Raw genomic sequence first — 144179 nt, 5'->3', positions numbered from 1 at the left:
TAGTTTGCATTTTGTGTGCTAAGAAGGGGCAGAAAAAGTTTATAGTTTCATTTTTTCAGATTGTTCTGGGTTTGCTGCCAAAAAATCTGGAGCTTGGTGAATATTTGAAGTTCTCTACACAGACAGTCAAGGAAGTTGAATTGATTAAGTAATTTCAGGATAGAGATTGATAGATTTTCATTTAATAATGACATCAAAAGGCATAGGGGACCACAGGAATATAGATGACCAGCCATTGTCAAAACAGCAAAGCAGACTTAAAGGTTCTCTGTTCCTTTATAGATCTTGATTGAAGGAATTGTGAGTGACTGGAATATTGAGCTGCAACTAGGGATAGTCATCCAGTTTGTAGGGTATGGAATACGAAGATACATCCATTGACTTTGACCCCTCTCGTGTGAGATCATTGTAGTTTTTGTGGCTCTATAAATCTCAGGGCTTGGATCATGGCTTTAACCTCCATTACCAGCTGCTCCTAGTGTTTGTTGTTTATGTGCTAGAAGAACCTTCTGGATCTGTCGAGTACAGAACATCCTTCTTGCTTGCTACCTGCTCTAACAGCGTTTCTGGTCAAGTATCTGAAAGCCTTGGAGCTCAATGTCTCCTGTATTTGACTTCCAATCCTTCCTGCAGCAGCAACACACATTCCCTTTGAGAACGTAAGCTCACTTTAAATGATAAACAGCAGACAGCAGCCAGAGTGCAGATGCCAGTGAAAAGCAACTGGAGCAGGGACCCCAGCAGACAGTGGCCAGAGCAGGAATCCCAGTGGACAGCAACTGGAGTAGGAATACCAATAGACAGTGGCTGGAGCGGGGATCCCAGTGCACAGTGACTGAAACGGGAATGCCAGCAGATGCTAGCCGGAGTGGGGATGCCAGTAGTCCCAGTGTGGAGCATGGTGGCAGCCAGCCGTCTGACTCTGTGGAGGCCCCCTGCTGTGGAAAGCCTTTGGAGAGATATTGTAATGTTTGTCTTTTTAACTTTGCCTCTTGTTTTGCTGAATTGTGGTTAGCTGTGTATAACTGTAACGTAACTTATTTTTTTCTTCATTTCTCTATTCTGAAATGAAGGATGGCTCTGTAAGTGGCAACTTATAAACTTTTCACAATAAAGCGAATTCAATTCAATTCCTTCCATTCATTCGGCATTGGGAAATTTTAATTTTGGTCTCCCTGCTGGTGAATGCAGTCCCTGAACAGTACGGTCCACATAGACTGCATTCCAATACACCAGTGGAACAAAGTCAGTATGCTGCCTATTTCAATCAATGGGAAGAGGTAACATGAGTCTAACTTCTATTTTCAGGAACTGCCCAATGTAATAGTCCCTTCAGTGCAATGCAGAGACAAAGACCAGTATCTGTGGGCAAGTAGAAGAGATTCCACAGACCCACTTTCTAATGTTCGGCAACATGTATACTCTCAGCTCTGATGTTTTGAGCAGGATCAGCGACCCTGGTCAGATTCAAAATTACCGATTTACATTTAAATGTCTCCTGCAGAGAAAATTCCTGCTCAGGGCTCTGCTGAGCTATGTAGCTATGTACATCCAAACATATGATGACAAACAGATAATATGGATGCTGGATAATTGGAGCATGGATAGTTCAAAGGCAACAAACTATGCTCGAATGTAAAACTGATTATCCATTCATGATCTTTTCCATACCAGAAAACGTATCAGTTGGTAATAGTGATGAAGTCAAAACTATTGTTGTGGAAAGGCAGTTTACAGAGATATTGATTGGTTAAATAATTGACAAAGAAGTTGGCAAGTGAAGTATACTGTGGGAAAATGTAAAGTTCTTCATTTTGGAAGGAAGAACAAAAGAACAGAATGTTATTTAAATGGAGGAATACTGCAGAGAGCTACAGAGGGACTTGGGGGTGCTCCTTTGCACAACACAAAGCAAGCACCCAGTACAGTCGATAATCAGGAAGGCAAATGAAATGTTGGCCCTTATTTCAAGGGGGTTGGAGTATAAGAGTAGGGAAATGTTACTGCAACTGCATAAGATGCTGATGAGACCACATCTAGAGTACTGTGAGCAGTTTTGGTGCCTTTATTTAAAAATCTATATTATTTCAATCTAAGCAGTTGAGAAAGGTTCATTGGGATGATCCCAAGTATTGAGGGATTGTGTTATGAGCAAATAGGTTGGGCTATTTACTGGATTCTAGAAGAATGAGAGGTCATCTCATTGAAAGATATAGGATTCTATAAGAAGCTTGGCAGAGTAAATACTGAGAGGATGTTACCCCTCATGGTAGTGTCTAGGACCAGAGGGCATAGTCTCAGAATGAAGGGGCACCATCTTAAGACTGAGATGAGGAGGAATTTCTTCTCTGAGAGGGTTAAGAGTCTTGGAACTCCTTACCACAGAGATCTGTGGTGGCAGAGTCCTTGTGTACATTTAAGGCTGAGATAATTATATTCTTGATCAGTTGGGAAATCAATGGTTACAGGGCAAATGCAGGAACGTGGATGTGAGGAATGTGGTGCCAGGAATGATCCTATCGAATGGCTTGAGGGACTGAACAGCCTGTTCCTATTTCTTATGGTGTTACGATCTCACTGTCATTTTTCTTTGCAGCGGGTGAGCAAATCAAAAAGAAAACATAGACATGACGTCTGCTTGAATTATTGATTTATAAAAACAGAAAATAATTGAAATGCACAATAGGTCAATCAACATCGGCATCCAACACAAAACAACGGTATTTGTCTAAAATGTCTTTTTTTTCACATCCTAAGATCCTGAATCATGGGAATAGTCTCAGATTGTGGAAAAATAATGTTATGAAACTAAGACAGTAAAATGAAATTGAGAACATAATAATGAATGATAGAGATCTATATAACAATGTGCAACCATATAAATAAAGATAAATAGATAATCTGGATGCTGGAGAAGTGGAGCATGGATGGTTCAAAGACAGCAGGTTGTGCTCGAATATAAAGCTGATTATCATTGCATGATCTTTGCCATCATCATTGTGCTGAGGTCTAACTGTCCATGACAGTTTCCTCCCAGATCAGAGGTTTCTGTCTGTTTGTCCTCATCTACACCAACAGCACAAGTAGCATTTGTGGCCAGCAGTTGTGATGAAAGAGCTAACAAGAAAGCGTAGTGAACATAAAAATCGGAGCCAGGATAATACTGTCTTTATGATAAGTATTAGAGAGAATGGCAATTTTAAAAGAAAAGAGGAAATTGTGCAGAACAAGTACTTGAGTTGTTGCAAGTGAAAATTGAGAAGAATAGGAACAGAAATGTGATTCTGACCAGAATTAATTCATATTTAAATAAGTGAGCTTGCATTAAGATTTCTCCTTAATTGGTGCATTGCATACACAGACTTATCAAGACTGAACAGATTACTCTGTGTTTTATTTTTCAAAGAAATGTCAGATATATTAAAATTCAATCACAAAACACGTTTCCCTGACAGAACACAACACCTCCTTTGACCTGTTATGCCAGATCGCTTCATTTCTTTTCAAAAACAGTTGGCAGCAAAGATTGCTTGATAAATGTCAGAAAGGATGTAAGACTAAATGCCTTAGTCATATAAACAAAAGTAATTCAGGTGGAATGGTGAATTTTGTCCTGTCTTTCACGTGAAAGCTTGCAAATGAAGTGACCACATTTATAAGGCATTTCTTAAAATATGCAACATTGTTGGAATTACTATTTCTTTATAATATTTTAACCAGCTGGATTTAAGCAAGCTTTTCAATTTATTTTTAGTTCTGAGTAATTTATTGATGTGTTATTTTGTACTCTTATTACCATTTAGTTAAGGCAATCAATTTTGCTTTGGAGTCAAATGCCCTTCTTTCTTGAGATGAGGAAATTTGTACATTCAAAAGATAAACTAATTTCAAACCTTATCATAATTTTCTTTTTATACTTAGTGTATTTTAATTAGCTTTGCCTACCAATTTTAACTGCTTTTCAAGGTTTCAGAGGGGTATACCATTAACAAACCTATACCATACCTGTTACATACCATTAAAATATTCCTTCAAAATCTTTATAATTCCAGAGAAAATTGAGTAAATACAGAGTATGTCATACCATGAAGTAGAAATTGAACTTTTGCACACATTGTACAGACATAAAATGTCCACAATGAAGGTCATTTAACCGACATCAATCCAATGATATACAATTTGCCCAGGTAGGTCCAGACCACAAAAAACAGAACAAATCCAACACATCCAGTTGCCACCTTATCAGCCTCCTTGAAATTAAGAACAACTTGTAAAGGAATAACCTGCTTACTGGCACTCAGTTTGGGTTCTGCTAGATCCATTCAGCTGCTGATCTCATTACAGCTTCAGTAGAAATATGGAAAATAAATCAGCTGAGCTCATAAAATGTGAGGGGGTCTTATCTTGATGTCAAGACACGATTTAACCAAATGTGGCATCATGGGACCTTAGAAATATTGGAGTCAATAGAAATCAGGGGCAAAACATTTGCCTGGTTGTAGTCCTAACTAGCTTGAAGAATGTGGAAATGTTCATTGCTAATTGTACAATGCATTAGTACCATTCATAATTCCTCATATATTAAAACAGTTCATGTCCAAAAGCAGCAAGATCCAAACAAAATTTAGGATTATACTGCTGAACGGCAAGTAACATTCATGTTACACAAGTGCCAGACAATGGCCATCTCGAATAAAAGAGTCTTTAGCCATTGTCCCTTGACATTCAATGGCAATACTACTGTTGAAATCCCCGCTGACAACATTTTGGAAGTCATTAGTGACAAGAAACTAAACTGAAATAGATGTGGCTACAAGCACGGGTGGGAGGCTGGGAATTCTGCAGCAAATAATTCACATCCTGATTCCTCAAAGCCTGTACTCCATCTACAAGTCAGGACTGTGTGGAACTCTCTCCAGTTGTCAGAATGTCTGTGACTCCAACAATATGCAAGAAGCTTGAGAGAGGGGAAAGAAGCCCACCAAGTTACAACCCCCATCCAGCACTTCCTTTCATCACTGAGGCATGGTGGCAGCATGAGTGCACCACTTACCATATGCACTGCAACAACTTATCAAGTTTCATTTGACAATACCTTCCAAACATGCAACCCCTAACAAATTGAAGGAGAAAAACAATAGATACACCGACAATTTCCCCTCAAAATCACCATCCTGACAGTACAACATTACTGTTCCTCCCCTGTCACTGGGTTAAAGTCCTGGAACTCTCTTGCTAATGTATCAATGTCACACACAGTTCAACAGATAGCTCATCACCACCTTTTCAGAATGAAGGGGCACCATCTTAAGACTGAGATGAGGAGGAATTTCTTCTCTGAGAGGGTTAAGAGTCTTGGAACTCCTTACCACAGAGATCTGTGGTGGCAGAGTCCTTGTGTACATTTAAGGCTGAGATAGTTATATTCTTGATCATGGACAACAAAGGATGTAAGATAAATGCTAGTCATTGCTTAAAAATGTTTCTGTGGATCCAGGAGGATTATAAAGTCATAGAGCTGTTGAGTACAGAAACAGACCCTTTGGTCCAACTCATCCATGCTGACTAGACATCGTAAATTAATCTCGTCCCATTTGCCTCTAAACCCTTCCTATTCATATACCCATCCAGATGCCTTTTAAATGTTGTAATTGTACCAGCCTCCACCATTTCTTCTGGCAGCTTATTTCATGCAAGCACCACCCTCTGCATGAAAAAGCTACTCCTTAGATCCCTTTTTATCTCTAACTTCTCACCTTAAACCTATGCTGTCTAGTTTTGGACTGTCCACCCCTATTCACCCTACCCACGCCTCTCACAATGTTATAAACTTCTATAGTATCACCCCTCAGCCTCCAATGTTCCAGGGAAAATAGCTCTAGCCTATTCAGCCTCTCCCTATAGCTGAAACTCTCCAACCCCTGGCAACATCCTTGTAAATCATTCCTAAACCCTTTCAAGTTTCACAACATCTTTCCTATAACAGGGAGACAAGAATTGCATGCAATATTCCAAAGGTGACCTAACCAATCTCCTGTACAGCCACACATGACCTCCCAATTCCTATACTCAATGCACTGACTAATAAAGATAAGCATACCAAATGCCTTCTTCATTATTCTAACTACCTGGTGCTCCTAGTCAATAAACTATGAACCTGCATTCTGAGGTCTCTTTGTTTGGCACCTTACTATTACACGTATAAGTCATGCCCTGATTTGCCTTTCCAAAATGCAGCACCTCACATTTATCTAAATTAAATTCCATCTATCAATCCTCAGCCCACTGGCCCGTCTGATCAAGATCTCATTGTACTCAGAGGTAACCTTCTTCGCTCTCCTCTACACATCCAATTTTGATGTCATCCACAAACTTCCTAACCATACCTCCTTTATTCGCATCTAAATCATTGATATAAATGACAAAAAGCAGTGGACCCAGCACCAGTCATTGTGGCACACCACTGGTCACAGGCCTCCAGTCTGAAAAGCAACCTTCCACCACCATCCTCTGTCTTCTATCTTCAAGCCAATTCTGTATCCAGATGGTTAGTTCTCCATGATCTAACTTTGCTAACCAGTCTACCATGAGAAACCTTGTCAAACACCTTGCTGCATTCCATATAGATCATCTCCAGCACTCTGTCTTCATCAAACTTCTTTGTTACTTTAGATAGAATCCCTACAGTGTGGAAACAGGCCATTTGGCCCAACAAGTCTACACCGACTCTGAAGAGCATCCCACCCAGAGTCAGCCCCCTACCCTATCCCTGTAATCCTGCATTTTCCATGTTAATCACCTAGGCTGCACATCTTTGGATTCTGGGGGGAAACCAGAGTACCCAGAGAAAACCAGAGCACCAGGAGGAAACCCACACAGACATGGGGAGAATGTGCAAACTCCACACAGTCGCCCAAGGCTGGAATTGACATCCCTGGCACTGTGAAGTAACTGTGCTAGCCACTGAGCCACCATGCTGCCTGCTTTTTTCAAAAAACTCAGTCAAGTTAGTGAAGCATGATTTTCCACACATAAATCATGTGACTATCCCTAATCAGTCCTTGACTCCCAAATACACGTAAATCCTGTCCGTCAGGATTCCCTCCAACAATTTGCCTACTGTTGATGTCAGGCTCACCGGTCTATAGTTCCCTGGCTTTTCCTGACCATCTTTCTTAAATACAGGCACCATGTTAGCCAAACTCCAGTCTTCTGGGACCTCACCTGTGACTATCAATTATAAAGGCATCTCAGCAAGGAGCCTAGTTATTACTTCCCTGGTTACCTCACAGAGTTCACCTGATCAGATCCCAGGGATTTATCTACCTTTAGGCGTTTGTCCTCTTCAATATGGACAATTTTCAAGATGCCATGATTTTTTTCCCCACTTTCTCTATCTTCCATGTTCTTCTCCACAGTAATTACTGATGCAAAATATTTGTTTAGTATGTCTCCCATCTCCTGCAGTTCTATACATAGGTGGCCTTGCTGATCTTTAAAGGGCCTTATCCTCTCCCTTGTTACTCTTTTGTCCTTAATGTATTTATAGAATCCCTTTGGATTCTCGTTCATTTTATTTGCCAAAGCTATCTTATGTCCCTTTTTGCCCTCCTGATTTTCCTGTTAAGTACAGTCCTACGCTTCTAGGGATTCTCTCGATCCCTGCTGTCTATACCTGACATATGCTTCCTTTTTATTCTTGACCAAAACCTCAGTTTCTCTCGTCATCCAACATTGCCCTTCATGCTAACAGGAACATGCTGTCTCCAGACACTCGTTATGTCATTTTTAAAGAGTTCCCATTTTCCAACCATCGCTTTACCTGTGGACATCTGCCCCCAGTTAGCTTTTGAAAATTCTTGCCTAATATCATCTAACTTGGCCTTCCTCCAATTTAGAACTTCAACTTTTAGATCCAGTCTATCTTTTTCCATCACTATTTTAAAACTAATAGAATTATGGTTATTGGCCCCAAAGTGCCCCCCATTGACACCTCAGTCACCTGCCCTGCTTTATTTCCTAAGAGTAGGTCAAGTTTCAAACCTCTCTAGTAGATATATCCACATACTGAATCAGAAAACTTCCTTGTACACCCTTAGTAAAATCTTCTCCAGCCAAGGCCAGTCTATGTTTGAAAAGTTAAAATCCCCTACCATAACCACCCTATTTTTCTTTGACGACTAAGATCTCCTTAAAGGTTTGCTTCTCAATTTCCCGTTGACTATTGTGGATGTGATGGGGGTGGTGGTGGGGTCTGTAATACAATCCCAATAAGATGATCATCCCTTTCTTATTTCTCACTTTCACCCAAAGAATTTCCCTACATGTACTCCCAGCAATATCCTCCTTAAGTACAGCCATAATGCTATCCCTTAGCAAAAATGTCACTCATGCTCCTCTCTTGCCTCCCTTTCTGTACTTTGTAAAAAATTTGTATCCTGGAACATTAAGCTGCCAATCATGTCCAGCCCTGAGCCACATTTCTGTAATCGCTATGATATCCCAGTCTCATGTTCCGAACCATGCCCTGAGCTCATCTGCCTTACCTGTTAGGCCTCATATATTGAAATGAATGCACTTTAGTTCATCAGTCCTACTTCATTCTCTGTTTTATTCCTGCTTTCCCTGATTGTTTGAGTCGCTCCTTTTCCCACTATACCACTCAAACGCATCTCCTTTCTAGTTTTCTCACTGCCTCCCTGGGAATTACCCCACCCCCACCCCACCAACCCTCAAACTAGTTTAAATCTTTCCAAGCAGCTGTAGCAAATCTCCCCCACCAGTATGTTAGTACCTTTCCAATTCAGGTGCAGTTCATCCTTCTTATACAGGTCACGTCTACCCCAGAAGAGATTCCAATGATCCAAAAATGTCAATCCTTCTCCCCTGCCATAGCTCCTCAGCCATGCACTCATCTGCTTTATCATTCTTTTTCTACCCTCACTAGCTTGTGGCACCAGGAGTAATCTAGAGTATTGTCAAGGACTACTTTCTAAATTCCTGCCTAACTTCCTATATTCTCTCCTCAGCATCTCTATATTTTTTTTCCCATGTCATTGGTTCCAATATATACAATGACTCCTACTGGTCTCGCTCCACTTTGAGAATATTCTGCACCCTGGCTAAGATATTCCTGATCCTGGCATCAGGGTGGCAACAGAAAATTCTGATGTCTCTTTGTTGGCCAAAGAAACATCTGTCTGTGCCTCTGACTAGAGAGTCCCCTATCACAATCGATCACTTGGAACCTGACCAAGACCTCGTTACATTAGAGCCAGTCTTGGTACCAGAAACCTAGTTGTCAGTGCTACATTCCTCTGACTCCTAAATGGACTCACTAGCCTCAAATGATGCTGGTCTAGCTAACGTTCATCTCTCTTGCACATCCAAGCAATGTTACCTGAAAGCTTCTGTCTAAATCATTTTTTTCTGTACACCCTTGCTTACTATGATCTGTCTGCACTGCTCATAAACAACGATTTTCAATGTACTTTGTTATAAGTGACAATAAATAAATCAGAGTGCAGCGCCCCCAACATTTTCCAAAACAACATTATTGTTTGAGATAGGGATAACCACAGGAGAGTCCTGCACTATCTGCCTCCATCTCCTGCCGTTTCTGGAGGTAACCCATCTACCTGACTGTATCTGTGGTTTATCTCCCTTCCTGGAACTGCCATCTGTCATACCCCTAGCTCCTGCAAATTCCTTATTGCCTCGAACTACATTAACCTTAAGATCCATGTGATCCAATAAGATTCACAATCAAACATACTTCTTGCAGACATAATCATCAGAAACATGGAAACTCCTGCTAATCTCTCATATCCTACAGGAAGAGGACATTACTCTACTAAAGGCCATTTCTGCTACAGATGCAGAAAACAACAGTCTTACTGCTCTAAAACACTGCTCCGCGCTAACTTAGTACCAATGTTTTATATTTTTAACATTTAATCAAGAGACGGATCTCAATAAAAACATATAATCCAAAGTAAAACACTCTACTCACCATTGTAGATTTACAAAACAGAACAATTAAGTTATACTTTAAAAACTAGCCACTTAGCTGCTCCCCTGCTGTGTTCTCCCCTATACAGGTTTCTCTAAGGTCAGCCCTAAATTTCACTGGTTGTTTATTTTTCTGAGATGAATTCTAATATCCAGAATACTTGAAACTAAACAGCAGAGGCAGTCAGCTGTGTCGGTTCCCTGCTAGGTCAGACAGCCATATAAGCTTACTGCTCCATTTGTGTCACTTCCCATGTGGTCACTGTTTTGTCTCTCTTCCTCCTTTTTAAAGGATCGTTGTTTGATCTTCTTTTTCCAAAGTTCAAAAACAAGGCAATAGCTTGCAAATTACAGCTCCTAGAATTTGAGAAATCAGCACCGACACTGAAAATACCTCAAAAAAGGAACAGATCTTACAGCCACAATTTTTCCCATCCGCCATCTTGGATTACCCAGAATTCCCCTACCTGTGTAATACTTCAAGTGAGCCCATTCCTCACCATTGCTACTATTGTGACCGAGGACTTTTCATTAACCACACCCAAAAATGTTTGCTGTCTCAAGCCCTAACTTTTGACCACTTGAGCTGCCAGTGCAGTTTCAGCAGCTTCTCCAAATCATGCTAATGAGGTTTACAAAACTAGTACATGTGCAGCAACCCTGGACAGCTATCCCACTCAGGCCAAAGTTCAGCAGGTGCCTGGAGACAGCTTGCTGACAACTAACCACAAGTTTGTGAGGCCCTCTGTAGCTACACTTACACCACAGCTGCAGGAATTCTGGACCCAGAGGGGAAAACACAGCTAATAATCAGTAATACTTGGAAATATGCACATTGATAGTACCGGTTTTGAACTACAAACGATGAGTCGGAGTTGTACGTCACATTTGCCATTTTTATTGGACTTTTCTTCTGGTGAATCACTATGCTGCCAAAAGAGCAGCCTGTGAAAAAGTTTCCCCTCTACAGGGATGGACTGGCAATTATAATGAAAATAAATGTACCAAAAGTTGAAACCTCTTCAGAACTTCCTATCCTGTATTGGCAGCACCCAGCCTACTTGGCTTTGTAGCTCAGGAACCCAATAACTATCTTCAATTCAGTGGTGAACATTGAGGCAGCCAATTAGCGGGCTGTATTCCATAAGTTTGCATGCTTGGCAAACATGGATGAAATTGTACCGAAGATATCTATTTGAAAATGGATGACATCCCGTCCATAGTCTCAGGCCACAGAGTTGGCTATACAGGACTGAGCAGAGGAGAATATTCTTCACTCAGATTGTTGAATCTTGGCATGTTCAAGTTTGGAATAGATAGATATTTTGGTTTTTAAAAATCCAAGAATATGGAGACTGGCAAAAAAAAAATGGAGTTGAAGATGAAGATTGGCCACAATCTTTTTGTATGGCAGTACAGATTCAAGAGATCATCACATATTTCATACTCCAGCTCATATTTCATTCCTTCCATTGTTATATGATGTGTAATATACAGAAGTCAGTGAAAACATTGAATGCAGACATATTAGAAAAGGGAATTTAGCCACATTCATAAGGAATTTATGAAACAATTTTCTAAGAAAATGCAAGAGATTATGATTACAAAGCAGGAAATCATTGTTTTGAACATGGTTTCTGGGTAAAATTTGAGGTGCAGAAATAAAATTGACCTCATCGAAGAAACTGAGTGAGACAAAGTAGCAACTGAATCAGAGAACAGCAACCTCTTGAAAGTGACGGTTTTTAAAGCAAATCCATTTTGCGGAATAATTTATAATTTTGTGCCAAAAATTACTTGAACTTTGATGTAAAGTGCACTTTAGAAATGGTAATCAGGCTAAAACAGTAAACTTTGCCATTGTGTTACATTGTTTTGGAATTTTTCTTTGAATATTAACATGCAACTTTTGATGTAAAGTTAATATTATGTTTAACATTGGAAATAAATGATAAGGGAAGGTGAGAGTGATCTTACAGTTGTGACAGTAATCCTTTTATAGCATCATACAGCACAGAAGAGGACCTTCAGCCCATTAAGTCAGTACTGCCAAAACTAGACTAAATCTAGACTAATCTGACCTTCCAGTATGAGGCTCATAAGTACTTTTTAAAACTTGTGGGGTTTCCCACCTCAACTTGAGTATTCCAAAGATTTTACCATCTGAGTGAAAACTATTTTCCCCTGTTTGGTCCTATATAGCCAGCTCTTTGTCCTGAGACTGTGGATGGGATATCATCTATTTTCAACAGACAGAGCAATCCAGAGTCCCACCAGCTTCTGGGTGAATTTTCTTTTCCTCAAATCCCCTCCAAATATTCTGCCTTTCACTTGAAAATGATGCTTCTTATATTGACCCTTCAACTAAGAGCAACAGCTGCTTTCTATCCACCCTGCCCATGCTTTTTATAATCTTACCCACCTCTATCAGGTCTCCCCTAACCTCTCTGCTCCAAAGAAAGCAACCCAAGCTTATCTAGCCTCTCTTCATCGTTAAAATGCTCCATAGGCAACACCCTGGTGAATGTCCTCTGCAAACCTCTCCAGTGTCATCACACATTGCAATCACGTAAGTGCAATGGGTAATCAGAAGACTATTGGAATATTGGCTCTTCTTTCAAGGGAGGTGGAGTATAAGAGTAGGGAAGCCTTACTGCAACTGAAACAAGGTGCAGGTGAGACCACATCTGGAGTATTATGAGCAGTTTTGGTCCCCTTATTTATGGACAAGTATTACTTCATTGGAGATTGGTCAACGTAAAGTCCAGCATGGAGGGATTATTTTATGAGCAAAGATTAAACAGGTTGGGTCTCTACTCACTGGAACTTAGAAGAATGAGAGGTGATCTCATTGAAACATATGTGATTCTTAAGAGTCTTGACAGGGTAAATGCTAAGACTATGTTTCCCATCATTGGAGAGTCTAGGATCAGAGGGCATAGTCTCAGAATTAAGGGGTGTCAATTTAAGACTGAAATGAGGAGGAATTTCTTCTCTCAGAAGTTTGAGAGTCTACCAAATTCTATGCCATTAAGGGCTGTGGAGCACAGCTATGTGCATATAGATAGACTCTTGATCAGTACAGGAACCAAGGGTTATGGGGAAAATTCAGGAAAGTGGACATGAGGAATGTCGGATCAGCCACGATTCTATTGAATGTCAGAGATGGCTCAAGGGGCCAAGCAACCAACTTTTGTTCTTATTTCTTATCATTTTATGGTCTTACGATCACATTCATCCTGTAGTATGGTGATCAAAATTGCACACAGTATTCCAGCTGTGCCCTAACCAAAGTCCTGTACAGCTCCAACATAAACCCTCTGATCTCATAATCTATGTCCCAGCAAGGCAAGTATTCCATATGCCTTCTCAACTATCCTATTAACCTCTCCTGCCACTTCAGGGTTTTGTGGACAGGCATCCCAAGGTCTCCTTGTTCCTCTGAAACTCCTAGGGTCCTGTTGTACACAACTAGATACCATCCTCCTGTCACACAAAAAGCCTTCTACCATCATCGTCTGTCTCCTGCTACTAGCCAATTTTGGATTTAACTTGCCAGGTTACCCTGCATCCCATGTGCTTATACATTCTTCATCAATTTCCCATGTTGGACCTTATCAAAGGCTTTGCTGAACTCCATATAAACTCCATATCAAAGCACTACGTTCATCAACACCTCCTTGAAAAATTTAATCAAATGTTTTAGGCATGATCTCCCTTTGACAAAGGCATGCTTACTGTCCCTCAACAAACCTTGCCTCTCTAAATGACGATTAATTCTCTCCTTCAGAACTTCCTCCAATAGCTTCCCTACTGCTGATGTGAGACTTAGCTTGCCTTTCACCTCACTTATCACAACAATCTACTACTTTCCAGACAATCAGTTCAAGGTGAGGTGAATCCTATAGTTGCCAAATGCAACAAGTAAACAGATCCAAGAAAACTTTCTTGAAAGATGATTTGCTTGTGCAATTAGAAAAGGTTTAATTTAATTTGGCAGGGATGTGAAAACTAGGGACAATTATTCTCGGGACAGATATCAAGGTCATATAGTACAGATAATAGAAAATAATAATAGCAATATTATTTGGTTTCATTGTAAAAGGAGAAGTAATAAAGTCCAAGTTACAGTTATAGTGTGTAAATGTATACAGTGTGGTAATTAAGATTGGTGAATTGAAGATGTAGGTAGCCTTGTGGAAATGTAACATTTTGATAATAGAGTTAGGGCGCAAAGGAGGACAAGACTGAATTTAAATATTCCTAGATATTTAAATGGGAATAAGATGTTGAGGGAAGTTAGAAAAAGAGGAGGGGAGGCAATACTGGTGAAGAAGAACATTGCACTGCTGGTGAAATAGAATGTCCAGCAGAGATCAAGGACAGAATCTATTTCACCAGATCTAAAGAACAAAAAATTGCCATACGTTACTTGGTGCAATAAAAAGACCACCAACCAACAGGAAAGATGTCAAATGACAAATTTGCAAAGGAATTACAGAGAAGGAGAAGTATAATGATATTGAGATATAAATATCCAATATAGACGCAAATAGTCGTAGTGTAGAGGAAATCATCAGAAAGAGGATGTAGAATGTGTTCAGGAAAATTTTCAACAATGATATATTTCAAGCCTAATGAGAAAAGGAGGCATTGCTAAATCTAGTCTTTGGGGATGAGGCGGACTAAATGGATGAAATCAACTGGGAGAAAGTGAGGACTGCAGATGCTGGAGATCAGAGTTGAGAGTGTGTTGCTGGAAAAGCGCAGCAGATTAGGCAGCATCCGAGGAGCAGGAGAATCGACATTTTGGGCAAGAACCCTACATCAGAAATGAGGCTTGTTTCTGATGAAGGGATCTTGCCCAAAACATCAATTCTCCTGCTCCTCGGATACTGCCTGACCTGCTGTGCTTTTCCAGCACCACACTTTTGACAAATGGATGAAATGTCAGTGGAGGAGGACTTGGAAGACAGTGCTCATTGTACCGTAAGTTTTAAGGTAGCATTAGAAAACAACAAGAAACAGTCAAGAGTAAGAAAGTTTTACTGGAGAAAGCCACCTTTAATAATTAAGGTTAAAAATCACCCCAACATCAGGTTATAGTCCAACAGGTTTATTTGGGAACACTAGCTTTGGAAGCGCCGTTCTTTCATCAGGTGGTTGTGAAATAAGACTGGATCTGGCACATATAAGTCAGAATCAAAGATTTACAGACGAACTGTAACTGAACAATGGGCCATTTTTAAAGCATAAATTATTCAAGTGCAGTGATGAATGGGTGTAATTCCAACTTTACCCCAAGACAATCAACATCATCCAGGACAAAATATGCCACTTGATTAACTCCCCACCCGCTCTTTCAACCTCCACTTGCTTCAGCACCAAGGAACAGTTGCCTGTAATGTGCACTATGTACAAGATGTTTTTCTGTAACTCACCAAGGTTCCTATATCAACATCTTCCAAACCCACAACCTCTATCTCCTAGAAAGACAAGGGCAGCAGATGCATGAAAATACAACTATCAGAAAGTTTACCTTCAGGGCAAACACCATCTCGACTTGGAAATATATCATTACTATTTCAGTATCATGGGTCAAAATCCTGGAGCTTCATTCCTAACCACACTGTGAGTGTTCCTACACCAAGGATCTCAGTGGTTCAAGAAGGCAGCTCATCACCACCTTCTCCAAGACAGGTAGGAATATGCAATGAATGCTGTCTATTCAGAGATACGTATGTCCAATGAACAAAAAAAAACAAGATATATTCCTATATAGGGCAAAGATAAGGTAACAAATCCAGAGTTGGTTGACAAAAGATATATGTGCTTATGACAAATGTCAGGTGAATAATACAATTGAGAACCAGACTGAATATTGTCGGTACAAAGCAAAATTAAAAGACAAATAACAGAAGAAAATGGAGAGTTTATGAGGAGCGTGGCAGTCATCATAAAAGGGAATCTAAAATTCTACAGTGGTACAAGTAGTAAAAGAGTAATAATTGGAAGGGTGGTGTCAAATAGTGACCAAAATGAGGATTGATATATTGTGACAGGGTGCTTGGCTGAAGTATTAAATATTTTACATCTGCTTTTACCAATGAAGAACATGCTGTTCAGGTTATGATATAAGAAGAGCTATTTCAGGCACTTGAATGATTTAAAATTGATAAGGAGGACATATTGGATTACTTAATAATGCGTCAGCGCTGTTTGAGAAGCCCTCAAGGATACTGAAGAAAGTGAAACTGGAAAGGCAGTGGTCATAATTTTCCAGTTTTTTTCTTAAATTCACAGGTGGTGCAATTAATATTTTGAAAATATAGGTGTGAATGCAGTAATGATAGGCCAGTTTAAACTTGACAGGGAAGAAGCTCTTAGAAATAATAATTTGCAAAAAATTAGGAATCATTTTGAGAAATGTAATTTAGAAACGTCAGCATAGATTTTATTTTTTTCACTTGTTCTAATTAGGTCAAGATTTATAGCCTTATTGCTCAGAGAATCAACTACATTTCTGTGGTCTGGGGTCACATGTAGGTCAGGATGGCAGGTTTCTTTCTCCAAAGAATGTTAGTAAACCAGAAGCATTTGTATGATAATCAGCAGTGGCTAAAAGGTTGCAATTAAACCAGTTCTCTATTCCAGATTTTATTGAACTCAAATCTAACCATCTACTATGGTGGGATTTTAACCCATGACTCCAGAACTTTGGCCTCGGGTTATGGAGTACCAGTCCAAATACATCATCACTTTACTGCCACTTCCCCTTGTTTTATTCAGGGCAAATCATGTTTAACTAACTTGCTGAAATGTTTTTGATGAGGTAACAGATGTTTGATGATCGTATTATCATTGATGTGGTCTATAGGAACTCCCAAAATGCAGTTAACTAAGGACTGCACCACAGACCAGTGAGCAAAGTTAGGGCTCATGAAGTAAAAGGAATGCTTTGACACTGAGTGACAGGAAAGAAGGTGTAGTGACAAATGATTACTTTTATACTGGATTAATGTTTCTACATTGACTGGAGCTCCCTCAGATTTGGTATTGTTATTCTGAACAAATATAATGACTTAAACTTTGATATATTTGGCAGCATCTTGTAATTCTGTGAATAATATGAAACTTGCAATGTTTGAATACCATAAGGAGGATATGATTCAGAGGATAGACAACATAAGGACATAGACAAGTTACAGGAATGAGTAGATAAGTGATACATGAAATTTAATGCAGAAAAGTGCATGTTATGTGATTCATTTTGGTTGGATGAGGACAGAGAGACACCATAAAATAGAGTATACAGTTCTAAGGGGATGCAGGAAAAGAGGGGCATGGTTTTATATCTGCATTAATCAGAGAAAATATCAGTACAGGTTGAGAGAGTGTTTAATAAAGGACCTGGCATCCTGGATTAATAATCGATATATAGATTGCAGAAGTAAGGTTGTTACGTTAAACCTGTACAGAATATTGGTTCCACATTATCTGAAATATTCCATCCAGTTCTGGGTATTGTTTTTTCCCTTCCGTATGTGCTTATTTAGCAGACAAGCATCAAAGCACAAGCAATGCGTCCAGGATTTCTTAAACAAAAATACATAGATTAGTTTATTAAAGATTTGAAAAGTGGGTAGCAGTGTTAACATCACTACAGAGTTATAGCATTTGTCAGAATTGGTAGCTTCCTATGAACAAAACTGTCTAAATCACATGATATATTATCTTTTTTGTAATATACAGTAGCGCCTCGACATACGAACGACCCCGTTCACGAACAAATCGGTTTACGAACAGGATTGTACGTAAAATTTTGCTTCAACGTCCGTGCAAAATTCAAGGTACGAACGAAGGTACGAACGCAAAAAGCCCGTGTGCGGCCATGTGGTTTCATTGTTCAGCTTTGCTCTGCACTTGTTGAACACAAAAGCTCTCGGGCCCCACGTGATCTCATTCAGTTCGTCTTTGGCGCGTGTGCTATGAACAGCATTCGTCGCTATGTCCAAGCATTCTTACGTTATCTGAACAATGGGAAAAATTGATTCAGTTCGCAAACTTTTTGGTTCACGAACCGGGTCCCGGAACGGATTAAGTTCGTAAGTCGAGGCGCTACTGTATATAGAAAACATAACCACACCTACTTAAAGCTACAGTGTAATACTGGGCACCACACTTTATGAAGGACGTTTTGGCATTAAAGCAGATGCAGAAAAGATTTACAAGAGTGGTTTCAGAGATCAAGAACTTCAGAAAATCAAAAAGACTGGAGAAGCTAGGACTGTTTTCCTTCAAGAAAAGAAGTTTAGAGGAGAATTGACAGAGATACTCAAAAATAACAGTGATCTAGATAAGAGTAGTTGGGGAGAAGTCATTCCCAGTAATAGAAGAAATGAGAACCAGTGCACACAGGTTTAAGAGAAAAGCAAAAGAAGCATAAGGAAAAATTTTTGTGCACCTTGAGTGACTAGGATCTGGAATGCATTACTGTTTCAAATGAGGATTATTATTAGAGAAGGAGGGGTGTTTAGGCCTACAAGGAGACATCTGGGAAATGATTGACAGCTTTTGACAGCCACCATAGGCACAACAGGCTGAATGGCTTCCTTCTGTGCTAAACCACACTATGATTCCATAATTCTATATCACTAATCCTTAGGAAAGGAAGCAGTCTCAGTTGATCCATGGATACACTCTCAGGCAACACTGTATTTACTGATACCCATTTCGTAGACAGATTCCACAGCCAATTCGAGAAATTGGAGCTCATCATCATATTTCACACATGATACAAAATGTACTGCCTCACAGATTTGTGAATAGTTTGCAACATTAATCTGTTTCAATTTAGATTTCACACATCGTACACAATTGTTTCCATTAGCTAAAATTTTAAAGCAGTTGAGATGGCAATTTTATATAATTGATTATGAATGAAACATTCAAGTCATGAAGTCTTCAACTTTTGTTTGAATGGAATGAATCTAACTGAGGACAATGGATCAGAATATTTGTGCTTGATTTCAGAGTGCTGGGTGCATACTAGGGCAGACTGATAGAAGGGAAGACTTATTCATTTATTATAAGTAAAGGTCCTCAACTACATGATTCAAGCAATCTTTATCCATTTATTGAGTACAGTAACCATATATTTGGGAATAATTGGCAAATTGAGTGCATAGCTCACCAAGGCTCCTTTGCCAGGACCTACTAATCCTATGACACCTATTAACCAAGCAAAGTAGATGGCTGGGAACACCAACACTCACAAGTTCTCCTCAACACACACTCACACCATCCTAATTTGGAATGAGAGTGCTAACCCTTCACTGTTGCTGAGTCCAAATCCTGGGATCCCCCTCCCTAACAGCATTGTGTAATTGCCAAGTGCACATGGACTGCAGAAGCTCAAGAACACAGATCTACACTACCTTCTGAAGGGCAGCTAAAGATAGGCAACAAGTGCTGGCCTACCAACACTGCCCACATCCCAGGAACCATGACAAAAAGGTGCTTCACTTAAAATTGAAGTTCTAGCTTAATTTTCTCCATAAATTGTTTTAGATAATCACAAACTTTTTTTATGAACCATAGAAATAGGTCAGCATAATGATAAACAGTTATTTTGTTGCTTTCGCTTTGCTTTAAGCATATTCATCAATATATTGAAGAGTAGTGACATTTTCAGCTTTATTGATATAGTAAAAATGGGTTTATTCCAAAAATAAGCATTTTAAATTAGTCTAAATTTAGTCCTCCATCTGTAAGTAACCTGATTTCTTCCCTCCCTATCATCACTCATCCTTAAAAAAAACCTTTCAGGGCTACACTGTCTTTGCAAATCACTATTCCATGTCTAATATCCTTTATCTCTCAAAGTACTTGAAAATGCTGTCCCATCCAAATGCATAAGCAATTTTCCTAGAACTCCATGTTTGAATCTATCTCATCAGGTTCTCTGCTCATAATCCTCATAGTCAAATCACAAGTCACATGTGACCATGGGGAATGACCTCCCCTAAGATCCTCACAAGCTGAGCACCATCTTGGATAACATCATCCTCCTGCGGCGCCCTTTGTCCCGGTTAAGTAGAAGTGTCTTTGCCTGGTTCCATTCTTACCTATCCAGTCACTGTTGGAGAATCACCTTCAATGATTTGCTTCTACTGGAGTTGGATACTTTGCTGCTTCCTATTTCTCATACAAATACTCACCCCAGGATGATACTCTCTGAAAGCACAAATTCAGCTTCCAAATGTGCACTCATGATACTTTCACTATGTCAACACCATCTCTCTGAACTGCTTCACAGATTCCAATTTGTTGACTTGCATGTCCCAAATTCAGTAATGCAGGAACAGAAATTTGCTCCAATTTAATATTGGGAAGATGGAAACCTTGTTTTCTTAACCTGTCACAAATTCTGTTCCATAGCCATTGGCTACATCCCTCTGCTAGGTAACAACCTGCAGTTAGACTGGTCATAGCATTGATGTTGTAATAGACCTCAATTTGTTTTGCTGACTGCATCTTCAACTCATCATGATGAACATTTACTTCCACCTTCAGAATATCAACTGAATCTCAGCTCTTGTGTTGCTCAAGTCTCATCCATGTTTGTCTTTACCTCTAGACTTCACTAATCTACTGCTGTCCCAGCTGGTCACCTATCTACCATCTACATAATCTTGTGGTCATCCAAACTCTTGATGCCCATGTCCTTATTGTCAGCACGTGACAATGAATTATTGATCCTCTGCTCGTTGATATACGTTGGCTCCCATTCTAACTTCTGAATGATGTCAGCTCCAATGAGTTATTTGGGAGATTTGCCTGAAAATCCGAATGAAGTCTCTCTCAATGTTGGGAGCAATTAGTTGCATTTTTCAACTGACATCAAAATGAAGTACTCATTAGTGAATGCAAAAGACCTACTGACAAGGATTATCAATCATTATTAGCCTCATTCTTACTTCATTAAATCCACTTTCCTACTCTACTACCTCCTGATAGAAACTAGGCACCAAGATATCCCCACATGAAAGTATGTCAGATTCCTCGCCACTCCAGCTCACTGCTTGCTCCGCTGGGTCTCCACCTTGGAGTCCAGGCACTAACATCTCAGAGCACACTTAATGGGCTGTGGATATTTGCATTCCATATCCATGTGCACTGGCATCCCACATATGCCAGCCTCTCTGCACCACCATAGCGCATCTCCGATGCACTTCCTGTATGCTTCTGCTCTTTCATGCTGCACTTGCAATGCTATTGTAAGGACATTGCACCTACAGGTAGGTATCCAGCTCATGAATTAGACCAAGCTGTATCTCAGGGCTGCTCACTAGCTTTCTTATTGCTCACACATTTACCATTTACCCAGTTGCTCACAGCATCCCTGCATAGATTTGCCTTTTAGAACCTTGTCCTCTCAGTTAGAACTAACAGGCAAACAGCACTTATATCATGATTTGCCCTTTACCACAAAGGCAAAGCAAGGAAGCTTGTCTTGATTGTCAGCACTCATGCATCAAAGGGGTGGACATAGTGTAATACAGCATCATGCTTTTTCCATCTGCTAGTAGAGATCATATATCCTGAGTGAACGTAGAGGGTCATTGACTTTCTTCCTCCAGTCCTGTGTATTCCTCCAAATGGCTGATATAATACCGATATGGGTGACAACCTCAGACCAGATTGGTGCGATCTGATAGAGTCTTACGGTCATTGAGATGTACAGCACGGAAACAGACCCTTCGTCCATGCCAACCAGATATCCCAACCCAATCTAGTCCCACTTGCCAGTACCTGGCCCATATCCATCCAAACCCTTCCTGTTCATATAGCCATCCAAATATTTTTTAAATGTTGCAATTGTACCAGCCTCCATCACTTCCTCTGGCAGCTCATTCCATACACGTACCACCCTCTGTGTGAAAGCGATGCGCCTCAGGTCTCTTTTATATCTTTCCCCTCTCACCCTAAACCCTCTGGTTCTGGACTCCCCAACCCAGGGAAAAGACTTTGTCTATTTATCCTATCCATACCCGTCATGATTTTATAAACCTCTATAAGGTCACCCCTCAGTCTCCGTCACTCCAGGGAAAACAGATCTAGCCTATTCAATCTCTCCCTATATCTCAAACCCTCCAACTTCTGAAAACATGCTTGTAAATTTTTTCTGAATCCTTTCAAGTTTCACAACATCTTTCCGATAGGAAGGAGACCAGAATTGCACGCAATATTCCAACAGTGGCCTAACCAATGTCCTGTACAGCCGCAACATACCTCCCAACTCCTGTACTCAGTACTCTGACCAATAAAGGAAAGCATACCAAACGCCTTCTTCACTATCCTATCTACATGCGACTCCACTTTCAAGGTGCTATGAATCTGCACTCCAAGGTCTCTTTGTTCAGGAACACTCCCCAGTAATTTAAGTGTATAAATCCTGCTAAGATTTGCCTTTCCAAAATGCAGCACCTCGCATTTATCTAAATTAAACTCCATCTGCCACTTCTCAGCCCATTGACCCATCTGATCAAGATCCCATTGTAATCTAAAGTAACCTTCTTCACTGTCCTCTGCACCTCCAATTTTGGTGTCATCTGCAACTTATTAACTATACCTCTTATGCTTACATCCAAATCATTTATATCAATGATGAAAAGTAGTGGACCCAGCACCGATCCTTGTGGCACTCCACTGGTCACAGGCCTCCAGTCTGAAAAATGACCCTCTACCACCACTACCCTCTGTCTTCTATCTTTGAGCCAGTTCTGCATCCAAATGGCTGGTCCTCCTTGTATTCCATGAGATCTAACCTTATTAACCAGTCTCCAGTGGGGAACCGTGTTGAACGCCTTACTGAAGCCCATATAGATCACATCTACCGCTCTGCCCTCATCAATCCTCTTTGTTACTTCTTCAAAAAACTCAGTCATGATTTCCCATGCACAAAGCCATGTTGACTATCTCTAATCAGTCCTTGCCTTTCCAAATACATGCACATCCTGTCCCTCAGGATTCCATCTAACAACTTGCCCACCACCGATGTCAGGCTCACTGGTTTATAGTTTCCTGACTTGCCCTTACCACCTTTCTCAAATAGTGGCACCACATTAGCCAACCTCCAGTCTTCTGGCACCTCACCTGTGACTATTGATGATACAAATATCTCAGCAAGAGGCCCAGCAATCACTTCCCTAGCTTTCCACAGAGTTCTTGGGTACACCTGATGTTGTGGCTTCTTCTGCTAATCCTGTGGGAAGAAGATAACTCTCCATTGCACCATCAAGTCCAGCAGGACCTCCAAGTCCTTGTTCGCAGAACAAGGTTTTCATTTCCCTTTTCAGTCATGTCCAGGGCAATGTTACAAAGCAAGCAGAACAACTCTTGACCAACAATATAACTAGATGCAGTTAAAGATGCAGTTAAATGGCCTTTTAAAGATGGCACCGGCATCAGTGATCCCTAAATATCCTGACAGTTGCGATTACTTTCGGCTATAGTGAGTGGGAGAATGCAGCTAACGTTGGATGACAGGAGCACCATAGGGGCGTTGAGGGTAGTTAATAAAGTGAGTTACAATGTTAGTAGGACAAAGCCCATTTGGCTTTGTAGAGAGAAACCATCCATGAAATTGGATGAAAGTGCCACTTTGCCAAACTATGGTAAAATTCATCTCAGAGTAACTTTACTGACATATACTACTACAAGAACTAAATATTAACTAAACTTACAAACACAATGATCCTTCAAACATCTGTGAAGGCTGCCTGATCAAAATTTGACAGATGTTTGAAAAGCAGGTGACCAGGTATCACTATTTTGAACAGATTGCACAAAAGATTGATGAAATTCAATTTGGTTATTTCTGCAATGATACTGGCACTTAAATTACTAGATGATGCTAATATATTTGACGTGGACAGGTTAGATTAGATTAGATTACTTACAGCGTGGAAACAGGCCCTTCGGCTTAACAAGTCCACACCGACCCGCCAAAGCGCACCCACCCACACCCATTCCCCTACATTTACCCTGCAGCTAACACTATGGGCAATTTAGCATAGCCAATTCACCTAACCTGCACATCTTTGGACTGTGGGAGGAAACCGGAGCACCCGGAGGAAACCCACGCAGACACGGGGAGAATGTGCAAACTCCACACAGTCAGTCGCCTGGGGCGGGAATTGAACCCGGGTCTCTGGCACTGTGAGGCGGCAGTGCTAACCACTGTGCCACCGTGCCGCCCACGTTATTGATTTTCTGACAGGTACTTTGTTCCCAAAGAAGGAGACTCTGTTGGATCAGATGTCTGAAAAATGTTAATTGAAACAGTCATTTCTTCCAACATTTGTAGAACATACGTTTGTCCCACACAAGAATCAGAGACCAATGATTTCCAAATTTTGATATAACCCAGATACTGGATGTGGGCTTCAAAGCAACGGCAGAATTAAAAACAGAGAGAAGGAAGATGAAAGAAATCTTTAGTAGATCAAGCGATACAATTGAAACCAGGATTGTTCAGCAATAGTGAATCAATGAATCACAGGGACATGGAAGGAAAAGCTAATAGCTTCTTTGGATTTGATTTCAAAGTATTATTATATGGTTGATCACCAAACACAAAGGTGAGGTGCTCAAAATATTAGATATCAAAGATAAATCAGAGGAAGAGAATGAAGAGATGAATATAGGAAGAACACACTATATTGGTTGTAAGGAGTTTAAGTTCTGTGGTGCATAGATTCATTGCAGATTTCTTTGACTCTGCAATTCTAGAAAAGACATTCACTCTGAGATAATATGAAAAGATTCGTTAAAATATTACCTTGATTCACAATCTAATGAACATTACCAAAATGTTAAGGAATATTGATGTACTAATTTCTTTTTCTTTTGTCATAAAACATTGGGTCACTAAAGAAAGCTAAATTAACTGTAATAAGTTATTTTATAAGTCAAGATGTAGAGGTGGATTTCAAAGTATATTCGGGAACATGATAATCAGATAAAATCTCAATCTCTATTTTGTATCTGAACAATATTCTCTCACAGCACCATTTGCAAACAGTCAGGACTGATCAGACAAGTGACAAGCTTAGCACTCCCAAAAGGTGTGAGCAATCTGTCTGGTACCAATGGAAAGGTAGGAAGCAACCAATTTGGAGGCAACCTAGCCTTGCCAAGAACAGGACGGAGCCATGAGGATAGAGGTAGTGCTCGTTAGCTACACCCACCTTTCACTTAAAAATCATAACTGGAAACAAAATTCATTTTGCCTCACAGTTATCCAAACAGCTGTGCCATGAAGTGTATCAGATGTTTTTGCTTCATACCATTGTTATCCAAATCAATCCTTGATAACGTCCTTGTAGAGGTTAAGAAACTGTTGATTGGTAGTGAGCAAGTTTCCTCTTCACTCCTTCATGAGGTCCCTTGCAAATTGCAAACGTTCCTGCAGCCAATGGATTCAAGGACACAATCCAACCCACAGTCTCTAATGATATACCTATGCAATTGAGTGAACTTCATAGAAAAGCGCACAGTTGAATCTTCACGTGGAGTATGGTAAGCCAATTATTTTGAACTCGTGGACCTACAGATTACCCAGCCAGGTACCCCCAATCAAATCATGATGGGTGAACCTTACAGCAATCCTCAGGAGCAGGCTGCAAGTTGCAGAGGTGCAGAAGGTTGGGGATGGGGGTGTGTAGGTGGGAAGAGGCAAGGTTTGGTGGGGTTTAGTGCAATCAGAGTAGGGAAATAAGGCCAGGGATTGAGTCATATTCCCAACCCCCTGGAATTCCGTTGGTGTGACAATGTCTTCATCCCACTATAGCTGGCATTCTTTTAGCAGCAGGGTGTGGAAAGCCTAATCCAAGAAGGGAGAATATCCAGTAAAAACTCTCCATACGCCCAGGGATGGGATTTTCTCCTGATCAGGCACCTTGCGGTTCCCATGACAAGGAACAATCTCTTAGAAAAAAACTTCATTTGTCTCAAAAGCATACCACATTAACTGAGCCTACTTGACTGAAACTGAAGAGCTACTAGCCCTCTGATTCACTCTATTTGGCAGATTACCATCATTCAAGAGCTAGAAACTCCACCTCCAGCCAGTGAATTGCTTATTGACTCCAAATCACACCAGGTCTCCCAGAAATGGCAACATGGGGTTCACTCTGACTCTCCAGCCCACTGATGGAGTCAGTATTGCTGCCATTAAACTTAGTTCAGTATCTCTAATCTGAGCATTAGACTGATACACTCACTATACTTAGTTATAAAAATCAGAGCAAAAAATGTTTTAAAGCTACATCGTTAATTTGCTCTCCCTCAATGTCAAAAGTTAAAAATTCTACTAAGATGACAGGTATGATAAAGAAGGAAGATTTGCAGCCAATAGGAGCAAATAGCAAGAAGATCTGTCACAACTATTGGACAATGCCTCCATTCTCTTTTGCAAGTCTTCCATTGGCACGTGGCTTTAAGAGGTAGTTTACATAGATCTAACGATATAGGACAAACAAATATTTTCATTCTACAAGGTGACCATATTTAATCTTTCAACGGTGATACTCAGTAAGGACAAAAGAATTATCATATTTAAAATGATGGAGATCTTTTAGCGATAGGCATGCCTGATGTAAAATTATAAATAATGGTTATAGTTTGAATGGATTCAATAATGACTTGTTAGCCATAGAACAGTCTAGCTTGTCCAAAGGTTGAGACAGAGCTAAAGCAGAAATCTTCATGTGGATCCAATAAGCCTGAATAGAAACTAACTAGGGTTGGAACATAAAGGTGATTAGGTTGTTATGCAGTTTTAAGTTTATTGCAAAACCAACTTTTTCACATGGGTGAATTAGTGCTGAATAAATCCACGAAGACTGAATAGTTAAATATAAACTAGTTGCTAATAGTTTTAAACAATGCTTAAGGGATGCAGATGTTTAAAAGACTCTTCCACAGTTGGGAAAGTAATCTTGAAATCCTATTTAGTGCCATATTTATGAAAGCATAGCTCAATTAGGAGAATGTGTAGGGGCTTGGTCATGTCCCTACTTCTAAGCCAGAAGCAATGGGTTCAAGTCCCACTCCAGAACTTGATGACCAAATAAACATAGCAAACACAGTAAAGGAGTCCAGGAGGTTGAGAGTAGTGAGGTCAGAAATATGGTTTCAAGGTCACAAGAGCTCACCGGCAAGCAGGAAGGTGGTTTGAAATGTGTCTACTTCAAAATCAGGAGCTTTAGGAATTAGGTGGGTGAACATGCAGCATGGGTTGGTACCTGGGACTTTGAAGTTGTGACCATTTTGGAAACATAGATACAGCAGGGACAAGAATGGTTGTTGCAGGTTCTGGGATTTAGATGTTTCAGTAAGAACAGAGAAGATGGTAAAAGAGGGGGAGGTGTGGCATTGTTTGTCAAGGACAGTATTACGGTAGCAGAAAGGACGTTTGAGGTCTTGTCTCCTGAGGTAGTATAGGCTGAGGTTAGAAACAGGAAAGGAGAGGTCACCCTGTTAGGAGTTTTCTACAGGTCTCCAAATAGTTCCAGAGACGTAGAGGAAAGGATAGCAGAGACAATTTTGGACAGGAGCGAGAGTAACAGGGTAGTTGTTATGGGAGGCTTTAACTTTCCAAAAATAGACTAGAAATGCTATATTTTGATTACTTTAGATGGTTCAGTTTTTGTCCAACGTGTGTGGGATGGTGTCTTGACACAGTATGTAGACAAGCCAACAAGGGGCGAGGTCACATTGGATTTGGTACTGGGTAATGAACCTGGCCAGGTTTTAGATTTGGAGGTAGGTAAGTTAGGTGATAGTGGCCACAATTCAGTTATGTTCATTTTAGCGATGGAAAGGGATAGGTGCATAGCGCAGGGCAAGAGTTATTGCTTCGGGGAAAGGCAATTAAGATGCAATTAGGGAAGATTTATGATGTATAGAATGGGAAAGGAAACTGCAGGAGATGGGCACAATTGAAATGTAGAGCTTATTCAAGTAAGAGCTACTGTGTGTCCTTGATAGGTATATACCTGTCAGGCAGGGAGGCAGTGGTCAAAGGAGGGAGCTGTGGTTTACTAAAGAAATTGAATCTTTTGTCAAGAGGAAGAAGAAGGCTTATGTTAGGATGAGATGTGAAGTTCAGTTTGGGGGCTTGAGAGTTTCAAGTTAGCCAGGAAAGACCTAAAGAGAGAGTTAAGAAGAGCCAGGGGAGGACATGAGAAGTCATTGACAGGTAGGATCAAGGAAAACCCTAAAGCTTTCTATCGCTATATCAGGAATAAAAGAATGACTAGAGAAAGATTAGGGCCAATCAAGGATAGTAGTGGAAAGTTGTGTGTGGAGTCCGAGGAGATAGGGGAAGTACTAAATGATTATTTGTCATCAATATTCAAACTGGAAAAAGACAATATTTTCTAGAAGAATACTGAGATACAGGCTATTAGACTAGAGAGGATTGACGTTTGCAAGGAGGAGGTGTTAGCAATTCTGGAAAGTGTGAAAATAGATAAATCCACTGGGCCAGATGGGATTTATCCTAGGATTCTCGTGGAGACCAGGGAAAAGATTGCTGAGTCTTTAGCTTTGATCTTTATGTCGTCATTGTTTGCAGGGATAGTGCCAGAAGACTGGAGGATAGCAAATGTTGTCCTCTTGTTGAAGAAAAGGAGTAGAGACAACTCTGGTAATTATAGACCAGTAAGCTTTAGTTCAGTTGTGAGTAAAGTATTAGAAAAGGTCAAAAGAGATAGAATTTATAATTATCGAGAGAGGAATAAGTTGATTAGTCAACAAGGTTTTGTGAAGGGTAGGTCGTGCCTCCCCAGCCTTATTGAGTTTTTTGAAGATGGTGACCAAACAGGTGGATGAGGGTAAAGCAGTTGATGTGGTTTGTATAGATTTCAGTAAGGTGTTTGATAAAGTTCTCCATGGTAAGCTATTGCACAAAATATGGCGACATGGGATTGGGAGTGATTTAGCAGTTTGTTTCAGAAGTTGGCTAGCTGACAGAAGACAAAGAGTGGTGGTTGATGGGAAATGTTCATCCTGGAGTTCAGTTACTAATGGTGTACCACAAGGATTTGTTTTGGGTCCACTATTGTTGGTCATTTTTATAAATGACCTAGATGTGGGTGTTGAAGGATGGGTTAGTAAATTTCCAAATGACCCTAAGGTCGGTGGAGTTGTGAATAGTGCAGAAGGATATTGTAGGTTACAGAGCGACATAGAGAAGCTGCAGAGCTTGGCTGAGAGGTGGCAAATGGGGTTTAATGTGGAAAAGAGTGAGGTGATTCATTTTGGAAGAAGCACCAGGAATAAGTAGTACTGGGCTAATGGTAAGATTCTTGGTAGTGGAGATGAGTAGAGAGATCTCAGTGTCCATGTACATAGATCCCTGAAAGTTGACACCCAGGTTGATAGGTTTATTAAGAAGGCATATGGTGTGTTAGCTTTTATTGGTAGAGGGATTGAGTTTCGGAGCCACAAGGTCATGCTGAAGCTGTACAAATCTTGGTGCGGCCACACTTGGAGTATTGCATACAGTTCTGGTCACTGCATTATAAGAAGGATGTTAAAGCTTTGGAAAGGGTTCACAGGAGATTTACTAGGATCTTGCCTGGTAGGGTTGAAAGGTCTTATGAGGAAAGGCTGAGGGACTTGAAGCTGTTTTCGTTAGAGAAAAGAAGGTTGAGAGCTGACTTAATTGAGATATACAAGGTAATCTGAGTGTGAGATAGGGTGGACAGTGAGACCCTTTTTCCTCAATTAATGATGACGAGCATGAGGAGACATAGCTTTAAATTGCGGGGTGATAGATATAGGTCAGATGTCAGAGGTAGTTTCTTTACTCAGAGAGGTGTAGGGGCGTGCAGCTCACTGCCTGCAACAGTAGTAGATTCACCAACTTTAAGGGAATTTAAATGGTCATTGGATAGACATATGGATGAAAACAGAATAGTGTAGGACAGATGGGCTTCAAATTGGTTCCACAGGTTGGCGCAACATGGAGTGCTGAAGGGCCTGTACTGTGCTGTAGTGTTCTATGTTCTATGAAATAACCACCTAATTATTCTAAGGCCATTTTCTAGCACTTGGCCCGTAGCTTTGATGCATTTGAATCAAGAATATGATCAAAGGGCTGAATTGCTTACTCCTGTTTCTATGTTTGAATGATGATTAAGCATGGCTCTTCCTTGTAGTTCAGTGGTTAGCACTGCTGTCTCACAGTGCCAGGGCCCAGGGTCAATTCCAGCCTTGAGTGACTGTATAGAGCTTACACATTCTCCCTGTGTCTGCATGGGTTTCCTCAAGTGCTCTGGTTTTCTCCCATCCAGAGATGTGCAGGTTAGCTGGATTAACCATGCTAAATTGCCCATAGTGTCCAGAGATATGTAGGTTAGATGGATTAGCCATGGGACATCCAGCATATAAAATGGAGAGGTGAGTCTATGTGTGTGGGATGCTTTTAGGATAGTCAATGTGGACTTCTTCTTTAATCTGGGAGTGCATTTAAATATAGCTTGTGAACAATTCTTACTGAACATTCTTCTTATGAATGACTGAATGTTTTGCAGAAGTGACAGTTGAGGTTTGCAATAACATCTATATGGCAGCATATGTTTTGTCAGTAAGAAACATTGCATTGCGGTATTCAAATTTTGTGAAATTTTGATTTTCCCTCCAAATTAACAGAAAAAATGAAGTTTTGAAATGTGAATGACATGAATTGGAAGATGGACAATATAACACCCTTATTCAAAAAGGGAGGGAGGCAAATTCTGGGAAATTACAGACCAGTTAGTTTAACATCTGTTGTTGGGAAAATTTTAGAATCAATTATCAAGGCAGCAATGTAGGGACATTTGGAAAATCAAAACGCTATCCATCAGAGTCAGCATGGTTTTATGAGGGAAAAATCATGTTTGACTAATCTGTTAGAGTTCTTCAAATATGTAACAAGAAAAGTGGATAATGGGAATGCTGTAGATGTAATTTATCTGGACTTCTGGAAGGTGTTTGATAAGATGCCACTCAAAAGGTTAATTCACAAAGTTGGATCATATGGGATTAGGGTAATTTATTAGCCTGGATAAATGACTGGCTAATGGACAGAAGACAGAGAGTTGGGATAAATGGATTATTTTCCAGGTGGCAAAATGTAGCTACTGGAGTGCCACAGGGTTCGGTTCTTGACCCCAGCAATTTGCCAACTACATTAATGGCTTGGGTGCCAGGATTGAAGGCTCTATAGCCAAATTTGCAGGAAATAAGAACCTTACCAATGGATATGGATAGGTTAGGAGAGTAGGCCAAAATGTGGCAGATGAAGTTTAATGTGGATAACCAGTAAATGTAAGGAGAAGTAAGACAGATTTTTAATTGGTAATAGGTTGAAGGAAAATGGAGAGAAGGCAGGAAAATGGGGGTGAAAGGCATATCAGCCATGACCGAATGGCGGAGCAGACTCCATGGGCTGAATTGTGTAATACTGCTCCTATATCTAATGAACTTATTGCTAAGGCTATCATTTGCTGCCCAACCCCAACTGCCCTTGAGATGTATGTGTGTGTGTGTGTGTGTGTGTGTGTGTGTGTGTGTGCGTGCTTGGGAGGGGGTTCCAGGATTTTTTGATAGGGCTAAATTATATGAATACGCCTTGAGCTATCATAGCCCAATACAAAACTCCTGTAACAATGTTGTGAAACATTGTGTTCAATATCACAATGAGAACAAAACTCTTTTCTAATTATATATTCCTAAAAGAAGATTGCTTTGATAAAACATAGAGATAGCACAACTTTGTTAATGAATCATATGTGCTATTAAAATAGAATTGTACTAAGATGTCCTAATTCAAACAGATGATAGTTCCAAAAAGATCTGAGTGTTTTCAAAAATCACATATGAATTGAAACAAGTTGCACATACATCCGCAAACATGAAATGTTTGTATTGTATATGTGTTGAAATGGAAGGTATAAAATAATTGCCATCATTCAAATAAATAATGTAATCAAAATAACAGGCCTTTTCTCATTTTATATTTTATTGTAGACTTAATTGCATCCCCATTCCAACACTGGCTCAATCAGAAGAGTATAGGAAGTTAATTTCAAGTTCAGAATAAATTATATAGATTTAGAGGAGTTTATTATTTTACAGAATGGAATTTATTTTAACATTGAAATAATCAAAGCCTGTTTCTAAGGAGTAATGAAATAATTGCAGGAGGAACTGTCACACATTGACCAAAGACGTATACCACTGACTGGGTTCCGTGGTGCATGTTATTCCTCCCACCCATCATCCACACACTCACCTTAATGTACATTGCAATACTTACTCCTCGTTCTGTGTTTGCTGCAACCACAGCTAGACAGGGAAATAGAGCTTAAAAGCCTTCCTGGACTGTTGGCACCTTGGTCTGTTGCTGATGTTCATAAGAATGCAGTTGAGATGCAAATCTTCCAATCACATTTGGAATCCAGAGACCAACTTGAAAATCCCAATCACCCTCCTTTAATGGCTCCTAAAAAGGCTTTTAATGAGCCTAAACTGGTAGCCCCACTGGATCCTCAAAACCATGTCAGCCAAAACGGACAACTTGGTAATGGAATTGGGAGACCAGTCAACTGCCTCCATTCCCAAACTCAGGTGGAACTTGAAATAACTCATTCACTCTGTTAATCTCCCCACAAATGTGGTCTGACCGATTTACTATCATTTATTTTGTTTTAGATGTCACCATGTCTAACATTTATATATTCCTTTTATATTGTAATATGCATAGCAAAGAAAATTATGAATTAGAGTGAGTGAATTAAATACAAAGTCCAAAATGGAAACAACAATATATAAAAAAAAGAATGGATTAAGAGAGAGAAGTGAAGAACTGAAAACTAAGAAAGAACAAGTAAACAAAATATTCTACAGTTTAATAATTTGTTAAATCAATTCAACCCTGCACTTAGAGTTCACCGTTGGAAAAATAAAGTTCATTAGCAGTCATTGATAATAATTTCATCATTAAGAGGTGCTATCAATTACTAGACTTAATTTCCTAGTTTATTGAACAAAATGTACAAAAGTAGCAAATTGTTGCTAATGGAAGTTAAGATGCTGAATCATGAAACTAACAACAGAAATTCAAGTTGGTCAATAATGTGCAGTGATTCACAGTTATCCTTCTTCTCCCTTCTACAAGTTACTGGTCAATTTGTGCATTAATAACATATGTCTTGTTTAGTTGTCTTTTTTTCAGCATTGCTGGTCCATTGAAGTGATGTTAACTTTGGAAACAAGTAGACTTTCTCTATTTCTTTCTCTGTACATATAATTGTGTATATTTATGAGTATAAACAGGTATGTAGATATAGTTGTATAATCATTATATATAATATTAAAATTATAAAGAATTACTGTAGATTTTTTGCTCACATTACACCATATTTAGTTTTTCCAAACACTATATACAAACAATTATAAATATCAACTTCCATAAACAATGTTTGAAACCAATTTTCTTCTGTGACAAAAGGAAGACAGTCTGTGGGAAAGGTAATTACTTTAGTTTCCCTGTGTGCAAGAGGGAAAGAATGTTTGATGTGTGTGCGTGTGACAGAGAAAAAGCAAGGGAAAATCTTTGTGTTTTGTGAGAAAGGAACAGTAGATGTCTCTGCTAAGGGATGAATTGCAACAATGTTTCTGTGAGAGATGAGGGGGCAGGATAGTATCTTTGTGTGAATGAGAACTATGTCAATGCTTGTCAAATGTGAAGAATAACTCATCATCTTACTGAATCAGGGCAACATCAACATCTCTGCCAGAAATAAGGCTCCTTTACTGGAAGAAAAAGGGATCAGTTTTAATATTTTGATAGAAATGGTGGAAGGGGACAAGTAATTTGGAATCAAACCAAACAAGTTCCTGAAAATTCCTGTCAGAACACACTTGAATGTTATTGTTGCCTTTGAGCAAATCTGGATTCTTCATTCTTTCTTTTGTTCTCACTTTTCCCATTAGGTGAAATCACAGCGCATAATAGCCTTAATCCACTTTCCTTTCTAGATATCCCAACTCCAGACATCTTTCTCCTCCATATTGTCTTGGATTGTGTCCATCCATCGTCATCTTGGACTTGCTCTTTTCCTCATTCCTGATACACTCTAATCCAACATCTTTTTCATGACTTGATCTTCTGGCTTTCTTTGCCCATACCATCCCAGTCTCCTCTTTTGAGCCATTTTAGACACTGCTGTAACTTTTATTTTGGTCCAGATACTGTGGTTATGGGCCTGGTTTCTTCTTTAGCTGTGTCAGACTTACTTCAACATTCTCAACTCTGCTATATCTAACTTCCCACTTTTCAAGGGTCAGATGTCAAACCTATCCAACAGTGTTTACTAAATACAGGTCTTAAGGACTTACTCCTTTAGCTGGGGTCACAACTTTTGATTGGAATGGATGCTAGACTCTACTAGCTCTGTGCAATGCCTATCAGTGTGTGACATCCATCTCCAGCCCACTTTCTTTGTGGACAATTAAGTGCAGGTACTTAAGTTTAGTCACTCTTCTATTCCAACAATTGATACAATGCCACTGCCTTCCAGGTGGTTCACAAAAGGGCAGTACAGATCTATAGACTTTTTGCCACACACCTTTGGTATTGTATTTTTGAGAGTTTTTTAGTATCGTCTTGCACTCTCCTGTAGTTCTTTCACACTTGCGATCATAATTGCCACATCATTTCATATAGCATGATCCAGTGTGGATCTATTGTTCAACACTGATTTGGGGATGAAGATGAACAAGACTGGGCTGAGGAACAAACCTTGCTGGACTTTAATTTTACCTTTGATTTTCTTGAATCACCGGTGCAGCTCCTTACTGATATCTTGTTGTTCTTTTACATGTCTTCAGTTAACTTTGGTATATCTTCTCTGGTATATCTTCTGTCTCAGATTTCCAGATTTTTCTCCTCAATAACCTGTTTGCATATTTTTGCAATTCTTCCAGGTCAAGGAAGGCCAGATGCAAATCCTTTTCTTCCTCATATCTCTCAATCAATTGGTGAAATTGGTCTGATGAAAATTGGGTCAGTGATGCTTCTTCCTGGTACAAAGCCAAACTAACCATCACTAGCCTCTCATCATTCTTAGGTAAGAAGCAACCATTTTGACACATGGTATAGTTTCTGTATTCTGAATACTTCTTTTGAAAATCCCACCAGAGTATGTTTCTTCATTCATCCAGAAAACTAGCCTTGACCATGATCACGTTAGACAGAAAACACAGGACATCCGAGCATCTCTGAACTATTGTCAAAATATGACATGTTGCCCATCATTCAGTACTGAAACTCAGTTACAGAGCTTGACACTTTCACCTGCATCTTAATGTACCAATTGGCAGTGTTATTCATATGGAATAAAATAATTGCTTCATTTACACCAACATGTCATGGATTGAAGTATTTTGTAATGTTTAAAGTTATTGTTTTATTCCCTTAGTGGCTTGTCCGTCTGAAAAAAGAATGCACAGAGCTATAGTTGTTGATACATCAGAGAAGGGTGCCTTTTATAATATCAGATAAATTATTATAAAAATGTATAAGTATGTAAAAGAAATCTATGAATTTACATGAAGATGTGATTAAATTTGCCATCATGGTCAATACTCAGAGGGTCGCAACATCTGAAGTTTGCATGAGTTGGAGAACTGCTATTCCAATCAGGTAGCCTAACTTCTATTCAAGGTGCCTTCCTGTTGGAATTTAATGTTCTGGATAAAATGTTTATAAGCAACTCATTTGACTTGAGTTTCCATGAATACAACACCTAATCTTCGATGGCAAACAGTGTGGTATTTTATCATCCCTTGTTACTAGCTATCATTACATCCTCTTGGGCACAGTCCTTAAACAAAAGTCACGATAAAACAACCCCATTTTATATCATCTTTATTCAACTCAATATCTAAATAAGCAAACAAAACTCAACTCACCATTGAGGGGAAAATCATCAGTCTCGGAGTCAAAATTGAGGTTCAACAACAGAGTTTATTGTACAAGGAAATATTGGAGCTCCGGGGAGATAAAGACACCGACAGCACAGTGGGTCAGTTGCGAGTCCTCTCTTACCCCAGAGCCGATGTCAAGATACTTGTATACATTTTGTGGTATAATAGGTCAGTGATAAGATATTTGTCTTTGTGACATAGTTTGTTTATTGTAAACATTCCAGAATCATTAATAGTTTCGGTGCGGTCATTGTCAGTTCCAGTGCAGCCTTTATTAATTTCAGTGCAGTCTTTGTCAGTTTCAGCACAGACACTGTCAATTTCAGCATCTGCAGGAAGTCCATTACTATAGTAATGGGTGCTAATCACTCTTCCTGAGAAGGACGATTACTGCAGCCCTGACTATTAATACTTTGTATTGAGTCCATATCAAGCAGTGAGCATTTCTATCAAAGTTGTTGGCTGGAACCAGACACTTCAGCAGACAGTATATGCTACTCAGATGCATTTTCTCTCCTGCCTGCCTTAAACTAATCAACCAGGTTGTGAGTACATTGTGTGGCACCCTGGTGGCCCCAGGCAGGATCTATTTCCTCTCCTGTCTCTCTCCATATTGTGGTCCAGTAGCCATCTTGTGTGTCAAGTGGCAAACTTATGGCTCAGCAGCCATCTTGTTTGTTCATGTGCCTAGTGTCACTCTGCCCTGTGCCATCTCCCACTTCATAACTATCATTTTCCAGTTCCATGAGGTGCCTTTGCCTGATCTTACATAGGGCTTCCCAAAGTTGCAATGAAGCAGGGGCAAGTCTGCTGCTTTTCAGTGAGGGGCACTGCAGATTGTCATGAAGGATCAAGCACACTTAAATATCTCTGAGTTTAAAAGACTAGATTTCACACTGCATAATCTTGATATTAGCAAGAAACTAGATACATAAGACTTAGTGCAAGCTAGGATCCATCCAGCAGAATTTTGTATGAGCTCAAAGTCATGAAAGGCTGAAGTTGGAAGACCATCCAAAAGAATAATGGAACATTTGTGCCTACTGATAACAAAGGCATGGACAGGAGATGAACTGTGGAATTGGTTTGTTCAGTCACTGGACATTATACCTTGCATAATGGTTATCATGGAAAATTCTGCAACTCAAGCTAGTACCAACAGGGAACTGCAATGCACAAATGAAACATATGATCTCTGTAGAGCTGTTTTGATGAGAGATCCCGATGAATGAGCTGAAAGTGTTATTATGTCAGATCTTTTATTTTCCCATCTTTATACTTGCTGGAGTTTATATTAACAGGATCTTCAGTAATCTTGATGTTGACTGAATTTTTTTCTCATACAGATCATGGAATTGTGTAAACAAGGGTAAACATAGATTGGATATAAATGATGTTCCAGCTTCCTGGATAGTAATACTTCTGTAGCCTCGTGTTACTCCTCATTTGAACAATGGCATTGGTATCAAGATGCCTGAAAGGTCAAGTTGTCTCTGCAGTGTTCAAGGAAACAGAGCAAACAGCTCAACTTACAGAAGTCAATAACAGCTATCATCTCAGGAACCATTAACTGAAACATAATAGCTAACCATCCACATGTGCAATCACTGGAGACGGCTTCCTTGCAGCAAATGAGTGGAAGCTATTTGTGGTCAAGTTGAAATATAATGACACTTTTAAAAATTGTGGCACTTGATTCTCCTTATTTCCAGTAAACATGGATAGAAACTGAAGGTGCTGAAAATGTATTGCTGGAAAAGCGCAGCATGTCAGGCAGCATCCAAGGAGCAGGAGAATCGATGTTTTGGGCATGAGCCCTTCTTCAGGAAAGTGCTGATTTTCCTGAAGAAGGGCTCATGCCCGAAACATCGATTCTCCTGTTCCTTGGATGCTGCCTGACCTGCTGCGCTTTTCCAGCAACACATTTTCAGCTCTGATCTCCAGCATCTGCAGTCCTCACTTTCTCCTAGAAACTAAAGTTGTTCTGCATTGTCTGGTTGATGGTTCATTATTGTGGGGAGAACACTATGACATGCTAAATATATTTAGGAGTAACATTAATAAAATGGTACCATTATGTAAAAGAACTAATTTAGTAACTCCTAATGGATAGCTCTAGTGCTTGGTAGATGACCAGAAACTGCTGTCCTATCATGTGCAGTACATTTATCTGCTTCTCTGCATCCTTTTTGTTCAATCCTGCCAAATAAAATTGAATTCCAAAAGTGAGATCATATGCAAAGGGTTTAAAAACTTTTTTAAATTTTCACAGCAAAATATCAACATTTTAGAAAGTAAGTTTTGGATCATAAAATCTAGAAACTTATCCTCTCCCATCTTAGAAAATATCTGGTAGGAGCTGCAGACTGTTCCAATATCTCCTGCTTGATACTTTCCTGTGTAAATGCAAAAGGTTTGTAGATGTCATTTGCAACCTTGAAAGTCCAAGCTGAAATTATATAAAGCTCCAGGAAGACTCCTCTTTTCAATGGGTGAGTTTCTTCATTCCCTAACTATTTAAAATGGGAGATTCCAGCATCTATCGCAATGGTCAGTGGAAAATTCATCAAACAACTTCAGAAATTGGTAGAGATCAGAGAGAATTGATCCATACAAAGTACCAACCAGTGTTTCATTAGAACCCAGTTTTGTTTGCAGCAGATAGATACATGGGCTCCAGATACACTGGGCAAAATAGCAAGTGGAATTTACTTCACTCCGAGAAAGCAAAGTACAAGGAAATCAAATGTCCATCTAGCTCAACATTCCATACAATGTTTCAGGCTGAATGCAAAATTGGCTGGGATGACAACCAAAGCCTCCCTTTCATTCGAGTTATAAGTTGTCAAATTCGTATAACTATCAAAAGTAATCAGCTAAAACTGGTCAAATTAAATAAACTTGAAGTTTACATTTTTGTTAATAAACTTTTTTTATTCACAAATTAAGTGTAGCAAAATGGACAGGAAAATAAGAAGTTATTGTCACACCACAATTAGTTCACTAAATAGAAAGCTGTGGAATTTACCTGCTGGTGGACAATATTATTGTTTATTGCAAAAAAAACTATTTACTTGAAAGAAACGTAAATTCCGCCTTGTTGCAACTTTATTGTGTTATGAAAAGTTAGTTACCAAAGAGGATTCCAAGGTATCAATGTTTACAATGACAACTCGGGACGCTTTAAACTTTCAGAATCCGGATACATTACTAATTTCTAATTTTAGCATAAATTCCAGATATTTTTCCCCATAAAGAGACTCGTAATTTACACAGAGTAAAATTCATGATCCCAATGGAACAAATATAAAGATCGTGTTAATTGGTTTCGGTCATTTTGTTGAGGATTCGATGCATCATAATTTCCAAAAATAAAGGATGTTCTTGAAAGAATGTGTAACTGAAACTCTCTCGCCGAGGACGATTTGTAATGTACAAGAGCTGTCCTCTGTACTGAAACCTTTCTGCTTGTTGGAAGTAGAGGCGCATTTGAATCAAATACTGAGCAGGCGATGTGGTTAATTTCTAATACAAATCCCTCAAAGGCTCTTCATTCCAGCTGTTTGCTCCTTTTGCACTTTTGGATCCCCTTCACACGAATTCAAGCCACAAATATGTGTTTGATTTTACGAAAGTGTTCCATGACACCACTTCAGAATACACTTGTTTCTGTCATAGTAACTTGTGGAGCACTGACACATTCGTCAGGCACTATCTTCGTTTAGTTTCTGGGAGCTGGCGACTGTTGAAGGGGACCGGAGTAAATGCCATTATATTCGCATTGCATATTTATTTTTCTTGCAGCTAAATCGTTTATTGATCTGAATGCCCATGATAGAATGTGCCAAATAATGGAAGGATGTGAACATTTGAAGACGATCTTCGATTAGCTGCTTTAAAAAAAACATGTGCACAATTAACTTTTAACTGTAGCTTTGAAAAACGTCTTTCTTCAAAGACGTGCACATAATGAATTGGAAAAAAATTATGTCAACTTCATTAACCAGAAAGGAATTTGCCAAAATGTATTACAGAACCCATTAAAGGAAAGCGAAATTGGAAAAAATAACAATTTTGTCATGACTTATGGAAAAAACGTTTAACAATTAGAGTCAAGCTAAGTCCCAGACGTGGCTAAATTGCATTGTTTTTCTGAGGGAGAGACTGGGAGCCAGTGGGGTCTCCTTATCAAAGACAACATCTTTACAATTACAACTTCCGCCAGCTTCACTGGGAAGTCAAACATTGATCTTAGCGCCAACCTCTCGTCTCTGCAATTACCGCAGGGCAAAGATGAGTGAGTTGGAGTAATGTGGAGGTGCTATCAGAAATGAAATGGTAAGCATGTCAAAATGACAAAGCATATTACATGGTTTAAAGATTAACTGATACGTGCGATGGCTGCGGGTGATTTCAATGGCTATCTAGAACGCATTTTTTAAAACCAATCTCGAGAATTGACTCCAATGAATTGGGATAATCGTTGGCTCGAAGCATCTCGTTGCATGCGCAATACGGTTTGTGCATTGGACTACAAGGAGAGCAACATATATATAAAAGATATATATAAAGCTTCAGACAGAAAGGGAATGCAATGTCAGCTATAGAGGTTGAAACGAACGGATCTGGAAATGTCATGCCTGTTTGCAGCGGTAAAGAAATCCGATTCTTGATTTATTTTTTCGTGCAATAAGTTATTCCCTTCTGTGTATGTTACTTGTCTCAAAACATAAGTCACACGAGATTTTCTAGAAATGCGATCAGAAGATTTTTTTTCCTCTGTCTTTGCAGATGAAATTTGCCTTAGTAGAGGTTAACATTAATCAAACATCTGCATTTTTTAACAAATTGGAGTCGCATTTGTTGCTTTAAATGTTTAACTACGATCTGAAAGTGTTCGATCAAATGAACAATTTAACGCCGCCTGTGTGGGGTTCTATACACAACAGTCTGCTCTTGTTTTCAGCGATCTGAAAGGTTTTTAAGACAGAATAATGTTTTCAGTTGTGTCTGCGCGTTTCTCTAGCCAAATTCCTCACGGGAAATCGAGTGCCATTATGGTGCTAGTTTACCAACATAATTTGAATATGCGTATTTATATTTGCAAAGGATTATCTGAAGGTAGAAATTTTGCTGATGAGTTTTCACATATAAATGCATAAAGTCTTTATCATTGCAATCCTTTAAAGCAACTGGACTTTTAAAATAAAAAACAACATGACTTGAAACTAAAATATAAAGTGCTAATGTTCTCTCCTGCTGGCTGACTATTTGGCATCACTACAGACCAGAAGGTACATCGCGATTTATTGTACGTGATTTTTGACATCGTCCACCCCAGTCCAACACCGGCAACCTCCACATCATTGGACGTGATGTTACTCGAGAAATTGACCACCCTGACGTATTGTAATTTCAACACTTCCCCGCTTTTCATTGCGGAAGGCGGTTTGGAATTCACGGAATTTATTCCGCAACTTCTCGTTTTCAGATATCCAGCCAAGAATTCAGGTTATAAACTTCCCCATCACCAACAGCACTCAAGGGTCAATCTAAGTTTAGTGCTGCTTTTTTTTTGTTTTCAAACACTGAACCTTGTTAGGAGAGCAATGACATTCCTTATTGGTTAGATGTGCTTATTCAATATTTGTTATTATTAAATGAAAAGTACGGAAGAGCAAATTAATCTCGTCCCGCAGCAAACGGTCGATATTTCTAACTGGATGACAGCCTTCTCAGTAAGGGACTACCTTTTTAGCTTACATTTCTCAAGTCAAAATCTACCCGAGAAATATTTCTGCAGAGGGGCAGAAAGTGATCGGATAAACTCGAGTACGGGTGATTCTGGTGAGTTGTTGAACTTCAGTCATTCGGAGAACAGATTAATTAAGTTTAAGATATTCATAGCTAAGAAGGGCTTTTGCCCGAAACGTTGATTTCGCTGCTCGTTGGATGCTGCCTGAACTGCTGTGCTCTTCCAGCACCACTAATCCAGTATTTGATTTTCAGCATCTGCAGTCATTGTTTTTACCATAGCTAAGTAAGCGTTGGGTTATCAATCTGTTCTATTTTTAAAAAGCCATGCACATTTCCAAGAGGTACATTTTCGTTTCTACGTGATAAAGCATAAATATAGGAAATTATCTGTGAAGTATGCAGGTGTATTTATGTGCGAGTGGAGTGAAGGCAGGTAGTTTTTTTCTGTGTCTACAATCTGGACGCTGTAGTCACTGGCGATGTTCCGCTCGATCGAACCGATTTTCTTAAAGTTTTGTACAATTGACACAGAACGTGAAGTCATTTCAAACACTCCGTGGTTACTCCCTTGTTTTATCTCAGTGACAGAAAGGGAGACCAGCAAATTCTACTGAACCCTACAACGGATTCACAACAGATTTAGTCATTCTTGTCATCGCTTTGCTTCTTTTTCATCGACTTAGGAGCTTTAGCTTTTCAGGTTAATGAACTATACTAGGAACTCAAGTAACATTGTTTTGTATTAAGTCTATGAATAGAACACAATGTGAGAGATGTAGAGATCAGAAAGGACGATCAAAGCTACCTGAGAATGTGCTTCTGCCGTTAATAATCACTAACAGGCAAAATTCTGTCTTTTCCCATAGCCGACGTAAGAAGGCGACTCGTAAGACTCAACTTTGTTTTATGAATAATTTGCAACAGATAGAAGTGAAAGGTTTAGTCTATTTGTTTCGTCCTAGTCTCTAAGTCAATGCAATATATCAGAACAGGTTGATATAAATCAGCGAAAATATCCGCGCCTGATGCACATTAATTAACATTAGGCTTATTCGGTCCTGGAGAGGTAATGCCGATTTCCTCGGGAAGATATGTGTTAGTTGTTGTTAGGCTACAGTTTCAATAGTTTTGTTAAGTCGGCGTGAAGTCTAAGCGCTCTATAGTTACAGCCTGCTTTGTTCACTTTTACTTGCTCACAACTAAATACTTCAATAAAGATCATCCACACAATTCCGATGGTACAAGATATATGTATGCTGTTTGGTTCAAAACCAAATTTTCTGTTTGGTTTTGGAGCTGAATTTGTAGCTAGATTACTTAATGTTTTAGCGGCACCTCAACTGTAACAGTAACAGGAATAAAAATGACAGTGAGCAATAAATGTATAAATGCGGGAAAATTTGCGTATAAGAAAGAATACTGGAGTTTTACATCTAACAAGGGTATTCACTAGAGAAATACACACGATAGGCAATATCAGAACTATACACAACTCATAATTTTAGCACAATGGAAAGAATTTCCAAAAGTAAAATAACATGAGCTAATCTTACCACCTCCCCCCCCCCCCATAGGTCACAAATATCTATAGAAATATATTAATGTGCATGCAACTGTGTAGGTATGTGCAAAAGGTAAACACGTGGCTAAAGTGAACATTATATTAACGTTTAAGAGAGCAAATATCTCGAACTTTTGATGCTATTATAGTGCAGAAAGGAAAGGTGATAATTAATAATTGGGAAACAAATGCAAACAAGTTTCAAGGAGCAGAAGTGAGCTTGGTAACATTTAGGACACAATCATATCAAGAAGAACCTTTAATGATCATTTAATGGTCGTCCTTTATCTTGCTAATAGTGAAATCTTTTTTTTAAATCTTTCCCTGTGTAAAAAATAGAGAGAAACACATCAAATCATACTGCAGTCAAGGACTTTGTGCTTTTGTTTGCTTATGTTCAATCTCTGAAAAAAACAAGTCAAAATATGTTGGAAGGGAAAGTCACCTAATACCTTCTCCTTTAACCTATGGATTAACAATCAGTTTATGATTATAGCTTACTTTAGCATTTCAGGTTAATGAACTATACTAAGAACTCAAGTAGCATTGTTTTGTGCTGAGCCTGTGAATAGGACACAATGTTGGAGTTGTAGAAGTTAGAAAGGATGATCAAAGCTGCCTGAAAATGTGCTTGTGCCACTAATCACTAACAGGTGAAATTGTGTCTTTTTCTTAACAATGGACCTTAATTATGTGCAACCTGAAAGACATATTATTAATAATGTTATTAACATTATTAATGTACTTTTCATTCAGAACATAATTTCCTTTGTTTTTTCAGTGAGACTAGCAAGTTATGACTGACACCTGGAAATAGTGTTTTGCTTATAGACAGATCAGAGTAGCTATTTTCTAAACAAGTTCAGAGATGTTATTACACACTTTTTGAGTAAGTAGGGGCTTGAACCTAGACCTCCTGGCCTAAAGGTAAGAACACTACCACTACACCACAAGACCTCTAGAACTCTAAGACTAGCCATCTTCAGGTGCTTCATCAATGACTTTCCATCCATCACAAGGTCAGAGAGGGGAATACATTCTAATACTTGTTACAATCCTCGGATATAGGGCAGCTTATTGTCATATACAGAAAGATCTGGTGGAAAAGCAGGTTTGGTCTGATGAGTGGCTGGTGAGCCAGCCAAGTGCCTGAAAATGAATGTCTCAAGTAAGATAATCTACTCATCTCTCCTTGTCACTCAATGACATTTGTAACTCTGAATCCCTCAGAATCAACATCTTAAGGGTCATCATCAACAGAAAACTGAATTGGACCATCCAAAAATAAATACTGCAATTACAATAACACATCAGAGGCTCAGCTACTGTAGCAAATAACCTACCTCTTGATCTTCAAAGCCTGCCAACATCTGCAAGATACAAATCAAGAGTATGATGGAATATTCTCCACTTGTCTGAATCAGTGCAACGTCAAGAAACATTCAAGCTGCCTCACACCTTCCAAAGGCAAAGTCCAACACTTGACTGGCGGCAATCTAACGCTTTCAAAATGCACCCAATCCACCACCAATGCCCAGCAGCAACAGTATGCTTCTTCTATAAATATGTACAAAATCCCTCCATCAACTGCACCTCTAAAACACGTAATGTCCACAAACTAGAAGAATAGGACCAGCAAATGCATGTGAATATCACCCCCTGTGAGTTCCCCTGTAAACCTCACACCATTCTGAGTTTGAACTATATTATCATTCTTTCACTATTGATCAGTCAAAATCCTGAAATTCTTTCCCTGACCATACTATTGGTCCATCTGCCTGTCAGGATGGCAACAGCTCAAGGAGATGAGTCACCACCACTTTTCAAGTGCAATTAGTGATGGACTAGAAATCTTGGCATCACCAGTGATGCCCACATCTGTGAATTAAAAAAACAGAACTGAGTTAATTATCAGATCTATCATAAAATAATTGATGCTGATACCCTTGAAGAACTGCTCCACTAACTGAAAATTGGTTGAACTTTTTCTTAATCTGCATAAGAGTGGACAGGCTAAGAACATGTTGCAGATGGATTATTTGAATAGGCAGAGCAAACTGATTGCATCACCAAACATGTAACAAAACAAACAGAACTAAAGCTAAAATCCAAGATCTTTTGGACCAGTGAGACATCTCACCTGTCTAGAGCAGAAACCTCATAATACTTGCAAAGCAGAGCTCTGGTTGTGCATAGGATGCAGAGGCTGTTCTAATAGCCTACCTTATGAAATATTTGCCTTAAAAATGGAAGGTTTGATAGATCTTTCCATGTAGGAGATTAGTGGGTCTGCTGAGGTGCACAATCATGTAATGCTTCCATGGTAATTTACTTAATATACATTATCTAACCTCTCAGATTAGGTTATATTCAGTTCTTCAATACTAGGATATGAGTTTGCAAGCATAACCGTTTGACTACCAAGGACTGGATTTTACATTTTGTAATCTATTCCAAATATACAAAGATAAATTTATTTTATTGAATTATTTCATAGAATTCACAAACAACTAGAAAAAAGTTTGAATTTTATTTGGTCTATCTATTGTATATTGAGAATAACAGCTGAGTAATGTCTCAGCAGCTCACTTAACATACTATTGCAGTTGCCACCATTACGTTACAAGGGGCTTAGTTCTGGGTTTGGAAGTCAATGTGGATCCGTAGCTTCTACTTGTTTCAGGTACATTTTTTAATTGTTAAATTGGGTGCCATAGCTTCCATATAGGGCCCTGATTGATATTTTAGGATCTAACAGGTTCAAGCATTTGCAGTGCACTCACCATCCAGTTTCATCTAATTGTCCAGCCAAAATAGCATCCAAAAATGAACAATTTTTTATTATTAATCCAGGTCCCTTCAGTTCCTAATATCTTCCTATTGTCAAAATCCTGGAATTGCCTCCTTAATGATGTTATGGGTCAACTTACAGCATGTGGACTGCAGTGGTTCAAGAAGGCAGCTCACCACCACCTTCTCAAGGGCAATAAATGCTGGCCCATCCAGTGACACCAAGAGTGAATTTCTTTTAAAAATGAGTATCTTGCATCTGACTTCACAAGGAACCAGTGGAAGGTTGAAATCAAATAGAAGAGAACAATTATGGATAGAATTGCAATAGGCAAAAAAAAAGCTTGTGTAAAGCTTAGCATTACTAAAAGTTGATGAGTCACTGGGTACAGATGAAGTGCATCCTAGCTGCTAAGTACCAAGACAATTGGTCACAATCTTTTAATGCTTTCTGGTCACAGGGGTATTGCCAAGATACTGGAAAACTGGTGAATTGGAGGGTTGTTGAAATCCATTACTGAGATTAGAGTAACTTTTGATTTGAAAGTGCAATGGCTAATCAAGGATAGCCACCACGAATGTTTGAAAGATAAATTGTGCTTGACTAACTTGATTGAATATTTTGATTGTGACATGGAAAAAGTTGCAGTAATCAAAGTAATGTATTAGAAGACATATTCATGGAGCTTTGGAGGGTAATTTACAAAGTTCCTTACAGGAGGCTTATTCAGGAGATTGAAAGCCCTGAATTCAGGAATATGTAGTGGTCTGGATACAAATATCACTTAGTGACTGGCTACAAATGGTGCCTGATGATTCTTTTTAGACAGGGACGTGGTTCTTAGTGCTTTTTTCCCAAGGATCAGCTTTGAGTCTATTAATTTTTGCAATGTTTTACAAATTCAATGTAAGCAGTAGCATTGTGCGATTTGCAGATTGTACAAAACCTGAGAAAACTGTAAATAATGCTAAGGATAGTTATAAGCTTCAGGGTGAAAATATAAGTTAGTGAAATGGGCAGAAACATCACTGCCTCTTCATATGTGGAGAACATGAAGTTTTGTACTTAAAGATGACTTAGATAAGGTGCAGCAGAAATTTGCCACAATGTTCCCAGAGATAACAGACTTCAGGAATGAAAAATTGGAAAATATAGTTAGAGTTGGTCAGTAACCAAGGTTATTGATACAAAATCATTGCAAAAAACTCCAGTCTGGGGATGAGGAGAATTTTTTTTTCAGTGAGGCTTTATCAGAATCTGGATCTTTAGCTGAAAACATGAGATTCTGTTTACATTACTAATTTAAAAAAATGTTGGGCAGGTATTTGAGAATGAGAAAGTTGCTGAATTACAGATAAAAAGCTGGTAGGGATGACTAATTTGACAGCATTTTCTAAAACCAGCATAGATCTGTTGAGATAACTGACTTCCTTCTATGATTTCTGACAATCCTGTGATCTATTAATGCCTTTAAAAACCAAACATGTGAAAATATTATAATGGGAGAAATGTTAAGGAATTGACATTAAGCAAAAAGTAAATTAGTGTGTAGGATAAGCATGTTATTACCGAATTGTCTTGAGTTTTCAAATTCTGAGGTCATAATGATCAAGACATATTCCATTCAAGAGCAGAAGTAAGGACAGAAACTTATATTTACTAAATTTATACTTCATTTACAGACAGAAAAAATTTCCTCATTTGGTTGAGGCTGTTCCCCACACACCAGGTTACCTCAGCAATACAACTGTTTCGATTGAGCAGTAATGTTGCAGAGATGTCAGAGATTCTAATTCCCATTATTACTGCCTCCTTGCACAACATGCAAACTTTGACCAGGCAAACAAGGTATATAACATGCCATGTCTCTTGATACTTGTGACTTTTATTTGCTTCTTAGGTTTGCTTATCCTAATTCAGACTTTAGCTTGGTTATTTCCAAATTGGTGAACCCATTCGTAATATGAGACGTTACTGACCAGCATGTCTTCCCTGATGCAATAGTGAGCTTGGAAAAGAAAGATGCAGTCAACTTACAAATACCTTAACTCCAACCTTATGGGAATTCAGCAATGAAGGACAAAGGGAATGACTAAGAGAGAACACAAAAACTGATGGTAGAAGATTCTCTAGGTGTATGAAAAGATGAAAATTGGTGAAGCCAATATCTGTATGTCTCTTACAGTAAGAAAAATGGGAAGTTATAATGGGGATTTTTTTAAAAGATGGCTCCACCATCTAACTGCATACTTTGGTCCTGTGTTCACAAAGGAGGAAACAGATGATGTTATAAAAATGTTGGGTAACATAAGATTCAGTGAGAGGCGTTTACTGATGTAAATTAGTATTAGTAAGGAAATAGTATTGGGGAAGTTGATGGGATTGAAGGCTGATAAATCCTGAGCCCCTGATAACCTATACTCTAGAGATTTAAGGAAGTGACCTTAGAAATGCTAAATTGAGTTGTAGCTAATGTAAGCCCTCTATTTAAACGGGGAGGCAGAGAGAAAACCAGGAATTTTCAACCAAGCAGCCTGATGTCGGTAGTGGTGGAAATGCCAGAGTCCATCATAAAAGGTTTAATAGCAGGGTACTTGGAACTAACAGGGTCAGCATGGATTTACAGAAGGGAAATCATGTTTATTAAATCTAAAGGAATAACTAAAGGATGCAAAGCATTGATGAAGGATAGCCAGTGGATGTGGTTTAGTTGGACTCTTAAAAAAATGTCCAACAAAGTCCCATACAAGAGATTAGTGTATAAAATTAAAGCAAATGGATATTCGGGTAATGTATTGACATATATTCATATATCCCCACAGTGTTGAAGCAGGCCATTTGGCTCATGAAGTCCACACCGACCATTCCACCCAGACCCACCCCTCTACCCCTCCACCCTATTCCTGTAGCCCTGCATTTCCCATAGCTAATCTACACATCCCTGAACACTATGGGTAATTTGGCATGGCCAATTCACCTAATCTGTACACCTTTGGACTGTTGGAAGAAACCAGAGCACCCAGAGGAAACCCACACGGACATGGGCAGAACATGCAAACTCCACACAGACTATTGCCCAAGGGTTGAATCAAATCCAGGTCCCTGGTGCTCTGAGGCTGCAGTACTAACCATTGAGCCACCGTGCCACCCGAACATGGGCTAATGGGCCTAGGAGTGGCAGATGGAGTTTAAGTTAGATGAATGCAAGGTGCTGCATTTTGGAAAGGCAAATCAGGACAGGTCTTATACACTTAATAGCATGATCCTGGGAGTGTTGCTGAACAAAGAAACCTTGGAGTACAGGTTCATAGCTCCTTGAAAGTGGAGTCACATGTAGATAGGATAATGAAGAAGGTGTTTGGTATGCTTTCCTTTATTGGTCAGAACATCAAGTATATGAGCTGGAAGGTCATGTTGTGGCTGTACAGGACATTGGTTAGGCCACTTTTGGAGTATTGTGTGCAATTCTGGTCTCCTTCCTGTCAGAGCAATGTTGGAAGGGTTCAGAAAAGATTTACAAGAATGTTGCCAGGGTTGGAGGATTTGAGCTAGGCTGGGGCTATTTTCCCTGGTGTATCAGAGTCTGAGGGGTGACCTCATAGAGTTTTATAACATCATATGGGGCATGGATAGGGTAAATAGACAAGGTCTTTTCCCTGGGGTGGAGAAATCCAGAACTAGAGAGCGTAAGTTTAAGGTGACAGGAGAAAAATTTAAAAGGGACTTAAGGAGCAACTTTTTCATGCAGAGGGTGGTATGTGTATGGAATGAGCTGCCAGAAGCAATGTTAGAGGCGAGTACAATTACAACATTTAAAAGGCATCTGGATGGGTATATGAATACGAAGGGTTTAGAGGGATATGGGCCAAGTGCTGGCAAATGGGACTAGATTAGCTTAGGATATCTGATCGGCATGGATGAGTTGGACAGAAGAGTCTGATTCTGTGCTGCATATCTCTGTGACTCTAAGAATTGGTTGACAGACAAGAATCAAAGCGTAAGAATTTTCTAAATGGCGGGCAGAAGTTATTATGGTATGACAGGTATCAGGATCAGGAAAATAGCTTGGATCAGAGCTTTTCATAACACAAATAAATGAGGGAACTAAATTTATTATCTCCAAGTTGCAGATGATATAAAGCTGGGTGGGAGGGTAAACTATGAGGGGAATGCAAAGATGCTTCCATGTGATTTGGACAAGCTGAGTGAGTGGGTTAATGTTTGGCAGATGCAGTATAGTGTGGATAAATGTGAAGTTATCCACTTTGGTAGCAAAAACAGGAAGGCAGATTATTATCCGAATGGCTATAAAATAAGAGGGGGAGTGTGCAATGAGACCTGGGTGTCCTTGTACACCAGTCACTGAAGGTAAACGTGCAGATGCAACAGTGTGTAACACAGTCAAATGATATGTTGGCTTCCATAGTGAGTGAATTCAAGTACAGAAACAAGGAAGTCTTGTTGCAATTATACAGGACCTTGTGACACCACACCTGGAATATTGTGTACAGTTTTGGTCTCCGAAGAAGGATGTTATTGCTATAGAGGGAGTGCAGTGAAAGGTTTACCAGACTGATTCCTAGGGTGGCAGAATTTGCAGAATTTCCCCAGCCTAAGTTTACTTTGGCCTCACCCTTCTTTTTATATATTTAAGGATTTCACTGTCCATTCTGACAGTTTCCCCTTAAAGTTTACCTTCTTCTCTACTTTTGTTTTGGGTTACAGAAGGAAAATTGGAGAGATTATCAACAAGAATTTCCAAAGTTATTGACAGACTTAGGCAAATTAAGTAGGCATGTCACATTACTATGCAAGAATGTGCTGAGCCCATATGTATACAGAAAAATTCCTTATCTTCGAATGAGAAAGGTTATATCTCAAACAGCATGGTCAAAAGTAGGGTGATATTGCTAGTGACACAACTAACACAACTGTCAGTCCACAACATTTGGCAAAATTGGCAGCAAGCAAGTTCTTCAAAATTGTATGTGAACAATGGGTTCTGGTGAAGATCCAAGACCATGATTAAAAATTACTGTTTGCGTTTATTGTATAATTCAGACAGTATTACTTGAACACACTACCATTTTGAATTGCAAAATAAGAGAGTTTACAGTGTCAAGAATTCAAAGGGAAGCAGGAATGATATCCTGTGCATGATGAATGAAGAAGGAATATGAGCAATGAATCAGGGACATGTTAAAGGCACTACAAAATGGAAGCCTTGTACTAAATGAGAAGTACCAATACTCAAGAACAACAATTGAATTTCTAGGTCACCTAGTTCAAGAACAAGGCATCATAGTGGATCTAAAGAAGACAAGGGCCAAATATTAACAGAAAAGAAGTTGAAAATGGATGCATCAGTTTATGCTTGGCTTAAGATTGCAAATTTAATGTCTCAAATCTGCAAAACGGTAAAAGAAATTGAGAAACACCACTGCACTAGACACTGGTGCATAACAAACTAGAATAACTTCAATGGTCATTGCCTTATCTGACTCTCTAATTCATGTGAGATCATTCTGACATGCTTGACTTTTTAAAGTAATTTGTAACTTTCCTTTCTGTTTTCTTTCTTGGGTGCATGTATATGACTAATTGTGTGTCTTTAGTCATGGGTATTGAATGCAGTAATTAACTCTATTTTGATTTAACCCGAAAGAATTTCTGTGGGTCATACTTCATTGGACTGAACTAAAAGGATTTGGAGAAACACATTGGAATGTATTTGCAAAAGGGAAAAGAAAGGTAGAAGATAAAACATTTTCAAAAACTATGTTCCAGACCAGTGAAAAAAATGAAATTCACCTTTTATCCATGACAATCTCTTGGACACTCACATTGCTGTTAGACAGCAGAAACTATTACTCCATGTTAACACCAAATTTTCAGCAAATTGAGCATGATAACGATCTCAGGATAAATTACAACATCCAAGCAACATTCAGAGAAGATGTGCAATGCAAATGCATTATCAACCAAATGGAGATGAAATCTGTGGAAATGAGAAGACCACCTTCTATGGATGCTGAGGCACCTGGAACCCAACATTGTGAATATTTTGACTTTTGGATTTTTAAGACCCTGACTGCCATGGAACTTCAATCATTTTAGATTTAAGGACTGCCCTGATTTCATCTTTTCCTGATTATGGGATTTTACCACCACTGTGTACATACCACCACAAGCAACGGTTGAGGAAGCGCTGGATGTGCTGCACTCCACCATGAACACCCTGGAACACCCCGAGGCCCTGTTTATTGTAACTAGTGACTTCAATCAAGCCAATTTAAGGAAGGCGTTGTCCAACTGCCACCAGAACATTACCTGCCCCACCAGGGACCCGAGCATTTCAGACCACTGCTACGCCACTGTGAAAGAGGCCTACTGCTCCAACCCCCGCCCTCATTTCAGGAACTCCGACCACAATGCTATGTTTCATCTCCCGACTTACAGGCAAAAACTCAAGCAGGAGACCCCCCTTGCGGATACAGGTCCAGTGCTGGTCAGAGGAGGCAGAGGATCAACTCCGGTGCTGTCTTGAATCATCTGATTGGGCCATGTTCAAACAGCCCACAGATACCTTGGATGAGTACGCCCCCACCGTCACAGACTTTATCAGCAAGTGTGGGGAGGACTGCATACGAAGGAAGTCAATCTGGGTGTCAATCCGAGACCCTGGATGAATCAGGACACACAGAACCTGCAAAAAACCAGGCATGAGGCCTTCAGATCAGGAGACCCACTCTAATATAAAGAATCCAAGTATGACCTTCGCAGAGCCATTAACACAGCCAAGGACAAATACCGATCCAAACTAGAGACCCAGACAGCCACCCAGCGACTATGGCAAGGAGTGAATGACATCACAGGTTCTAAAACAGACAGTGCAAGATAGCAGATGATGACATATTTCTCCCAGATCATCTCAATGCCTTCTATGCTAACTTTGAGCAGAGTTTCAGCGAAGAGGTAACCTGTATTCCAACAAGTCCTGACGAACCTATCCCAACAGTCACTGCAGCAGAGGTCAGATCAGTTTTCATTCGTGTGAATCCAAGGAAAACAATGGGACCAGACGGAGTACCAGGCCGTGCACTTGGAGCATGCACAGATCAACTGGCAGAGGACCTCTCGGACATCTTCAACCTCTCCCTGCAGCAGGCCACTGTTCCTGTCTGTTTCAAGAGGGCCAACATCAGAAGGCTCATGCAGCATGTCTCAATGATTACCACCCAGTGGCTTTAACTTCGGTGGTCATGAAGTGCTCTGAAAGGCTGGTCATGGCATTAATCAACTCCAGTCTCCCCACTACTTTTGACCCACTTCAATTTGCCTATCGGATCAATAGATCCACATCAAATGCCATTATCACTCCTCCCGAGAACATCTTCGTAAGAACTCTACTCATTGACTACAGTTCAGCCTTCAACATTACTATCCCATCGAGACTAATTACTACATTTAGTAATCTCAGACTAAGCTCCTCTCTCTGCAACTGGATCCTCAGTTTCCTGACCCACAGGCCACAATCAGTGAAGACTGGTGACAATATTGCATCCTCACTAACACTCAACACTGCAGCCCTCCAGGGGTGCATACTCAGCCCCTTACTGCACTCACTGTATATAGATGACTGCATTACCAAATACCAGACAAATGCCATGTGCAAGTTCACTGATGACACGACCATAGTCAGTCGGTTCTCAGATGGCAACGAAACAGACTACTGACGGGAGGTGGGAGACATGGAAAAATGGTGCACTGAGAACAACCTAGCTCTCAATACCGGTAAAACCAAGGAACGCTTTATTGACTTTCAGTCAGATGTTACTCATGCCTCCCTACACATTAACAGCACAGAGATGGAAGGAGTGGAGAGCGTCAAGCTCCTGGGAGCAGTCATCCATAATAAGCTTTCTTGGAGTTTTCATTGGCTCTGCAGATCTCTCACAAGCATTGCAGATCTCTCACAAGCATCGTAGATCTCTCACAAACATTGTAGATCTCTCGCAAGTGTTACAGATCTCTCACAAGTATTGTAAATCTCTCACAAGCATTATAGATCTCTCACAAGCATTGCAGATCTCTCACAAGTATCGTAGATCTCTCACAAGCATTGTAGATCTCTCACAAGTGTTACAGATCTCTCACAAGTATTATAGATCTCTCACAAGCATTGCAGATCTCTCACAAGTATTGTAGATCTCTCACAAGTATTGTAGATCTCTCACAAGCATTGCAGATCTCTCACAAGTATCGTAGATCTCTCACAAGTATTGTAGATCTCTCACAAGCATTGCAGATCTCTCTCACAAGTATTGCAGATCTCTCACAAGTATTGTAGATCTCTCACAAGTATTGTAGATCTCTCACAAGTGTTACAGATCTCTCACAAGCATTGCAGATCTCTCACAAGTATTGTAGATCTCTCACAAGCATTGCAGATCTCTCACAAGTATTGTAGATCTCTCACAAGTATCGTAGATCTCTCACAAGCATTGTAGATCTCTCACAAGTGTTACAGATCTCTCACAAGCATTGTAGATCTCTCACAAGTATTGCAGATCTCTCACAAGCATTGCAGATCTCTCACAAGTATCGTAGATCTCTCACAAGCATTGTAGATCTCTCACAAGTGTTACAGATCTCTTACAAGTATCGTAGATCTCTCACAAGCATTGTAGATCTCTCACAAGCATTGCAGATCTCTCACAAGTATCATAGATCTCTCACAAGCATTGTAGATCTCTCACAAGTGTTACAGATCTCTCACAAGCATTGTAGATCTCTCACAAGTATTGTAGATCTCTCACAAGTATTGTAGATTTCTCACAAGCGTTACAGATCTCTCGCAAGAAATGCAGATCTCTCACACGGTATGTAACAGTCATGATCTCACAAGCATTGCAGATCTCTCACAAGCATTGTAAGTCTCTCACAAGTAATACAAATCTCTCACAAACAACTAACTCCTTGATTGCAGATAACCTCAGACTTTGTAGGTCCTTGAACTAACACCTTGTTGGCTGCAGCCAAAGCATTATACTTTAAAATAGACAACAGTGAGGCAAAAGCCACGTGCAAGGATTGTAACGGGGCCTGTCCTGTGTAGGTCATCCACACTTAGACCCTGTTAGTGGCAAGATGGAATTAGTGATGATTCTGCACATCTCTGCAGATAATGTTTAATTCTATCTTTCATCTTTTCAAGACTGGGAGATGTACAATGGGAATTTTACATGTCCACTCTTCCTCACGGCAGTGCTCCTGGCATAAAACTGATGTATCCTTAATGACCAGCAGGATAGCATGGACACCCATCTCTTCTGAATGTAGATGACACACTTCAATGATAATGTCCTAGCACATCCTTAATCATCCAGCTTCATTGGCTGTCCAACTGCAGTAGGTAATGCGATCAGTGGATTTAGGATCAGGCTCTTCCCTCTGGAGGCTGTGTAGCTGCTGCCAGAGATTCCTGTTCTAACTTGGCTTGGTGACAACATTGCAATAAATGTCTTTGATGCTGTCAACTCAGGTTTAGCAATGCCACAAGGAATCCTCCAAGTGCAGGTTCCATCTCAGGTAAGTGAGCCAATAATCTGTGGAGAATGTCAGAAATAGAACAGCTTGTTAGTTGTGCACTCCTGATCTCTTAGATCTATTACAATGAAGCAACATGTCCACAAAGAGTTGGCATGGATGTTTCACCCTCACCAGGAGACTGATGTCATGAGTTGATACAGAGTTCTAAGCAATGTCACCTTATCCAGATGTATGTTGCAGATCCACCATAATAAGATCACAAACCATGTTGCAGCACACTTACAGTTAGGTGTAAGAATGTGGCAGTTATGTTCTACTCCAGATTTGAAAAGTGATGCAGAAATGTCAAAGCCAGGTGAGAAAGTTAGTGTATGCATAGCTGTGGATATCTGAAATGACGGGGCAATGATGCAAGGTACGTCACAGTCATGGTTGTTTGAGGACATGGTAATTGTTGCCAAAAGAATGACCTGTCAAATGTAATTCAGTTTGATGGCAGATGAGGTTATCATTGATTCATACAGATCCCTAGTAGGGCCACACAAGCAAAGAATTACACTCCATCCCTAAAGAGAAACACACAGTAACTTAGTCCACCTGCTGTAGTAGGTGGCTACAGAAGTTTCTCTCAAATTGTGAAGTTGACGTTGGTGTGCAGATGACAAGGTTTTAGCTTTGTGTCCTGGTGAGTCACATTCTCTGCCTGAGAGTAACAACAATTTGCCCAGCCCCCTACTACTGCTTTCTTTATGTTTTGTGTTTCTGTCCCCGATGATTTTTCAGCCTCCCCTCATTTCTGGTCGACTGTTTTATATTACTGTTAATTGTTCCCACTTCTTCCCTGAATACATGGCTTTTTCAAGTCATACACTCTCTTTTATTGAGGTTAGGAAAATTGTGAATTGTGAAAATCATTCTCCAACCACCCACCCCATCTTTTGCAGACTCCTCCACCTCCCCACGCCCCCCATCCTCAATGAAACCCCACACATTATGGGCGACACAGTGGCTGAGTGGTTAGCACTGCTGCCTCACAGTGCCAGAGTCCTGGGTTCAATTCCCGCCTTGGGCAACTTTCTGTGTGGAGCTTGCACATTCTCCCCGTGTCTGCATGGGTTTCCTTTGGGTGCTCCGGTTTCCTTCCACAGTCCAAATATGTGCAGGTTAGCTGAAGTGGCCGTGCTAAATTGCCCATAGTGTTAGGTGCAAGGGTAACTGTAGGGGAATGGGTCTATGTGGGTTTCTCTTCGGAGGGTCGGTGTGGACTTGTTGGGCCGAAGGGCCTGTTTCCACACTGTAAGTAATCTAATTGCATCTAATCTAATGTATCTGGAATTGCCCACTTTCACCATCACCATTCCCTCAGCAGTGCAGTCCAATGAACCTAAACCCGAGATTTGAGCTTCCTACTATTCCCGGAACTGTACAGATGGCTCCATGGTAAGACACAGATAATTAATACCCAAAACCTGATAGTGGCATGCCTCCTCAGAATAACCTGGATGGTCAGCCTCAACTGAGTGTGGCTCTGTCTCCGACTGACATGCCTCTTTTCCCCTGAATGACTGTGGCCCAATTCTAGACTCTAATTGGAACAAGTGGCTGATAATCATGGCCAACTCTGTGGGCTGAGACTGGACAATACATGGTGGCACCCTGTGACTAATGGGAGAATTGGGAGCTGCATAAAGAGCAGGTAAGATTCGCTAATAATGAGATGCAAACACATGGAAATAAGGTAGTCACCATTTATTAACGAGAATCAGAACTTAAACGTTGAGGTGAAAGTTGGAAATGTTTTCTTGATGTTAGAAATCTAATTCTTTTCATGCTCATGGCATTTTCCAACCTTACACATCATTGACCCTACCGCATAAAGCAGTGAAAAGTTCTGCCCGGTGTCTCTGCATTTTAGATTGGTTCTGCTGGTCAGACAATCTCTCAATATTTACTGTCCTCCTTCAAAATATTATATGTTTCAATGACCAGAGAATACAGACCCAAGTTGTTGAGCTTCTTAACTTAGAACAGTGTCCTCAATTCGGGATTTATGAATAAATCTTGTGAGAATGTCTTTTCTCAAATGCAGAGCCGAAAATTGTACACTGCATTCCATTTATGGCATGTTGGAAATGAGCAGAATTTCTCTGAATTGCAGGCTGATGTGCTGGATATGAAAAACTAAAGTGCTACAGTGTCACTATGGTCAGGAAGATGCAATTGCATCATATGTTTACAAAAGCGAATTCTATTATAAATGCAGTCATGGGAATCTATTAGAGAAAATAATGACAGTACTGAATGGAAATCATTTGCAAAGAGGAATCTATTTATTAAGTGGTGATTTATGGCAAGATCTACTCAGCTTTAAATTCATGTTGATACCATTCCTGCATTAGTGATATTATGACTACAGGTACACATCATGCATGCCAAAGTCTATATTTACCTTTATGATCTCTCATCAGATGCAGATGACATTACATTATTGCAACAGGCCAACAAGCCAGACAGTTCCACAGAGCTACCATGAAGTCAAACAGTCCCAAGAGGACATGCACTTTAGTTTCCCAATGAAAGTGCATCTCACCAAGTAATAGGAATATACCACATGATCCAAGGAAAGAAAAACAGATTATTATTTTGTTTTGTAACCTGCTGCCACATCTTTGTATGGCACTAGAGGTCCATTATTCACGGTTCTTTCACATAATAATCTTTACCAATAAAACTGCCCTAAAATGGATCACAAAGGCAGAAATCTCAAAGCGGGCTGTTTATTTAATTTCATTTATTTTTATTCTCTCAATTTTGGATGTGGTATTCACTTGCTAAGCCGTATTCATTGCCCATTCCTATTTGTCTACTTTGATGCACGTTCATCAACAGTGCTATTATGGAGGGTGTTTCAGGATTTGACATAGTGACACTGAAGGAATGCAATATATTTCCAAGTCAGAATGGTGTGTGGCTTGTAAATGATCTTATGATGTTGGTGTCCTGTGTATCTGCTACTCCTGTCCTTTGACTTGGGAGTTAGCGTGAGTTTTGAAAGTGATAGGTAAAGAGCCTTGGCGAATTTCTACATTGCTAGTGTGCATCATTGGTAGAAGGAGTGAATGTTTGTGGATGTGGCGTCAATCACACAGGTTGCTTTGTCTTGGTGCATTGTTGAAGTTGTATCCATCCAGATAAGTGGGGAGTATTCCATCATACTCCTGATTTGTACCTTGTAGATAGTTGTCAGATTTTTGAGGAGTCATGAAATGGATTACTTACAACAATAATCCGAGCCTCTCAACTGGCCTTTCACACTAGGAGAAAGGATTGCAGATACTGGAGATCAGAGTTGAGAGTGTGATGCTGGAAAAGCACAGCAGGTCAGACAACCTCTGAGGAGCAGGAGAATTGCCGTTTCAGGCTAGAGCCCTTCATCAGGAATGAGGCTTGTAGGCCGAGGGGGGTAGAGAGATCAATGGGAGGGGGGTGGGGCTGGGGGTAAGGTAGCTGAGACTGTAATAGGTAGATGGAGGTGGGGAGTAATGGTGATATATCAGAGAGGAGGGTGGAACAGATAGGTGGGATGGAAGTTGAACAGGTAGGACAGGTCATGAGGGCGGTACCAAATTGGAAGGTTGGAACTGGGATAAGTTGGGGGGAGGGGAAATGAAGATGCTGGTGAAGTCAACATTGATGCCATGTGGTTGGAGGATCCCAAAGTGGAAGATGAGGCATTCTTCCTCCAGACATCGAGTGGTCAGGGTGTGGTGATGGAGGAGGTCCAGGACTTGTGTGTTCTTGGCGGAATGGGAGGAGGAGTTGAAGTGTTCAGCCACAGGGCAGTGGGGTTGGTTGATACAGGTATCCTGGAGATGTTCTCTGAAGCGGTCTGCAAGTAGGCATCCTGTCTCCCCCATGTGGAGAAGACCGCAACGGATACTGCAAATGACATGTGTGGAAGTGCAGGTAAAACGCTGATGGATTTGGAAGGCTCCTTTGAGGCCTTGGATGGAGGGGAGGGGTGAGGTGTGGGCACAAGGTTTGCAATTCCTGCGTTGGAAGGGGAAGGTGCCGAGATGGGAGGGTGGTTTAGTGGGGGGCATGGACCTGATGATGGAGTTGCAGAGGAATGGTCTTTCTGGAAAAGAGATAGGGGTGGGAAGGGGAATGTATCTCTGGTGGTGGAGTCCATTTGTAGGTGGCAGAAATGGCTGAGGATGATGCGATCAATATAGAGGTTGGTGGTGTCGAAGGTGAGAACCAGGGGTGTTCTGTCCTTGTTGACGTTGGAAGGATGCAGTTCAAGGGTGGAGGTGTGGGAAGTGCTCAGTCATAATCAACGACATGGGAGGGGAAATTGCGGTCTTTGAAGAAGGAAGCCATCTGGAGTGCTTTGTGGTGGAACTGGTCCTTCTGGGGTCATATGCAGTGGAGGCGGAGGAATTGGGAATAAGGTATAGCATTTTACAGGAGGCAGGGTGGGAGGAGGTGTCATGCAGGTAGCTGTGGGAGTTTATGGGTTTGTAGAAGATGTCCATGTTGAGCTGGTCACCGTTGATGGTGATGGAGAGGTCCAGGAAGGGGAGGGAAGTGTCTGAGATGGTCCAGGTGAATTTAAGGTCTCAATGGAATGTGTTGATAAAGTTGATGAACTGTTCAACCTCCTCGTGGAAGCACGAGGTGGCACCAATACAATCGGCAATGTAGTGGAGGAAAAGGTGGGGAATGGTGCCGGTGTAACTGTGGAAGATGGACTGTTCCACGTAACCAACAAAGCGATAGCTGGGGCCCGTGTGGGTGCCCATGGCTACCCCTTTCATCTGTAGAAAGTGTGGGGATTCAAAGGAGAAATTATTGAGGGTGAGGACAAGTTCAGCTAAACGAAAGAGAGCGTCACTAGAGGGGTACTGATGAGGACACAGGGAGCGGAAGAATGGAGGGCTTGGAGGCCTTTGTCATGACGGATAGAGGTGTATGGGGGCTGGATGTCCATGGTGAAGATGAGGTGTTGGGAGCCAGGGAAACAAAAGTCTTGGAGGAAATGGAGGGCTTGGGTGGCATCCCAAATGTACGTGGGGAGTTCCTGGACTGGGAGGATAGGATAATACTCCCATGAGGAGGTTGAACTGTTCATCAACTTCACCAAAACATTCCACCCTGACCTTACGTTCACCTGGACCATCTCAGACACCTCCCCCCACTTCCTGGACCTCTCCATCTCTATCAATGGTGACCAACTCGACACGGACATCTTCTACAAACCCACCGACTCCCACATTTACCTGGACAACACCTTCTCCCACACTGCCTTCTGTAAAAATGTTATCCCTTATTCCCAATTCCTCCACCTCTGCCGCATCTGCTCCCAGGAGGACCAGTTCCACCACAGAGCACACCATATGGCCTCCTTCTTCGGAGACCGCAATTTCCCCTCTCACAGGGTTGATGATGCCCTCCAGCATATCTCATCCACTTCCCACATCTCCCGCCCTCGAACCCCACCCCTCCAACCACAACTAGTACAGAACTCAACTCCCCCCAGCCTTCACCTTCCACCCCTCCATATCTATCATATCATCCTCCGCCATTTCCGACACCTGCAAACGGATCCCACCACCAGAGATATATTTCCCTCTCCACCCCTCTGCTTTCTGTAAAGACCGTTCTCTCTGTGACTCCCTTGTCAGGTCCATGCCACCGCACCCCCCCCCCCACCTCCCCCCCCCCCCCACCCCCCCCAACCCACCAACCCACCCTCCCCTCCCAGCACCTTCCCCGCCACCGCAGGAATTGCACAACCTACGCCCATGCTTACCCCCTCAAATCCACCCAAGGCCCCAAAGGAGCCTTCCACATCCATCAGTTTTACCTGCACTTCCACACATGTCATTTACTGTATCCTTGCTCCCGATGTGGTCTCCTCTACAGTGGGGAGACAAGACGCCTACTTGCAGCGACTCAGAGAACATCTCCGGCACACTCACACTAACCAACCACACCACTGCGTGGCCGAACACTTCAACTCCCCCTCCGACTCCGCCAAGGACATGCAGGTCCTGGGTCTCCTCTATTGCCACACCCTGATCACCTGACGCCTGGAGGAAGAATGCTTCATCTTCTGTATCAGGGCATCAATGTGGACTTCACCAGTTTCCTCATTTCCCCTCCCCTCAACTTATCCCAGTTCCAACCTTCCAGCTCAGAACTAACCTCATGACCTGTCCCACCTCTCCATATTCCTTCACACCTAACCGCTCCAGCCTCCTCTCTGACCTAGCACCATTAGCCCCACTTCCATCTACCTATCGCACACTCAGTTACCTTCCCCCCAGCCTCACCCCCATCTCCCATTTATTTCTCTACCCCCTCGGCTCACAAGCCTCATACTTGATGAAGAGCTCTTGCCTGAAACATCGATTCTCCTGCTCCTTGGATGCTGCCTGACCTGCTGTGCATTTTCAGCACCACACTGAGGGCTGCACAGTGGCTCAGTAGTTAGCATGCTGCCTCGCATCACCGGGGACCTGGGTTCGATTCCAGCCTTGGGCGACTGTCTGTGTGGAGTTTGCACATTCTCCCTGTGTCTGTGTGGGTTTCCTCTGGGTGCTCCAGTTTCCTCCCACAGTCCAAAAATGTGTGGGTCAGGTGAATTGGCCATGCTAAATTACCCATAGAGATAGGTGCATTAGTAGGGAGTAGGTGAATGGATCTGGGTGGGTTACTCTTCAGAGGGTTGATGTGGTCTTATTAGGCCGAAGGGCCTGTTTCCACACTGTAGGTAATCTAATCTAATCACTCTGGCCTCTCACACTATGTTGGTATGGATAGTTGAGTTCAATTTCGAGTCAACGGCAACCACCAGAACATTGGTAGTGGGGGTTTAGTGATGGTATTGTCGAAGGTGGATGTTTAGCTTATTCCTTGTTGGAGATGGCTATGCCCTAGTACTTGCATAGTGCAAATGTAACTTGCCACTTGTTAGCTCAGATCTAATTATTGTTCAGATCTCACTGCTTCAGTATCTGAGAGTTGCAAATAGTGCTGAACATTATGAAATCATCAGTGAATATGCCCACGCCTGATCTTATGATGGAGAGAAGATCGTGAATGCAGCATCTGAAGGTGATTAGGTCGAGGACACTACCCTGAGGAACTCCTCCATGTATGTCTTGGAGCTGAATCTCCAACAATCCAAACATCTTCTTTTATACTATGTATGATGCCCCAAAAGAGGGTTTGCTTCTGATCTCCATTAACTCTAGTTTTGCCATAGCTCCTTGATTTGGACAAATACAGTTTTGAAGTCATGGGCAGTCACTGTCTCCTCATCTCCCAAATTCAGCCATTTGGTCCATGTTTGAACCAAGTCTATAATGAGGTCAGGAGTTGAGTGGACCCGGCAGAAATCAAATGAAATGGTACTGAGCAGGTTATTGCCAAGTAAGTGCTAATTAATAGCACTGTTGATGACCCTTTCCACCACTTACTGGTGATTAAGACTAGACAAAATAGGGTAATAATTGTTTCAGGTTGGTTTTGTTCTGCTCTTTGTGTACAGGATTTACCTGGGTAATTTTCCACATGTCAGGTAGATACCTATGTGGTCGATGTACTGGAACAATTTGGCCAGGAAATGGCAAATTCTGGAACACAAGCTTGCAGTTTTATTGTATGAATGTTGCTGGAGCCCATAGTCTCTGTAGTATCAAATGCCTTCAACCATTGTTTGATATTTGTGGAGTGAATCCAATTGGCTGAAGACTGGCATCTGTAATGCTGAGGAGACCATGATGAATCATTCACTTGGCACTTCTGACTGAAAATTATTGTGAATGTTTCAGTTTTAACTTTTGTACTGCTGTGCTGGACTCCCCCATCATTGACTATCATGATAATTGTGGAACCTCCTCTTCCTGCTTGTTGTTGAATTGTCCACCGCCATTCATTACTGGACATGACAAGACTAAGATCAGATTTTTGTTTACGGGATCACTTAACACTGACTATGTTATTCTGCTTCCATTGTTTGACTTGGAAGTGGTCCTTTGTTGTAGCATCACCAGTTGATTTTCTGAAGAGTCAAATCGGACTTGAAACATTAACTTTGTCCCAGTCTCATAGATGCTGCCAATATTGAGGATGGTGATAATTGTCCAATGTCATTCAAAACTGGATGTGACAGGACTGAAGAGCTTAAATCCATAGCATTGGTTGTGGATTTGATTAGCTCTCACTCTCACATGCTGCTTATGCTGTTTGGAACTCAAGGAGATCACTTCTTTTTCTTATGCATCCCTGGAGCTGCTCCTGAACCTCTCATACTCTTCACTGAGCTACTGTTGACCCCTTTGCTTGATAGCAATGTTAGACAGGGGCATATGCCAATCCATTAGGTTGCAGATTGTGTTGAAATACAATTTGGATACTGCAGGTAGCTCACTGTGCCACAAGGATGCCCAATGTTGTTCAATCTGTTTGAATTCCATCCCATTTACAATAGTAATTGCTCCACACAACATGTTGGATTCTTAATTTGAAGACAGGACTTTGCCCCTACAAGGTTGTGCAGTGATCACTCCTGCCAATACATTGACATCATCATGGACACAAGCATCTCCGGTAGGCAGTTTGGTAATGATTTTATTGAGTTTTTGTTCTCTTTACAATGGGATTGTAATTGACTGTGTTGGATTTGTCTTGCTTTTTCACCTGATACTTTACTCACCACCTCCTGTTGATAAAGTCTTGTAGCCTATGTCCTTTAGGACTGGACAAGTTCAATCAAGAATGGTGCTGCTGAACTGTGCTTGATGATAGACATTGAAAGCCTACATACCAAGTAATTTCTAAACCCTTGCCACCATCACTGCTATTTCCAAGTGGTGTACAACATGGAGGACCACTGAGTCAGAAGTTAAAGATAACAGGGTGTCCATTTAAAACAAAGATGAAGAAATCTTAGTTTCTCTCAGAGGGTTGTAGGTCTTTGGAATTCCCACCCTCAAATGTCAATGGATGCAGAATCTTCTAACATTTTTAAAGCAGAGATTGGTAGATTCTTGCTTATGCAGGAATGTAGAGTTGAGAGTTAAAATGAGATAAACCATGATCTTATGAATGGTGGAGCAGGCTCAAAGGGCTGAGTGGTCTACTCTTGTTTGGATGTTTGTATGATTGACCAGCTGAGGGGGTGCAGGCAAGACAGTGGCAGAATGTAATAATCAGCAGGATGTTTCCTTGCCCATGATTGATCTGATGCCATGCGAGTCAACATTGCGGATTTTCAGGGTAACTCCCATCCAAGTGTATATACTACTGTGCCACTACCTCTGCTTGGTTCTACTGGTGGAACAGAACATACCTGAGGTGATAATAATGATGGTGACTAAGACATTACAAGTTTTGATTTCATGAATATAACTGTGTTAGGCTTCTGATTTGTCAATCTGTGAAATAGTTCTCCCAATTTTGGCTCTACCAAAATTGGTAAGATAGACTTTGCAGGTTCAATTGAACTAGGTTTGCTATTGTTGCGCCTAGGTTGATGTCAAGTGGTCTGTCAAGTTTTTTCCCTCTTTTTGAGATTTTATTAACAAATTGCTAGACCACTTCAGAGGACAGTTAAGAGTCAACTGCATTGCAAGCAGTCTGGAAGTACATGCTGGCCAGATCAGATAAGGGCCACAGATTTCTTTCCCTAAAGAACATTAGTGAACCAAATTGGCTTCTTTGGAGAAGCAATGGTCTTGTGGCATTATCACAAGATTATTATTTCAGAAACTCAAGTAATGTTCTGTGGATCTGGATTCAAATTCTACCAAATAGATAGTGGAAGTTGAATTCAATAAAAATATGGATTAAAAGGCTAATAATGAAAGTGCTATTGATTGATAGAAAAAACCCACCTGCTTCACTAATATCCTTTCTCTAAGGAAACTAATGTCATTACCTGGTCCGGCCTACATGTGACTTCAGAACCATAGTAATGTGATTGACTCTCAGCAGCCCCCTGAGCAATTAGGCATGACCAATAATTGCTAACCTAGCCAGTGATGTACAGATCACATAAATGAATAAGAAAAAAACAACAGTGGATCAACATAGTAATTGTTAGACTTCTTAGTACCGGGTTGTTTCTTTTAATTCAAATTCAACTATCTGCCATAAGCTATAGGGTTCACATAAAATATGGGGAAATAGTGATTGTACTAAATGGAGCTGGGACAGTAAGAATCAATGCACTTTAATTCTATGACTCCAGGTACAACTTGCACATGTAACTTAACCCATTACTAGGAAAGATTTCATGATATCAACACAAAGTTACAAAGTAAGTTGGTTATGAAGATCATACTGAAATATGGACTGAACTCAATACTTGACTGTTGCTTATTTCTTCTGATTAACTCAAGTACAGAATGATAAACATAAGTGATTAAAATGAATTAAAATTCTTAATTATATGCAGCTGCTGAATCATGGAAGTATTCACATAGTATGGACTCAGATTAGCTTCAGAAAGATTTATAAAATGTCAGAGGTTTAATAAGCCTGCATATTTCATTCTACACTCAATCACGGCATACAACTTAGTTTTGTCATGCACACTGGAATTATGCTTAGTTTGTAATGCTAATGCATCCTTTAGTAGATCGTAGGCATTTTGAAATTAGGCCAGTCGAGGTTCAATATTTGTATTCTTGCCTCTGACTCAGGTGGTTGTGCATTAATTTTGTGTCTTGAACATAAAACCTGGCCTGACATTCAGAAGTTCTGTTTGCTCAATGAAGCATTAAACAGACCTTTCCAGCTCAAGTAGATGCAAAATGACACCATGTAGAAAACAGCATGAATTTTTTTTCCTGCTTTTCTGTTCACTATTTAGCCTTGAACCAATCTGGTCGCTATCACAATAGTATATTTGAGATGTGGCTGTATACAAATGTATTTCCTGTGTTACAACAGTGACTGCATTTCAAAAAGTACTTCATTGATCATAAAATGTGTATCCTGCAGACCTGAAAGTCACAGTGTAAATGTAAGTGTGAGCAATTATTTTTTATGCAAAGTAACAAGGTCAATGGGAAAATGGAAGTAGTAAGGTGGAAGGGTTCAAAGTCAAGGAAGGAAGATTCAGCAACTACATTAATTTGCATGGTCAAATATCTTGTGATTACATAGCAAGGAAAAGTACCAGTGATCTAATATGTGCAAGAAGAGCCAGAAATCTGACAAGTGCAAATCTCAGCAGATGTGTTAGCCAATGAATACAAGATACACTACAAAAATTTCATCAAAGATCGTGAGACAACACCTTTAAAACCCACTACCACTTCCATCTAGAAGGACAAGGTCAAATACACGGGAACACCACCACTTCAAGTTCCCCTCCAAGTCACTCTCAGTTCTGACCTGAAAGTATATCGCCATTCATTCACCGCATCGAGGTCAAGATCCTGGAATTGCCTCCGTAAGGGTATTGTGTGCCAACCGAAGGCGTATGGACCGCAGCGATTCAAGAAGGCGCCTCAACGTTAACAAGGAATGGGCAATAAATGCTGGCTTAACAGCGGCGTCTACATCCACGAATGAAAATTTTTAAAAATCAGTTTTGACGATTTGGTAAGAAATTCAATAATTGATACTGGTGTTTCGAGTGGGGTGAGATTAGCATTGATGTCAGTTCTATTAGCCGAATGTGTAAATGTATTGATCTGCTGAATTAAACTTCAAATGTATTCGGCAAAAATAGTGATGAATTTCTCATCTACCCAGCAACTCTTAACAGCGCAGGTCTTTCATGATGTTGAGGTTTATGCAGCAGTTATTTAATAAGTAACCGTCACTTTATAACCTCAACTAGTTGGGAATGGTTGCAATGATCACAGGCAGTTTTCAATCTGCTGTGACTTGATTCTGTATGCTGTTGCCGAGAGGTGGGGATTTGCCCTTTGGACGTGCCCCGTGCACTGTACCGTGTTTTCAGCCAATCGGTTCTCTGGCTGTTAGTAGTGTTTAATAATTCTGTTTCAACACCTTGCGGCTGACAACAAAAGTAGGCGAGTCCTGTTTTCTGTTTTAAGTTATTGTTTTGCAAGGAAAGGAAGCTTTGTTGTGTCTGAACCTGAACTACGCCTATTCCAGGAACACAAGCAAACAAGCACAACATGAGTGCCCCAGCTCCCGACCACGAAAGTGCAGCGCCCGCTCCCCGCAATGTGCCCGTGCCAGTCACTGAGCTGCAAATCAGAGACACCAAGGTGAGTGCGAGCATTTCAATCCCCACAGTTCCGGCACCTACAACTCTGCCGACTGCAGCCCTGCTGTCCCCATCCGATTTGTTCTTCTATGTAAACATAAACTGGACTAAATCTGAACGTAAAATCTATGCATAGACATGGAATTCCGAACAATATGAATTCTTCAGCCTTAGATACGTTTTGTGTGCAATTCTAAAGAACCTAATATATGACCGAGAAATAATAGTTATAACAATCTTATTGTTTTTTAAAAAAAGAAATGCAGAAGTGTGCCCCTTGGCGTGCTCCGATAGAAGTTACCAAGAGCTGCGGTAGAACTGCGAGTCTGTAGAAACAGAATCTGAGCTGCAGCGAGCAGCTAATAAGCGGGTCCTGAACTCACCAGAGCTCAAAACTCTGATTGAAGTGTTTCTTGATAACTGAGAAAAAGCATGTTCTCAGATAAATACTTGTTCTCCTTTAAAAAAAGAGTTTAGGGGGGAAACTGTGTACACCAGGAACCTTGACCCATGTGATGTATAAAGTGCAATATTAACAGAAAGCAGGCTAACCTTTAAACGATTCACACACACATTGAAATAGCGTGCACTCCCCCTCCCCCCGTAGTGTATCGGCAGAATTAGGGCTGCATTGTACTGGAAACTGAAAGATCAGGTAAGCCAACTGGTCACTGGAATTTCGGATGAATTGTTTTCCTGTGATGTTGTTTCGAATTGGTGTCCATTTTTAGATGTTTGTTTTATTGCAGATCTTTATCAACAACGAGTGGCACAATTCCAGCAGTGGCAAGAAGTTTGCAACCTGTAACCCTGCCACTGGAGAGAAGATCTGCGACGTGGAAGAAGGCGACAAAGTGGGTTTACTCGATAATTTGAGTGTGTTTGAATAATTCATGCAAGGGTGCTTTTTTTAATATAGTTCATTACTAACTTTCCATCAGGCGTCTCACAGTTTTCACAAATCGACTGATATAAAATTATATGAACTTGAATCCATGCTTGGATTTTGCCAGTTTTGCCTGCTGTACATGTTCACCTGCATTTGGCATATTTGACTTTTTGTTCAGTGGATGAATGATGAAGCTATAAGCTGAACATTATATTAATTGTAGATAGTATCTTCAGCTCAATATAAAGTGTGATTGCTCTCTTGATGGCTGGGCTTGAGTGAAAGATATGCATTAACCCAAAATCTAAATTCAAGTCAAACTAAGACACTATTTAGCAGTTTGAACCTTTTGTTTAACATCCATGTGCTGCAATCTGAATAAAATTACAGTGCTGATATGCACATCAACAGGTAGCTCAGAAGTGACATTATGTAGATATTGACTTTAAAGTGATCATGAGAGAAATATATTGTTTGGTGATTGACATTAGCACATCATATAATTCCCACCTGCAGTTCTAAAATGAATCATTAGAGAATCGACAATCCATTGAAGAACAGTAAAATTCTTAAGCTACTGTGAGTCTTACTCTGTTTTCCTCCAATGCTGAGTTAGTTAAAGTTTACAAGATCACGATAACTGGACAAAGAAACATGATTGTGTCAGATCTACTTGAACAATAAAGGAGGAGAAAGTGAGGACTGCAGATGCTGGAGATCAGAGCTTAAAAATGTGTTGCTGGAAAAGCACAGCAGGTCAGGCAGCATCAAAGGAACAGGAGAATCGACGTTTCAGGCATAAGATTCCTGAAGAAGGGCTTTTGCCCAAAACGTCAATTCTCCTGCTCCTTTGATGCTGCCTGACCTGTTGAACAATAAAGGTTTCTTTTTGAAGGCAAAGGAAGTTTCATTGTAATGTTAGTAATATCTATATTCACACACAGAGTATAAACTACATGGGTTTCCTATCGGTTAAAATCTTGAAAATATCATTGATCAAAAACTGAATGGGATCAATTATAAAAGTACTTGTTGTTACAAGAACAGGCCAGAGGCTGGGAATTCTGCAGTAACTCACATCCTGACATCCCAAAGCCTGTCTATAACTACAAGGTACAATTCAAGAGTGATGAAACACTTCAACTTGCTTGGATAAGTGTAGCTCTAACAAGATTCAAGAAGCTTGATGCTATTCAGGACAAAGCAATCCACATGAGTAGCATCCCATGCACCACTTTAATCGTTCACTTCTTTCCCCCATGGACCACAGTGGCAGTAGTATGTGCCATTAACAAGATTCATTGCAGTAGCTCACCAAAGCCTCCTTAAACTGCACCTCCCAAATCTAAGATCTTTACTACCCAGAAAGACAAGGGAAGAAAATATGTGGGAAAAGCACCTCTTGCAAGTTCTCTTCTGAGACATATGCCATGTTGATTTGAAAACAGATAACCATCCCTTGACTGTAGTTATGTCAAAATTCTGGAACCCTCTTCCTAACAGCACTGTGGATGCATCTACACCTTATCGACTGTTGTGGTTCAAAAAGATGGTCGCCATCTTCCCATATGCCATTAAGGAAAGACAGTAAATGCTGCCCCAGCCAGTAATTCCAATATCTCATGACTTTTTTTAAAAAATGATGAATTTCAAAATGTTATCATTAAGGAAATATTTTCGAGTATGCCAGAGGTCTTTAATTACATATTGAAAATTGACCCTGACATAATGTGAAAAATATTTCCTTCTAATCATAATTATGCAAATGTATTGATAGTGATATTACTCTGTGCAAGTCATATCTCATTATTAGGAACTAGAAGAGCATAGCATAGAACATCTAAAAGAGGAAGCTCAAAACAAAGACGAAAACAGTTAATCATTCATCAATTTTCTTTAATCTTGTGATCACTGACAATGGAAGACACCTTGATCTTCCAGAAAACAACATTTTGGAATACAGTGTGTGGGCAATTTGAAGCATGTATGTGCAAATTTATACCTTGCTTTTAAAAATAAGTAGAAATGGATAAACCAGGCATTAAAGGTCAATCTGCCTAACATCAGCTGTTAGGGGCAATAGGCACAGACAGAATTAATTGACATTTGGAAAATTATTGGCTAATAATTGAAAACCAGCATAGACTTATTCAACTTGATTGAGTTCTTTAAAGTAGTAAGAGGGAGAAATTAATTAGGGTAGTCCAGCTTATGTTGTGTAGATGGACTTTAAAAATGTATTTGATAAAGTATCACATAATAGAATTGTTAACAAAATTAAGACTTCTGAAATCAAAGACGTAATGACAACACAAATTCAAATTGACAAAGGGCGTAGAAATTAGCAAGTAATGGTTGTTTTTCAAATAGATAGAAATTTTACAATGATGAGCCCTCTGTCTTAAGATCACTCAATAGTAATGGCCATGAGTTGGATATACAGGGCATAACACCAATGTTTTCTAGTGATGTGAAATGTATTAAACAGCAAAGAGTATAGTAACAGATATCAAGAGGGCATAGAGAGACTAATAAAATGTGCAGACAAAACTGCAAATGAAATAACATGAAAGTGTGAAGGAATGCATTTTATAGGAAGAATGAAGAAAAGCAATATAAACTAAATGGTATAATTATCAAAGGTGTTACAGGAACAGACACCTGGGATGTGTGTCCATAAATCTTTGAAAATGGCAAGACAAATTGAGAAGACTTAAATAGATCTTTGGTATTATTAATAAAGATATAGAGTGCAAAAGTAAGAAATTTATGCTAAATCAATATGAAACATGAAACAAACCTCGGTTGGTGTACTAAGGTCAATTTGAACAACACATGAAAAAGATGTCAAGGCCTTTGAAAGTATGCAGAAGAAATACAGTAGAACAATACTATGATTGAGAGACTTTGATGAAGTTGTGTGGTACGAGATGATAAGTTATTCTCTTTTGAACAGAGAGGTTATGAAAAGATTTGAAAGACTCATTTACATTTAAGTTTTTGTTAAGAGTTATTTGATTTATTCATTCGGGGATGTAGTCTATTCTTAATACTCTTGAGAGGGTGGTGGTGAGCTGCTGTAATCCACTAGCTACAGGTACACCAACAATGTTGTTAGGGGTGAATTCCAAGATTTTGAACTCAATGACACTGAAGGAATGTCAACCTATTTCCAGTCAGGATGATAAATTGCTCAGAAAGGAAGTTACAGATAGTGATGCTCCCATGCATTTCGTTAATCTTCTCCTACTGGGTCATGATTTAGAAATGCTGGTATTGGACCGGGGTGTACAAAGTTGAAAATCACACAACACCAACCTGTTGGACTAAAACCTGGTGTTGTGTGATTTTTAACCTCATACTAGGTAGTAGTGACCTTGGGTTTAAAATGTTCATCTGAGAAGCCTTGTGAACTTCTGCAGTGCATCTTGCAGATAGCACACACCACTATACCTCCATAGTGGAGGAAATGAATTTCTGTGAATATGCTGCAAGTCAAGCAATTGTCTTAATTATGTCAAGTTTCTTGAGTGTTGTTGGAGCTCATCCATCCAAGCAATTGGGAAGTTTCTATCACATGTACTTATAGATAGTGGACAGGCCTTGGGCAGTCAGGAGGTGAATTACGCATTGCAGGATTCCTAATTGCTACTTGTGCCACCTAATTTATATGGGTAGTCCAGTTCAGTTTCAAGTCAATGATTATCCCCAGGATGCTGATTCTGAGAGATTCAGTGCTGGTAATGCCATTAAGTTTCATTGTTGAATGTCCATGGATGATATTTAGATTCACTCTTTTTGGAGACAAGTGTTATCTGGCAATTGTGTGGTGCGAGTATGATTTACCACTTATCAACCCAAGCCTAGATATTGTTCAGGTCAAGGTGCTTTTGAACAAGGACCTTTCAGTGGTTGAGGAGTCATGAATAATACTAAACATTGTGCAATCATCAGCAAACATCTCCATTTCTGAGCTTATAATGAAGGAAAAACAATTAATGAAGCACCTCGAAACTAATGGGCCAAGGACACTGTCATGATGACCTCATGTAGTGATGTCCTGGAGCTGAGATGAATGTCCTAAAACAACTGCAACCAATTTCCAGAATGACAGGTATTACTCCAACCAGCATAGAGGTTTCCCTTAATTTCCATTGGTTCCATTTTTGCTCGGACTTTTTCATGCCACATTCAGTTGAATGCAGCCTTGATGTCAAGGGCTGTCACTCTCACCTCACCTGTAGCATTCAGCTGTTTTGTCTATGTTTGAACCAAGGCTACGATGATGGCAGGATCTGAGTGGCCTTAGTGGAAGCCAAACTGGGAAACACTGAGCAGGTTATTGCTGAGCAATTGCCACTCGATAACACTGTTGATGGCACCTTATATCATTTCGCTGATGGTGGAGAGTAGATTGATGGGGCAGTAATTGGCCAGTTTGGGTTTGTTTTTCTTTTTGTGAATAGGAGACACCTAGAAAAATTTCCACATTATCTGATAGATACCAATGTTGTAACTGTACTGGAATTGTTTGGCTAGGGGTATGGCAAGTTCTGCAGCATATGTGTTTAATACTATTGCTGGAATGCTTTTAGAGCCCACAGCCTACACAGTATCCATTGCCTCCAACCATTTTTTGATATCCTGTAGAGTAAGTCAAATTGTTGAGGACTGATCAATTTGCTGGTAAAGTCCCCAGCAATCAAATGGAGAACCACCATGGAGGCATATAAGTGTGTAATAACCTAAGAAAAACAATATTGTCTAAGAGGTAAATGCTTGCTATAAGTTTTATGTTTTTACTGGAGCAACAATAAACAAATGCATTCACAACAAATATCTACCACCAAAGTGATAGGTTGCTAAAGTATGCCCTACCCACAGAAGTTAGACAAATCTAATCAGATCAATTATCACCAATTAGTGTTTGCTCAATCATCAGTGAAGTGAAGGTAAGACTGATCAAATATTGTCAAAACACAACATCTATTCACCAATAATCAGCTATTCAGTTTGATTTCTGCTAGAGTCACTGGATTCCAAACTTCATTATAGCCTTGATCCAGACAAGGACACATAATCTGAATTCCAGAAGCAAGGTATGGTTTCCTCTCAAAATGCCTTGCCAGTTGGCTAAGAAAGTCACATCTATTAGGGATTGGCAACAAACACTGGCCTTGTCAACGACACCCAGATCCCATGAAAGAATAAATAAACAGCATTGTCAGAGCTTCAAGATTAAATTAGATTCCCTATAATGTGGAAACAGGCCCTTCGGCCCAACAAGTCCACGCCAGCCCTCTGAAGAGCAATCCACCCCCCTACATCCACCCCTGATTAAAGCACCTAACACTATGGGCAATTTCGCATGGCTAATTCACCTGACCTGCACACCTTTGGACTGTGGGAGGAAACCAGAGCAAACATGGGGAGAATGTGCAAACTCCACACAGATAGTTGTCCGAGGCAGGAATTGAACCTGGGTCCCTGGCACTGTGAGGCAGTAGTGCTAACCACTGAGCCACTCATGATTACCATCCCAGGGTGGGCACCAATGATGAGAAGCTTAATTATACTAGTCATGTTAACAGTGTGACCAAAGAGCAGGCAGAGTTAGACATACTGTGACAAATTGCTCACCTCCTGCACACTTCCCTACCTACGATCTCTCAAATCTCCATAGGAATCAATAGAAATGTAAGGGAATATTCTTCTGCATTTAGCAGAATGCTATGTGCTCACAATAGACCAATCTGATTGATTGTTGTCCCTTTCAATACGTTGAATATTCACCCATTACACTGGCATACAGTGACTGTAATTTGCATTACTCCAGATATTCTCTAATCTTACTGAAACAATACCTGTCAATCCTATTACCTCCAAGAAGGAGAAGAGCACTAAAATCCTCGAAACACAAGTATTGTCAGTTCTCCTCCAAATTTTGCATCACCATTTATGGACATTTATTGTTTTGGTTTATCATTATGGATCAATATCCCAGGATTCTCTTGTAATCTTCATGTGAATACCAGTGTAGTATTTTTTTTAAAAAAGGCTTACACTTTTAGGCTGACTAGAGACAAGTAGAAAATGCAACAAAATGACAACATCATGTTTGTACATGATTCAGTTTTGTGAAGTGACCAAAATGTTAGGACTAGAGATTGTGCCAATTTACTTGTAAGTTGATGTCCACCTGAATTTTGAGTAGGGCTCAATTCCGTTGACAGTAGCTCCCATTAGAAACAGCTATATTTGAATCAGAAGAGATATTTCACACACCAATGTTGTTTAGGGTTTAGACTGCCTGAATTGACAGTTAATGCTTCCGTTCAATAACATGAGTGGTACAAGTTGCCCATTTTGAGTGATAATTTAAAAAATGCTTTTAGCTCTCATCAAGAAATGCTAGACGCAAAATTGGCTAACATTCTTAGTGGAGTCACGTATGTGTTTTGAACTCAGTGGCTTTTATATTTAATGTATTTTTGCTACTGTAGATTCAAGAAACGTTGCTTACTACTATAATATACTAAGTTCTTTCATTCCTGATATCATTATCCTTCCTACTTAAATTGATATTACAGGATTTTCACATTCATAGTGCAAGACAAAGTATTGTGCAATGATAAGATGCAGTTTGAATCTAATGTGTTCTCACAGAAGGAGTTTCTGAGCCATTTCGGATTGGTTCAAAGAAAAGAATAAAAGCATTCAATATCATCCAAACAACTTGTACATATCTCCTAGAGATACTTGCCATTGATAGAAGCCTGGGACAAGGTTGTTCAGAAGACAACATTGTACTAACAATCAGACATTTAAAGAAATGGACAAATATTAAATCAAAATAAGAGAAAAGAATTAAATTTTAGTTCACATTTTAAAAAAAGCTCACTGCTATTTCTTAAACAAGTTAAGAACATTAACAATTTGTTAGTTTCCTTTTGTTCAAATGTCTAAGATAAAATTGTGAGAAGTAATTTCAAACATGCAGTGATAAGTGTAATTTAGGGCTATAAGTTAAATTGTCGTAATTAAAAGGGAGAATTCTGTTTACGTTGAATAAAAAGCATACACGTACTCAAGATTAAATTTCCACTAATTTTGGTTTCTCTGATATTTGACCAGGCAGGAATTACGAGATGAACAATAATTGAATTACCTTGATCCATTTTTTGACAGCTCATGTAGAGCTCTGTTTCACTGCCATTCATTTTCCATATACAGAAGAGTCCATGAATAATGCTATTATTCCCACAGGTGCATTTTTCTATAACTAATTACTGGGTCAGAGATTGTATTTTTGTTGGTTTTAGTCAAACAGAAGAAGGAGCCTTTTTTCTCTTTCTTTATCTATTCCTTTTTGTGTTTCCTGTCCATTTCCTAACTATCATAAATATAGAATATTAAAACAAAATGTTGGAAATGCACATTTGATCAGATGTCATCTGAAAGAAAACTGTTTCTGCTCTCAATCTTAGACCATTCTCACAAACAGGTCTTGACACCTGTTACCTTTAAAGTTGTTTATTCTTGCCTTATGATCTAGCTTTTTTAATAAGTTGACCAGGAAGCAGACTGAAAATCCTCACAGACAACTATTTAAATCCCTTTATCCCTAATTTATCAAGTGTGAATTTATTGCCTAAGCTAGTTATCCTGAAAAGGCAGTGTGAGCTGTCTTCTTGGATTACTTTGACCATTTGAATACAACTAAATGTCTTGCTAGGTCAGGTTTGAGGGTAGTTATGCATTAGCCACTTTGGTGCAAAATTGGAGTTATGCATAAACCAAATCAGGTAAAGATGACAAAGGACATTTCTTGGATATATATGGCAACCTGAGAGGGTTATTATACAGATCAGGTAGCATGTAATTGAATATTGAAATCGATATGAGCTGTTGAATGGTCAATCTCTTCTTCTATAACATCAAAATGTATTTTGTTCCTTTTGATTTAAGACAAAACCAAATCACTTCTATTTAAGAATGTAATATTGTTAAGTTCATAAGCATCAAAAGCAATGGGTTAGAATTACAAGTGGCATCTCATTTTGGATGCTCGGGGGAACACAGAGTAGAATCCTACAATAAGGCCCGAAGTACCCCAATGTTGGCATCATTTCTGTGGAGCCTGTGAGATGTAGATGGTGACAGTAACCTTGGTTGCAGCAGCTCTCAGTTATGTAAGACAGGAAGGGTGTGAGTGCAACTGAGTCACAGGATGCACAGTCGGATGGGAAGTGTTGCAAATGGGGAAGAAGGGTAGCCCTGCAAATCCACATTCAGATGCATTTTAAAAATTTATCCCATTGGTTTCTGCTTAATGAGTGGATTCTTTAAGAACCATCTCTTAGCTCTGCACATAAACCCTGTATTCCGGCCTGCAGCTAACATCAATACTGACTGGTGACATCAGAACAAATAATCTGTATTAGAGGCATTTACGAGTCCATTGAACTTCGCCAATATGGTGGGCAGTGTCCTGCAAACTCCATGTGAACTTGCTGCCTACTATATAGGAGCCTTTGCTCTTTGGTGACTAAAACATTGGGTGAATTTCTGGGCCTATTTCTTTCTCAGTATGTTAGCTTTAATTCTTTCTTCAATTACTTGCTATTCATTTAATGATGTTTTTCTTCATTTTGTAAATAAATCTGTGCCCCAAAATATATTGCATTTAACTATGGAAAAGCTAAAGGTGAATGCCTCATTGCATATATTGTAATCATTCCCTGCAGCTTTAATATGTAATGTGCTGAATATTTTCATGTTGCATCCAGAAGAACATTTTAATTTTAACTATTGCGTTATAACAGATTACAATGTTGCCTAATTATAACAGCCATAACCTTCACTGTTAAGTTTTCACAAGACTCACTGTGACTGTGCATTGTTGCCTTTAAGGTGGATGTTGACAAAGCAGTAAAAGCAGCTCGGGAAGCTTTTCAGATTGGATCGACATGGCGCAGGATGGATGCTTCTGGAAGAGGGAGGCTTTTACATAACCTTGCTGATTTGATGGAACGGGATCGTGTTATATTAAGCGTGAGTTATCCTTTACATTTCCATGATGATACATGTGGAAGATTTCAACATTAATGATATACTGGTGTACTAAAAGTGCTGCTTACAAATTTAAACATAACAAACAACTAGAGCATGTCTTCTAGTTGGGCATTCCTATTATTCTTTTAATTAGTGGAATTACTTTAAGAGCACACATAGATACAAATGCTCTAAAACAGCAGTTGTCTCTTAAAATTGTAATATTCAATTTAAATAATTATCCTGTACATTAGCAGTACTTTGTTACATGGTGCTATTACTTCCAGTCAACAAAGTAAGTCGTTGAGTTATAGAGTTATAGAGTTATAGAGCACGGAAATAGACCCTTCGATCCAACTCGTGCGCACCAACCAGATATCCTAAATTATTTTAGGCCAGCATTTGACCCATGTCCCTCTAAAACCCTTCCTATTCATATACCCACCCAGATGTCTCTTAAATGTTGTAATTATACCAGCCTCCACCACTCCCTCTGTCAGTTTATTCCAAGCATGCACCACCCTCTGCTTGAAAAAGTTGCCCCTTAGTTCCCTTTTACATCTTTCCCCTCTCACCTTAAACCTATGCCCTCTAGTTTTGGACTCCCCTACCCTGGGGCTATGACCTTGGCTGTCCACCTATCCATGCCCCTCATGATTTTATAAACTTCTATACGATCACCCCTCAGAATGTTTGGATCTGTGTCGGCACAATTACTTTTCAAGGCAATAATAATCGATGAGCTAGAATTTGGTCAGGAATTATTTTCTAAGTTGCTGCCTTCAAATAATTCAGATACTGTAAGAAATTAGGAATTAAATTGTATCCTAGTCTTTAGCACATAGAGATTGGAGTATAAAAATTGATGAAGTCTTACTGAATTACATAAGACCTTCATGAGACCACACCAGTTTACAGACTTGAATTCCTTCCCCAAGGAAGAATGCATTCATGTTAGAAGAAGTAGATCAATGATTGATTCATGGGGGAAAAGGATTGTCCTATGTGAAGAGATCGAGTAGACAAAGCCTACATTCTCCCAACTTTAGAAGAATGAGAGATGATCTCACTGAAACATAAAATTCTTATAGGAGTTAACAGGGCAAATATTGGCTGTTTCCACTGAATGACACTCACAGTCTTAAAGTAAGGGATTATCATTTAGAACTAGAATGAGGACAAATTTCTTCACTCAAGGGATTGTGGATTTTTGGAATTTTTCATCCAGTACAATTGTGAATGCTTAGCCAGTGAATATATTCACAACATGGGTTGTTATATTTTTGGTTAATAAGGGAACTGAGGATTTTTTTTAAGAAAGGGTAGGTGTAACTGAGGTAGGATCTCAGCCATAATCTTACAATAATCAGAGCAGACTTGAAGGACCAAATCGCCAACTGCTGCTACTACTACTTATAATGTTTTTATGCAAGATCAAAACAATAGCCAGGATAATTTCTGAAAGGATTCATTGTTGTAATTTTCTGAGCCAAAGTACCTGTGTGCGGGCTCTGCCAAAACAGTGGTGCTGAGAACCTCCACTCCTAAACTGGCTGACCAAGGTTGGGCAGATCTCCCATTTTCATACTGCTATGCCATTGCGATTGTCTTGCAGAAGGGAATAGTGGGTTGCTATATACTGAAACATTAACAGCCATTTCTTCTCACCTAACTGACATGGAAGACTGTTTTCTTTCACAGCTAATTGATTTCCATAAAAAAGCAACTGATTTCCTTGCGTTGGTGATTTGCTTTTTTTTGCTGACCCTCAAGCCTGGAGGCCTCCAGAGCAAATTTGTCAGATGAAGGATCAATAGCTTCACTCTGAGTCCTTTTTACTGGATTGCCATGACTCAAATTGTTGATGCAAATCAGAGGCACCTCGTTTCTACCACCAGTCAGCAGGCTGCACAAGACTTTGCCATTCTTGGTGATAATATTATATTCTGCAGCCTCTGCCAGTGGAGCAGATGGGGTTTTGCAGCATAGTTAAAATCAAACCCGAAGAGTCTATATCCATTGTTATTTATAATCCATGATATCTTGCTGCTATGGGGCAAAGCTTCCTCCAGTTTATCCTTTCAAATTATTTCATAGATTTGAAAAAATCTGTAAGATCCAATGTAAAACAAATGTTCCACTTAAAATCACAGTTTTTTTCAAGATTTTCACATATATCTTTCATTTTTACTCTACTTTTAACACATATTTTTCCCTTCATGGCAATACCACAACCTGCAAGTTCAACTCCAATGCACACACCAACCTGTCTTGGAAATATATTGCTGTTCGTTCCGTGTCACTGGATCAAAATCCTGGAACTCCCTCCCTAATAGCATTGTAGGTGTTCATTTTGTTCATGGATTGCTGTGGTTCAAGAAGATACATCGCTATACAATGTCTGGATTAAGCAGCAACACCCATATCCCTGCCTCACCATCACTGTTGCCACTCTACTATACAGTGTGATTTTCTAACTATGGCCTCAATCATGTCCTGTACAAATTCAGCACAATTTCCCTTTGTATTCTGTGGCATATGTTCAAACAATAATTGGATTTGCTTTTTAGTGGCTTTTTCTATCTCGGTTCCATCTTTAATTATTCATGAATCGGCACTGTTTGCTAAAATATTATCTTTCAAGGTATACTTGATTTCACTCTTCATTTTCCAAACTGAGTCACCACACATTTCTCTTCATTAAACTGAATCTGCTATGCATCTGCTAATTCTTTTAACCTGTGTCCTGCATCAATTCCTTACTCTAATTCTTGAGGTTTGCCTTGCTGCCTAAATTATTTCCATCAAAAATGCACATGTTCCTCCAAGTGTGGTCCCACTAAGGCCCTGTATAATTGCAGCAAGACACTCCTGCTCTTGTACTCTAATCCTCCTGCTATGAAGACCAACGTACTATTTGCCTTCTTCACTGCCTGCTGCTCGTGTATGTTTACTTCCAGCAACTGATGTACAAGGACACCTCTACCTCTCATGTTGCACCTCTACCTTTCCCAAACTGTTGGCATTCAGATAATAATCTGCCTTCCTGTTCTTGCTGCCAAAGTGGATAACTGCACATTTATCCATTTACATTTCATCTTCCACTCAGCTGGTCCAAATCAAGGCATTTCTGCACCCTGCTCAGAGTTCATCCTCCCACCTAGCTTTGTATCATCTGCAAATTTGGAAATATTACATTTAGTTCCCTCATCTAAGTCATTAACACATATTATGAATAGGTAGAAGCTAAGCCTGGACCACTGCTGTACCCCATTGGTTACTCGGAAAAAGACCCCTTTATTCCTGCTTTTTGTTTCCTGTCTGCCAGCCAGTTCTTGATCCATGTCAGTATGCAATCCCCAATCCCAAATGCTTTAATGTTACATTGCTAATCTCTTATGCAGAAACTTATCAATTTATCCTATATTTGTATAAATAAAAAACCAAGGAGGCTTCTGCAGGTTCCTGGGGAACAAAAGTGGGCCACTTTCTGCAAGTCTGAACACCAGCCATTAACCTACTTTTTGGTTTCTATCTCTTTCTTTGATTTTAAATCAGTTTTGGAGCGTTATTAGACAGGGCCATTAAAAAAGTCAGGCCACCTTGACAGTTGTAAAGGAGTAGGTGTTGCAGATTAGCTAATTCTCAGCATGCAGTGGCCACTGGCAATTTAACAATAATTATATTTAAACACAATGCAAGTGGTAGTGGGAAGTCAACAGGCACATCTTCTGCCTGATTAGTTTGCTCACTCTCATTATTCTATCTTTTTTAAAGTCAATCAGTTCAAACCTATTATGACAGACTTCCACAACTGTTGGATCCTAAACTCAGATTTTCAAGTTCAGAGATAAGGACATTACTATGGCACCAGATACTATGTGCTGTTTTGGTCTCCTTACTTAAGGAAATATGTAAATACTTTGAAGGCATTTCAGAGGAGGCTCACTATATTGATAGCTGGAATCAGCAGATTGGCTTATGTAAATACATTGGACATGCAGGGCTTGTTTCACTGGAGCTTAGAAGAATGAGGGTGATTTGATTGAACGTATAAGATACTAAATGGTTTTGACAGAGTGAACACAGAAAGAGTATTTCTTTTTGTGGGTGATTCTTGAATGAAGGAATATTGTTTTAAAATTGATGGCCACCTTTTTGGGAGAGGGATGAGAAACTTTTCCACTCAAAGGTTTGTGAAACTTTGGAACTCTGGCTCTGAAGATGACAACACAGGATGATTTTATATTTGCAAACCAGACTTAAATACATTCTTTTCGGCAAGAGAATCAAAGCTTTTCAAGAGGACATGGGAGTATGGAATCCAAAACACAAACAGATTAATCAGAATCTTACTGAATAGCAGGACAGGCTCCTTTTTATTATGTTCTACCACACTTGAACAGTCAGCAAGCTAGTTAATCTGTAGGCAATATATGGTCAACATTGTTCAAGGGGAGGTGATGGCCTAGTGGTATTATCACTAGTCTATTAATCCAGAGACCCAGAGAATGTTCTAGGGACCTGCGTTTGAATCCCACCATGGCAGATGGTGAAGTTTGAATTCAATAAAAATATGGAATTAAATGTCTAATGAGGTCCAGGAAACCACTGTCGATTGTAGGGAGAAAACTATCTGGTTCACTAATGGCCTTAGGGAAGGAAATCTGCTGTCCTTACCTGGTCTGGCCTGTGTGTGATGTCAGATCCACAGATATGCGGGTGACTTTCAACAGCTTTCTGGACAATGAAGGATGGGCAATAAATGCTGGCCCACATTCTGTGAATAATTAAAGAAAATCATGCTACAATGAACAAGACTATCCTTGATGTACTTCTTTATTACAGTATCAGTGTATGTTGAAACCCCAGTTTGGTGGTAGGTAGACATGTCCCTATTGTGAGTTAGGTTTCATTCATTTGAGTAAGAAAATGGCCAGAGTGTGCAAACAAGGGAAAGCCAAAGGCATATTCCCAAAATTTCCATGAATTAAACTGGGACACAACAGAAGTATTTTAAAAAGTGTTCAGTGCTATGGTTTCTAGCTCTATGTGTGTCCAATGGGGAAAAGCACGTCATTAAAATTTGCTGAGCAATTGGAAACAAAGGTCTACACAAATGTAGTAAGCACGATAAACAGTTGAAGAACTAAAAGACCTCCAAAAGATAAAGACTATATTTAGGGTACCAATTAAGAGTCAGATTAGAATTCTGTATTTGTTAACCAGAATTTATGTAAATAGACAAAAGCCGTCAGAATCCATAGACCACTTTGTGATCAGATGCAAAGAAAAGGACTCATTACGTGACTTTTCAGATGAGCAAATTGATTTGTTGGTTGTCATATATACAATTATGGAAGCCTTCCAGAAATATTTTCTACACAAACTGATAGTATAGCATCAAGAGTTACTGAAAGATAGATACTTGTGGGTCAATGAAGCTTACAAGTCTTAAATATATCTTAATAATTGACACAATCACTAAAACACCAAACACGGCAAGACATGTGGCCATCAGCATGTATCAAGGAAAACCCCAACATTCAATCAATTTTGCAAATCATATCGCAAATAAAGGTCAGTGGCAGAGGGACTAGAGCAAAGGTTAATGTAGCTGCAAAGAGCTTTGCTCTGACCCAAACAGGCCATGTTCAAGGAGTACTTTGAAGCTACAATAAAGTCCACCTGGTATTGTGCCAGAGGAGAATACATGAAATAATCAACAAAAAGAGAATCTTTCAATGTATATGATAAGACAAAGACCCATGAACACATGTCTCACACTATCAATTTTGTGGAAAACATCAATATCATCATAGTCTCCAAAATATTTGCAAAAATTCAAACTGTCATTAGGCAATTGGTGAATATTTGTTATCAGCTAAGGGCAACTGCCAATTTACTAACCTTGTGAATTCTAAAAAAATGCATACTCACAGACATGAGAAGTCATAACGAAACCTGTGAATATATACATTTAATTAATTCCTCATGCAGAATCAATAGTGCAGGAGTACAAGTACAATCAATCTGCCTGGGCATCTACATTGTGGGGCCAGCAATTGGAGGGATACCAGAGTGCTTGTGGGAGTGTGGTAGTGCCACACCAAGAGGTGTCCACACATCTCTGCACCAAGAGGCCTAGGTTTAAGTCCCACCTGCTCAGAGGTGCATCATACATTTTCGAACAGAATGGTTAGAAAGACTATCTTGTAGGTATACCAAGATGCCCTAATCTCACACTAATCTCAATCCATATAATCCGTCAAACCTCAGAAACCTAATAGAACTGTAACATACTTATGGAACTGAATATGAAAGAAAAAAACTGAAGCACTACTTTACTCTGAATAGAAATTGCTAATCGCTAGCTCTCTGCTGTGAACAAAAAGTTAAAGTTAAAGAGAAAGAGGCTAAATTTCTAGCTCAGAATTAATCCAAACTTGAGACCATTATGCCTGAGATGACATTTTTAGTGAATACCTCTGCTCTGCTTCCATAATGAATGAAGAGCTTGAAGAGAAATAAAGTGAGCAGAATAAATTACAAGCTCTGTAGCATCAATTCAATGAAACTATCAATAAACTACCTTTGATAGTTTACAGGAAGATCTGGAGCAACCTGCATGCAAAGCTTATCAGACTCTGCAGGAGCAGCTGCAGACACATTAGACTGAACTCGAACCAATATTGGATAAATGACAGACCTGCAGAAATAGATGGAAATGCACAGTGCAACAAAAAGGAGCTACAAGTCATTCACAAGACAGACCTATTGAAAATAATAATGAACAACAAAGCTCTAGCCAAATATTTTAAGCATGGTTTAGAGAAAGCCCAGCAACTACTGAAACAGCAGGTGAAAGACCATGCTTCGAATAAAACATAAAGGGTAACAATTGAAGAGGTTGGACAATTATTAGAGCAGGGTATGAAGAAAACCAACAGGAGGCTAAAACTTTGAAAAACTTTGAAGAAACCTGTGTTTAAAACCAAAGCTTTCAAAATGAGCTGATGACATTATAGAAGTTTATAAAGTCATGAGGGGCATAGACAGGATGAATAATCAAATTCTTTTCCCCCGGGTAAGGGAGTCCAAAACTACATGGCATAAGTTTAAGGTGAGAGGGCAAAGATTTAAAAAGGAGCTAAGATGCAATTTTTCATGCAGAGGTACGAGTATAGAATGAGCTGCCAGTGGAAATAGCAGAGGCTGGTACTGTTATAACATTAAAAAGTTATTTAGATCAGTATATGAATAAGAAGGGTTTAGAGGGTTATGGGCCTAATGCTAGCAAATGGAACTAGATTAATTTAGGGTATCTGGTCGGCTTGGGCAAGTTGGACTGAAGGATCTGTTTCCATGCTGTATATCTCTGACACTATGGCTCTATAAATCTTAATAAAATCAAATGATGAAATGTCAAGAACACCTGAACAACTTGTAACAGCTTGAGAAAGGAATCAATCAATGGTTAATCTGAAACAAAACTTGGCTGTAGCGCATTAGGATAAGCACGTTCTGGAACAGCAGCTGCAGTCTGTGAAAGAAAAATGGGCAATTCAAACAAGAATGACAGACAATATCACTGTTGACTGTGGAAATTGATGCACCTCCAGACAAAGTCATCTTCAAGAGATCTGGAAGTATCAGCGAATTACTGATATGCTTAGAGACACGTCAGCTCACTTGTTAATGTAAATAATTAAACTTTCTTTTGAAAAGGAGGTAGTTTCCATAAGTATACTTTGCCTTCAAGAAAGCTTACCTTTCAGGACTCCACATGTCTGTCTACAGTGTTGCCAATCTGCCTATCAGTTAGTTTGTTGTGGATTTTCAAATGGTGTGCACCACAAATAGCAGCTGTCCCAATACCTGCTTCATAACTTGTAGATTTTTTACTGTTTTAAATACATTAACTCACTGAGCTAATCAATCTGTGAAGAATGACTAATCAATGTGAATGTCTGAGAGTAATTTGAAACAGTGACTTAAATATGCCAAAAAAAAGCATGTGATGCAGTCAAATGCTTCACAGAATACTTGTGATGTTAATCGATTAAATATCTATGCAACTGAGTTTTATGACGACAGCGAAAGTAGGCTGGGGCCATTAGTTTAGTTGTGCCTTCGGTTCAAAAGAATCAGGAGGACACTGGCTCAGTGGAAGGGTTTTGGTTTGTACGGTCTCTAAGTTATGAGAGTTTGTGTGAAAGTTTGTAAGTTAAAACGAGGCGACAGAAGTGAACAGAGGTTCAGGCAAGCAGGACTGGTAAGGAGTTACAGAGCTGTCTCAGCAGTCTATGGAAGAGAACTGGAATGGGCCAATTAAATAAACTGTGAAGGAGTTGGTATAGGAATGATATCCATCTGGGATTGAGTGTCTGCAAAGAGATCTTGTGGGAAATAGTTTGAAACTGAAATAAAAAGAGATGGTGCTGGAGAAACTCAATGGTTATGGCAGCATCTGTGAACAAAATTAATGGCTCGAGTTCAATATGACTGTATTCTGAGTTCATAGATCTCCAGCATCCTCAGCATTTTGCTTTTATTTGACGTTGAATCTTTGTTAAACATTTATGTTAAGGTCTTTCTAAACTGATATATCTAAAAATATGATAGCTTTATTTGTTTATCTTTTCCCTTCTGTAATAAACTTGTGTTCTGTTGTTAAAAAAGACACTTGCAGGTTTGTGTAAATATGTTCAGTAATTAACTGCCATGGTAACCATCTGCAAAAATTAATCTTATAATCTATCAAGGCAAGTTTCACTCTGGGATCTGATATGCTTAGTATACATACAAACAAGTTCCATGATTACATAACTTTAGTGAGTAACTGTGATGCCAAATTTTAATGTCAGGAAAAATTGGGGTTATGGTATCTTAATTATCTATTGCACTGCTGCTGTTTAAAACTGATACTCAAGAGATTTGGTCCTGAAGTATGATAACCACAAAATAATGTGACACAGAATTCTCAAAGTGGTACAATTACATTGAAGGTCATTGTGGTAGATAGTGAAAGATTTTACACCTGTTTTATGTTTAATTATTCTTAAGACTTCAACTGAAGATAGCTCCAAGCATTATTGGCAAGGTAAAGCTTGTTTAACTGTAGTTCCTGCGAACCAATATAACTGACAGGCAATTTTTTTATTTTTATTTAAGACAATAGAATCTATTGACTCTGGAAAACTCTTCCTTCATGCGTACTTTGTTGACCTAGATGGCTCAATTAAAACATTGCGTTACTATGCTGGCTGGGCTGACAAAATCCAAGGACGCACCATCCCTGTGGGTAAGGTTATATTTATGTCTATTAATTGTGTTGAATTAATGTTTTCATCTGCCCTTGAAATAAACACTGTGGGAATTTTCTAATATTGTGAGAATGTCTTAGAAGAATGTTTATTTTTGGCCAAATTATTCTAATCTCAAACTTTTCAGAACCAGAAACAAAATTATCTTGTCTGTTACTCCCAGTACAGGTCTTAAACTTCAATAATCCTTGAACAGCTGTGTTAGAAACAACAGCTATTTAAATATATTAATGGGCAACTATAAATAAGTCATTCCCAAGGTGCACCTAAAATCATTCTTTATTACAGACCTTTTCTGCTGACCATTTCCTTCACATCTAATATGCCATGACATTGATTTCTTGCCAATGTATGGAATCATAAGCACAAATATTAACTCCAGTGGAAATGAGCTTTTCTTCATACATGAGCATAAATGGTAAAAATTAGTAGGACTAATCACATTCAAGAGGCATCACAGAGGTATTCAATTCCATACATATCAAAATTACACATTAGTGCATTTTAAAACCTAGCTGATTTGGAATGCCACCCATCAGAAATTGTACTTCTCCCACTACCCTGACAACCAAGGTATTTAAATCACTAGAGATTAGAAACTCAGTCTGTAATTAATTCCATTGGCAGTGAGACTTGTCAGTAAGTTGTGTCTTATTGAAAAATGGTTTTCAACTCTTTTGTATCTTTAGCAGCTTGATAAACAAGTCATTGGCTAAGAATAGGAGGTGTCCATTGAAGAGATTTGCATCTGATTTACAATATACATTGAGCTGCGCATACATGTATTGGACTTCCAACAGTGAGCAGTAGACATTAATTTTCCTTGGATCCAGAATGTTTAATATCTCTGCAATTTTAGACTTATTGTTCAGGTATACTTTTACAGTTTGTTACATTAATACAACCACATGGTACCCAGTTGAGTAAATTAACTGAAGCCTGGGAAGAATGTATGGAATACATGAATCCTTTGCTCTCATATCAGCTGTACTACAACCACAAATGCTGCAAAGAAAACTTATTTTTAACAACCCCAAGGCATTTGTTTCTCTAGATATTCTTAATCCTATTTTAAAATAGTTTTATGCTGGCATTGAGCTAACGGCCCATTGATGCTTCACTATTATTTAAAACTCAGCAATGTAGTTTAATTTTGTTCAACGCTGATAATGATCAGGAACTTGTAGTATAACAATGCCATTTAAAAAATCAACTGGCAGTTCAAAGTGCTAAATTAAAATGTTCCCTCCCATTGCCAAAAGAAGACTTTTCAAAATATATGGCATGATTTGGAGATGCCGGTGTTGGACTGGGGTGTACAAAGTTAAAAATCATGCAACACCAGGTTATAGTCCAACAGGTTTAATTGGAAGCACTAGTTTTTGGAGCGCCGCTCCTTCATCAGGTGATTGTGTGGTACGGCGCTCCAAAAGCTAGTGTGCTTCCAATTAAACCTGTTGGACTATAACCAGGTGTTGTGTGGTTTTTAACTTTCAAAATATAATTTGCAGAAGAATCTAAGAAATTCCAGAGAGGCCAAAGGACAGACAAAAGGAAATTGATTAACTCAAACATCAAATAGAATAAATGAGTAAATAAATGCTTATCAAGCTTTCGTATAATTTCTAGTCCCTGCAATGAAAGCACAGATTGTTTCCAATGCTGAGCTGACTTGAAAAAAAAAATCAGTTATGTCAGATCTGGAAAGACTCAAGTTTAGTAAATTACTTTTCAATATTAATAACAGCTTTATTGTCTGTCTTTAAAGACAACTTGGTAGTATATGTTTTAACTTATAGTATAAAGTATGTAGTAGTTAGCATTTATAAAATTTCAAATTAAAGGAAGTCATTGCTGGAAAGATTACTTTTGATCATGTTTGTGGAATATTCTTCTAAACAGTAAGACATCCACAACATGTTCCATACGCTGAGGACTCTGGAGTGTTCTCCTAAACGGTGAATAATAGCATTCTTCCTTACTGCGGGAAGGTCTACAGTGTTTTATCCTAGAATGATGGATAGTTATTTTAAACCCTACAGTGAGTGATCCGCACTGTCTCTTGTGATAATGAAGGATCCAGTGTGTTTATTCTTATAGTGAAGAATCCACAGTGTAACACTATGTTGGTGATGGTAAAACAGCCTAAGCGAGTGGGAAAACATTTAGCAGAAAATGTATGATGTAAGTAAAAGTGAATTTGTCCATTTTTGCAGGAAGATTGGAAAAACAATAGGTTATTTAAATGGAGAGAGATTGCTAAACTTTGTGGTACAGAATCCTGGTACATGAATCACTAGATGTTAGTGCGCAGATATAGCAGTTAATAGGGCTGGTATATCAAATATTGCCATTTATTGCAAGGGGAATGGAATATAAAGATATGACTTTTATTGAAGTTATACAGAATGTGGAGTATTATGTATACCTCTGGTCTCCATACTCAAATAAACTTCAGAATCAGCTCAGTGAAAGTTCAATAAACTCATTTCAGTGAAGAAGGCCTGACCTTAAAAAGAAAGTATGGTCAGGTCAAGTATATATCCATTGGACTCTGGATCGATGAGAGGAAATCTTACTGAAACAAAGAAGATTTTGAGAAGGCTTGATATGGTGGATGTGTGGAGGATGTTTCCTTTTATGGGGGAGTGTAGAACTAGGGGACATTGTTTAAGAATAAGAGTGTCCTTTTAAAGACAGAGATGAAGTGTTTTTTTTCCTCTCAAAAGGTTGTTAGAGTATAGAAATATCTTCCCCAGAAAGTAGAAGATTTCACAAAATATGCATTCATTTAAGGCTGATTTAGTGGTTGTTTGATAGATGAGGGAGTCAAACGTATGGGTTACCAACAGGAAAATAGAGTTAAGAACACAGCTATGCTCATTACAAATGGTGGAGCAAACTCAAGGATCGCACGGCCTACTCTTGCTCCTCAGACCACAATGTTGCCTCATACTGATATAAGTGTGCGTCATGTTATCCATTTAATTTGGATATTATGTGATTCATCAAGCATTAGCAAGGAAGCAACAATTTAACTGAGAGAGCGATTTTATTTCTCAGTCCTGGAAAGCCAAGAGGTCCAAAAAAAGTACCTTTTTTTTGGATTTTACATCAAGTTAGTGCAAGTCCAATTTGGTCAAAAGCCATGATCAAAAGGTACCAAATAACTTCCAGAAAAGCTTTTCAACATTTTTAAAGTTTTTAGTTTTTTTCAGTGTTATTTTCAGAGTTAAGTTCTTGTCTATTCTTAATCTTAAATAATGGCAAACACAATGTTGCTTTTTGTTGCATAGTGACAATCCTTTAGGTGTCTGCTTCCCACTGTGTGGGTGCTGTTCTGATGCTGCTGTATGTCATATAAAGCAGAGCTTAAACTTTGATTTTAAAATAGGTACTTTAAAATAATTTCCCTTCTATTAAATATTAAAAGCCCTTTGTAATTTGAATGACTGGGTTAATGTCACTGTTTAATTAACATGCAGATGTATGTGATAGGACTGTCATTCAAATGCCATTATTACAAATGCAGAGATTTTGAAGGCAAGTGTAGAGTCCCTTCCTCTGAGCCAGAAAGTCCAATTTCAAGTCCCACTGCATGATTTGGTGTCCCCAGAACAGTAAATCATAGGAACAAGACCATCAGCCCAAAATGTCTCTATCATGTTGCCATTCTAAACTAATCTTATCTGCCTGCTCACGGTTCATATCTCACTATTCCCTACTTGTTCATGTGTCTGTCCAAATGTCTCTTAAACTCTTGTTCTCATATCTGCTTCTGCCATTTCCCATGGCAGCACATTCCAGGCATCTATCACTCTCTGCATAAAATACTTCACTCACATATCTCCTCTAAATTTCCCCCTTGCACTTTAAACCTATACCTGTGTATTTCACAATTCTTCTCCAGGAAAAAAGACTCTAACTATTCACGCTATTCATGCCTCTCCTAATTGTATATACTTCTATCAGATTGCCCCTCAGCCTCCAATGCTCTAGCAAAAACAATTCAAGTCTATCCAACCTCTCCTTATAGCTAATACACACCATGGAAGGTAAAACAGGTTGATTACCAAATCCTTCTAATTGACCTAGAGCAGGTCGTAAGAGTGGGATAGCATCCAGGTCAGCCATACCTGATGCATAATGGCACTCCTCAAGTTACAGCCTATGGTGATAACTCATCACCTGTTTCAGGAAAATCTAGTCATGAAAACAAATGTTCCTGTGCATTGTCTGCATCAAGTGCTACCACATCTGGGAAGAGACTAAAATGGCTTGGTGGTTAGCATTGCTGCCTCACATTACCAGGAACCCAGGTTCAATTCTACCCTTGGGTGACAGACTGTCTGTGTGGAGTTTGCACATTCTCTGTATCTGCATGGATTTCCTCTTGGTGCTCCAACCTCCTCACACAATCCAAAAACATGCAGGTTAGGTGGATTGGCTGTGCTACATTGCCCATAGTACACACGGATGTATAGGTTAGGTGGATTATTCTTGGCAAATGCAGGATGATGGGGAATAAGGTTAGGGCATTACAGGTTTGGGTGGGATGTTTTTCAAAGTGTTGATGCAGATTCGATGGGTCGAATGACCTGCCTTCTTACTGTAGGGATTCTATCTTCTAAGCAATCGATTCCAAACTGAAGCGTTTTGTTCAAATGTGTAAACTAGTTACACATTTAATGCATATTCTAACAAATATACTTCATTAGTTATACTAATTTAAAAATGCAGTTAAATTACATAACAATCCAAATCCTTGTTTAAGGTAAATAATTGAATTAATTTCTTAATTTACATCAGATGGAGATTATCTCACATTTACAAGACATGAACCAATTGGTGTATGTGGACAAATTATACCTGTAAGTAACATTTGTAGATTTATTTTATTTGACCAAGATTCCTGGAGAGTATTGTGAGGAGTTTCACTTCCAGTTACCTGAGTCTGAAATAGAAAGTAGTCACTTGTATACGGGGCTGGAAAAAAGGGACAAGCCAGTGCTGTTTTTTAAGAGTTCTGTACTTTCACTTCTGGGAGCACCTCCTCAAAAACATATAACTAGACATACTAAATGATTTAGTGTGCAGCCTGCATATTCATTCAGCACAATAATCATTTATTGCTTTGTAAATTTCAGCGAAATCACACATCATTTCAGTATGGAATATGGTTGGCAGGCAACAGAATTAAAGATGTGCATGAATGAGTTGAAGAGTAAATATATTAACAGTTAATGCTTGATACTTCAAAGCATACAGTAAATTGTACTTGAATTCATGCATGAACAATTTCCAATGAATATACAAGCTAATTTGCATTGATCAATTTCATGTTAATTTGAATTCACTATTAACTTACTGATAAATATCATGGCTAAGAGAAACATTAGTTAGAAGGTTATTGGCATTTAAAAAACCCATCATTTATAAACAATTTTATTCATTATAGGTAAGGATTTTGCTCTTCATTTGTGTGTCAACATATAAATTTATTTGTGAAAATTTTATTCCTTACGTTTCTAATTCTGTAACTAAGATTTTGTACCTAGGTACTTTGCACCCAAGATAGCGCTGTGTCTGGTGACATTGCACACTTTCTACAGTACTCCTGTGCCCCATGCTTGAGTATACCTGACAATAAAGCCAAAATTTAAATCTAATATTTCCAGCAAAATGTTCATTTCGAACATATGGTAAACTCTATGATTCCACTTTCACAATTAAATAAAAACTGCACTTAAAGGGCTTGATTTATTGTCAACCTTGGTGGTGTGGCAGTGGAGGATTTGAAGGTGTGGCAGTGGAGGGAGTGAGGGCAGGAAATGTTGTTGGTAGTCATCACCTATTTACCCACTCCAACCATATTACAACATTGCAAGTAGAGGGGTAACATTAGGCATCCCCAGTGGGCTAATTGACACCCTTAAGAGCCTGATGATTTCCTACTTAAAGGCCTCATCCTACTGATATTTCTATCACAAAGTTCCGGAGAGTTTTTGGTCTTTGATGAGTTGTCTCTCTGAGGTGGGATATCCTGCTCCTGAGGGACAGGAATCCTCCCACCAACCTATTAACCATCATCTGGCTGTTGGGCAATCAATGTTTTTCTTGGTGGACCTTTTGACAGGATACAAGAAATTTAGTATCTCATAAAATTCAACTCAAAGGGATTGTGGAGCACAGACGTTTGCTATAACACCAACTTTGACTGCACTTCCTTTTAGCTCACTTGAGTGCGAAGGGCGCAGGAGTGTTAATTTTGCGATTACATATTATATTTTCATTGGAATTGCCAAACATTGGAAATTTCAAAGATCTATTCATGAGATTGCTATACATATACAGAAAATTATCATCCTAGTATGATGCATGAATATTATTATTATGCTATAGTCATGATAATTAAGTCCATAAAACTAACAATAATCTTGAACAAAATGTGATGTTGTTGATGCAACTTTTTTTTTGTCTCTATTAGTGGAACTTCCCACTTCTGATGTTTACTTGGAAACTTGCGCCTGCACTTTGCTGTGGCAACACAGTTGTTATTAAACCAGCAGAGCAAACTCCACTCACTGCACTCTACATGGGAGCTTTAATCAAAGAGGTAATTCATTAAACTTTAAGAGTTATAAACTTGTCATTTTTGATGTTTCTTACTAAACCAATTTTTATGCAATTGTAAATTCACATCCATCCATGTAACTGTTTCAAAACTAGCTAAATGATACCCAGTCCAAACTGAAGGAACAAACTATAGATTCATGGATATGCATTGTAATGTTTTGATCCGAATAAGACTCACCAACTAAGATAAAATGCGATAAAAGTGAAATGCATTGCTCTTGCTTTCTGGGTATTAAATGAGTGAAGAAATTTCTAATTTAAGAGACAAACACATACAATGGTATTTCGATTGAGGTGTTGTGGAGGTTTTTCCCCTACTTGCTTAAAACATTCTTCAGAGCCTTTTAATATGCTAATAAGGAGCCTCATGCTTTTTGTAGGGTATAAATTAGAAATTGATTTGCCAAGATTGCAATAGACAGCTCCATATTAAATCTGACCCACAGTGAGCACTGCTGGTCACTACTTCCTGGTTCCCCAAATCCTTATGCCCTTTGTGGAGGCCTCAGTAAGCTGCTCTAGCTAAATAATAATAATATTCATAATAATAATAATAATATTGAAACAAAATCAAAAAATGGAGTAAAAATTAAATAAAAGCAATAAAAACAGCAGAAAAAAGGTAGCAATTGTTGAGAATGAAAACCAGAGTTAAACTTTTGAGTGGAATCTCTTCATCAGAAGAGTTTGAGTGATATTTGACTTAAAGCATTAACTCAGTTTCTTTGTTCACTTCAAATATTAGTTCTGTTTCTCATTCCATTATAAACTCAGACCTGCTGGGTTTATCTGGCACTTCTTGTTTTTTAAATGATAGCTCTCATTTCTGGCAGCCACAACTAACATCTATTCTTAGCATAGAACTCCTACAGCATGGGAGCAGGCCGTTCAGTCCATACTGACCCTCCAAAGAGCACCACATCCATCTAACCCTGTATTTCCCATGGCTAATCCACCTAGTCTGCACATTCCTGGGTACTATGGGCAATTTAGTATGGTCATTCCACCTAACTGCACATCTTTAGACTGTGAAAGGAACCTGGAGCACACAGAGGTAGGGGTGAGGGGGTGGGGGTGGGGTAGAAAATGTAAACTCCACACAGTCACAGCCTGGGAATGAGCCCAGATCCCTGGTGCTGTAATGCAGCACTGCTAGCCACTGAGCAACCATGCCACCCTTTGAAAGCTGTGGACCAACTAGATGTACTCCTGCCATTGGCCTTATTCAATGCGATATCCAGATCATTCTCCCACCACTTCCCTAATATAAACAAAATCCAATTTTTAATGTCCTATTTCTGGGAAACATCTATCCCTAATATACTTACATTATGCTTGAGTATTTAATCAGATTTAAATCATAGATATTATTTTCATTCTTTCTGCTGCATCGTAATCCAGGTTAAAAACCCTATATCCTTTTCTGGCTCACTTAGTATCAGCTATTCCTTTCTGTTATGATTATAAATAGTTAAATGCAGCACTTAAAATGGCTTTTATAAGTCACAGTAAGTAAATTATTTACTAGAACTCTAGACATCGACCTGAAATTGGTTGATCATTTTTCTTTCACTTAATGCTAAAGGGCTAGGTCATGTCAAGCTTGAGTTGATACCCTTAGGCACATGGTGAATAGCAACCATAAAGGATGCAAAGTCTTCCTGCTTTACTGATTTTTGAATTTAACTACTAATCTAGAGCAAGCAAACTTTTTCGAAGTAAACTATTATTGTTCAGTTGTACAATGCTACTAAAATGAAAATTCTCAGCATTGTTTCCATGTTGTACTGAGATTCCTTTGAGTATGATACAAGAAACATTTAAATTTCTCCTTACTTTCGCAACCTGTTATGACATTGTTCCCATTTGGTAAGTATTTTTTGCTACTGAAAATTAAACATTAACTTCAACATGAAAAGTGCTTTGATTTTTTTAGATCAGATCAGTCAACTGATCACAGCATTGCTGTTCTATGTTTCTTTATCCAATCTAAAATATCATTGAGCTGATAGTTCTGCAGATCATTAAAAGTTTGTCAAATGGCCACTAAAACTGCCTGTAATTTCAATTGAGAGTAGCTGAGTTGTTGAGACCATGTGAATAAAATGTTGCTAAGTTTGAAGGAAGTTAGATAAATAAATTAGTTAATTAAGAAACTGTCATTATATGATACCAAGGTCGACAAGCAGGAGGCTGGAAGAACACAACAAGCTAGGCAGCATCAGGAGGTGGAGAAGCCAGTGTTTCAAGTGTAACACTTCTTCAGGACTGGGGCTGGGTTTAAGGGGAGCTGCCAATAACGTGGGGGGCAGGGGAGCAGGGCGTTAAGGTAGGGATAGGTGAACATAGGCAGAGGGTACGACCTGGTTCGTCGATAGGAGGAATGAATCCTGTTGGTATCTGGAAGGAAGGGTCAATCAGAGGAATGGAAGGGAGGGGGAGGGGCTGGGAAGGGAATTGGGGGATGGGAACGGGAGGCTATTGTAATTGGAGAATTCAGTGTTGAGTCCTCTGGACTGTAGGCTGCCCAGGCTGAGGATGAGATGTTGTTCCTCCAATTTGCAGTGATTCACTGTGGCAATGGAGGAGCTAAGGATGATCATGATGGAAAGGGAGTGGGAAAGGGAATTAAAATGATGGTGACTGGGAGGTCGGGTCAGCCCCTACGGGCCCAGCTGAGATGCTAAGCGAATTGTTCCTTAGGTTTACGTTTGGTGTCCCTGACGTACAGAGACCACATCACAAGCACCAGATGCAGTAAACTAGGTTGAAGGAGAGGCAGGTGAACCTCTGTCTCACCTGGAAGGACTGTGTGGGGCCCTGGATGGAGGTGGGGGGGTGTGGTGTACCAGCAGGTTTTGCATCTTTTCCGGTTGCAGGGGAAGGTACCTGTGGGTTCAGAGGGGGTTGGTGGGAAGAGTGATGTGAACCAAGGAATGATGAAGGGAGCAGTCGTTGCAGAAGGCAGAGAGGTGTGGGGAGGGGAGGATGTTCTTGGTGATGGGGTCTAATTGGAGTTGGTGGAAGTGTTTAAAGATGATACGTTGGATGTGAAGACTGATGGGGTGGTAGGTGAGGACAAGGAGGACATTGTCTTTATTGTGTTTGGGGAGGATTGGAGTGGGGAATGGATGTGGTGCATGCAAGGCTGTCTGGATGGCAGAGATGGGTAAAGCACGTTGTTCAAAATAGGTGGACATCGAGGATGCTTGGGAGTGGAATGTGTCCTTGTCCGATCAGATCCGGCAGAAGAGGAGGAATTGAGAGAATAGGATGGAGTTCTTGCAGTATACTGGGTGGGAGGAGGTGTGGTCCAGGTAGTTAGAGTCTGTGATCTTATAGTAAACATCCATTGGAGGCTGTTTCTGGAGCTGGAAATGGAGAGGTCAAGATAGGGAGGGAGGTGTCTGAGATAGACCAAGTGAATTTGAGGGCAGGATGGAAGTTGTGGGTGAAGTTGATGAGCAGCTCCAGGATGCCAGATGTCCACCTATTTTGAACAATGTGCTTTTCCCTTCTTTGTCATCCAGACAACCTTCAACTGCACTCCCTCCATTCCCCGCTCCACTGCTCTAAATGCCCCCCTTCAAATGCAATAAAGATTGGATACCTCTTGTCCTCACCTACCACCACCAGTCTCCACATCCAACGTATCATCCTTAATCACTTTCGCCACTGCGACTACACCCCATTACCAAGAACATCTACCCCTTCCCCTCCCCACCCCCTTTCTGCCTTTTGCAAGGACCGCTCCCGTGGTTTGCACCACTCTCCCCACCAACCCTCCTGAATCTTCCCCTGCAAGCATAAAAGATACAAAATCTGCCAGCACATCACCCCCCTCACCTCCATCCAGGGCCCCAAACAGTCCTTAGAGTGAGACAGAGTTTCACCTGCCTCTCCTCCAACCTAGTTTCCTGCATCAGATGCCCCTGATGTGGTCTTCTCTACATCGGGGAGACCAATCATAAACTCAGGGTATGTTTTGCCAAGCATCTCATCTGGGCCCGCAAGGGTCGACCTGACTGCCCAATTATAACCCATTTTAATTCCCCATCCCACTCCCTTTCCGCCATGACCATCCTTGGCCTCCACCATTTCGACAGTGAATTAGACCACAAATTGGAGGAGCAGCACCTCATCATCCGCCTGGGCAGCCTACAGCCCAACAGACTCAACATTGGGTTCTCCAATTTCAAATAAGCTCTTTTTGCCATCCCCTGACTCCCTTCCCAGCCCCTCCCCCACTTCCATTCCTCTCAGCAACACTTCCTTTCAGCTACCAACCAGATTCATTCCTCCCACCGTCCAACCAGGTCATACTTCAACCAACATTTGCCTATCCATACCTCACCACCATGCCCCCAACTCCACCAAACCCCGCTTTATCTGCTGCTCTCTCCTTGCAGTCACCTCAAGTCCTGAAGAGGGTTACACACAAAACAGTGATTTCTCCACCTCCTGATGCTGCCTGGCTTGCTGTGCTTTTCCAGCCTCCTGTTTGTCTATCTTGGATTCCAGCATCTGCAGTTTTTTTTTGTCTTGAACATTATATGATGCCAACTTGGATTTTAAAATATAGTTTGTAATTGATAAAACTATTGCTTTTCATTATGTAATGTGCTGATAGTGGATCACTCATAGTTTGGTGTCTTAGTGGTTAGCACTGCTATCTCATAGCACCAGGGACCTAGGTTCAATTCCAGCCTCGGGTGACTGTCTGTGTTGAGTTTGCATGTTCTCCCTGTGTCTGCGTGGGCTTTGTCTGGGTGCTATGGTTTCCTCCCACAATTCTAAAATATGTAGGTTAGATAAATTGTCTTCGAGGAGAAAGTGAGGACTGCAGATGCTGGAGATCAAAGCTGAAAATGTGTTGCTGGAAAAGCGCAGCAGGTCAGGCAGCATCTAAGGAACAGGAGAATCGACGTTTCGGGCATCAGCCCTTCTTCAGGAATGAGGAAAGTGTGTCCAGCAGGCTAAGGTAAAAGGTAGGGCGGAGGGACTTGGGGGAGGGGCATTGGGAATGCGATAGGTGGAGGGAGGTCAAGGTGAGGGTGATAGGCCGGAGTGGGGTGGGGGCAGAGAGGTCAGAAAGAAGATTGCAGGTTAGGAAGGCGGTGCTGAGTTCGAGGGATTTGACTGAGACAAGGTGGGAGGAGGGGAAATGAGGAAACTGGAGAAATCTGAGTTCATCCCTTGTGGTTGGAGGGTTCCCAGGTGGAAGATGAGGCGCTCTTCCTCCAACCGTCGTGTTGCCATGGTCTGGCGATGGAGGAGTCCAAGGACCTGCATGTCCTTGGTGGAGTGGGAGATTTCCTCAAAAACTGCATGCATTCATGTAGAACTCTGAGCTTAAAAACTACATGAATTTATGTAAAACACTGCTATCTCACTTTTTAGATTAGAATCAATCTAAACATCATGGCATCGACAGAGAACACAGGGGGCTAACACCTTCAACATATTATCTAGCTATCACCATTGTTAACAGCTAACCCGAGAATGCAACTTTAAAAAAAGGTTTTGTGATTTACACATGAGAGAAGTGAAACTATCATTGTATTCTAACAGATGAAAGGCTTAACAGACAATCAATTTTTCAATGTATAATTTCAGTTACATCACACTGTAAATTTTTGCTATAAATTCTGTGTTACGATCGACCCTCCACTATCACCTGATGAAGGAGCGTCGTTCCAAAAGCTAGTGTGCTTCCAATTAAACCTGTTGAACAATAACCTGGTGTTGTGTGATTTTTAATTTCAAACCAGGATAGTGTATGAAATGGAGGGGAACTTGCAGTATTGATTCTCCAATGCATCGGCTACCTGTGTCTTTCTAGATGGTTGGCTGTTTAGCTGATGCTGTTGTTGGAAACCTGTTGAATTTCTGTTGTGTCAGGAGATGAAAAAACTTTAAAGAATTTCAAGGCAATTTTAAGACAAAAGCTATACAATGCCATCTTTTGTTTAAAAATTATGGGGATGTTGCAAAGTTTAAAGGGAAAGTTAAATATTTTATAACATTAACATGGACCTACTTTTCAATGCTAATTTTTATATTAGCCAATCTTCTCCATTTCCTAACTGCCCTAGTACCTCAATGCACCAGTTTAACACATGTGGTCGCTAACTGCATCCCAATGAGACAAAGACTTCAAAGATACCATTCGCCATGTGGCAATAACAGTCAGTGAGAAATGGATGTGTCTCCCTGTCAACAGTCAATTGTGAACCTATTGTTGCAATTAAAAACAGACCTACACTTGATGATCAGAAAAGATGAGATTGCATTCCTGCCAATACTAAGGAAAGAAAATGTAACATGATTCCAAATCATTATTGTAGCATAAATAAATTATATTGCATTATAAAATCATTATTATACTTTCCTCCTCAAGTCACAAATATATCAATGTGGACTAAATGAACTTCAAATGTTGCCTTAGCCACAGTTTATAAAAAAGTCCAGTAGGTGTGAGATCTATCTGATTTGTCATTTTCCCCAGACTATTATATCTTGATTTTCCATGATTGATTGTGTTTGGAGTGACCAATTTGTCCCATTTTACCATTTAAGTTAACTTTGAAAGAGTCCACAAAATAACAATAAAGCATTCCAATTAAAATGAGATTGAAAAGCACTCATCATAATGACCAAACGCGCTAATCAATGACAGAAATTTGGCTGGTTCAGAGGAACCTGCCTCCTTTTTTTCCTAATTTGCCAGTAATTCTGTGAATTTAATAACAAAGATTGATGATAAGAATTTTACAAACATAAAAATAAAATACAGGGTAGGACCTGCTGGTACTTTCCTATATCATACAGTTGTTAAGTCATAGGCATGATGATTCAGAATGCCACCTGTCTGGCATCTAGCCTTGTAATCACCTGGGAGAGATATTTAAAAAAGACAACCAAGTTGGGAGCAGAAAATCTGGATAACATATTGCTTTTGGGCCTGTAAACTAACCCAGGGAGTACATTAAAAATGTATCATCTTGTTAGTTTATGATCTGCATTCTCTATTTTGTGACTTCTAGTACAGCAAGATATTTATTCAGTTCACTTTTAAATGATTGCTATGAATTAACGTTTTGACAGCTTGTTCCCTACATCTACTAATCTCTGTGAAAGTAAGAACCACCTGACACCTTTTCCCTTTATGCATGATGAGGTCAGGCACTATTGCCCAGCACTGTTCTTTTTGAGAGAACTGATCAACAAAGATCTGGCACAGCTCTCACTATGGATACTTTATACATGATGATCTCCGATTGTATCTAACGTAAGTAATGTACACAATCTTATCTCTTCTGAAATTTAAACGCCTCTGTTAGATAGCCTTGGTTTTTAAACCTTTCCATAATAAACACAATTAGATTTTAAGTCTCTTGAGTTTTAGGGTGGGTTTCATTCTTACAGCACTTTTCTAATCTTTTTCCAAGGCCCCTTTATCGCCCGTTGTATTAGGCAATCAGCCAGGATAGAGTATTCCTAGTTAAAGCCTGATGAACATCATATCAGGTCTTTTATTTATCAGTTCTCTCAAAAGAACAGTGCTGGGCAATAGTGCCTCACCTCATCATGCCTAAAGGGAAAAGTGATTTTTCTGCAGACTCATCAAGGTTCTATTCATTCTGGTTCAGATTTGTAACATATTTTGATGTATTGCACTTACATATAACTACACCTTTATATTTAAGTAAGTTTGTAATTGTTCTCCATTTTTAGAGTCATAGACACAAAGTCATAGAGTTCTACAGCACGGAAACAGACCCTTTGGTCCAACTTATCCATGCTGACCAGATGTCTTAAATTAATCTAGTCCCATTTGCCAGCAGTTGGAGAGTATCCCTTAAGTCTTTACTATTCATCTACCCATCCAGGTGCCTTTTGAATGTTGTAATTGCACCAGTCTTCACCACTTTATCTAGCAGCTCATTCCATACACGCACCACTGTCTGCTTGAAAAAGTTGCCCCTTAGCTCCCGTTACATCGTTCCTCTCTCACCTAAAATCTATCTCCTCTAGTTTTGGACTTGCCTGTCCTGGGAAAAAGACCTTGGCCTTCACCCTATGCATGCCCCTTATGATCTTATAAACATCTGTAATGTCACCCCTCAGCCTCCTATGCTCCAACGAAAATAGCCCAGCCTATTCAGCCTCTCCCTATAGCTCAAATCCTCCAACCATCAATTTTATGATTATAAACTTATCTGAGCATCCGATCACTTAGATTACAGCAGTAAGATAACTTTTCTTAATTACTGTTTAAAGTAACCTATCATCTAATGACCACAATTCCTCCTTAACTCATTGTGCTTGTTGAATATTAACTTATTATCTTTTGCTTTAGGCAGGATTTCCTCCTGGAGTGGTGAATATTGTACCAGGATATGGATGTACTGCAGGAGCAACAATAACAAGTCATATGGACATAGATAAAGTAGCCTTCACTGGTTCTACTGAGGTACTCTGAGCTAAACATGATTCTTTTGCAAAACTGTGTAAACCTCAACTTAATTGAGAGGGCTGTTTTGAGATGATGTTAGAAATTATTATTTTTGACACATATATTTGAAGAGAAATTTATCCATATTTGAGGTCTGTTGTTGGAAATTGTTTGTGCTAATACAATTCAATGTACTCAACATGGGATAAATGTTTCATTAAACGCTGTAAATTAAAACAGCATTCCATAATTTAAACTTTAAATCTGGACAAACAAATGTGAAGAACCTCAGCTTATTGTTTAAGAAGCTGTATTCTGACTGGAAAAATTCAAATACATCCCCCACCAACATTATTCAAGAGCAGAACTCAAAGGTGCTGAAATTCTGTGGAGTTCTTTAATCTCCTGTAAATTCAGTGGATGATGAGAGAATTGATCCACCTGTCACAAAATAACTGGAGACACACACCCTTCTTTCCCATTTTGGCTATTAAGGATTGAACCAGAAACATGCAAGTTAATATTAAACAGTGCACTCTCTGTTTTTGTTGCCCTTGCAATGCCATACATATTGGTCAATTCTTTCTGTGCACATAATGCAGCAGGAATCATTTCTCTAATAGGAGAAAAATAGGTGATATGTTTATCGTGTTTTCAAGGTCCTATACGAAAACAATGGATTGAATGTTTCTACTCTTTGGCAAAGTGTTTTTGCGTAAGATTCTTGGTGACTGGACTGTCATGGCGGATATCAACATTTCTGTTGTAATTCTTCACTCTTGCTCTCACTGATTATGACTGGTCTCCTCAATGCCAATCTCATAGAATTAGGAGAAGAAGACGAAGAAGTGTTTGCTGCTGCTATGACGTTTGCAATGCTGAGGCCACTTGTACCATATTTAAACCACAGCTACTCACCATTTTGTAAGTTAGGAAATAATCCTCAAACTATGGTATTCTTACATTATTCCAAAAAAATTGGCCCAGAAAGGGAAGTGGATCTCCATATCTCCATATTGTCATGGAGGCATAGACTTAACGAGTCCTCCAGCATGGACACAGGCACTTTGGCCCGAATTAGTCCATGCCGACCAAAACGTCCATCCACGCTAACCCCATTTCCCTGCACTTGGCCCATATCCTTCTAAACCTTTCCTATCCATGTATTTGTCCGAATGCCTTTCAAATATTGTTGATGTACGTAACTCAACCACTTCCACTGGCAGCTCATTCCATATGCATACCACCCTCTGTGTAAAACGCCCCTCAGGTTCCCTTTTATTCTTTCCCCTCTCACCTTAAACTGATGCTGTCCTGTCCTCAATCCCTAACTTTGGGAAAAAGACTGGTGCATTTACCCTATCCATGCCTCTCATGATCTTATAGACTTCTAACAGATTTGCCCTCAGTCTCCTAGCTTGTCCAACCGCCCCCTATAACTTAGACGGTTGAGTCCTGGCAACATTTTTGTAAATTTGTTCGGCATTCTTTCCAGTTTAATAACATTCTTCCTACAGAAGGTGACCAAAACTGAGCACAAAACTCTAAGTGCAGCCTCAGTAATGTCCTGTACAATTGCAACAAAACCTCCCAACCTCTATACCCAATGCCCTGACCGATGAAGGCCAGTGTGTCAAAATCCTTCTTCACTGCCCTGTCTATCTGTGACTCCATTTCAGAAAACCATTTGCCTGAACTCCAAGGTCCCTCTGTTCCACTACATTCCTTAAAACCCTACCATTCACCAGGAAACTCCTACTTTGATTTGACTTTCCAAAATGCAAGACCTCACACTTACCGAAATTAACCTCCATTTGCCATTTCTTGGCACTCTTCTCCTGCTGATCAAGGTCCTGCTGCAATTTCTGATTACCTTCCTCACTGTCCACAACACCACCTATTTTAATGTCATCTGTAAACTTACTAATCATGTCTTGTACATTCTCATCCAAATCATTAATATAGATTTAAAAAAGCAGTGGGCCAAGCACAAACCCCTGAGATACACCATTCTCAAGTCTCCAGTCCAATACCATCCTTCCACTATTATTGTCTGCTTCTTATCATCAAGCCAATTGTTTATCCAATTTGCCAGCTCCCCCTAGATTCCATACAATCCAACCTGCCAGAGCAGCCTACCATGTGGAACCTTATCAAGGGCCTTACTGAAATCCATATAGACTATATCTACCGTCCTTCCCTCATCAACCTTCCTGGTCACTTCTTCAAAGAACTCTAACAAATTTGTGAGGAATGATCTCCCACGTGCAAAGGCATGCTGACTACTCCTAATCAAACTCTGTCTTTATAAATGTACGTATGTCTTATCCCTCTGAATATTCTCAAGTAATTTACCTAACAGCAGATGTTAAGCTTAGTGGTCTATTGTTCTCAGGATTTTCTTTGCACCCCTTCTTGAATAAGGGCACAACATTCACTACCCTCCATTGTGAACAGTGATTTGGTGGAGCTAGTGGTGGAGAGGTAGACCACCCTCTTTTCTGCTGACTGGAAAAAGAGGCCACATCACCAGACTTGACTAGACTGGATTGAGATAGATTCCGGAGTTAATGCTGAATCCCGGTTTAATTGCAATGCCTAGCAGTGCAGGAAGAAAGGGAATTATCTTCTGTGCAACACAAGGCTAAATGCCACTATTTTTTATTTACTACCCATGTTCAGTGCCATTACTCATTTTAACTCTGCCACTGCATACAGCTCTCACCGAGGCTCGTGAGCTGCAACTTTCACTAGTATATGCATCATGTCCACTCAATGACTCTCAGACACGTCAGCCTCCTAAATAACTACCACTTCCTGTCCTCTATGTTTTCTATTCCCTCACTTGGAATACCTCGCCATCGTTCCTACTCCTGCATGACCATTGATGGGTCCACCATCCACTTCCAGCACATTCAATTTCTCTCTTTGTCCTGTCACAGGAAAATTTATCTCACAATTGGGCCAAGAGGCTGAAGATAAGGGACTTGGTGTACAGAAGGCTGCTCACCTATATGTGGATAAGGTGGCTGACTTGGCTGAAGGAGAGATTGACCACTCATACAGGAACACACAGACCATCCATCTGCAATCTCCTAATGAGCTTTCTTGTGCTGTACTCTGCTGCTCTCCCACTAATGGGAGTGCTAACGCATTCTTAACCTGCTCAAGCTTACCCAACTAATTCCCAGCAACATCCAGTGAACCTTGTCCAAGGAGAGGCCTGAGTTGCAGGCCCTCAGCTCCACCTCTACTTCTGAAGAGAAAGTTACTGAACCAACAGAAGATGAACTATCAAGGCTTTTGCCTGTACCATTCACCAATTCAGAGACTTTCACCTCAGTGGTATCTCTAACTAGATTAGACTGAGGATCACAATCTGGCAAGCACATCACCAACATATCTCTATAGCTGTTGTGGAAGGAATGCCACAGATTACTGACAATTGGAGGACTGCCAGAGATCTGCTTATTCCCAAACAAAAGATGAGCCCATGGTTGTAGCTATGAGCGACTTAACCAAAATTTACAGACAAGCATGGGAATAGCAGATAGATTTGTCAGGGGCAGTCACTAAAGTAGAACAAAGGATGGAGGAGTCCGCAAAAATTATTGATTCCCTTCTAGCTCTCGCATGCATGCATCTGGCTGCTGCCATAGAGACCCAGGTCCAGCACACTCAACGTTTGCTTGTGCACAGACCTGCACTCCATCACTTTAGTCAAAGGTGCTAAGTATCCAACTGTCCCTTCCTCTCAGAGAGACAGGATGGTAGCAGCAGGGAGCACGAGTAATAAAGGTCTTCCGGAAGCTTCCTTTCTTGGCCATCAATATCCCTTCTAAATTCTGCAGAAGTCCAAGTTAAGGAGGGTGAATCAACATCGGATTCATTTTCAACTGGCCTAGGCCCTCTAGGTCCAAACCCACCAGGGCACCACTAGCCAACTCTTCCAGGACAACAGGACCAACGAGAGAATAGGCTGTCTCCAAACCAGACATCCCAGGGATGAAACACATTCTAATGGCCAAGTATTGCTCATTTCTCATAAGCAATAAACTCCTTGACTATAGGTAGCCTCAAACATGGATCTGGACTGCAGCAAAAATGTTGCACTTTAATAGAGATTATACTGAGGCTACAAGCAGTGTGCAGAGAGTGGTAGGTCCCGCCCTGTCTAAGTCCTCACCTTATGAGTGTCAGCATGGAATCAGTGATGATTCCTCATGCCTCAATAAATAACAGTTCATTCTGGCAATTAGCTTTTCAAAGGACTGCACTACCATTCAATGCTGGGAGATGTACAATGGGTAGGTCACATGTCCACTCTCCCTCATAGCACATTGGTTTGTTGACAAGAGCTGTACAAAGTGTTGCATCTCTCAGGTTAGACACTGTCTTCCTGGATGTTCAAGGATTTCAGAGCAATTCAGCAGTCTACACAAATTCTGAAATGTTAAAGGCTAACCAGTGATGGAAGTGTGAAATAGAAGTGCCTCACGATTGCTCCCAACATGCAACCTATCCTGAGAGATAAACTCAGAGAAGCTCAGGAGCAAAAGAGAAATTGCTGGAAAAACTCAATACGGCTGGCAACATTTTTGAGGAGAGAAACCAAGTTAACGTTTCGAATCCAGTGACTCTTCAGAACTGAAAGTGGTTGAAGAATGTCTTTTCTTGTGCATACCTTTGACAGAGGCAGAGGCCCAGTACAACGACAAAGGAGTTATTGATGGTGGCAAAAGAGAAAAAGAGATGTAAGATGAGTGTAAATCAAGGGGTGAAAGGGAGGGGATAGATTCTTTGTACTAAGAACAAAGTAAACAAGGCACAATGAAGACTAGAATGTTGAGGAGGTGATGGAACAGGAGATGGAGAGAATGTAAGAAAAGTGGATAATACACAGAGCACGATCAGCTTTGGAAGTTATTGAATTTAATATTAAGATCTTGAGGCTGCAAAATACCTCAGCAGAAAATGGAATGGTCGTTCCTCCTTGCGTTGTGCTTTATTGGAACATTACAGCAGGTCCAGGACAGAAATATTAGCATGAGAGCAAGGTGGTTTATTAAAATGGTAAGTAACTAGGAGGTCTGTGTCATCCTATAGACAGAACAGAAGTGTTCTGCAAAGCAGTCACCTCGTCTGCATTTGGTCTGACCAATATGAAAGAGATCTCATTGTGAGCAGTGAATGGAGTAGAAATGCAGCTTCACCTGGAAGGTACGTTTGGGAACTTGAATGATAAGTAGTCACGTGGTGAATGGAAAATTTCATGGGAAGGGCCTTCATGAGTGGGCGGCCTGGTGGATCACTGGTTAGCATTACTGTCTTACATTGCCAGGGACTGGGTTCAATTCCACCTTCAGGTGACTATCTGTGTGGAATTTGCACATTCTCCCTGTGTCTGCATGGATTTCTCTGGGTGCTCTGGCTTCCTCCCACAGTCCAAAGGTCTGCAGATTAGGTAGGTTGGCCATGGGAAATTGCCCAGTAGTGTTCAAGGGTGTGTAAGCTCGATGGATTAGCCATGGAAGATATAAGTAGGGGGGAGGGGGGGTTGGGTCTGGTTGGAATGCTCGTCAGAGGCTTAGTGTGGACTTGATATACTATAATTATAAGATCAGATCTGAGAATCTATAGGGTTACCATGTGCAATATATTTTGTATTTCTGCCAAATAAAGTGTTAGTTTGAAGTTTAAACCTGAAGACAGCTCTTGATTTTGCCTTCTCCTCAACCAGACTATCTCGCGCCCAAACTCACAGTGCGGTATCTTTTGTATGAGAAAGGAGATACCAATCGAACGTTTCATCTGAAAGCAGCACCTCCAGGAGTGCAGAGCTTCCTCAACCCTGCCCCAGAGTGTCTTGAGCCTGGAATCAAGAGTTAGGAGTGAAAGTGTTGCCAACTGACAGACAGCTGACAATCTAATGCAAGAAGAAATTTCATGGACTCATCAAAACAGCTTTCTCAAGAACAAACTGGGCTAAGCAATAAATGCCAATGAAGCTTACATCCCATGAAGTAATAAAACTTAAGACTTCCCCTTACATCTTTGGGATTCAGTCTGGAGACCTACAATACCTCTATTTTAATGACAATATATCAAATCTTCCCTTACTATTTCCATTGCCTTACATTTGATCATAATGGAGTACTACACTTCACCAACTTCTACTTTGCACTTATAACTGATTCTCCACTTTACAACACTTTTTTCCTTTAAACATGTGATTTAGGCTAAGTTATTACATTTTCAAAACCAGTCAAAAGTGTATATACTAACTCACTATAATTCCTTTCGCAGGAAAGATTGGCATAACTAAAGGGAAAGTTGAAGATCAAGAGAAGGTCGTGCTACATTCCAAAACTTGAAACCACTGAAAGAGATCGCAATTGATTTTATAGGCAGGAAAAGGGCATGTGACATTGCAAATGACGAGGCCACGCATAATGGGATGTTTGGGGATTTGCCTCTCTTTCCTTTTCTTTTTTAATTCGCTCTCGCACACACTCTACCTGATGCTATATTTGCCACCATACATCTGTGATTGCTTTCCCTTGCCAATTCCTTTGCCAAATGGGACCCTGCAAATGATCAAATTGAGGAGGACAATTCTTCCACATATGAAATCACTTCTTACCCCATCAAGAGCCTGTATCGAAATTGACATCCCCTATATGTAAAAATTGAGGTGGAGGAATCTGTAGGTTCATGCAGAAAGGATAGTACAGGAACCAAATCACTGAAGGAACAGCACACATTTTAGTTCGAATGAGGAAGGTAAAGGTGTAATGTTTGAAGGGCCAGGCCGTGTAATGTAAAATTCTCTTTATACATCAGCAATGCCCTATAAGTTGCACTATTTCCTTGGCAGTTCTTCAACATCTTGGAGACTTTGAAGGTGCCTGATAAAGCTTTGGTAGGTTTCATGAGAAAAACACCCTGCAGTTAATTATAAAGTGTGTGGTCATTGCAATTAACATTTTATTCAGTCCATTATTGCCAGTGGTGGTAGCAGATATCACTCAATAGCAATCAAAAATATGTTCGTTAGCAGACCATTTTCTTCCCTAGATTAGATTAGATTCCCTACAGTGTGGAAACAGGCACTTGGACCTTTTCTGAAGAGTAACCCACCCAGACCCATTTCCCTCTGACTAATGCATGTAACACTATGGACAAATTTAGCATGGCCAATTCACCTGACCTGCACATCTTTGGACTATGGGAGAAAACCAGAGGAAAGTCACAAATACATGGGGAGAACGTGCCAAACTCCGCATAGACAGTCGCCCGAGGCTGAAATCAAACCTGGGTCCCTGAGGCAGCAGTGCTAACCATTGAGTCTCTAGTATTTTTAATCTGTTTCTAAGATACTGGCTAAATTGCCATGGGACAGAACTAAACTTAAGGTTTTCTCATCTGTCTTACTAAATGTAGAGAAGTGTGAAGTGATACATTTTGGGAGGAAAAACACAGATAGGGAATATAAAATGAAGGATACAATTCGAAGTGGGATCAGAGATTCAAAGAGTGAGTATTTGTGAATGAATCACTAATGCTGGCAGAAAAAGATGGATGAGAATAAAGTTAAATCATATGGGATTCTGGGTATATATTTGGGGTAATAGAGTCTTAAAGCAAGGAAGTTATGATAAGAACTATAAATAACTAGTTTGGAAGTAATATATCTAGTTATGGACACCACACTTAGAAAGGAAGTAAGGGATTTGAAAAGATACAGAAAAACTTTGCAGGAATGATTCCAGGAATGAAGAGTTTCAATTATTTCGATTAATTGAAGAAGTTAGAGCTGTACATCCTTAGATAAGAGAAGATTGAGAGGAATTTTAAAGGGCTTTCAAAATCATGAGGGAGTCTAGATAAGGTAGAAAGGAGGAAACTTCGCATTGGCAAAGGGATCAAGTACAAGAGGTCACTGACAGTAGGTTATTTGCAAAAGAAGCAACAGTTACATGAGGACAAGCATGGACCGAAGTGGTTCAAGAAGGCAGCATACTGACAACCTTTCAAGGTAATTGGGGATGCCCAATAAAAGCTGACCTCACCAGCGATGCCTACATCCTCTAAGTAAGAAAAAGAGTAGTTAGGGTTTGGAACGTGCAGGAATGTGCTGGGGTAAAATTCAATGGTCACTTTCAAAAAGAGAATTAGACAACTGTCTGAAGAGAAAAGGAAGACGTGAAGAAATAAAATGGGCTGAGTTGCTTTTATAGAGATCCAGCAGGAGGGATTTTATTGCATCATTCAAATGGCTCTCATGCTTATGTGAATTACTTATAGCACATTGTAGATGTAAGCTTAATGAACTAAATATTATATTCGCTTCATTTTTTCACTCAGGTTGGTAAACTAATACAAGAAGCAGCAGGCAAGAGTAATCTCAAGAGAGTAACACTGGAACTTGGAGGGAAGAATCCAAACATCATATTTGCTGATGCAGACTGTTAGTATTTAAAGTTATTTCTGTACTTAAATTTAATATTTATCAGATGTTTAATTGTTCTTGACACTGACATTTGTGTGCTTTTGACAAGGTTTTATGGATTTGCCAGACCCAAATTTCTAAAGAAGGTGGTTATGGATCTTCTGTGGATATTGCCACAGAAATGGGGAAAGATCAACAACACACGTTCATGACAGAACGATGTTTGACTTTAAGTGGAAATTGTCATTGATCATTGTTCCACTTCTTAGGTGTTTTTGTCTTTCTTGCTGGCAGAGGTCATGAAGTAATGGCAAAATTAACATTTTGCACACTTGATGGAGTGCACGCTTTAAATAGTTCTTTTTGCAGCCATGGTATATTTGTGGTGTAGGGAAGGATATTAAGACAAGTTGCAGGAGCACCAATTAAATTAATCCCTTTACCCTGGATTATGAAAAGTTCAAGGCAAGACAGAAGTAGTTAGACCATTTTTGTTGGCAATATTCATTGTCTACCATTATAAGTTAATACAGAATAAGTTAGTTGTTTTTGCAAGTGCAGGCCCAGTAATTGCCTAGTTCTGACTGTAAGCTGACATAAACTATTTCACAACTTTTCCTTTGGAGCAGTAGGTTCTTCATACATATGTTTGAAATTTAGTTTCCAATGCCAGATGCATTGTCTAATTACTAGGAACAAGTAAAATGGGTCACAATGATCATGCAATGCTGAAAGTACTATCTGCTGGTGAAAGATATAACTACTTATGATGGTAATTATAATCAGACTAGAATGAGTATTGATCAAATGACTTCATGTTTCATTCTATTGTAAGAGAATTTCACAAAGAAGCTTAAAATGTATAGAAAACTATTGTCTTGTCCATTATTTCAACCATAAAGCTGTTTGTAAATAAATACATTTCTAAGTTCCAACATTTACAAATATGGACATAGTTGTTGGGACGCACTTCAGTTCCTTGACATGAATAAAACTGTTAATTCAGAAGTCCAGTTATAAGTGATGAACTCTGGCCTAAATCCATTATTCATTAACTAGAAAGTGGTCATTGCACCCTATTGCCTGAGCCTGTTGTTCTCCATTTGCTGTTATTTCTGAAATGGTATTTAGTAGTATACTAAGTAATATGCAAACTATGCCAAAATCTCATATTTGTGGAGTAAAAACAGAGATAAAATCTCATAAATCCAAAAACTGGTACAACACCAAAAGAATGATTCACTAAAATTACTTAAGGCAGCAAAGGCTGGTGATAAAACTGCCAAAATAAAAGGTACACGTTGCCAAGTTAACTATTTGACGAAATGTGTGGCCCATTTAATTAATTACTCTCTTTCCAGTCATAGGCAGTTGGCAACAATATGATTTCCTTGGGTATGATGATTCCCAAGCTGCTGCTATTGCTGCGAAACTTATACTTCTCAGAAGTCTGGCAGTGAGAAGGTTCAGTCTTGAGGGACTCTGTTGCAGCAATAATACTTACATTTCTAAGAACATGTCAAAGAAAATAATGGGGAGTCAATCATGTTATTTATGTGACCGCACGCATTTGATTCTCCCCAGCATTTCCATCTGTAAGTGGAGCAACAACTGAGAACTGGTAAATTTGATTTTAAAAATGCTGTTGAGTGGGTCTCGTCTATAGAAAACTACTCAACTGTCTCTGAAAGCCAGAATATCCACGCATGTCTAAAGTAATGTTAAATGATTAATAACACATTAAGATGAACTTATTATATAATCAGTTCCACAACCAATTATCCAATGACTGAATACAAATTGTTAATAACATAACTTCATATATATTTCTTCCAAATATAAATGGTCATAAAATGTGCTTGTCAATATCTAATACATGTATCTAGTCAATACAACATGTGTAGTACCTCTTTTGACCTTTATAAACATGCAATATGTTTCTAGAGAAATTCAATAACAATAATTAGAATAATTGACCTTCTACTCAAATGTCAGGTTTGAACTCATACATAAATAATACTGTAATTTTCCAAAATGATGCCCACATTTTCAAATATGAATGAATATGCAATGTAACTCATATTTTGCAGTGGACTTTGCTGTAGAGCAAGCTCATAATGGCCTCTTCTTCCACCAAGGACAGTGCTGTTTAGCAGGATCCAGAATATTTGTGGAAGAACCTGTCTACAAAGAATTTGTCTGCAAGAGCATTTCGCTAGCACAGAAGCGTGTTATTGGAAATCCCCTACATGCAACAGTCACCCACGGGCCACAGGTATCAGAGAAAAGATGTTATGTGGAATGCTTAGACTAATTAAAGAGTTAACATAGTACTTTAAACTATGAGAAGAAAGCTCTTCAGAGACCACATTCTGAACTGTGACACTGTTTTAGTTAAGTTTGTTCATCTTAGCTATTGCTTTATGCTTACGTATTCCATCTTATACATAAAAACTAACAATGCTACTACAATTATTGAGTCTATTACCACCTGTTCTGATGGCTTCCTTAACATAATGAGAATCATGAATGCCAGGGTATGAAAATTTCAGCTAAGAGGGATATTGGATAGGTTAAGGTTGTTTTCCTTAAAACAGAGGGTTCACACAATTGAGGTGTGCAAAATTATGAGGGGGTGCAAATCCAGTAGACAGGATAGACCAATTTCCCCAAGTGACAAGTCTGTGATCAACACACTTTTAACATGATTGGTGTAAGGTCGAGAGACTAATGAGGGAAAAGATTTTTTGCAAGAGGGAGAGAGATGTCTGAAATTCCAGTTCAGTGGTGGAGTCAACACTTATTTGAAAAAGTACCTGGATCGATTTCTGATCAGCAAGGGTTACAAACTACAAGGTTCAGAAAAAAGTAGAATTAGAATGGGTGTCTAGTTTTTAAGGAGTTTTTAAAATTTCAATTTTTTTGTAATGCACAGATCTGATAGGCTAAATGGTTTCTTTCTGTGTCTATGGCTCTACAATTCTATAGAGCACACAAACATACAAGAAGGTAAAATAATGTCAATGTCATTCAACTCATTAAGCCATGTCTGTTTACATTTTTACAAACAATATTATAGAATTACAGTCACAGAGTCAGAGGGAGTCATAGACTCATACAGTCCTACAGCACGGGGACGGACCCTTTGGCCCAAACTGATCCATTCTGACCAAAACGCCCATCCACGCTAACCTCATTTCCCTACTCCTGGCCCATATCCTTCTAAACCTTTCCTATCCATGTATTTGTCCAAATGGCTTTTAAATGTTGTTAATGTACGCACCTCTATCACTTCCGCTGGCAGCTCATTCCATATACATATGACCCTTTATGTAAAAATATTGCCCCTCAGGTTACATTTTATTCTTCGCCATCTCACCTTAAACTGATACCTTCTAGTCTTTGATTCTATAAACCTGGGGAAAAGACTGAGTGCATTCACGTAATCTTATAGACTTCTAGTAGAAACCCCCCTCAGTCTCCTGCGCTCTAAAGAAAAAAAGACCTTGTTTGTGCAATCTCTCCCTATAACTCAGACCCTTGAATCCTGGCAACATCCTTGTAAATTGCTTCTGCTCTCTTTCCAGTTTAATAACATCCTTCCTACAGCAAGGTGACCAAAACTGAACACAATACTCCATGTGTGGCCTCACCAATGTCCTGTGCAATTGCAACATAACTTCATAACTTCTATATTCAATGCCCCGAATGATGAAGGCCAGTGTGCCAAAAGTCTTCTTCACTGCTTTGTCTACCTGTGACTCCACCTTCAGAGAACTGTGCACCTGAACTCCAAGATCCTTCTGTTTCACAACACTCCTTAAGGCCCTACCATTCACTACGAAATTCCTGCCTTGATTTGACTTTCCAAAATGCAAGACCTCACACTTATCAATATTAAATTCCATTTGCCATTTCTTGGTCCACTTCTTCAGCTGATCAATTTCTGATGAGCTTCCTCACTGTTCACGAATCCTCCTATTTTAGTGTCACCAGCAAACTAACTAATCATGCCTTGTAAATTCTATTCCAAATACAGATAACAAACAGCAATGTGCCCAGTACCAACCCCTGAGGCACTTCACTAGTCACAGGCCTCCATTCCAACACCATCCTTCCACAATTATCTTCTGCTTCCTACCATCAAGCCAACTGTGTACCCAATTTGCCAGCTCTCCCTAGATTCCATGCAACCTAACCTTCCAGAGCAGCCTACCATGTGGAACTTATCAAAGGCCTTACTGAAATCCATATAGACTATGTCTATATCCATGCCCTTGTCAACCTTCCTGGTCACTTCATCAAAGAACTCTAACAAATTTGTGAGGCATGATCTCCCATGCGCAAAGCCATCCTGACTATTCCTAATCAAACCCTGTCTTTCCAAATGCATGTATATCTTATCTCTCAGAATCTTCTCAAGTAACTTCCTACCACGGGTTTACTGGTCTATCGTTCCCAGGTTTTTCTTTGCAGTCCTTCTTGAACAAAGGAACAACATTTGCTACCCTCCAGTTTTCTGGGGCCTCTCCTGTGGCTAAGGATAATGCAAAAATATTAGCCAGGGCTCCTGCAATATCTTCTCTAGCCTCTTTCCGTGTTCTTGGATATATCTGGTCAAGACCAGGAAATGTATCCACCTTCATGCATGCCAATACATCCGACACCTCCTCTACTGTGATATGGACTATCCCCAACATATGAGCACTAACTTCCACAAGTTCCCAATTCTTCATGTCTTTTTCCTCGGTAAACGCAGAGGAGAAATATTCATTGATAACCTTACCTATCTCCTGCAGTTCTACACATACATATCCACTCTGATCCTTGAGAGGTTGTATTCTTTCTCCAATTATTCTTTCTCCTTTAATATGCTGAAAAAAACCTCTTTGGATTCACCCTAATCTTCTCAGCCAAGGATATCTCATATCCCCTTTTTGCCCTCCTGATTTCATTCTTCAGTAAACCCCTGTATTCCCTGTATACCTACAGGGTCTCCATTTATCCCAGCTGCCTATACCTGAGCCACACCTTTTTTTTCTGGTCAATGCCTCAATATCTTTTGTCATCCAGGGTTCTCTATTCCTGTCAATCGTGCCTTTCACCCTCACAGGAACATAAAGACCTTTAGCTATTTCACTTTTAAAGGTCTCCCACTTGCCAGAGGTCCCTTTGCCTGCAAACAAACTGCTTCATTCAACCCCTGCAAGCTGCAGTCTAATTCCATCAAAATCCGCCCTGCCCCAATTTAGAATTTGAACTTGTGGACCAGCTTTGTCCCTCTCCATAACTATTTTAAAATTAATAGAACTGTGGTCACTGATCCCAACATGTCTCCCCACTGTCATCTCCATCACCTGTCCTGCCCTATTTCCCAAGAGTAGTTCAGGTTTTGCCCCTTCCCGAGTAGGGCCCTCTATATACTGTGTGAGGGGACTTTCCTGAACGCACTTAACAAATTCCACCCCATCTAAGCCCTTAACGGTCTGTCAGTCCCAGACTACATTGGGAAAATTAAAGTCACCTACTATGACAGCCCTATTTACTCCCACAAGTCTCCCCCAATCTCCCTGCATATTTCTTCGTCTAATTCCCATTGAATATTTGGGGGCCTATTGGACAATAATGTTACCATCACCTTCTTATTTCTTAGCTCCATCCAGAAAGCCTTACTGTTTCCTCGTAATTGTCTTTTCACCAAGAACTCACTGTAATATCCTATGATTTTGCTACTGCTGCAGAAACAAGTAAACCATTTAACAAATGTTGTCTCGGGGTTAAATCTAACATCTCAAAGCTTTTAAGATCTCCTAAACTGCATGGCCTTTGCCTTTTTTCCTACCAGGCCCTCCCCTTTTTAAGGTTTATATCTGTTTGTTAGTGTGTTTGATATGGTCGTTTATTATTTTTCGCAGGGTAAGTAAGCAATAAAAACCCAATCTCTTTTCTTTGAGAAAACCTTATAACAGCTCCTTAATTTTTGCAATGCTGTGTTTTCATTAATGTGCTCGAGCTGCATGCTAAAAATATTTGTTGCGATTGACTGAGAGTGCGTTAAAAGGAGGAGTGTTGAATTATCTCCCTCATCTAGTTGTAAAAACTGTAGAAACTTAGTTGTGACACTCCCATTGGCAAACAACGAAATTGGAATTGGAGAAAATAAATTATTCCACAAACGCTACTTAAAAAAAGGCAAAAATGTTTCCTTGGTTCTATAATAATAAAAGTGCTAATATGTCCATGTTTATAATTAATGTTTTCAGAGAAAAGGACATTAAAAAGCTATAATCATTTTCTTTGGAAAAAAATTAAAAGGTATAGACAAATACTTAAACGTAGCATTCTGCCAAAAAGCCAGGGAAAGAAAAAATTGCAGAATGGATGATGAAATGTCTAAAATTCGAAACAGAGCATGGAGAAACACAAAACTGCAGTCGCAGAAATTTGCAATAGGATTCTAACAGAAAAAGAGGAAAGAGAATTCTAGGAACCGAAAGAAGAAAATTCCAGGAAAGGGAATGAGAACCTGAGTTCCACATGAGAAAGAAGAATGAAGACAATTCTAGTGAGGAAACAGACCAAACACAGACTCAAGGGCTGAAATATTCAAGTTTGCCCACTTAATTCCAAGGTTTGATGAGGAAGAGGTGGCTGCATTCTTTATGTTTTTAGAGAAGTTAGCACAGCAGTTCAAATAGCCATTGCAACAATGAACAAGGCTGTTAAAAAGCAGATTAACAGGGAAAACTGAAAATGTTTACTCTCTATTGCCTGATGAGAATCCCATTAACAATACAGCAGCAAAAAGGGCCATTTTAAGTTCATACCAGTTAGTGCCATAAAGGCAAAAATGCTGTAATCTCAGCAAACAGCTCAGTCAGATACATCTAGAATTTGAAAAGCTTAAGCAACTTGCTTTTAACCAATGGGTACGGGCATTTACAATTGAGGCCACTTACAAAAACTTTTATGCAGAAATTCTTCTCGAGGATTAAAATCTCTGTATGTGTTCCAATATGGTCACATTTAGAGGGATATGGGCCAAGTGCTGGCAAATGGGACTAGATTAGTTTGGGATAACTGGCTGTCATGGACAAGTTGGACCGAAGGGTCTGCTTCAGTGCTGTACATCTCTATGACTCTATGAACAGGAGCAGAGGAAAGCAGAGCACAGCCAGGTCACATTCCTGATGAAGGGTTCTTGCTCGAAATGTCAATTCTTCTGCTCCTCGGATGCTGCCTTAGTCAGGACAAATGTCAAGATTAGTTGGACTGTCCAATTGCCACAAAAGAAAGCAAGAAAGGCCAGTGAAGGTGACGGAACACGACAGGACAGAGCAAAAGAGTTGGTAAATTTAAAGGAGGACTCCAAGAATTCAAGGACACACCAGGTGAAAGTGAAGATGAAGTCACATTTAGTGAAGGAACTGTCGGGGGGCGGGGTACAGCAGAGGTTTGCCATTCAGCTAATGGTAGTAGCATTCCAGGGGAAATGGGTATGGCTGATGAAAGCCCATTCCTAAACAAAGATGAAAGGGACAAACACCACAGTGGACAGTCCTGGTGGAGGCCAGCAAGAGCACACTCTTGAGTAAGATACAACGTTAGCCACTGGTGGGGCTGAGGAGCAAAATTAAGTTTCATAACTCATCCAGTATAACTGGTTTGATGTAAAGTTAAATGAGATCAAGGTGCAAGATGCAAGACATCCTGTTGGAGGCAAATTAACTGCCACCAACCTCACACAAAACAAATTTGTAAAAGTGCCTGAACGCAGTGCATGAGTTATAGAGAGAACCCATGAAGAGTTAGAACTCAGAAAGCCAATGTGGTCCTGGGGACAAGTCCAGCTACTAGCTCCAAAGTAGCTTTTGAACTCAGGATGACAGAAGTTAATGTGGAATTTACACATGTCATCCCAAAACTTTTACTGTAATATGTAACGGAATGCTCATTGCAAACAAAAAGAAAAAATATAATGCCTGTCTTTTCTTCTGGGTGGAGAGGTGTCATGATAGTGATAAAACTTCTATCATCTTGACCAGTGGAGTGCCACAACATGTATAAGTCATTCATATAAATGATTTGGAGCAGAAGAGATATAATTAGTAAGTTTGTAGCTGACGCCAAAATTGGAGGTGTAGTGGATGGCGAAGAAGGTTACCTCAGATTACAACGGGATCTTGATCAGATGGAGGAGAGAAGTGGCAGATTGAGTTTAACTTAGATAAATGTGAGGTGCTGCATTTTGGGAAAGTAAATCTTAACAGGACTTATATACGTAATGGTAAGGTCTTAGGGAGTGTAGCTGAACAAAGAGATCTTGGAGTGCAGACCCTGAAAGTGGAGTCGCAGGTAGATAGGATAGTGAAGAAGGCATTTGGTATGCTTTCCTTTATTGGTCAGAGTATTGAGTACAGGAGTTGGGTGGTCATGTTGCAGTTGTCCAGGACATTGGTTAGGCCACTGTTGGAATATTGCGTGCAATTCTGGTCTCCTTCCTATCGGAAGGATGTTGTGAAACTTGAAAGGGCTCAGAAAAGATTTACAAGGATGTTAGAGCATTTGAGCTATAGGGAGAGGTTGAATAGGCTAAGGCTGTTTTCCCTGGAGCATCAGAGGCTGAGGGGTGACCTTATAAAGGCATGAGAGGCATGAGGAGGAATAAATAGACAAGGTCTTTTCCCTCAGGTGGGGGAGTCCAAAACTAGAGGGCATAGGTTTAGGGTGAGAGAGGACAGATATAAAAGAGACCTAAGGGGCAATCTTTTCATGCAGAGTGTGGTACGTGTATGGAATGAACTGCCAGAGAAAGTGAAGGAGGTTAGAACAATTGCAACATTTAAAAGACATCTGGATGGGGATAAGAATAGGAAGGGTTTGGAAGGATATGGGCCGTGTGCTGGCAGGTGGGACTAGATTGGGTTTGGATATCTGGTCGGCATGGACGGGTTGGACTGAAGGGTCTGTTTCCATGCTGTACACCTCTATGCCTCTATGACTCTATCAAAGTTTAATACCTGGGATCTACATAGACTTCTGCAAGCATGAAATATGGAACTAAAATTATACAGCAATCGCCTGACCACAGATAGGCAAGTTCAGGAAATTGATGTTGAATAGGTGAAATCACCTTAAATGAAATTACCATTTATCTAAATACATTGAAAGTAGTCAACTGAATCAGATGTCAAAAAGCTCAGATCTCCTGTTCAATTTGCACTTGTATGTAATGTATACATATTGGACATGAAAGGATAGTCCACAACTATCCAGTTTAGAAAGGGAATGAAACTAGAATTGGAAATACACAAATGAAGTCAAGAGTGTGGTCCTGGAAAAGCAGGCAAAAGCTCTTCATCAGGAATCCTGAAATATCAATTCTCCTGCACTTTAGATGCTGCCTGACCTGCTGTGCTTTTCCAGCACCACACGCTCGACTCTAATCTCCAGCATCTTCAGTCCTCACTTTCTCCTAATACACAAATGAACCATATTTCAGTCAATGCGTGGCAAAAGTGCAGAGACAAACAAATGAACTGTTAACAGCAAGGATTGGATTATCCCTCCCAATTTTAGTCATCTAGACAACTGACCTAGCTAGTCAATGGAGTGCAAGTCTATTACAAAATTGAGCACTGTACTTAAAGAACAACTCTGTGATTGATCATTGCCACTTGCTAAAATATAATCCAATTGCACTATCACTTTATTTCTCATTGAGCTGTTTGATTTAGGGTACAGGTTTTGTACGTATCCCATTTATTTGGCAAGGTGAACGTAACAACTGTGGACCTCAAGATAGCATTCAATCTTGTGTGGCATCAAGGAACCCTGCCGAACTGGAGCTAATGGAATTAGGAAGAACATGCTCCATTGGTTGGAATCATTCCTCATACAAAAGAAGTTGTTTGTGATGTTTGTCAATCATCTCACATCACTGCAGAGCTCCTCAGGGTAGTTTCCCAGGCCCAACCATCTTCAATAACTTCATCAATGACCTTCCAACCATTATAAGGTCAGAAGGGATATTCATAGATGATTGTGCAATGCTCAGCACCATTTGAGACTGCTCAGATACTGAAGCAGTCTCTCTCCATTGGCAACAAGACCTGGACCATATCCAAGATTGAGATGATGTAACACAAATGCTAGGCAATGACCATCTCCTACAAGGGACAATGTAACCATTGACCAGAAGCTAAAGTGGACCAGCCATACAAAAACTATGGCTACAAGAGCAGTCAGAGACTCAGAATTTTTCAGCAAGTAACTCAACACCTATGTCCGTTAAGCCAGTCCACCAAGCGCAAGCCAGGAGTATGATGGAATATACTATATTTTCCTGGATGGGTGCAATTTCAACAATACTCATGAAGCTTTATATAATCCACAACAAACCAATCCACTTAACCAGCATCCCAATGACTCCTTTGAAATTCACTTCCTTTGAATTCCTGTGATGCACAGTAACAAAAGTGTGAACCATCTGCAAGATACTTATCAGGAACACTATAAACCTCCTTCGATAACAACTTCCAAATCCAGGACCTCTATCACATGGAAGGATAAGGGCAGCAGAATCATTGAAGCACCTCCTGCAAATTCACTTCCAACTCACACTATCCTGACATGCAACTATACCATGGTTCCTTCAGTGTTGATGTGTCAACATCCTCTCAATCTTTCCAGCCTTTACATCCAGGAATGCAACAGATCAAGAAAGCAGCTAACCACCACCTTCTCCAGACAATAGATAACAACTGCGCCAGTGAGGCCCACGTCCCATGAATGATTATAAAGGCAAGCATAACCCTGCCCATTCTTTCTGCTCACAGCGCCAGAGACCCGGGTTCAATTCCCGCCTCAGGCAACTGTCTGTGTGGAGTTTACACATTCTCCCCGTGTCTGTGTGGGTTTCCTCTGGGTGCTCTGGTTTTTTCCCACAGTCCAAAAATGTGCAGGTTAGGTGAATTGGCCATGCTAAATTGCCCATAGTGTTAGGTGAAGGGGTAAATGTAGGGGAATGGATCTTGGGTGGGTTGCTCTTCGAAGAGTCGGTGTGGACTTGTTGGGCTGAAGAGCCTGTTTCCACACTGTAAGTAATCTAATCTAATCTAATCTAATCTATCATGACATTACAACATTGACTTAATGTGCAGTCAACTGTAGGAGTGGATATATGTGTTTAAGGATGATACAACAATCACAAGTAGTCCCATCAGCTTGGTATCATTATCAAGCAACTAGTGACTGCAATACATTGCCTTCCAAAGATATTGAGTTACAGGAAGTCTACTATACTATCATTTTCTTTGAGACAAAAAGTAATGTCATAGCCAGAAGATGCTAGAACTGATTTAAAGAGATAGCTATAGCAAAAGATAGATATCACTATAATTACAACAAAACACATTTAGTCTTGAAAATTACAACATAGGCTAGTAACTCACCAGTAACTCACAATAAAAATTAAACTGCAAAAAGCTAGAACTCCACAATAAATCCCCAAATTTCTAGCAACACTCAAAGGTAAAGCAATATTTGTGGGGAGAAAATAGAGTTTATCAATGTTGTTGGAGCCCAGTAGCTCAGTGCAAAAGGTAAGCTGAAGCAGTTGATTCCATCTTCAGCCAGAAGTTCTAAGTGGGTGATCCATCTCAGCCTTCTCCTGAGGTCTCCAACATTCCAACTCATAGAGTCATAGAGTCATTGAGATGAACAGCAAGGGACAGACCCTTCAGTCCAACCCATCCATGCCGACCAGATATCCCAACCCAATCTAATCCCACCTGCCAGCACCCGGCTCATATTCCTTCAAACCCTTCTTATTCACACACCCATCCAGATGCCTTTCAATTCAGTTTACTGAACACAATATGAAGTAATGGCTGGGTCCACTGGATTTGCAAAGAATTTGAGCCTTGACAACATCCTTGGCAACAAAACTAAAAACCTGATTTCCAGAACTAGCTGTGTTTTTAGCCAAACTGTTCCAATATAGTTATAACACTGGCATTTAACTGACAAAATGGAACATTCCTTAGGTATCTCTTGCACAAAAATCATCACTAATTCAAATAGACAGTTCCACTCATACCCTCAAATAATTGATATAGTTAGTGTAGTTACAAGAAGCTGGATATTCTGTGTCTATGAGCTCATCTCCTGATTCCCCAAAGTGTTTCAGTTACTTGTAAGGAATAAGTCAAAGTCTGATGAATACTGTTGCCTAAATTAATGCAAAGGCAAGAAGCTCAGCACCATCCAGAGAAAGGAATCCTCTAGGTTGGCAGCTCATCCAGCACCTTAAATATGTACACTCTCCACCACCATTCCATTGTGCATGCAGTATGTGCTATCTACAGGTTGTACAACAGAATCTGTTGCGCCTTCCAGTTTTGCAACTTCTATCATCTAGAAGAAACAACTACATGGAAATACCATGTAAATCACAAGCCCATCCAAATCACAAGCTTTCCAGACTTTGAAATATGTGACTGTTCCCTTCCTGTGTTTTTTTCCTAATTATCTACAGGATGAGGGCATCACTGGCCAGGCCAGCATTTATTGCCCATAATTAATTGCTGAGAGGGCTGTTTAAGAGTCAACCACATTGCTGTGGGTCTGGGAGTCACATGTAGGCCAGACCAGGTAAGGGTGGTAGTTTCTTTTCCAAAAGGGCACATTAATTGATGGATCAAAATCTTGAAAGTATCAATTTAATAGCACAATGGGTGTCCCTACAAATCAAAGACATCTTACAAACATATGAACATATAAAATAGGAGCAGAAGTAGTCCAATAAGCCACTTGAGTCTGATCTGTTATTTAAAATAATGTGGCACAACTGTTTGTTTTTAAACCTTTTTTTTAAACAGTGTTTCATCTACCTACCACCAATGATGCTTGATTTCCCTGCCTGACAAGAATCTATCCATCTATCTCATAAACATATTTAATGACCCAACCTTCATTACCTCCTGTGACTGAGATGCAATGTCATACTACCCACTGACAGAAATAGATTTCTCCTCATCTGTGTCCTAAAAAGGTGACGTCTAGTTTTAAAACAGTGGTACATGGTTCTGGACTGACTTACAACAGGAAACGTCCTTCCCATGTCCACCTGTCAAGATGGTTCCAGATCATGTACACTTCAATCAAGAACTCTCAGTCTTCTAAACTCCAATGGAAATAAGCCTGCCCTGCCTAACCAAACCTCACAAGACAATCTACTCATTCCAGGTATCAATGAAGCAAAACTACTCTGAACTGCCTCCAATACACTAACCTACTTCCTTAAGTAGAGACCAAAACTGCACATAGTATCACCAATTTCTTATATAACTGAGGCATAACATTCTTACTTTTATATTCAATTTCTGTTGTGATAAAGAATAGCCTTCCATTAGCCATCTTGATTATATGTTTTACCTGCACAGAAGCAGTCTCCTGGTTGTAAAGAGGTTCTGTTTGCACATTGATTTTTACACAGGTCAGAATATAATAGAGGACAATATTAAGGAGCCATTTATAAGTGCAGGAAATGTTTGTACTTTGGATCTTTAAAATTACACCACTGGATAAGATTGAGTTCATTATTTACAAGCATTCAAAAGTCAAGTGTTTGTAAATTGGGAGACTCTGTCCCAATGTTTTGTGACTCATGCACCAGGATACCCAAATCCCTCTGTACCTTGGAATTCTGCAGTCATTCCCCAATTAGAGTCATAGAGTCATAGAGATGTACAGCATGGAAACAGACCCTTCGGTCCAACCCGTCCATGCCGACCAGATATCCCAACCCAATCTAGTCCCACCTGCCAGCACCCGGCCCATATCCCTCCAAACCCTTCCTCTTCATATACCCATCCAAATGCCTCTTAAATGTTGCAATAGTACCAGCCTCCACCGCTTCCTCTGCTAGCTCATTCCATACATGTACCACCCTCTGTGTGAACAAGTTGCCCCTTAGGTCTCTTTTATATCTTTCCCCTCTCACCCTAAACCTATGCCCTCTAATACTCTTTTCTCATACTTCCTGCCAAAATGAATAATTATGCACATTATCCTCCATCTGTTATACTTTTGTTTACACACTCATCTGTATCCATTTGCAAATTTCTTATGTCTTCTGTGTAACATACCTTCCTACTTATCATGGTGCCACCTTCAAATTTGGCTATCGTGCTTTTGCTCCCCTCTTCCTAGGGAGTGTTGCTGAACAAAGAGACCTTGGAGTGCAGGGTCACAGCTCATTGAAAGTAGAGTCACAGGTAGACAGGATAGTGAAGAAGGCATTTGGTATGCTTTCCTTTATTGGTCAGAGTATTGAGTACAGGAGTTGGGAGGTCATGTTGCAGCTGTACAGGACGTTGGTTAGACCACTTTTGGAATATTGCATGCAATTCTGATCTCCTTCCTATTGGAAGGATGTTGTGAAACTTGATAGAGTTCAGAAAAGATTTACAAGGATGTTGCCAGGGTTGAAGGGTTTGAGCTGAAGGGAGAGGTTGAATAGGCTATGGCTGTTTTCCCTGGAGCATTGGAGGCTGAGGGGTGACCTTATAAAGGTTTATAAAATCATGAGGGGTATGGATAGGGTAAATAAACAAGGTCTTTTCCCTCAGGTGGGGGAGTCCAGAACTAGAGGGCATAGGTTTAGGGTGAGAGAGGAAAGATATAAAACGTTTTCACGCAGATCATGTACACTTCAATCAAGAACTCTCAGTCTTCTAAACTCCAATGGAAATAAGCCTGCCCTGCCTAACCAAACCTCACAAGACAATCTACTCATTCCAGGTATCAATGAAGCAAAACTACTCTGAACTGCCTCCAATACACTTACCTACTTCCTTGAGTAGAGACCAAAACTGCACATAGTATCACCAATTTCTTATATAACTGAGGCATAACATTCTTAGGTGGTGCATGTGTGGAATGGTCTGCATGAGGAAGTATTGGAGGCTGGTACAGTTACAACATTTAAAAGGCATTTGGATGGGTATATGAATAGGAAAGGTTTGGAGGGATATGGGCCGGGTGCTGAAGAAGGGCTTATGCCTGAAACATTGATTCTCCTGTTCCTTTAATGCTGCCTGACCTGCTGCGCTTTTCCAGCAACACATTTTAAGCTCTGATCTCCAGCATCTGCAGTCCTCACTTTCTCCTTGGGATATCTGGTCGGCATGGACGGGTTGGACCGAAGGGTATGTTTCCATGCTGTACATCTCTATGACTCTATGGTTCTACCTAATTCATTGATGTTAATTATAAAAACTTCAGGGTCTAGCTCTTATTTCTGTGGAACTCCACTTAAATCCTGCCAATCAGAAAATGGCTCATTTATACATTCTCTCTATTTTCTGCCAGCCAGCTAGTCATCTATTCATGTTACTATTTTATGCTCTATACCATAAGCTTGTATTTTCTGCAGTGGCCTTTGATGTGGCACTTATCAAATGCTTTCAATGGGGCAATTATGGATGAGCAATAAATGCTGGCCTTGTCAATGATGCCCATAACCTATGCACAAGTTTTAAAAATTATGTTTTTGTAGGTATGTTTTCTTATCCTTGCACTATCCTGGTTGACCAATTACAAATGTTAATATGAAAAATTGCACTCTTAACTGTGGTTTGTATTGTTTTACCAGTGTCTACTTTCTCTTATTCTCTATATCATTTCCAAATAGATTTCTATTGGGTTTTTATGTGATATTATCTACCTATACTTACAGAATTTCACAAAGGAATTCCAAACATTTACAATTTTGCAGAGGTTCTTCTTATTAGCCATAGCAATCAGCAGCTATTTTCCTGAATCCTTATAAAAAGGACTGTAAGAAGCATTGAACATAGAGAAATGCTGCTTTAGCAGTTTATAGATAAGGTTGCATTTTTGTGACCAATCATCTAATTAATGTAAGTTAGAACAGGAGTAATTTTAACCCCTAGTTCTTAGCTAGTAAGAAATTCATCCTTGTACAAAAAGAACTTGTTTTAACTTCCAATGTCATAATCACACTGGAAGATTTATAGTCATGTGTTTAGTGTGAACAGATGTAACAAATTTTGCTGCAGCATAAGAAAATTACTGTATTGTGTTTATATCGGCAACTTGCCTTAGCTTGTCATCTTTTCATGATACCTTGATTCATAAGCTCAAAAGAAACTCAAAGTGCTACTTGTTGTTAATGTTCACTGAACAAATACTTTCATCAGATCTGATTATTTAGGCTCTTGTACTCAGACTTTATGATGCACTTAAAACTTATAGGGAACTTGATCCTCACCACCTTCGCTTCAGTCAAACTCATTGTCATGTGTGGTGTTGCATTTGCAGATAGGTCACTGGAAGACGATAAAAGTGAGGAACATTCCTCTGCAATTTAGGAGACAGAAGTCATGAAAAGTTGTTGCACCGTACTTCCGAGGGAAGTGAGAATGACAAAGCAGTCTTCAGTCAGTAACCTGTTGCTGGCAAGATGTCATCAAGCTCACCAAGTCCCCCATCAAGAGTATCATACCTCCTCCCAAAATGCTGACATGTCTCACAATTACAGTGCTGGGTTCAATGGAGGGGAAGCCTCTGTTAGAAAACAAGGACAGCGAGTACTCGAGAAATATAGTAGGACAGGTATCATCTGCAGAGCGGAAAAACAGAGTCAATGCTTCAAGTCCAGTAACCCCTCATCAAACTCTATTGGCTTTAGTTTGTTACCTATTAGGTACAGATGAGGTGAAGTAAGAGTTTGGGGCACATTAGAATTAGATTTTATTGTCATGTGTACTCAAGTACAGAATTACAGGAGTACACTGAAAAGAGTACAATATTGTCACTCCTGGCACCATCTTAGGTACAAAAGGCACTGAGGTACGAAACCATTGATACAAAATAGAAAAATAAAACAAAGTTATAAATTCAACATTGCAGTTCTTCTAAGTATAATCTATTAAAGAAATATAGTTAAAAGTTCAACATTGCAGTCCTTCTATAGCCATGGACCTACAGTTGCTCCACGCTGGGCTCACCAGGGTCCAACCCCCCTCTTCCCCCCCCCCACAATACATCACTGGACTGAGTGACTCACTGGCGAACACCATCTGGATTCAGCATCTGCTTCACTGTCAAGTGCCATCCGGACACACCATTCGCTTCACTGCCAAGTGCCATCCAGTCTCACCATTCGCTTCACTGCCAAGTGCCATCCAGGCTCCCCAGCCACTCCTTCACCAACCCTCAATGATGCGCCAGCCCCAGCTGCTGCCACGTTCTAGACTCTGATGCCAATGCCAAGAGCACCATTGCCTGTATGACTGAGCCCTCTTCAGAAGGAAAGTTAAAGTAAAAAAAGCCACTTCAAACTTGAAAAAAGAAAAGAAGGAAAAAGAGAAAAAGTGGATGGAATGGATGAGATGCAGACTCAACGACTGAATGCAAGAAACTTCTTAGATTGAAGAAGAGATTTAAGGTTCTTAACACAGTAGTGTGCATGTCTTAGGGGAACTGAGTGGCCATAATATAAGATATCAAATAAGAAATTGGACTTGTTAGCATCTTTTTTCAGTACCTTTACTGAGTTCCAGTATGTAATTATGATGCACACATGCGCTTGTAACATGAAACATGTCAGACAGCAGATTGATACAGTCATATGTGCACATGCTGTGAATCTCCATCTGAGTTATGCAGGGCAAACAAATCAGAATGTCAATCAGTGTGCAATTATATTTCATTTAAAGGTGTCATTAACTATTTATAGATTAGTATCTGGTTGATTTATTTTGGTAGTTGCTATATTTCATTAGTTATCTCGTGCTTCTTATAGTTTCATCAAATTTAAGCTGAAATAACTCCACAGAGGCCAGTATCCCATCAACAAGTCACCATTTTGTGAATTTTGTTAAAGACAGGTTCTGCAATCGCTACACCGGTATCAAACTCCATTAGAACTAGATGACCATTTTACCAGATGTTTATTTTGATTGGTTCTGATTTGGATATTGCTCAGCAATTTAACAGCTCCAAGCCAGATGTAGGTAGGCTTTCCAGGGAATGCAGTCTCCTGGATACTGGCCTATGAGGTCTCTTACTCAATTCAGGCCTAGTGGGACTCTTTTGCTGTCTTGAGCCCAAATACCAGCAGCAACTACAATGGCCTGCCGGCCTAGATCCTGAAGAAAATGTGAACTGTTTGGCCAAGGCTCGTTTACGGGTTTTTCTATGGTCTGACCTGAAGTCCCCCTCTGTTCAGGATATGCAATTGTCTTCACTCAAGTAGTGTTCCCCAAGTTCAGTTGTACAGGCGACAGTGTCCACTTCCGTCGGTATGCCCTGTAATTCATATGCTCTACTTGCCACATTTTCCATTGATAAAGTCAGTTATTATCATGTTTGAAGTCAAATTGGGTTTCAGTCAGTAGAAGCTTTTGCATGCTTACATCATTAATTCCGCATACCAAATAGTCTCTTAGCATCTCATTAAGGGTTAAATCAAAGTCACATGCCTCTGCCAGTCATCTTAACCTGGTCAAAAATCATGACACAGAATCTCCTCATTCTCGAACTGTCAAGTAAGACCGATAGCACCTCAGTATTAATGGAGGCTTGGGGCTGTAGTATTCCGTAACTAAATCCATCAACTCTTGAAAGATTTTACTATCTGGTGCCTCAGGAAATGTTAGGCTCCTAATAACCAAAAATGCTGTGGGTCCACAAGCTATCAGGGAACTACTCTTTATTTATCATCTGCCCCAGTACCATTTGCCTGGAAAAACTAACGCATTCTTTCCACACACTGGGCCCAGTCTTTGATGGCAGGATCAAGTGGGTCCAGTTTCCCAAATAATGATTTGATGCAGAAATTCTTACCCCAATTCAAAGATGACTGTTGTGAGCCAATTTCTTCAGGAGCATGCTTTAGTTTCATCGCCACTCCACAGAGACTGGCATCCTATCACTGAGCCACCCTTTATTTATATGTGTGGTGTCTTTTTGACACTACTGCAGCTTCCTTAGAGCCACCTCTCAGAGTGAACAGAACCTCTTCCACTCCTGTTGATATCTGTCAGCCAGGGCACCCTGATTGAACCAGATTAACAGCCCCAATCAGGGACTCCTATGAAGTCCATGTGGCTGACATTGTTACAATTACTACAAAACCAACTAGCCAATGCTCCTGCCTTACCTTCCTGACCTTCAGTGCTTGCTGAATGGCACAGGCTGAAAAGAGGTTTCCTGCTCATTCAGCTGCTTGCAGCAATTTGACAGCTAATTCTTTCATCAGGCCTTAGCTTCTAGAAAGTTCCTGTCCTTTTTGATTACAATGTCACATCACAAGACAGCTCAATGTGTTCTTAAAATATGTATACATGATACCTGGGATTTGTTTCCGAGAAAATGGTAGCCATTTCTTTTTTGTTCATTCATGGGATGTGGGTGCCACTGGCTAGGGCAGTATTCATCCCCACTTTTTGATTTCCCCAAAAGATGAACTTGAGCTCCCTCCTTGGATAGCTGCAATCCTTAAGTTATAGGGACACCAATAGTCTTGTTAGAAAGGGATTTTCAGGGTTTTTACCCAGAGACACTAGATGAACCACAGAAGAATTCCTTGTCATAATAGTCTGTATCTTGTAGGGGAACTTGCAGGTGGTTGTTTTCCGATGTATTTGCTACCCTTGTCTAAGTGATAGAAAACACTAGCTTGGAACTTGCTGTTGATGCAGTCTTGGTTAGATACTGCAGTACACTTTGTAGCCACTGTGTGTCAGTGGCGAAGGGAGTGAACATTGAAGGGGGTCAACGGGGTGCGAACCAAGCAGGATGCTTTGGCTTTGTTGGTGTCAAGCTTCTTGGGTGTTGTTGGAGTTGTGCTCATCCAGGCAAATGGGGATCATTTTATCACACACCTGACTTGTGCCTTGAAGATGGTGGACTGGGTATGGAGAATCACAAGGTGAGTCGCTTACCAAAGAATTCTCAGCCTCGGTCCTGCCCTTACATGAGTGATCTAATTTAGTTTCTAGTTTCAGGTGATGTTGATAGTGGGGCATTCAGTGATGGTGGTGCCTTTGAATGCCAAGTAATATGGTTAGATTCTTACAGATTGGAGGGGGTCAATGTCTGACATTTACGTGGCATGCATATTACTTGCCACTTAGCATCCCAAGTCTGAATGTTATCTAGGTCTTGCTGGATACAGGCAGAAACTGCTTCAGTACGCTCACAAGCAGCAGTCTAATAATAACTTGATTTGTTTCTGTGATGTTGCTTCGATAAATGTTGGCCAGAACAATCGGGATGATGCCCATTTTCTTTTTTGAAATAGAACCTGTTATATTGAGCTGAGATTTAATCTCATCCAAGACAACATCTCTTTTAATTGGTATACACTTGATGGGCCAAAGGGACTTTTTCTGTCTTGTAGATGTCTATGACTTTATCAGTTGCATAACATACCTCAGTATAGTACTGGAATGTTCACCTTAATATTTGTACTCACATGCAGTAAAAGCACTTGGACCTAAATCTTCTGGCTCAGAGCTGAGATTGCTACCTACTCAGCCATAACTTATTTACTTAGTATTTGTCAAATATTTGAATTGTGGGACTTTTGCAGAATGGCTGTTCAAATAAGGCACAATGCATTCTTTTCATTTTAATTTAACTTTCATGTAATTGCTATTTTTGTATAAAATGGTCCAGTACAAATATTCACCTGATATTAGAAAAATGCTCATTTATGCGATCATCATAATATCACTTTCAAATGTAGCCATTCATTTATAACATTCATATGATAACATTTGACAGATTGACAAAGAGCAGCATGATAAAATTCTCAGTTTAATTGAGAGTGGGAAGAAAGAAGGAGCCAAGCTGGAATGTGGAGGTTTGCCATGGGGAGATAAAGGCTTCTTCATACAGCCAACAGTCTTCTCAGAGGTTACAGATGACATGCGGATAGCCAAAGAGGAGGTAATGTTGCTTTGTACATGCCAGCTTCTCATACAGCTACATAATTCAGACTTGGAGTCTTAAATAATTCATCGGAAAAGGCAAGGTCATTATTATTTTGTTTCACAGAAGAAGTATTCACTTTCATCATCCATTGTAATACCTATTGTGAAATGTCAATAGGAATACTGGCCTTGACTGAGGTTTGATTCCAGTGTGCCCTCAATAGGCATGCTTCCCTAGCTCTCAAACAAGTTGATAAAAAACAGAATTTCCAAATGGTGGAGTGCTCCGTGTTGTGGGAGGAGAGGCTGGCACTGTTCTATCTCGTAAGAGAAGCAAACCTCCTGGTACGATCCCAGGAGACCACTTAAAACAGCTATAATCTCTGTAACCCAGATCACTCGAACTAATAAGAAAAAGTAAACTTAAAAACTGGGAATATTATGAGAAAAATTGAATTTCACTTTTTTTGCTAAAACTACGATATCTCTACGTTAGGTTACATTTTTAAACTTCAGTACAACTTCATTATTTAAGGTGATATATAAAAACAGGCTGATTAATGGTTTATATTACCAGCCTGTATGCAATCAGTAGTATTGTTAACGTTTAGAAGTCCGACTACAGTTACTCAATTTATTTTTCTGGAGATCTGTAGTTGACTTGATTTATTTGCTTGTCGTAACAAGCGATTTTTTTTTCACGCCATTGATAATTTTCCCTTGTTTTTCAATTATTGCTGCATGGTTCTTGAAGGCAAGAACTCAAGCTTGTACCTCTCTATTGAGTCCCATATTTGTTCAAGTCACAATTCAACAAAGTATAAGTTTGGACAGTATATGTTAGCAGACTGATCATTAGATCTTAGCAAAGAAACTCTCTATAATGGCAGCCATTGTGTCATGGCAAAAATAATAGTACCGCTGAGAAATCATAAATCCCACCCCAAACATAGCTGTTCCCATTTTTCTTTACAGGCACAGAGATGGGGTTGGGGAGTATTCTATGTTTGTGTATTTTATATATAACTATGTAATTCCTGATGAAGGGCTTTTGCCCGAAATGTCGATTTTACTGCTCCTCGGATGCTGCCTGAACTGCTGTGCTCTTCCAGCACCACTAATCCAGAAACACGTCAGCAGCTCCAGTAAAGTGGCATTCTGATAGCCTTGGAGTTTGAAGGCTAAAGTGTGCTGTTCAGACCTGATAAGAACAGGCCTGAATTTTCTGGATTCAGTTGCGCAGCCATTTTAGAGAGACAAGTTACCCCTGTGTATCCGAGGATACCTTCAGCAGAGGTAAGAGGCACGGTGGCTCAGTGGTTAGCACTGCTACCTCACAGCACCAGGGACTCAGGTTTGATTCCAGCCTCGGGCGACTGTCTGTGTGGAGTTTGCACATTCTCACCATGTCTGCGTGGGTTTCCTCTGGTGTTCCGGTTTCCTTCCACAGTCCACAGATGTGCAGGTCAGGTGAATTGCCCATTGTGTTTAATTCATTAGTCAAAGGGAAATGGGTCTGAGTGGATTACTCTTTGGAGGGTCGGTGTGGACTTTTTGGGCAAAAGAGCCTGTTGCCACACTGTAGGGGAATCTAATCTAATCTTTGATAGAGGTCAGATGCCCTGTGGAATTGTTAAGAGCAGACATGAATGTGCATATAAATGCGTAAACCCATTACTGTTAAGATCATTTGAACTGTCAATCCTGTCAAAATTAAGGAGCTAAGCTGCAAACTCAAATGGCGTTTTGTGAATGAGAGTGGTTTTCTTTCCAATATAGTTGTCTACAGTAGGCACAGAAATTTAATTCATCTAATCTCTGCATGGGAGTTGAGGTCTTTCCATGATGAATGTTAGGTGAGTTGCCATGTTAGATGTTGAGACAAAAGGTGGTTGGTAGGGGAATGGGTTGGCATGAGTTGGCATTAATTTGTCATGATTTGGAGGGTGCCAGTGTTGGACTGGGGTGTAATAAAGTTAAAAATCACATAACACCAGATTATAGTCCAACAGGTTTATTAGGAAGCACTAGCTTTCAGAGCACTGCTCCTTCATCAGATGGTTGTGGAGTATAAGTATTATTCGAAAGCTAGTGCTTCCAAATGAACCTGTTGGACTATAACCTGTTGTGATTTTTAACTTAATTTGTCATAGTAGCTATGAAGGGCATGGGAATGGGTGAAATGACAAATGTTGGCATGTCGGGTATGAGGTCCTATGTGGGATTTGGGGGGCTTAACTTGGTAATTGAGGCATGGAGGAACATGGGTTTGGTAGAAGCAGGAGGTAGGATGAGTTGACATGGAGAAGGCATGGGCAGTATGGAGAATGAGGGGAGTGTTTTTTTTTAATTAAACTTCAATATTCTGTTGGTGCATTAAAATAGTCTTGCGCACCTCACTGTGCACCAGGCAACTCCCAATCTCATCCCGGGGTCCCCAGAAGACATTCGAGGGTTCCCCACAAATTGGAATGAAACCTCATCATGCTGGTCCACTTTTTTCCGGGTCAGTTTGTGGAGTGAAGACATGCCACCACTCCCTGTTCTGAACTCGCAAACCAGAAGCAAAATTCTCAGCCTTTGAAGTGGCTTCAGCTGTTATTTGCTATAATCACTGTTATAAATGGATATTGTTTAGTGTCACTATGTAGTAGAAACGTTGTTTGCCGCAGAAATGAGATTTGCCCCAATGTGAAAATTAGATGCAGTGAAATTATGTGCAATTTCTTTTTGATTGCGTTTATGGTGTCACTGTATATAATGACCAAAACAGTTCAATATTCTTCATGCAAGTGTTTAAATTGCATTATTTGGATTTTAAAAAGCTAACAATGCTTTTAAATATGATTGATTTTAAATAGGAAATATTTATGCTACAAGTGAATACAATACAAATATTAATAAAGTAGATGCATGTTAATTCTTAAAGAAAATGAAGAACTGGTGGTACTGGAGATCTGATATAAAGAAAAACAGAAATTGCTGGAGAAATTCAGCAAGTCTAGCGGCACCTGTGAAAAGAAAATAGAGTTAACATTTTGAGTCCAGTTCTGATGAGTGGCCAATGGACTCAAAATATTAAGTCTGGTTTCTCACCATAGGTACAGCCAGACCTGCTGAGTTTCTCCAGCAATTTCTGGGTTATTTTGTGAATTAATTCTTGTCTTCTTAACAATGTTTTTCCTCTTTCTATATAAAAAAAAGATCTTTGGGCCAGTACAACAAATTATCAAATTTCAAACAGTAGATGAAGTTATCAAAAGAGCCAACAACACCCACTATGGTTTGGTTGCTGCTGTTTTCACCAAAGATATTAATAAAGCATTTACTGTTGCTTCAGCTCTTCAAGCTGGGACTGTGTGGTAAGCATTTTTTGAATTTATTTTTTAAAGTACAGTACAACCTGGATTATCCAAACATCAATTATTTGCATTTTGGATTATCTGAACAAGATCTCAAGGTCCCGTAAAAATGGCATTAGGCAGCTAAGCATTCAGGTATTAGTTAAAACGGCATTCTGGTCGGAATTGGCAGATTGTATTGTCAAATAACCAAAGAATGTTTGATAACTGGCACTCAAATTATTGCTTGTTTACGATCAGATTGGTTATCCGAACGATCAGTTATCAGAACAAAATACTCCCCACCCTCTCATTTGGACAATCGACGTTCTACTGTACTTGGCAATATTTCAATGAACTGGAAGTTCAATTGCATTGATTGCATTGCTGAACATATTAATATTTCAATAGGGTCAATTGCTACAATGCCATGCACGTTCAGAGTCCTTTTGGGGGATTTAAGATGTCTGGAAATGGTAGAGAAATGTAAGTATCATTGAAAAAAATTTACTAGTTAAGACTGAAGCACGTGTTTAGTTCAATGTCATTGCATGTTATAAAATATATGGAATTTATATAACAGAAATTAATTAAATGCACATTTGTGGAGGGAGGGATGTAAATATATTTTCTGCTTTGAAGAATCATGGGTTCTACAGAAAGATGGGAAAATTTGAAAATACTGAGAGAAGAAAATCAAGGATTAAAATTCAGATGAGAATTACGTTAATTTTAACAGGAAACTTATTTGTTTAAAGGCTTATGTCAATCCAGCAGGCAGGCCATTATCAGTGCTCTTAATGCACCTAGTTATGGTGAATCAACATTAATCTACATAACATCACAAGTATGTGAACACGTTTCTCCTTAAAGGGATCAATGTACATATTTTAACTTGGAATGATTATACATTATGCTGTACATACAGAGATGCAGCCTGTCAGACTTCAGTGGCCGTAATATAAGCGCAGAAAATATCTGCATATGCACTGCTGACAAGGGGCTGAGGAAAGTGAGGTAGAGGCTGGGATCCTGGCAGGGACAGGGTCAAAGGTCAAAATGAGAGATGGAGCAAGGGACATGGGTTGGCTTGCATCATGAGCAAGGAGAGAAATCTCAGTTTGTCTGATTGATGCATTACTTTCCCTACAAAGTCTGAAGGACCTTTCTTCCTGCAGTGCTGTATTTGACATTGATGCCTCTTTGCATTGTTAGCCAAAGATGTCAGCCTTTCTTTTGCTCATGTGGACTCTGTAAGCTACAATTTTTAAATTACCACAATCCTTAAATGACCACTCATACCTATATATATGGCAGCGACATATCACAGCGGCAGTGATGGAGAGCTCTACTTTCACCTCAGAGGTGGGAAACTTGAACTGTTCTTATTTTGTTTGTGAAACACAGATCTGGAGGGAAACTGATTTAAATTCAGATTTTCTGTAGGATTGAGCCCTTATTGACATAGAGAAGAGTTTCCTTTATATATTTTTAATCAACTTTCAGATGCGTTATCACACACCTCTTGAGCAGATGGGACCTTAACACAAGCCTCCTGGCCCAAAGCTAGAGACACGTCTCCAATAAGATACAATCTCACCACCATGCCTTGTCATTCAGTGGCATTACTATCATTTAATCCCCCACTCTCAATATGTTTGGATTTATCATTGACCAGAAACTCAATTGGACTCTTCACATAAACACAGTGGCAAAAAGAGCAGGTCAGAAACTTGGATTACTATGGAAAGTAATTCACCACCTGACTCCCCAAAGCTTCTGCACCATCTACAAGGCACAAGTAAGGAGTATGATGAAATATTCCCCACTTACCTGGATGGATGCATCTCCAACACCATCAGAACAATGCAGCCTGCTTGATTGGCACCACATCCACAAACATCCACTCCCTCCACGACTGATGCTCAGTAACAGGAGTGTGCTATCTACTGCAGAAATTCCCCAAAGATCCTTAGCACCTTTCAAACCCACAAACACTTCCATATAGAAGGACAAGGACAGGAGATATATGGGAACATCACCAACTTCAAGTTTCCCTCACCATTTGACATAGAAATATATTGCCATTACTTCACTGTCACTGGGTCAAAATCCTACAATTCCCTTCCTAAAGGCATTGTGGATCAACCCACAGCAGGTGGACTGCTGCAGTTCAAGAAGGCAGCTCACCACCACCTTCACAAGGGCAACTAGGAACAGGCAATAAATACTGGCCTCAACAGCATTGCCACATCCTACAAATTAATAAAGAAACTTTGCCACAATAGCCTTAAACAATACTAAAATGTCTGAATGACAGACTATTTGTGCAATTGCAGTAGTTGGATTCAAACCCATTACTCCAAAGAGACTGGAACCTGATTCCAGCAGATTAGACCATGCAGCCACGTTACCTAATGGGGCTTTGTGTCTGCTCAGAGCCATTTAAGGCTGGAATGTACATGGGGTCGATGAAGTGTATGAGTCATTCAGATCCTTCAAGTCAGTCAAAACGAGGCTGTTTGTTATCTTGTGGAAGAGATCTGTGGTCTGTGCCAAAGCTTTCCATTTCAAGAGAGGGAAGCAACATCTCAAAGGGGAGCCAGAGACCTGGTATCCAAGGTAAGGCCAACCCTCACCTCATTGATGTCAATCTGGATCTAAGCTTGGAAGTCATGAGGGAGAGGAGGGAGGTCCTCTTTGGGAGGGGTTATAGAAGGTAATAATGTTACTTCTCTGTTCAGTATTACCTCCCTTGTCTTCAATTCCTTTCATCTACGGCTGAGGCACTTCCCCCAGCAAACTGCTCATTCCAGGATCTCACCATTCTCCAGATCTGTACCTCTCTGGAGGATCGTGTAATGGAGATTTGAGGAAGGGTATCCCTTTACAAGTCCTCTTTCCCTAAGTGGCTCTCTTCTAGAGCTTAGATCCTGCCCCAAGACCACCATACCTGACTTCCAGTCTAAAGCTGCCTTCCTTGCCCAAGCTGCGATGCTGTCACAGTTGACCTGTTTTGGAGGGGAAGCAGGATTCCTATCTACTCACACCCTGAATTTTGCCAGTGTGTTGAAATCATAATTCTATTCAGCGCTGGTATTTTAAAATTACCTCCATTCCCATCTTTTGGTGGGGGGTGTCAAACTTTCAGCTTGTAGGCTGCCAGAACATGTAAGCCAGCAACAACAAAAATTATTAAAGCGATTTCTAACAAGGCAATTGTCCCCAAATAATCTCTGTCCTAATTCAAGATTTTGAAAGTGTTAACATGGTTGTTTTGGCTTTAGATCACACTATGCAGGTGGAACCTGAAACTAACTTGCACAAAAAGTTACTGTAGTTTTATCTTAAGTCTTCTGTTGTGAACAAAAATCCACCAATCCACCACAATAAATGCTCACTCCCTCCATCACCAATATGCTATGGTAGCAATGTATACTGTCTACAAGATTAGATTAGATTACTTACAGTGTGGAAACAGGCCCTTCGGCCCAACAAGTCCACACCGCCCCGCCGAAGCGCAACCCACCCATACCCCTACATCTACCCCTTACCTAACACTACGGGCAATTTAGCATGGCCAATTCACCTGACCTGCACATCTTTGGACTGTGGGAGGAAACCGGAGCACCCGGAGGAAACCCACGCAGACACGGGGAGAACGTGCAAACTCCACACAGTCAGTCGCCTGAGGCGGGAAATGAACCCGGGTCTCTGGCGCTGTGAGGCAGCAGTGCTAACCACTGTGCCACCGTACCGCCCACTCAACAATTGCCCTGCAACAACTCGCCAAGGATCCTTTAACTTGGCATTGACTATTTTGAAGGACAAGAGGGTGGGAACAACACCACTTGCAAGTTCCCCTCCTCACTTGGAACTGTATTGCTATTACTTCACAGCCACAGGGTTAATATCAGGAACTCCCTTCCAAATATCATTATAGTACCTACACTGTATAGACTACAGCAAAGTTGGCTCATCAGTACTTTCTAAAAGGCATTTTTAAGTATGGGCAATTAATGCTAACTTAAACAGCAGTGCCTCCATCCAGTGAAGGAATAATAAAAATTCCCTGTCTCCCCTTGAGGGAAAGAAGCATTTTCATATATTGATAAAAAGCAGGTATTCCTATAATTAAAGCTGCAAATGCCTTTACATTTCTCTTGCTTTTGGAAAACTCCTTCCTCAGTTATTTCCAAGTACAATGAACACAATTATCTGAGCAAAATTGCTGAATATTATTCTTTTTGTCTAGGGGAGAATATGGTCTCCAGGAGTACACCGAGATTAAGACCATCACCATCAAAATTCCACAGAAGAATTGCTAAAATATTCTAAATTAAAATGTTTTATGCCTGAAGAAATTGAAAAGTCTAAAAGCCTCACCTTGTTGGGATGTACCCAAAGCCAAATGTAATGTGTCTGTTTCACCTGTGTAGTTTATCAGTTATGAAGGCCTATATTTTGCCACAGAAAGAATAAATAATGTATCAAAACAGTATGTACCTGTTTGTGTTACACAGCAGTTCAGAAATGAAAAAAAAACGTTTGACAAATATTTAGTTTGGATTTTCTTTTGTTCATAACTTTTGAGATTTTAGTCATTTAAAAAAGACACTCAGCTCAGCTGACTCCATCAATCAAAATGATGTAAGTTCCATTTTTTTTCAAGCACTTATTTTTTTTTTGGCAACTGTCAAGTTGCTCTGAAATTGAGTTATCAAGTGATATCCTACAGATTGTACAAAAAAAGGTTCCCACTATTTTTTCAATCATTTCTGATAGTTAGAAAATTGTATAAATGGTGCCAGAGTGGATTTAGTAAGAGGTAAATGCATTAGTTTGAGATAACTGAACAAACATGAAGCAAAAGTCAAAAAGAAATTTTTCAGCTAGAACAATGAGATCTCCACTACAATTCAACCATACTATAAACGAGAGAGAGTTCACTAGCTTTTTAAAACTCCACTTAAGAAGACTTGCATTGTATAGCACCTTATCATGACTCTCAGAAATGTCTCAAAGCCCAAGGCATGCAATGACATTTTTTGAAGTGCAGTTGTGTACATCACTAAAATCTAACATAAGTTATCCTCTAGAACATCAGTTGTTGTGATAAACACAGCTACCAGTTATAAACAATGAGATGGGCCGACATTAGCTTGATAGCCTGACGCAAAATCGACATAAGTACAATAGACGTTACTTCACATTTTTTTTCTTCTCACCTTCCTATTTTGAAATGAAGACTGAGTATATTGAGTTCAAAATATCTCTGGTTGTGAATTGATAACTTCTATGTAATTTAATGGAGATTTATTCTCTTGCATATTTCTAGTATAATTGCAAGAATATTCTTTTATTATATATTTTCAAATTTAGTACCAAAGGAAAACGATAAGATCTCACCAAAGTGGAACATAAGCACCAGAATTTCTTTGAGATGTGTCCTGCTCTGACACCACAAATGCAGCCAACATTAGGGTTTTTGCCTAAACATTGGACAAGCCCAAAACAATATCTACGTTTTGACACATAATTTCACTGCAAGACCCTATAACTGAGTTTGGAGTGAGATTGCTTCTTATAGAACCATGGAACCATAGTATAGAACTGAAGGCGTATTTCACCAGTCGTGATCTTGCCGGAGTCTGCAGGCTAGTTGAACTTGTCTCATATTCCTGCCCCTTCCCATATTCATACAAGTTTTGTTTCTCTTCAACTCTTCATTAAAAGCCACAAGTGAATCTTGCTCCACCTCATTCTCAGGTAGTCAATTCCAAATCTTATCTTGCACGAAAAGGCATTTCCTCGCATCACATGGGTTCTTCTGCTGTTCTCTGGTTCTCAACACTTCTGCCAATGTAACAGTGTCCCTGCATTGGCTCTGAATGAATCTATCATGATTTGTAACACCTCTATCAAGTCTCTTCTCAAACTTCTCTTGCCTAAGAAAAATAACCACAGCTTTTCCAATCTATCCACGTAACTGAAATCCCTCATTCCTAGAACTGACTAGTAAATCTTTTTTGTAATTTCTCTATAACTACCATTCTAATATAAAATATTCCCAGAATTGAACACAGTTTTCCTGTAGTGGCTGAACCAGTTTTTTATAAAGATTTATCACAAGTTCCTTGCTTTTGTGCATTGTGTCTTTATGTATAATAATAAGGATTCCATACTTATTCTTAACCATTGGCCTGCTCTGACATCTTCAATGATCCAGAGACATAAATCCCCATCTCTCAGTTCCTGTGCCCCCTTTATTTTACTTTGCTCTTCTTTATTCTTCCCAGCAAAATGCATTACCTCACATATTAACCATTCCAGTAGCTTGTCTATGTCAAATACTATCCTCCTCAAAGTTTGCAATGTTTCCATGTTTTGTGCCATCTGTAAATCTTGAAATTGTACTTTGCACATTTCAGTATATGTTATTAATTTATACCAAAAAAGATCAAAATTTCCATGGCCAATCGCTGAGGCATCCTACTGTGTCCCTCCCTCTAGTCCGAAAAATGACTTTTCACCTCTTTCTTGTCAGTCAACCAACATTGTGTCTGTGCTACTATTGTCCCCCTACCTCCTTCTCTTTGACAACATCCAACTTGATTAGCAAGATGATTGTGTAACACTTTATCAAAAGCATTCTAGAAATTCATAACATATTACATTAAATGCATTACCATCATTAAACAAACCTGCTTTGTTACCTAATCAAGCAACTGAATCAAGTTAGTTAAATTCAATTTTCTTTTAACCAGTCTGCTATCATAGCTCTCTTGTCAGTTAGTTTGGATGGCTGTTTCATAACACTAAGTAATAGCAACTGTGTGGATTCAATTCCCACTCCACCTGAGGTTACCATGAAGGTCTCAGCATCTCCCCTCACCTGAGACCTGGTGACCCTCAGCTTATATAACTATCAGTTTTCTCTCTTTCTCTAATGTGACAGTAGCCTAACGGTCTGCTAGAAATATGATGACTTTCCTTTCTACAACTCACTTGGGAAATGCAATGATAACTGAGCCACATTATTCTCTTGCTTGTAAATAAAGTTAAATATTTAATCAAGTTACTCAAAGTCCCCAGTTTTTCTGTCTGTTGGACTCAAGTTAACAAAAACACTGGCCAAGTATTGGTACTTCATAATAAACTGCTATTTATTCCAATGGAATCAAGTCTAACCAGAGGCAAACAAACTATAAATTATCAACATATGACCCCAATGTCTGAAATTCTAACTCCCATCTTAAACCCTACAGCTGCATGCAGACTTCATAAACAAACATGTATGTTCTAGGTAGAGGGAAAGATACTGTGGAAACATATTTCATGAGCATCAGTTCACGAGATTAAAGAAGGAATCCCTTCTGCTTCCTAAGTCCTTCTGATCTCTGTGCTTTTTAATATTTCCAAATTTTCTTTTCAAATCTTTGCTGCAGACACAGCACAATTGGCACAGGAATGTTCAGTCTTTCAGTCATTGGTGACATGTAATAGCAACTGATGGGCAAGGATAGCTAGTTTATGTTCCAAGTTTTGGTTACTTCATTGTACAGAGAGAAGGAGAGACCCCTTCTCTATTGCAAGATGATTTCTGTTCTGTATTATTCACACTCTCCGTTCATTTGCTCGGAAGCCAGGGAGTTATCATCCTGGAGGTTCCTTGACTCCGTAACTGGACCTGATTGCACAAATCAGTCAGCAATCCATCTCTGGCCAAAACTTGGCTCTGCACATACCCACAGTTCCTTGATATCCTGCAAAACTTCCCGTTTGTTTGTCTGTAAACTCAAGTGTAAACTCCCAGTAAGTTCCAGTAACTTTTTTTTAAATTGCAGTAAGTCTTTCTACATTCCTTGGTAGAAAGCAGTCCTTTGACAAATTTGGTCCACAATCCAAAATAAAGGAAAATATAAATTAGAATCTGTTAGAGGCCTGTTTGCTGTGGCCTATGATGAGAACTCTGAAAGAATTGTGGGAGAAGTCCAATGCCTATCTAACTGGCTGTCAGTTCCAGGCATTGAGATGAGCTCCTCCAAGCTTCCGTCTCAGATACCCACAAACAGCCTCTCAGGGTATGCTCCAGTGCATCAGCCACACGCTCTGCTCATCCATGGATGCCAGCACCAGCCACTCAGAACCCTCATAGCACCTCTCCTCAGGATACATCTGCATTTTAAACTTGTGTATCAGAGCGAACCAACAACTAATGTGTAATGCTGCTGTAAGGGCACTTGTGAGCAGACACATGCACCCTGCTTGCAGTCTGAACAAGGCTGCATCTCAAGGCTGCTTGCTTGCTCCTTTAGTGTTCACTCACTTAGCACCCCCCTGCCTAGCCTTGCCATGCTGTGACGCCCATGCTATGCCATGCCTTTTAAAGCATTGGCATTTCAGCCTGTGTACACCCAGTGCTGCTGTATTGACTTGCTGTTTAGTGCAGACACAGAGTCAGGCTGATTGTCATGCTTGTCAATACCAATTAGTCCAGCTCAGTGAGAAGTCAATCTGACACCTACAACATGTACAGCTGCCTGCATGGTAAACATACTGCAAACCGATAGCCATGTCCGAAAGTATCGTGGTGCAGGGGCTGCAGAGTTTGTGGGGTGATAGGGAAAAGATAGTCCTCTGCTAAACCAAGGAGTTTGCTGTTGGTCAAGGGGTCTCAGTCCTGTCAAGGGTGAGTTCCACACAGAGTCCAGGGGCTCAGTTGTTGGCTTGGGACGTTCAGGAGACATGTATGACTATAATCAGAGAGTGGCCTATGGACACTTCACTAGGGCCATCGCAATCAGTCAGGGGAATTGCATCCCACCAGAGAGGGAGCTGAAAGCACAATGGCCAGGGATCTGCCCAGTCCTTTCCTGGGGCTAACCGTCAAAGTCCATCAGGAACTGGAGAGCAGTCAGTCCTGGAGTCGGAATGTTGAGTGGTGGAGAGGGGGAAAAGGGACCTTGGTGGGGGTGGGGGAAAGCAATGCTCTGTGGCAGTCGGAGGTGGGAGCATCCAAGAATTGGGGTGAAATGCAAAAGCACCTCAAGGTGAGAATGAGGATGGTG

At 39.9% G+C, this 144179-nt stretch overlaps 1 protein-coding gene across 5 annotated transcripts; it reads left to right on the top strand.

Moving 5' to 3' along the window:
• The first annotated feature begins 40382 nt into the window (after positions 1 to 40382).
• Positions 40383 to 139666, top strand: LOC140486161 (aldehyde dehydrogenase 1A1-like). Of its 5 annotated transcripts, none has more exons than XM_072584898.1 (14): positions 40383 to 40401; positions 67869 to 67984; positions 68733 to 68837; positions 77786 to 77926; positions 87101 to 87230; positions 92062 to 92123; positions 93740 to 93868; positions 102251 to 102364; positions 110714 to 110816; positions 112889 to 113073; positions 131619 to 131783; positions 134972 to 135129; positions 135520 to 135594; positions 139364 to 139666. In XM_072584898.1, the coding sequence occupies exons 2-14, from the start codon at positions 67892 to 67894 to the stop codon at positions 139434 to 139436; spliced, it is 1533 nt and encodes a 510-aa protein (XP_072440999.1). In that variant the 5' UTR covers positions 40383 to 40401; positions 67869 to 67891; the 3' UTR covers positions 139437 to 139666. The 5 variants fall into 5 exon arrangements, with proteins under 5 accessions (XP_072440999.1, XP_072440979.1, XP_072440969.1 ...); XM_072584878.1 differs by lacking the exon at positions 40383 to 40401 and adding an exon at positions 40566 to 40715; XM_072584868.1 differs by lacking the exon at positions 40383 to 40401 and adding an exon at positions 41709 to 41910.
• The last annotated feature ends 4513 nt before the right edge of the window (positions 139667 to 144179 follow it).

This window comes from Chiloscyllium punctatum, chromosome 2 (genome assembly GCF_047496795.1).
Source record: "Chiloscyllium punctatum isolate Juve2018m chromosome 2, sChiPun1.3, whole genome shotgun sequence".
Classification (NCBI taxonomy): Eukaryota; Metazoa; Chordata; class Chondrichthyes; order Orectolobiformes; family Hemiscylliidae; genus Chiloscyllium; species Chiloscyllium punctatum.
This window is presented reverse-complemented; position numbering and strand designations above follow the sequence as displayed.

Coding starts and splice junctions, on each gene's coding strand:
- LOC140486161 (XM_072584868.1), top strand. CDS start 41,724: ATGAAAAGTACGGAAGAGCAAATTAATCTCGTCCCGCAGCAAACGGTC. Junction 77,927..87,100: donor GGGATCGTGTTATATTAAGC/GTGAGTTATCCT, acceptor TTTTTATTTAAG/ACAATAGAATCTATTGACTC. Junction 102,365..110,713: donor CCTTCACTGGTTCTACTGAG/GTACTCTGAGCT, acceptor TTTTTCACTCAG/GTTGGTAAACTAATACAAGA.